At 32.1% G+C, this 137,200-nt stretch overlaps 4 protein-coding genes and 2 long non-coding RNA genes across 9 annotated transcripts; 3 read left to right on the top strand and 3 right to left on the bottom strand.

Annotated features, from left to right (window-relative positions):
• Positions 1–15,530: 15,530 nt before the first annotated feature.
• Positions 15,531–24,626, top strand: LOC139497180 (uncharacterized). Its single transcript, XM_071285271.1, has 3 exons — positions 15,531–15,874; positions 22,016–22,174; positions 24,070–24,626. Exons 1-3 carry the CDS (start codon positions 15,574–15,576, stop codon positions 24,291–24,293), a joined length of 684 nt encoding a protein of 227 aa, XP_071141372.1. The 5' UTR covers positions 15,531–15,573; the 3' UTR covers positions 24,294–24,626.
• Positions 24,627–27,806: 3,180 nt separating this feature from the next.
• On the bottom strand, positions 27,807–34,289 carry LOC139498714 (uncharacterized). Its single transcript, XR_011657996.1, has 2 exons — positions 31,319–34,289; positions 27,807–29,569 (listed from the first exon to the last, which is right to left on the bottom strand). It is a non-coding gene; the product is annotated as an uncharacterized lncRNA (long non-coding RNA).
• Positions 34,290–47,133: 12,844 nt separating this feature from the next.
• Positions 47,134–78,513, bottom strand: LOC139498713 (cadherin EGF LAG seven-pass G-type receptor 2-like). 4 transcript variants are annotated; one of them, XR_011657995.1, is made up of 20 exons: positions 78,116–78,336; positions 75,989–76,063; positions 74,193–74,369; positions 72,374–72,458; positions 70,794–70,948; positions 62,565–62,738; positions 62,036–62,151; positions 60,143–60,335; positions 58,868–59,026; positions 57,807–57,944; positions 56,358–56,480; positions 55,712–55,900; positions 54,294–54,487; positions 53,329–53,695; positions 52,136–52,511; positions 51,017–51,099; positions 50,258–50,285; positions 48,605–48,689; positions 48,162–48,254; positions 47,134–47,889 (listed from the first exon to the last, which is right to left on the bottom strand). XR_011657995.1 is itself a non-coding variant. In XM_071287241.1 (19 exons), exons 1-18 carry the CDS (start codon positions 78,177–78,179, stop codon positions 48,641–48,643), a joined length of 2,745 nt encoding a protein of 914 aa, XP_071143342.1. In that variant the 5' UTR covers positions 78,180–78,336; the 3' UTR covers positions 47,134–48,254; positions 48,605–48,640. The 4 variants fall into 4 exon arrangements, 2 of the variants coding, with proteins under 2 accessions (XP_071143342.1, XP_071143341.1); XR_011657994.1 differs by lacking the exon at positions 50,258–50,285; XM_071287241.1 differs by having other exon boundaries at positions 47,134–48,254.
• Positions 78,514–80,346: 1,833 nt separating this feature from the next.
• On the top strand, positions 80,347–83,432 carry LOC139497179 (uncharacterized). The gene is made up of 3 exons (XR_011657707.1): positions 80,347–80,459; positions 81,774–81,902; positions 83,311–83,432. It is a non-coding gene; the product is annotated as an uncharacterized lncRNA (long non-coding RNA).
• A 3,431-nt stretch (positions 83,433–86,863) lies between these two features.
• LOC139497178 (melanopsin-like) lies at positions 86,864–105,929 on the bottom strand. The gene is made up of 5 exons (XM_071285270.1): positions 105,811–105,929; positions 90,624–91,123; positions 89,846–90,021; positions 87,968–88,055; positions 86,864–87,280 (listed from the first exon to the last, which is right to left on the bottom strand). Exons 2-5 carry the CDS (start codon positions 90,949–90,951, stop codon positions 86,928–86,930), a joined length of 945 nt encoding a protein of 314 aa, XP_071141371.1. The 5' UTR covers positions 90,952–91,123; positions 105,811–105,929; the 3' UTR covers positions 86,864–86,927.
• A 19,468-nt stretch (positions 105,930–125,397) lies between these two features.
• Positions 125,398–132,889, top strand: LOC139497665 (M-phase inducer phosphatase 1-A-like). Its single transcript, XM_071285897.1, has 7 exons — positions 125,398–125,478; positions 125,945–126,073; positions 126,697–126,825; positions 129,174–129,272; positions 130,802–130,929; positions 131,537–131,654; positions 132,585–132,889. The coding sequence occupies exons 1-7, from the start codon at positions 125,398–125,400 to the stop codon at positions 132,747–132,749; spliced, it is 849 nt and encodes a 282-aa protein (XP_071141998.1). The 3' UTR covers positions 132,750–132,889.
• Positions 132,890–137,200: the final 4,311 nt, after the last annotated feature.

Here is a 137,200-nt window from a genome sequence, read left to right as displayed (position 1 = left end):
GCTGACGGAATAGATATTGATTATTTAGAAAGAGGTTTCGTGGAGTAATTGGAAGACCTATCAGTATACCGTTATTTGTAAGGACACTTGCGTGACTGTATTTATGCATCCCGTCATACTTTGAACGACAAAATTATTTCATGTCTACCTGTGCTAATTTCAAACGCACAATTTCACACTAGTACTCAAAACCCTCCTTCCTTGATGGGTGCATTTTACATAGACAAATAAAATCGTATAATATAATCAAAATGAGGAAAGTAATTTGATGTATGCCTTTTTGTGCTTCTTCGTTACATTTGTTGTTTTTATAATGATTAATATGATAACACAATGTTGACTGCTGTACCCCTATTTTTGACATTTTTGACTATTGTGTCTGTTTGTTTTGTTCAAGCATCGGTGACAATATAATGGAATGTGATACGACACTCATACAAGTGAGAAGTTTAGCTAGCTATAAAACCAGGTTCAATCCACCGTTTTCTACATTTGAAAATACCTGTACCAAGTGCGGAATATGACAGTTCTTGTCCATTCGTTTTTGATGCGTTTTGTTATTTGATTTTGCCATGTGATTATTATGGACTTTCCGAATTGATTTTCCTCTGAGTTCAGTATTTTTGTGATTTTACTTTTTATGGGGTACCGAATACAGTTATGAAAGATCCAGTTCTAAATCTTTGGTTGAACTTAAAAATGAGCAAAGAAGAGACCTATTATCAAGGATTTGCTCTTTGGTAAGTGTCATGAGGGTATATGTTGAGTTTCAAAGTCACTTTTAAATCATTGTTAAAAAATGGCGGGTTAAACCTGTTTTTTTAACTAGTTGATAATCACACTTCTCTGAGAGTTTTGTTTGATAGTTTCGTTAAACAAATTAATTTGTTAAGTACCCCGGTCCGATCCAACCAGGACTTATTTTAGCTCACTCCGTGCCTTTACGAATGCTCTAATGACTGACAGTATCAATAATAATTAATTCTAGATTTATTTTTTTTAAGATAAGTGCATCCTTCATTTTATGTTTTTACTTATTTTGTTTTTATTTTGACTTGTTTAATCGTAAAATAGATTAACTCCCCGTGCTTCAGGTTTATGCTCTTATAATATACTAGATTATGGAGTGTGTGTCCGAGCGAGAACTGCTCTAATTCATGTCTCAATCTTCAAAATCGGTTATCTAAAAATACTACCATCGCTAACATTTTTAACAATAAAAAACGTGGTTACCCTTCTATCGATAAGTGTCATGCCAAAAAATGACTTTCATGTCCCCGTCTTTCCACCAACAATACGGTAAGGTCCACGTTTAATGGTCGCACATTTTCTTTAAATTTTGAAACTGATATAACTTGAAAAACAAACAGTATTATTTATTTACTCACATGAAACAAACCGGGGTGTGGTATTCAGTACGTAGGAGAAACTGGACGATATTTATCTAAACGCACTCAAGAACATCTGTATCGTTTTAAAAGACCCAATAAATTCAAAAGTATCATTTACCAACACCTTAAGAAGCACAACCATCCTTTTAAATATTTAGCAGTTCAACCTTTAGAAGTAGTAAATATTGGGCGGGTTGTTGTCTCTTTGGCACATTCCCCATTTCCATTCTCAATTTTAACTAACTCTGAATAAAGGCAGCTAACTGTAAACTCAAGTTTTCAGTTTAGTTTGATCGCTCTAGATAATAACTACCGACCGTGCAAGACACTTATGCGTAGTCAGTATAGTGAAAAACCACCCTAATAATCTACATATCAGATCTTAGCAAATTACTGTTTGTTTTGTGTGCACCGCATTCATGATGTCATTTCTAATAGACAGACAAAATATTACAGTCATTCCTTATAATTTAATTTAAAATTATATTTTAAGCCAGAGTAAATTATAAAAAAAACGTTGATGACGTCACGGTCACATGACGAAATTACGTCCATGAGCTGATAGACAAAAACAATCATCTAATCATCAGACGCGTTACATTCAAAATTAAATTATTAACTTGTAAACTACCTATCGGATCATCACTATTACAATCTACTGTAGAAAATCCAATTTCCTTTGCCGTTGTTTGGTGAAATGACTGTAAAATACTCCCAGTAAACTCTTTTATTACTATAGGTCCATGAAGTCCTCGTAAAGCTAAAAAACATTCAAACCCTCATAACTCTGTAACCTTTGTACTTGCATGGTTTTATGAGAATAAACTATCTATCTATCATATATGACTGAAACGAAGTTGTCTGCAATTGATTATAAACCAATCCTTCTGTTCATGATTTTTGGTAATTTGATGTACTTTGTGATTGATATAAAAAATGTAAGCAGTATATAGAAAGGGTATATATGGATAATTATCATATGGATAATTGGATTATAACACACAACTTGAATTAGGTAAGTACTAAACAGTTTCTTTTATCAAAAAATACTAAGCTATACATTAAACAAAACAAACAACACTAAAGCCGCAAAATAAAATGACGAACATCAAACCATTACTTCACAAATTAATATATAGAGATGGATAATTACTAACTAAATGAGCCTAATACGTTTGGTCCGGAAATACGTTACACCTGCTCTGTTATTGCCTTCGTTATGTTCATGGCGAGATGATATCTGGTTAGTAGTTACAAACGGTCGTTTATATACAAGGAAGCTATTAAACCAAGAGTTCCAAATGGTGAAGTTGAAATCATCCCTTCGTAAATTTTACGGACGCCATCACGAGTTGGTTGACCGTTATGGAATAACCGTTTCACAAATGATATCGGATATGTTCCTTACGTCGTAACTACAATTCCCTTCCCTTTCATGAATGTGACCTACCGAATTAGACTATTTACCGGATTAAAACTTTGTAATCACATAAGCAACACGACGGGTGCCACATGTGGAGCAGGATCTGCTTACCCTTCCGGAGCACCTAAGATCACCCCTAGTTTTTGGTGGGGTTCGTTTTATTTATATTTTAGTTTTCTATGTTGTGTCATGTTTACTATTGTTTTTCTGTTTGTTTTTTTCATTTTTAGCCATGGCGTTGTCAGTTTGTTTTAGATTTATGAGTTTGACTGTCCCTTTGGTATCTTTCGTCCCTCTTTTATAACATATACGGATATGCATTCCAACAGTTAGTGTTTCTTCAATGATGGTCGAGGCCATATCTTTTGAAAATCCAAATCCTAATAAAATTGAGAATGGAAATGGGGAATTTGCCAAAGAGACAACAACTCGACCATAGAGCAGACAACAGCAGAAGGTCACCAACAGGTCTTTAATGCAACGAGAAATTATCGAACCCGGAGGCGTCTTTCAGCTGGCCACTAAACAAATATATACTAGTATCTTTTTGTTTTGCTTCATTTGAAGCACTTTTCTTTTTGAAATTTTCATGAAGAATTCACCGTTAGATTTTTTTCAGTACTGGAAACGTTTAACATTCTTACGTTTTATTTCTTACGGGAATGAAATAAATCATATTTTGTAAGATAAAAACAACAAGAATATTAAACTATTGAATCTTTAATTTATAGTTACTAATCCACTGTTTAACATGAAACAAGAATTATGTTTGTATGTTTGACCTAATGGTGATTTTTTTACAATTTAGATAAAAAGCAAATATGTCAATATTCGAGAAAACACAAAACTGAGGTTGCTATAGTGACAAAAAGAAGTCCGTGACTCCTGATTTTTTTTGTTCCCAAAATCATGAAAAACTTTCACACAAAGTTTTAGGGAAAAATCACTGGTAGAACTGAATAGACTGTTTGGTCCTCATTTTTTTCCAATTAAACCTAAAACAACACACGAGTCCTATATTTAGCAACATAATAAACTTAGTTTTGACTTTCTCTTTAAGATTTCAAGAATGCACACTTTAACAAAAATGTATTAACATACGAGAGAGATGAAAGATATCGTGTGGAAAAAAAACGAATATCGAAGAAACAGTACACAAAACTCAACATACAAAACGAAAGACTGATCAAAACGAACCCCCACAAAAAACTGAGAGTTCTCTCATGAGGGTAAGCAGATCCTGCTCTGCATGGAGCAACCGTCGTGTTGCTACAAATGTATCTTGGCAGTATACGATATAATTCTAGCTAATAAAATACTGCAAATTCATTCAATTGTGTATTTCTTTCTGGTTAATAGCTAAATTGAAGGATCAATGGTATATTCATTCAATTTATCTTAAAAATAATATTCTGCCTATGGATTAAAACCGTACACTCAGGGTCGTTATGAAGAATGTTTTGTGTTGGCATTAACCATACTTACTGAATAGAAATTAAAAAGAAATCTCTTCATTCAAATACTACTGTGAAAAGATTTCATTGAAAATATTTTATTTCATTGGTTGCTTTCATTCTAATTCAACTAATAGTAGATAAGCCTTAATTTGAAAGGTGTGTAAGTTCTTTCAGTACATCTGATGCCCATCTTGAGAATTTTTAAAGATAAAAAAACATAAAAAAAATATTTAAGAAACAACTTATGACAAAAATGCTGTTTAAAACATTTTTTGTTCAGCTGCTTCTATTTTCTAAACTAGTTAACGGAATATCAGTCATTTCAGCTCGGAGATTGCAAGAACTGGATGATACCTTTGAAACTGGAAATGCTGAGGAATCACTTTTCACTAAATCAGTGACTAAATGTGGGACTAAATGTTCCATGAATCGTCGCTGTGTATCATTTTTCTTCAACACTTTGACACACATGTGTATTTTACATTCGGACCCTTTTACTTATACAGTAAGAACTAAATCGGCACCTGGATGGAGGTTTTATATAACACAAGAACGTAAGTTCAATATCATATTTAATTTGTTAATTTGATTGATTGGTTGCTATTTAACGCCACTTTAAGAACTATTGTGATATTTTGTGGCGGTAAAAGAGGGACGAAAGATACAAAAGGGACACTCAAACTCATAAATCTAAAACAAACTGACAACGCCATGGCTAAACTTTATTGATGATGGAAGCCGAGTGCCTGGTAAAAACCACCGACCTTTAATAGGAACATAGTCAATTTAGGTTTTAAGTCTGCCTTGTACGGGATTCGAACTCACAACCTCAATGTTGACAGGTTTTTGATATATGATTTGGTAGAATACTCTTGTGATATTGACAACTTTGCCTCGATATCTCCCTCTTTCTAGTGATAAAAACAACTAGACCACTGGATCAAATAGGCATTTTTTTCTAAATATAGCTTTCGTTAGTCAAATGATCCTTTTACAAATAAGCTTAAACTAGAGTTGTTACACAGTACAAGGTTGTTGCATTGTAGATGGAAAACAGCTATTTTTTTCGGATTTTCAGGTTGACTAATACTTTCCATGCAGTCACGTCATTATGTTTTTATTTTATATTTCTAGAGTAATGACATTTTTTACATCTCTTCTTTTTTCATCGGATAACAAATTGATATACATGACTAACACATTTATTAATATCTAAATGCTGTAATACAACTCTGACAAATGAAGGGGAAAAAAATTAGAGCACAGTTTAGTACACTCATTGAGATGAACATGATGAATTTAGTAATGTGCATCGAACATTTGGATAATTCATTTTGATTTAATCATTATCGTTTTATGTTATGTGTTAGAAAAGAAAGGTTATCGGGTATCCAGCAAAACACTAAAAGCAAAGGAAAAGCGCTTTAATTCCTGTTCTTCATCTCAATGTCACAGTGAGGCCTTCGACACGGATCAAAAGCTCTTACACCATCTCATTACAAGTTTACGATGGTCTCTAGCATCAGTTTGAGCCGAACTTTTTACAAACTGACGATCACGCAACAACTGTGAATTAAAGAACAGACTTGGGTAGAGATTTATTACATTGGCACTCATAATACACCTTCTTATTTATAAAACCTTTGTGTAATATAATTGAAATAAATCTAGCAAAGAAATCAAACATTTCGTGTCATAGTGTAGCTGACTTATGAGCATCTGATGCAGTAGCATTGGTATTGTAAATGAAAATGTCAATAAATATTTGCTGTACGCATTCCGTTTTTGCTACTTCGTATTATTGCACCATACTGAATGCATTATTTTTGCCTTCACAACATTATAACTTTTTTTCAGGCACTGGTCGTTGTCCTGTAGGGTTCATCTTTTATAAACAACTAGATTTGTGTTACAAATTTAGACCAACTGTCCAAGTGTTGGACATTTCTTGTCCATTTGGAGAACTACTTAGAATTGATTCTGAGGTGAAACAGAACTATATAATGAAAATCACTGGTAGGTAGAATATATTAATGATGTTGTGATACCTAACGGGAGATAGAGTGCTTGATTTTCATATGATGTAGACATAATCTTTCAATCAGTTTAATTCATGATGTCTGGAGCTCACCTGTCATTAAATGGTAGAAGTCCTTTGTTAATTTATGTATCATTGTCAATTTGCTTAGTTTCTTCTGTTACCTATTCTGACATCGGACTCGGATTAAAGTGAGTTTAACTGTGCCATAGCTGAGTGTTTATTTATTCTACATTGGCTAGAGGTATAGGGAGAAGGGTGAGCTATCACTAAACATGTTTAACCCCGCCGCATTTTTGTGCCTGTCCAAAGTTAAGAGCATCTGGCCTTTGTTAGTTTTGAATTATTTTTCGGGGTTTAGTGCACGTATGACGTCCATTTTCACTGAACTAGTACATATTTGTGTTCAAGGGCCAACTGAATCCCGCCTCTGGTTGCGGGATTTTCTCGCTGTGTTGAAGCTCCATTAGTGGCCTTGTGTTTGTTTTTTGTTCTTTGATCAGGTTGTTGTCTCTTTGACATTCCCCATTTCCATTCTCAACTTTATCATTCTTTCAAACAAATAGATATAAAATACGTATGTACTTCTACGTTGCACAAAGTATAAACAGATACACTTTCACTCAATTAATTCCGAATTTCAAACGTTCGAGGCTTTCACAATTACAAATGTACTTAAGTTACCAGTTCTGGCTAAAAGTGTTTATAATGAAAATTCTGCTTAAACTGCAAATATCTAGTATTCAAAGCAAATTTTAGTATTTTAGAGATTTGCCTTGATGCATATATCAAACATGTGAGAGTTTGTTTCCTAGATCTCACATAGTCAACTGAATTGGTGAATAATACACACATTAACATCTTTTTTGATAAAAATGTTGCTCATATCTAAATGTTAATGACAAGATCGCAAAATTGGACTAATTTGGTAGTTTGTAAGAAGATTACAGCGCTAATTACAAAATTCAAAAATAAGAATTATGTTGCCCAATAGACTTTATTTTATGTCTTATAAACATCTAAAGGAAGTTATTTGGTATATCACAATTCTTTTATATTTCGAATTCAAGGGGTCCTTGTCATAACGTTTTCTTTGGGCTTTGACATGTACAATATCGTGTCTTCCTGTCGATGTATGAAGTAAATTAGTAACTATTTATTTTTTTAATCTCTATTACGGCCATATATATTGGAGTAAAGGAAATGTATACATTATATCACTATGTAAAGTACATTGATCTCACTGTCGGTCTTTAGATTCCCTGTTTATTATTTGAAACTTTCGTTTAATCTTATAAAGACTGTAATGAATAGTTGACATACAATACTTAATAAATTAGATTGTATTTTTCAATACAACAAGACAATTTCAAAAAACGAGGATAAAAGTTTTTAGATATTTGCATAAATCAGATTTGCTCATTGAATATCTAATCCCATCACATTGTAAGTAGTTTTAATATCCTTGGAGTTTAGAAATATCTACAGAAAAAAATGAATCTCTTTATCAGAATTTATATGTACAGGATTTATATATACTAATGGATTTTTTTCAGTGAAATTGAAATTTTGAAATAAACTTCGTAGTCAATTAATATAGTTTATCATAAATGAAATCCGAAGTCACTTCTTAATAATATAATGGTCTGTTCATTTATTGATTTATACTGGTGAAGATAAAACAATGCAGTATATCAATTTGACGGAATAGGGTTTAGCATCTTATATTTTAGGTCATAAAGCGAATGAAATAAAAAAAAAGATGACAATAAAAAATCTAAGTTGGTGAAAAGGCATAACTATGACACAAGAAACAGGACGACAAGAAGATTCATTAAAACACTACTCAGAAAAAAAATGCAAACACCAACGATGTCATGCTCAAATGCATACATCAAACTCAAAACTTGAAATATACATGTCAAAAAACACGGAAAACTACTAAAATACAAACAACAGTATACAAAACATAACACTTGAAACTGAGAAATGAGAAGCACTAACATCATCAAAAACTGATGGTGATCTCAGGTTCTCCAGGAAGGGTAGACAGATACTGCTCCTAGGGGCACCTAATGAAATCGTCGTTTTACTCATGACGAATAACCATCCGGTATTAAGTTGTATTTGTTGATATCATAAGCGGAAATGTTTGTGCTATTCTGATAAGAAATACGAATGGTCATGTATGAATTAAGACGACAGTATTATACCGGTGTTCAAAGCTCGTACATTGGAAACCAATTAGAAAAGACAATGTGTAACTAGCAAACACTGAAGGAAATGCATGAATCATAGAAGGTGCGACATCATGTGCGTCTACAGAGAACGTGTCTCCTGATATGCATTGTCACCCGTCATACGAATCATAAAAGGTGCGACATCATGTGCGTCTACAGAGTACGTGACTCCTGATGTGCATTGTCATCCGTCATACGAATCATAGAATGTGCGACATCAGGTGCTTCTACAGAGTACGTGTCTCCTGATATGCATTGTCACCCGTCATACGAATCATAGAAGGTGCAACATCAGGTACGTCTACAGAGTACGTGACTCCTGATGTGCATTGTTACCCGTCATACGAATCATAGAAGGTGCGACTTCAGGTGCGTCAACAAAGTACGTGACTCCTGATGTGCATTGTCACCCGTCATACGAATCGTTGAAGGTTCGACATCAGCTGCGTCTACAGAGTACGTGACTCCTGGTGTGCATTGTCACCCGTCATACGAATCATAGAAGGTGCGACATCAGGTGTGTCTACAGAGTACGTGACTCCTGATCTGCATTGTCACCCGTCATACGAATCATAGAATGTGCGACTCCATGTGCGTCTTCAATGTACGTGACTCCTGATGGGCATTGTCACCCGTCATACGAATCATAGAAGGTGCGACATCAGGTGCGTCTACAGAGTACGTGACTCCTGATATGCATTGTCACCCGTCGTATGAATCATAGAAGATGCGACATCAGGTACGTCTACAGAGTACGTGACTCCTGATGTGCATTGTCACCCGTCATACGAATCATAGAAGGTGCGACATCAGGTGCGTCTACAGAGTAAGTGACTCCTGATGTACATTGTCATCCGTCATACGAATGATTGAAGGTGCGACATCAGGTACGTCTACAGAGTACGTGACTCCTGATGTGCATTGTCACACGTCAGACGAATCATTGAAGGTGCGACATCAGGTACGTATACAGAGTACGTGACTCCTGATGTGCATTGTCACCCGTCATACGAATCATAGAAGGTGCAACATCAGGTGCGTCTACAGAGTACGTGACTCCTGATCTGCATTGTCATCCGTCATACGAATGATTGAAGTTGCGACATCAGGTACGTCTACAGAGTACGTGACTACTGATGTGCATTATCACCCGTCATACGAATCATAGAAGGTGCGACATCAGGTGCGTCTACAGAGTACGTGACTCCTGTTATGCATTGTCACCCATCATACAAATCAACATTTAGTCAACATTTTGAAAACGCATAAAATAACTATTCCATAATGATATCAGGGAAACTATATATGATATGACACGAGTGTCTTTGAAAATCGCAAATGTTGTTAGAATGTTGCAACATGAAAATTTAACATTATTGTTTTTTTAATTATTTAAAGTGATCCGATTATATTCAATTCTGTATTGAAATGAGGGAAATTAAGGTCTAGTAGGCAGAAATTCATGATTCTTTCTATACTTGTTATACAATGTTACAATTCAGAATTCGGTATAGTGCAAGAAGAATTCTTATGATCTACGCGAGTAGAGGTTTCCGTCTAGAAATACTATATCTTTTATATGCATGTAAAAATAAACCAAATATAGTTCTAATTAATATATAGATATAGAAAGATGTGGTGTGAGTGCCAATGAGACAACTCTCCATCCAAATAAAAATTTATAAAAGTAAACCATTATAGGTCAATGTATATGACAGTTATACATTTTTTTTTCTTTTTTATCAAATCGGATCATATATTGTGGATAGTTTTTAAACTTTGTCTCAATATATATTTCAACTGTGTTTCAATTAGGTTTGAAAAATACCTTGGTTCACATCACTAGGGTATGTTCGAGTAATACAAATTTGAATATTGAACCAATTTCGACGGTAAAGTTTTTAAAAGAGACCTAATTAAGTATTTGTACCAGATTTTTTTTTAATCAACAATTTTATTTCAGATGACATAGGACTTGTTTACGATAATTCAATTTGTATACAAGGCATTAATACAGGAGATGGTTGGACATATAGTGATGGTACTCCGATGACTTATTTCAGATGGGGCACAGGTCAGCCTAAAAAGTCTTCAGCAAAACGCCTGCGTATGATCAGAAATAGTAATTACAATTGGTCTATTACCTCTGATACAAAGACGTGCAGTTACCTATGTGAATATCGATGATTGCCTTAAGGTTGCACCACAAACACGATTATAAACACTTTATAACACTTTTCATGCTCAAAGAAATGGAAAATGGTGTCCTAATAGTAAAATGCTAAGTTTTCCCCTTCTAATAAATATAGGAAGATGTGGTGTGAGTGCCAATGAGACATCTCTCCATCCAAATAACAATATATAAAAGTAAACCATTATAGGTCAATGTATGGCCTTCAACACGGAGCCTTGGCTCACACCGAACAAAAAGCTATAAAGGGTCCCAAAATTACTAGTGTAAAACCATTCAAACGGTAAAACCAACGGTCTAATCTATATAAAAAACGAGAAATGAAAAACACGTATAAATTACATAAACAAACGACAACTACAGTACATCAGATTCCTGACTTAGGATAGGTGCAATCATTTGCAGCGGGATTAAACGTTTTAATGGTACCAAACCTTCTCCCTTTTTCTGAAACAATAGCATAACATCACAACATAGAAAACCACACGATAAAATATCAATTGGAAGGCTTAACTCAATCAAAAAACGTAAATTAACACACTATGAACGAATAAATTTGAGCAGATGAAAGATATAAAGAAGTGGAAGAAGCGTTACTAAATATACATACCGTCCCGTCAGAATCAAGCTTCTGTATGAATTAAAATGTGTTTTTATTTTAATAAGACTATCAAACACTCATTAAATTTAAAGAACTTAGAGAAAACCTATTTTTTTAAAACAAGAGAGTGTTTCTTTAATAAAAATTGCCAACAAAATGTGTAATTCAAATTACTTTGTATTTGATTTTTTTAATTTGGCAACATTGTTATGTATGTATTTTATAATTTGTCATTCAAGGACAAAAGTTTGTTTTGCCTGTACCCATCACAAACATTACAAATAAATCGTCGAAAAAAATTGGATATTTTTTTGGCCACGAATATTATCTTAATTTTACCCTTTTAGTACAAGCATCTTTTTTCTTTTTTTTTATCTATCAATTTGATGTTCGGGAATCATTTATTTTTCACTTGGTCATACAAAATTTGATATGAAATTGTTCATGTTGTTCCTAGCATTGTTTATTCAAAAATAAATGTAGATGTAAGAATACTTCATCCTCCTTCTCCTCCTCCTCGACCTTCCCTTCATCCTCGTTCTCTTCCTCATCTTTCTTAAAAATTGATATGCATTAACAATCACATTTTCTATTTGAAAAAAGAGAGTCAGAAGATAAAAATTATACATTCAATTACATATTAAGCTGATGACAAACTGACTATTTCATGGCAAAAAAGAACAATTCGATCAAAAGACCAACAACAGTATACAATACACAACAAAATAAATCAAAACTATCAAATTCCCTTTTCGATTTGTAGGAATAATGTTATTTGCAATGATTAACATCTTTTGTTAGTTTTATTGTTTGCAATAAATCATTATTAAGTTAGCTTTCTCATCTAAACCACCATGTTTGATTCCTAGGTTTTCAAAGTATCGAAATATCAAACTTTATTAAGTGTAATACACGAAATATCTTTATTCATTATATTACTATAATTGTCATGAAGAAAAATGTATGTGTTATTGTTTCAATTGTTTTGGGTATTAAAAATTAAGATACAAGTACTTATGTTTGTTTCTAATTTAGCCATACAAATATTCTAACAACCAACTCCAGTTTAAACCATCAATGGCTACGAACTAAAGTTACCACTGACTGTGTCGATGAATAAATAATAATGCCTTCTACTTAGATATATTTGATTTCTCTTAGTTTTCGTGAAACAAATCCAGCTCCTGTGTTTTAGTGATATTTATTGCAACTGTAATATTATATCAACAACACGAAAATGAAATTTGATGAGTGATTTATACAATCTTAAAATATTGATTTCCTTGCAAGGTAAAACTATGAACGATTCATTTAACTTATATATGGATAATTAATTACATCTTTATAAAAAAAAAGTGTAATAAAAACTGTATGTTTTATGTTCCCAGAAGCCAATTTAAGCGTAAAACCGTGATCTTCAATTCAGCTTTACAATTCGATTTGACACTCGGCATTCTTCTCGCATCTAATTTCTATTCATAAATACTTCTAAAAATGCTATTCTTTATTGTTGATTGCAGTAGAATTAAATGTTCATCACAACTAACCAAATGTTAATTTTAATATATAATTTTGAAAGTTTCAACGATGTGACCAGGTGATGTTCCAGCGTAATATGTAGCAACAAACTGAATTTCTTGAGTATTGTTTCAAATTATTCAAATAAGCACGGTCATCTACAGGATATTTTGCTGTAATTCTTTTCAAATTAACAACTGACACTTTGTGCACGTGTTGGTATGACACTATACGAAGCATTAAATAGTTTTCTGTAATGTATACATATATATTTACCTTTTAATTTACCTAAATGTGATAATGCTACTCGGATAGACTCACATAGATACCAGGATTAAACTTTTATAAGCCGAAACGTCGGCAAACGACTTATCGAATCAAACAGGTTAAAAAACCAAATAAAATACGGAGTTGAAGACGTTAAAGACCTTACAAAATTCCCAGAGATGTTGTCAATTACCGCTAAGGTCATCTATTCCTGGGGCAGAAAATCCATAGTATTTCGAAATTTTTTATAAACATTTCATTTATGATGATAACCATATAAATGATAACTCATGTCAACACAGAAATGATGACAACTAGGCTGGTGATACCATCGGGGAGAAACATCAACCAGGAGTGGCATTGGCTGTGAAGAAACTCATCATAGAAACCAGAATTCACAATTAAATACGCAAGACGCGTTTCGTCTAAAAAGGACTCTTTAAAGACGCTCGAATCAAAAAAGTTTTAAAAAGCCAAATAAAGTAATGATTTAACCTTTCCCTGATGCATATCCATATCAGTTGTAATGTAAAATTTATCGCTAATACAACAATTGGAATATGTAGGAATAGCTCACATTTTGAGCCCGTAAGATTTAAAACTTCTTTATTTGCTTATTGTTTAAAAATAGCATCTCGCAAAACAACATGAAACGAAATCATTAAACTGTATCAACTCCCCTTAAATGGTGATACAAGTTTATTTATCATTATGATGGTGTCACGTAAAACTTTATTGAGATAAAACGTAATATATTTTAAAATTTACTGAAACATGTGACAATGTGTGATATCCTAACTAAGACAAGTTAACGGTTTTTAATTGAGCTTGAAAGCGAGAATTTTGTGTTTATTCACTACATACCAGTAATATGTTTTTAAATGAGCAGTATTTGTACTCGACTGTAGTGATTTCTTTTTGATCATTTTGAATTGGTCTCAATTTTACTAGTTTGAACGATACTAAACAGTCTGAACTAATCGAATTGGTGTTTCGCGCACAACTGTTGAACTCCGAGGAATGAGTTTATGACCGAGGGCCAGGTTCCTAACCATTTAACTGTCATACTCGGCCAAAGTCTGAATCTTACTCGACCCAATATTGAGTCTAACTCCATCAACCTTTGAGCCGTAACTAAGAAGTCTTAACCATACTCGAACAAGTCGGAACCATACTCGAGATTTGAGCAAGAAGTAAGTACATGTAACTATATTAGAAAGTGATTTGTCAGATAAAAAAAATCAATGTAAAAGTAAGTGATTTACTGTTAATTATACTTATACATTTAAGGCTGATCAAGTAGAGATTAATTGATCCAGTAATGTTCATACTTTGGTCGTGTATGGTTCAGACTTTGGTGGAGTATGGTTCAGATTTTAGTCGAGTATGATTTAGTCCTTAAATTCCTGTGGTCAAGTATTGTTAAGACGAATATGATAACTTATTAGTAATCTACTCATAGTTTTATTGTATCAATTATACCAAACCAGTAGAGGACAATATGTTATTATAACACATGCAGACACATATTCAGAAAAATGCCTCAAGTGATTATAAGATTATAAATGCACATGTCCTTAATAACAGAAGAACGACAATCACTTCACTGGTTTAACCGTCATCAGCAATATTTGTTTGATCGATACAATATGTGTCCATGATTAACAAAATAGATCTATAAGTTTTTGGTTTTAAGTTTATACTATAGAGTAGTATTCTGATAAATAAATCGGTTGGTGTCCTTTTTTTTCTATTTTGACTAAGTCTAGATTTGGATGATGGTTGTTCAATGTGGAGTAACATACTCTGACCTTGGTCTAGTCTCAATTTGATTTTGTTTTCTAACAAATCTTTTACTTTTTTTATGTTGTTGGTTTATTTAGAAAACATTTACTAATTTTGGCATCGATAAACAACTATGGCATCATTTAACAATAATCTACTAATTGATATGAGGTCTTCAACTTTGCAATATGGAAACACGACAAATCAATACCATATTGTTTATTTTAGTTATTTTATGAGCTTTTGTTGTTTACTTGTTTACATTACTCAAATATGACATGTAAAGTTCAATATATATATCTATTTATAATCACGTTATTAAAGTACACGATTTATTTGCTGTTTCCCTCATTTGTTTGGTATCAACCAGAAACACTTGATGCATTATGTTCATGTACATATATCATGTTCGCTGAGGGGATCACATGGCCAACTGAAGCACTTGTTTTGTAGGTAAGTTCTGAATAAAATTATCCCTTAGAGAAGAATGTAATCATCATAAAGGAGATGCGTTGCTTTTTACATTAAGCGTTACATTGATATGTAAACAGTTTTGTAATTAAAACTAGTACACCTTTAACAGTGTTTAAATCATTGGTAAAAATATTTAAAACAAGATCAGATTTGTATATAACTAAAGTTTACAGACGAACTGTGAAAATATGCTGTTTTATTTGGTAATTGTTATTTCCATAACGTCACTGACACTGGTCATCGGAATAAATGAAATAACAGCCCATATCAGACATGATTTTAATGAAATGTATGAAGATGTTAACGCTGCTGAAACACTATTTTCAACTTCAGTTGGCGAATGTGCAATGATGTGTTTATTCAATGCTAGCTGTGTTTCTTTTTTCTTCAATGCTGTTACATGGGACTGCATATTACACCCTGATCCATTCTTGTTTACCTCTCCTTCCAAGACAGCACCAGGATGGAAGATTTACATCACGCGAGATCGTAAGTGTTTTATGTATTATCTTGAGTATATATAAAAAAATATATATAAATGTTAGTACTCGTAGTCAGCGCTTAGTTAAGAAATTCCACCATAATCAAATCTGGTGAATTAAATTGTATAACTCTGAATGATATTTATGTAATTTGTAACCTTTTCCAATTCCTAATGGAAGGATTTGCATTTAAAGCAGATATACTTCTTAACATGTATTTGACGAGAAAGTGATGTCATAGAGGAATAATCATTATGAGGCGATCTGTACACGGGCGTTTACGGTTCTGAGGATCAAATCATGCAAACCAATATATTGGGTGATAACTCCTATATGGAAAAATCTAAGATTAAAAAGATGAGTTTTAAAAGCAATGCGTAAAGTAATAGACGTAAAAGGTTTACATGCTTTATTGATCTGGACACCAATACAGAACCTTAGTACTTAGGTGAGGTTTTTGAAATCATGTCAAATATTCGGACTCCTTGGTGTTTTTCCATTCAATACAAGGTAAAATATTTTGCCCAATAACACCCATTTATTTTTTCATATAATAAAATTGAGAATGGAAATGGGGAATGTGCCAAAGAGACAACAACCCGACCATAGAGCAGACAACAGCAGAAGGTCACCAACAGGTCTTCAATGCAACGAGAAAGTCTCGCACCCGGAGGCGTCTTTCAGCTGGCCCCTAAACAAATATATACTAGTTCAGTGATAATGAACACCATACTAAACTCCAAATTGTACACAAGAAACTAAAAGTTAAAATAATACAAGACTAACAAAGGCCAGAGGCTCCTGACTTGGGACAGGCACAAAAATGCGGCGGGGTTAAACATGTTTGTGATATCTCAACCGTCCCCCTATACCTCTAGTCAATGCAGAAAAGTAAACGCATAACAATACGCACATTAAAATTCGGTTCAAGAGAAGTCCGAGTCTGATGTCAGAAGATGTAACCAAAGAAAATAAACAAAATGACAATAATACATAAATAACATCAGACTACTAGCAGTTAACTGACATGCCAGCTCCGGACTTCAATTAAACTGATTGAAAAATTATGTCTTCATCATATGAATATCAGGCACAATCCTCCCCGTGAGGGGTTTAGTATCATGTGTACCATCATAACATATATGAAAAGAACATAACCCGTGTCATGCCAACAACTGGTTTATTGCTAATAAATGTGTTTAGTTCTGGTGCAAAGACCCTATAAGTGAATCAATATTAACGCCAAAATATGCAATCTTTAATGATCTGACAACAGTATCGTAACTATATCCCTTCTTAATAAGTCTATATAAAGGTTTTGTTATCTTTATAGCTCATGAAAGGTCATTTACCAAAATTTTAGAAGATTCTTGATTTTCTTTCTTTTGTTAATACCAATGAAAATATAAGGTAAAAGTCCGTGTCCGCCTTTTCCCACCGTTTTTAAATCTCAAATATCTCGAAAAGGAGGTCCATGACCTATCAATAATTGTAGCTTAATTTTTATCCTTAACGAATGCTCTACCGGCTGATAGTATGAATTTTAAATTCTTGATTTATTAATGTTCACCTAACCTCACCTAAGTACATCATGAAACTAAAACATTTGTGGGTATTGCAGGAAAGGATATGCCCAAATGGCTCACAAAGTTTCATAAAATATGCAACAAATTTCATAAAGACACGTAGATATTTACATTTCGTTTCATGATAATACCACACTACATGTACTACTTTGTATCATAGTATTTTTTTTGACACAGTCAAATTATGTCAATTTATTCATGCAATGATTGCATAAAAGCATGTAAAGGAATGTGACCTACCAAATTAGACTATTTACCGGATTTGTAATCACATAAGCAACACGACGGGTGCCACATGTGGAGCAGGATCTGCTTACCCTTCCGGAGCACCTGAGATCATCCCTAGTTTTTGGTGGGGTTCGTGTTGTTTATTCTTTAGTTTTCTACGTTGTGTCATGTGTACTATTGTTTTTCTGTGTGTCTTCTTCATTTTTAGCCATGGCGTTGTCAGTTTGTTTTAGATTTATGAGTTTGACTGTCCCTTTGTTATCTTTCGTCCCTCTTTTATAGATCATGTAGATTATGAACAAAAAAGCCTCATTCTGATTAAAATCTGTAAAATAGGTACTGATTTTTTTTTATTTCATTTGATAAAGACACAATTTATTAAACTATGCATACACATGTGAACGGGAGGAATAATTGGCGTATTTGTACACATATGTTCTTTTAAAGATTCATTGATGATTGTTTAAGAATCTATTATACTAATATCGATTATGAAATTTAAAACAATTTGCCACGTATCCAATTGAAATTTACCGTTATACAACAGTTTAACTCAGCTAGAGCCAGGAAAAGTAGTTTTCAGATGCAATATATTGTCATCCAAGTAGTGTGAAAAAAAAACAATCCCAAATGCATTAGATATAATGTTTAAAAAAGAAATGGCAGTGAGAAAATGATTTTTAAAAAATTGAATGGATCTAAACACCAGAGAAAGAGGATATAGTTAACAATTATATAAACACAGAAATCTGGGCGAAGAATTCAGCGGGACAAAGTTTAATAAAGATAAAAAAATATGAGGAAATAATTGATAGAGTGCAAAAACAAATCAGAAATTACACATAGTAACAAGAATAAAAAGACAGCTTTGCTTAGAAAGAGAATGAATTAAAGTCGAATCTCTTATTCTATAAAATATATTAAAACATCTTAACAAATATTAATACATCTTTGTCAAGAACAATATTTTTAAACAAATCATTTACTTTCCACTAAATTACATGACATTTTGGTTGCTTACAAAGTATTTGATAAGTATCCACATTTTATTACCCTTGTCCATCACATTTTGATACTGGCTTTAACAAATTCCATGTTTTGTAGCCCGATCTTGTTTTCATGAAAGATTGTCAGTATATTTGGTGGGGGTCTCCCTATCCTCGATCAACAAACAAAAATGGTTTAAAAACATAACAACAAATTTTTCAAAGTTTTGTTATATCTGTAAAATTGCATTTGTCTGGTGTTTTCTGTACATTTACTTGTGTTAGTTCTTCAAGCTTGGATTCCTCGTTCATTGTAAAATAGAAAACATCAAATCATACGTTTAATAACCTTCATCGCCATTTGCTTTACTGCAAATAACGTGAACTATTCAATTAACGTTCAGAATATGATGTACATTTCACTCCGGTTGTTTACAAAACAATACATTTACAGTTATCACTATCAATGGGAAAATTGGTATTATTTATCGCAATTTATCATATACTTAGCATTGATATGATAGCTTTTGCATATGTGTAATGGGCGGAAGTGCACAAGCCATATCTTCCCACCCGGGCTGATAACCCATATCAAGTGCCTCTCGTGCAAAAAACCCATATCAGTGCCTCTCGTGCAAGTTACTTCCGGTGTTTCCGGTATCGGTTGTTTACTTTTCCATTGTGACGTCAGATGTTTTTTATGACGACGTCAAAATTTACGGGAACTTTTGTGGGGATAGTTTAATACTTGCTAACAAATTCCATTGACAATTATGAATCATTTTATAGTACAACAAACATGGAGTAGTAATGATCGTAAAACTCTTCCAAATTTTCAATGTTTCAAAATGCCTCTATAGGAAATGTTACCATAAATATATAAGGAGTATAATGCTGTTGTTGGACAACTATAGTATATTTGATTCATAATTTTAATTTTCTTTATAAAATGTTTGACTGTTTTAGTTATTACATTAGTTTATTTGCCTTACATAAAACTATTGTCGGAAGTATATGATAAAGCGATTAATACATGGCCTTTTCCATATCAGCATGGGTATCATCCCTCGACCCATATCAGCACCTCGACTCCGTCTCGGGCTGATATGGGGGTCTCGGGATGATACCCAGGCTGATATGGAAAAGGCCATGTATTAATCTCTATATATTCATTGTCATCTTGAAACCTTGTGTTAGTAATATTTTGAAGGTGATCTCTGTTTAGAACTAAGTTTGACTTATCAGGAAATTAGAATATTATTACTCTAACTTTGCTTCTACTCTAGAAATTGCCGTATGATGCAACCGTTTGATGATAGACTTTCCGTGGAAGCTTGAATTTATTTTTTGAATTTAAACAACTTAATTTTCCAATCTTTAAAACCATTTCTCTATATTATTTCAACCCCTTAACAATTTAGGTTTCTATATAATTCCGGATTAAATGAATTCCCTTTTACACATACACACATGAATATCGTGTAGTGTTGCAAATCTGATGGAATAGAACTTATTTTCAGGAGTCACTTAACTTATCTTTGCTAAAAGAGGAGACACCGTCTTGTACATGGAAAACTCAACTGACTAATGGATACATGAAAGATATAAATTGTCTTTCAAAAGCTGTCGTCAACACACTACAATAAAGGATCAAAGACTTGGAGCACTGAGACTAATGGATTTTAACTTGTCTGTTATTCTTCATTATTTTCTAAGTGAATCTTTGTTTAATCTCTTTCGTAATGTCTTCTGTTTCTGTTGTGATGTTTGTTGATGGTTGTCTATCGCCAACTCCCGATTTTTGATAACACCTTTTTAGATACGTGTAAAATTTATAGTTACGAATTAACTGGTTTATTTTACAATACATTTTCATATCTTTGTTGGTCAAATGAATAGTAAATCTATGTTTTAACATAAAAGGTCGGGAAGAATCTTTCAATCTTTTCAATACCAAGTAGAACTTTGTTTATATATATAATACTTTAATACTCTTTGTATGATTTTCCGACAATAATAACGTTAAGTGTATGGAAAAATATTACATCTAAAGTAATTCAAAGTGAAGCAAATACAGATTTATTTCATTATGTTCTGTAATCCTTTCAGTTAATACGAGAATTTGATAAACAACCTTGAAAAGACATATTCTTTAATTTGCTTTTATATGAAAAGATAATGAAAGATAAAATTGCTAATATTTTTCAAAAACAGGATATACTTTCTTGTGTCTCATTTTCTAATAACTGCTATACCAAGTTTATAACGGTAAAACTAACCATCAGTGGCGGATCCAGAACCTTTCCTAAGGGGAGCCCGCTGACTGACCTAAGGGGGGGGGCGCTCCAGTCATGCTTCAATGATTCCCTATATAATCAACCAAATTTTTACCACGAAAGGGGGGCCCGGGACCAGAACCCCCCCCCCCCCCCCCCCCGATCCGCCTATTAACATAACATATATAACTAGGAATATGATAAGCACTTATCACTCAAGGAGTGACACTGATTGATTTTGATTTGTATATCAAATAATTTAATCGTCTCCACATATAATCGAGCATAGTGACTGCATATCAGTACTGCATACACTCCATATATACAGGATGAAATGGACACATAAAAGAGACCATCTTATATTTAAAGTACTTGTTTTTATCACTACTATTTTCTGGTCAGTTTAATGGAAAATTATGACTTTATGTTTGAAATATTTTACTTTCTTAATAGATAATTTAATTACTGACTGCTTAGTATAGCCCAAACTATTTTCCTCCGATTGTTAGTTGTTCAAACAAATATAGTTGCACTATTGTTGATGATTGGAGGTAACTTGGTCCACATTTCCATGTGTCCATGAACGTGTATGTGTCCAGATTTTTTCAATTATGGGAGGGCATAACTTAATTTTTTAACTAGTCTTTTTTTTTATATATATGATTATATATAATGTTACACATGTTACAACGCAGCATTTTTATTATAGATAGACGAAATCAATGTATATCCCATATCCTTTGTTTTTTTTATTATATTTACATCATCATCATGATCATTAAACTGTGTATACACACCTTTTACATATAAAGTAAAACAAAAAATCCAGATCTATTTAAACTTATTAACGAGTCCAACTGCTGTAGCTTAAGAGACACACATCTAAAAGGGTTAGGGACAGCCGATTCAGCTATGCAAGTTGTCGAATAAGAAAATTAAACTGAGTCTACAACAACAGCGAGATAAATATCCAAAGAAAAGTATGAATTAGTATTGTTTTCAACAGCTATTGTTTAACTTTGAACAAGCCTATGCTGTGATAATTTTATTTGGATGTTGTTTTTATCACTAGGCAGTGGTCGTTGTCCATGCGATTTCTACTACTACAGACAACTTGATATATGTTACAAATTTGGATCGGAGGTCAAGGCTAGAGAGATTACATGCTCATCGGGAGATCTCATCAGGATTGATTCCGACGAAAAGCAAAACTATATCAATCTGGTAACAGGTATTATTTATCAAAAGGTGTGAAAAAAAATATTACAACTAAACAAATCCATTAAAAAATATAGTCAGCCTAACTATGAGTAAAAAGTTTCTATTAAAAAACAGACAAGAAATATAAATAAAAGTTATGTGGAATCTGTATATATACAACTTTCAAGGGGGAAACTTGATATGAATAAAACAACATATTACGTTACAACTAGTAGTGATTCAATGTGTGGGATATTTTCCAGAGATAATTTTAAATACCTTGAAACAGGTACAGGTTATAAATCAACACATTATGCTTTTTAAGCTGCCTGGTGAATTTTAGCAATTTGACCGTTTAGCATGTTGAGGTCTTTGTTCAACGATACAAATTGAAGCTGTTCTAAAGGTTTATTCTCATTAACATGAAAGTTTTCTTAGTTTTCGTTACTAATTACGTAATATTGTTTCTGGTAAAACATGATGAATTTATCAGCCGGGGATTTCTACAACTGAACATAATAATAAGCAAAAAGAGATGAGATATAATGTCAACGAAACAGTTAACAACAGACATGAATAATCTACGAATCTACAGTAATTTTTTTTTAAATGATCGAATTTGAAAGCAATTATATTATCAATCACCAACTAAAAGGCAAATACTTGTAATAAATAGAAATCACATGCTAGATTTAACGTTAAAAGCATTTTAACTTCGTAAGACTATTCATGAAATATATGAAAAGAGGTGATTAATAAATCCATAAATCAGGTTCTGTATACGTACTTGGTCAAATTTCACAAATTTCTGAAGAAGAAAATACAGGACAGTTTAGACACATTGTGTTTGCTGTCAATTTGTGATCTCTTAAAATATAAACTGTAAACGTATATTAACATACATACCTAAATAAGGCCCCGACAATTATACTCTGTTAAAATCATTTTTGAAAACCAATATTAATGCTCTAAAATATGCCATTTGAATTGTAAAATTTGAATTGTTTTACAGTGTCATTTCGGGGTCTTTTATCGCTGACCTTGTGGTATGGGATTTGCTCATTGTTGAAGACCGCACGGTGACCTATAGTTGTTAATTTCTTGTTTGTTTAAGACATTGTTGATACTTACAACAATATGATATTTCACCGGTTTGAGCCGTGTTTCCTTGCTTAGTGCATTTCAATAATATCTTTCATCCTGCAAGTTATAGTCCACACCCTTCGAGCAAAATATATATGTAATTCAAGATGTATATAGTTGAGATACACATGCTAACAAAAATCATGGTCTTCAATGCATTTAGTCAAGACCGTCTGACGCATTGATCTTCCTACTAAGAGTACTTTATACCCATAACAGCAATATCTCTGTTGTGTGTCAGAACTTGTTGAATTTTTAATTGTCAAATACTTGAACAAAATTTTTCTTTTTCATCACATGTTCACTATAATTATTACTAATTAAATACTTGCTCATTGTGAATCTACTCTTTTGTTTTCCTTTTCTTGCGATTGAACGTAGCACTGCACAAAATGATGATCATGATAAAAAATGTTCAGTATGATGATCAAATGGGGAGAGCCCAATAAATGTGTGTGTATTGGTGTTTTAAAGCAAAATAGTGGATACGAAGATCTCACAGAAAAATTAAAGTCTGATTCACCAAGCTCAGTTTTATCACCTGCTAGCAAAGTGTTTTGAACAGAATCGGCCTCGTAAATATGATTTCTTGAAAGATAACAGTTTGCTATAATTCTTAAAAATACTTTTTAATGTTTATCCACTTCATGCAGTTTTATAATCACAAATCTCCTTTTTAGACTAAAATATATTCACATGTATCATTCCCAAACGTTGCAGCAAATGTTTGAAATTCTAATCGTGATGTTAGATATTCATATACGAGTATTTTGTATTTTACAGCTGCCAAGAAGAACTTAAACAGTGTTGCAACATGCATTCAGGGTAAAAACACAGGCAACGGATGGGTTTACAATGATGGAACGCATATGACATACTTTAACTGGGCCCCGAATGCACCAAAATCTAATTCAACAAACCAGCTTAGAATGATACATCATTTGGATAATAAGTGGAATTCGAATGGTGATGACAGAAATTGCAGCTACATATGTGAACATCGGTGATTTTGTTAATTGGCGTTGTGAAGAATGAAGAAATTATATGATGATAATGCATCCTTTTAATATTGATCATAAATTCACTTAAAATATTGAATATTTTTAATTGCATCATTCACTGTTGTTGAAACTAAAACATGATAAAGACATCATGTAAAATAAGATTTTAGTATATCGACTTCTACCACAACATATATATTATTAATAATATCAGAGGGTTGTATAATTACACCTACTATGTTTCTTGTATAAATTGAAACTGGCATCATGGAGTTAAGAACGACATTTATAAATCAAATAACACTATCTGATAGTTGTTATACACATATTAGAAAACATGTAAACTTTGTAATCATATTACATAAACGGCTTGATAAATGAATTAGGTATTGACAATTCACTGGAAACTCAACAAATATCCCTAGGACACTTACTAAAGAGGAAATCCTGGATAATCATAGGTGTTTTCTATGTTCTTTTAGAATTTCTACCAAAGGTGAAGAACTGGATCTACCATCACTGCAGAGTATACCCAAACTACACAAGTGTCCTTACAAAAAAACGGTATATTGCTGGGTCTTCCAAGTGCTCCATGAAACCTCTTTTTAAACTATTTACATCAATGTAATCAGTAATCAAAGCCGGGCTACACAGTTATTGTGAAACTACCTATCTTAGAGGAAGCATGAATAAGATGTGGATACTAAACGATTCCGAAGATCTTTTAGAATACTACAATCTCTTTCATCTTGTAACAGTATTAAACCATTTGACTTTTCTATACTTTACACAAGTATAACCCATTCCAAACTAAATGACTAAAAGACATATTGAAAGGGTTGGTCCTGCTTTGTTTCCTACAAAGAATGGCAAACGTAGATACAATATGTTGTCTTAGGAATAAACCTAATTTTGTAAAAAATAACTCTGCTTCAAACAAAACTTTCTCTTTAACTGACGTTTGGAGGACGTGTTTTTTCAACAAACAATCGACATTCCCATGGACACCAACTGTGCACCTCATCTTGCTGACTTGTTTCTTTAATCATATGAGGCTGACTTCATACAGGAACTTCTTGAGACGAAAAAAAAACAATAAGTTAATAGCAGTATTCTCTAACTTTATCTTTCGCTATATAGATGATGTTCTTTCACTAATCAATTCAATATGGTGACTACGTTGAACACAGATATTCCATCATACTTGAGATAAAGCATACAACAGATACAGTTAAGTCTGCCTCATATTTTGACCTACATCTAGAAAATGACAATGAGGGTCGGTTGAAAACAAAACTTTACGACAAAAGAGACGATTTCAGCTTTCTAATTGTGAACTTCCCATTTATATGTAGCAACATTCAAGCAGCGCCTGCATATGGAGTATATATCTCTCAGTTGATACGATATTTCAGGGCTTATATTTCCTATTATGATTTTCTTGACGGTTGATTCTCACAAGGAAACTATTTAATCAAGAGTTCCAAGTGGTGAAGTTGAAATCATCCTTTCGTAAATTTTACGGACACCATCGCGAGTTGGTTGACCGTTATGGAATATCCGTTGCATAGATGATAGCGGATATGTTATCCCTTTTAAGAAAAGCAAACGTTTGACTTTTTTATTTTCAATTGAAGGATATAAAACTGGAATATTTTTTGGGGGATATCAGACTGCAATCAAACGCGACAAAAAAAGTAATATTATAAAAGTTGACACATGTTGTGCCATTTAAGTTTTATTGTGAAATAGAATACATATTTAGTCCTAAAATGCACCACAGGGATATAAATTAGAAGCCTTTTCTATTTATGTACTAGTTACTATGTAACTGTGGTTTTGATGAAAGTTGCATTTAACTGTTTTAGGATAATGTAAATGTTTTATTGTTTTTATCGGGAGCATTTCCATAAAGCAGTAATTTTGACGAAAATGAATTGTTTTTGGCTATGAACTTGCAGTTGACCAATTTGATAAAATACTTTATATATTTTGAAATTTTGAATTTCGGGGATAAGTAAATAAGTTAAATTGTTAGTAGCTCTATTAAAAAAGGGGACTAATAAGAATAGCACAGTTCATATAATGTCAACTTTGCCAGATTAAGTTGGAAACTTATTTTCTTGATAATTTGTTATTATTTCTGGAAATTTATCAACAGCTAACAGTATTCTATAAACGTTGTCAATACCGACGCACTGAATAATATAGATAGGTAGGTAGGTAGATTAATTAGAAACTTATTTTCTTGATAATTTGTTATTATTTCTGGAAATTTATCAACAGCTAACAGTATTCTATAAACGTTGTCAATACCGACGCACTGAATAATATAGATAGGTAGGTAGGTAGATTAATTAGATAGATAGATAGATAGATAGATAGATAGATAGATAGATAGATAGATAGATAGATAGATAGATAGATAGATAGATAGATAGATAGATAGATAGATAGATAGATAGATAGATAGATAGATAGATAGATAGATAGATAGATAGATAGATAGATAGATAGATAGATAGATAGATAGATAGATAGATAGATAGATAGATAGATAGATAGATAGATAGATAGATAGATAGATAGATAGATAGATAGATAGATAGATAGATAGATAGAGAGATAGAGAGAGAGAGAGAGAGAGAGAGAGAGAGAGAGAGAGAGAGAGAGAGAGAGAGAGAGAGAGAGAGAGAGAGAGAGAGAGAGAGAGAGAGAGAGAGAGAGAGAGAGAGAGATAGATAGATAGATAGATAGATAGATAGATAGATAGATAGAGAGATAGAGAGATAGATAGATAGATAGATAGATAGATAGATAGATAGATAGATAGATAGATAGATAGATAGATAGATAGATAGATAGATAGATAGATAGATAGATAGATAGATAGGTTGATAGGTAGGTAGGTAGGTAGGTAGGTAGGTAGGTAGGTCGGTCACAATCGAAGAAAAGAGGACGGAACTGTGGTTATAACTATTGAAAAATATATTGTATCCGTTTTCTTCTTTAAAACAGATATTCCATCACGTCACACGATTACGAAAATCAAAAACTTGATACGCATTAAATTTATTGCATATTCAATGTGCGCAATGAATATACAACTACAGATTTGTTTTGTTTCATTCCTTCACAAAAATAATATAAACAACAAACAATTGAAACTTGAAATTTGGCTGATTATTTGTCATGGCATTTATTCAACAATATTCAACAATATAGACCAAATAACAACCACCATCAACAAACTGGCCAACAAGTTAAAACTTGATGACAATTGGTCACTGAAAGTAAAACCAAAAGTAAATGCAAAACAATTTCTAGCTACTGGGCAGATCCATAACAGCCCAATAAACATTATTGTATATATATATATATATATATATATATATACACATAGATTGAAAGGGGGGCCTATATAAAATGTAAGTGTACTTGTATTGTTTAAATCTGTATTCTCATTGTTTGACCTCATGATGTAATTAATGAATCCAACGAATAAACTATAAATCAAAATCACTAAAGAAATTATGTTTTATTTGGCTGTAAATTTGTCATGGCATTTATTGCAAGAAAGAAACACAATCAACTTGTCAATCAAAACTTGATGACGATTGAATTACTGAAGGGCGATCCAGCAGTAACAAAGTTATATCAGGAGCCACTGGGTAGTCCATAGCAGCTTAAAATAAATTCCGCCTGTCCATTCACAATACAAAAAAGCTCCAAACTCAGTCTGTTATATATGCCATGACGCTGGTTCTATAATCATTCTTCCAAAACTGAAACGATAAATGAAAAGCAGCAGAAAATATTCATAATGGGGAAAAGGGAGGGCGGGTAAATTCTATAGCTTTGGTCAAGCTCCGTGTAAGGTTTGAATTCAAATGACCAAACCACACGAGGTAAATTGCACGGACTAACATTTCGCGGGCTAAACTAATTAGCATATTAAAGTGACCAGTATAAAATGAATCGAACACACCGTCAATTTAAATCAATAATAGGCATACCAAGTTATATAATTACAATAACTGAATTTAATTATTATTGAATTAAATTCTATTATTGTATATATATATATATATATATATATATATATACACATAGATTGAAAGGGGGGCCTATATAAAATGTAAGTGTACTTGTATTGTTTAAATCTGTATTCTCATTGTTTGACCTCATGATGTAATTAATGAATCCAACGAATAAACTATAAATCAAAATCACTAAAGAAATTATGTTTTATTTGGCTGTAAATTTGTCATGGCATTTATTGCAAGAAAGAAACACAATCAACTTGTCAATCAAAACTTGATGACGATTGAATTACTGAAGGGCGATCCAGCAGTAACAAAGTTATATCAGGAGCCACTGGGTAGTCCATAGCAGCTTAAAGTAAATTCCGCCAAAATTACAAGTTGAGAAACTAGTTGCACAACTTGTAATCCGCCATAAAATTTACCGCATGACAAATTTAACAGCAAGAATCAACATCAATCAACTTCAACATCATTATCCACTTCGATGTCATTATCAACTTCAACATCATAATCAATTTCAACATTAACAATATTAACAACATTATCAACTCAACATCATTATCAACTTCAACATTATTATCAACTTCAATATTACCAACTTCAACATTATTATCAACTTCAATATTATCAACTTCAATATTATCAACTTCAATATTATTATCAACTACAACATTATTATCAACTACAACATTATTATCAACTTCAATATTATCAACTTCAACATTATTATCAACTTCAACACAAACATCAAAAACTTCAACATCAACTTAAATTCAATACTTTGAACTTCATTAAATTGATATTCATGTGGCAAAATCAACATAAACTTCAGCTAAAGCAATACTGTCAACATCTAAGCTATGTTATTCATTGTAAGGGAAAACCAAACAATGTGGAAATATAAAGAAAATATATACATAACATTTTCAGAGCTCCTTGAATCTGATTTAGGAATACACCCAACTATCTCTAATCCGAACGATGCACCTATAAGCTTAATATGACAGCTCCTATGACAATAAAGAGCCAATTACCCAAATATCTTTCAGGTACCCTGAAATTAAGTGTTTCAACTATACAAGGTTTGTTCTTACATAACCTTTTTTAAAGTGTTTGAAAATGTCCATCGTCTTTGTGTCTCAGCAATGTAGTCCGACATCAACCGGACAGGACAAATTGAAGTAGTTTATTCTTTTCCAGAATTGTCGTTACTGAATTACCCAGCTGATCTGTTTTCTAAGAAGGAACTTTTATAATAAGTGACCCTGAATAAGCATCAAATTATATCGTGGATCGTTTTACAATAAGATTTTCATTAAAACTTGAATTTGCAATTTCTCCAAAACTAAGAAACCCAAAATTCTAGCTGAAAATGAAGCTTTGGATAAACATGTTTCATATACTGAATAACAAACTAAATTAAGCGCATCTAAAAGTCTAGTTAATATACCAATAGTAATAGGCTTACGACAGACGTGTCGCTTATGTCACTGAGCATCTTTTGAACAATAAAAGAATGAGTGTTGTCCAATAAACCATTGATCTTATGATTAAACCTAATGCCTGAAAGGTACGCATTCCCAGTGGAATAAGAATATTCATCCTTAAACATGTCAGCTACTATTAACTAAATGTGAAACGGGGCATGGCCATACGTCATACAGGTTTAGTTTATGTTTAAAGTTTTGAAATTAATTTAGTCCATTTGATACGTAAGCCAAGTATTTGAATAACTCTTGCACTACCGATAAAGAGATTTAAAACAGAACTCGACAACCACTTGTCACCCAAAATATAAGAAATGCCATTATAATTTCTAAAATTATTTTCCAAACACGTAGATTAGAAATAGGTCGATAATAAAAAGGCCCCGCAATTCTACCATTTTTCAATTCACTCATGATTTTTCCAAGCTAAATTTGGATCATGTAAAACAGACTTTAATGTTTTGCTTGTATGATGTGCTCGAAAACCATATTTAAAACCATTATATAATAAATTTGCCAACATTTTAACGGGGTAGTCAGTCAACATATTCCCTTAAACCGTAGTATTAACAGGGTACAACCAAAAATACCAAAAATCATACTGTGATTGCAAGCTGTAAACAAAATTATAAAATTTGAAATGATTAAATTGCATCCGTGGAACATTAGCCTGCTGACAGGGAAATCTTTTAAAATTATTTATCGAAAAACGAGTATTTGGGTTAAAATTTCCATGTGTATCCAAAAACCTGTTTGACTGCTCTAGCACTGGACTGATACCTTGGTGCAAAATTGTTTGCATCAGGTGCCCTAGGGTAGTTTTGATACCTAAGAGCAGAATAGTCTGAAGTTACAGAACTTCGAGGATTATTCTTGTTATATGAATAATTTGTACAGTACATCGAAGGATGGAACTGGCTACATCTTATACATGAATTCATGGCTATATACACAATTCATACGAGTACAAACGGCCTTAAAATTATAATCGTAGCAAGGACTAATAACTGTGTGAGAAGTATAAGAAGATGTCTGTGGAACATGATTTATGCCTACTGCAATAAACTGAAGCCATAGCTGCCCATCAATGACGTCCCATGCACGCATATGATCACGAGCTTTTCTAAATCGAAATTGCATGTCATTTATAAACGTTCTCAAAAGGTACACCCCCTTATAATCGTCATGTATAGCTAATCAATTCATTTGCCAATTCCGGGAATCTTTGCAATAAAATTTTCATATAATTTAAAAACCCTTCAGTGCACTCACCTAAGTTAGATAATGATTTACTTTTGAATATTTGTTTCTGTCAATTAAAATGTCTCCATCTTCATCAAAACCGAGCACTTTTTTCGGTTGATCAATATTTGAAACAAAATGTTTTTGTAAAGTAATTGTGCCAAATCAACATATTCTAAATTCCATATTTGGTTTATAATTTGTTGTGGTACAAACACATCAACATCATTACTAGTAGGTATAACTAAAATCTCACCGTTTTGTACAGAATTACGAGCTGTGGGCTGCCCTGGGTGTACACATCCCTGATCAGGAACTTGTTGTTCAGCGGGCTGCTGAGGAAGTTTGAAGTTCAAATGAGTTGTGGTTGTAGAATTGGCTGTAGTGGTACAAACGGCTGTTGTGGTAATAACTGCTGTTGTGGTTATAACTGATGTGGTGGTTATAACTGATGTGGTGGCAATAACTGATGTGGTGGCAATAACTGATGTGGTGGCATTAATGGCTGTTGTGGTGGCATTCATGGCTGTTGTGGTGGCATTAATGGCTGTTGTGGTGGCATTAATGGCTGTTGTTGTGGTATTAACGGCGGTTGTGGAATGGCTATATTTTGTCTTACAATTTCAGCTCTCTTTGGGCGAAGCCTTCTGTTTCCCGGTAGCTGTATTTGATTTTGCCTACGTACAGCACGGTTTGGCAGCACCCTCTCCCCTTTTCCTCTCGGCATACTGGCTTAAACAAATAATTACAATGTTAGTCAATGCATTAGTAAAATAGTATATCATTTGTCAATGTTACATCCCTTAATCAAACAATTGAATCAATATTGAAATACAAATATTTCAATTTTTACCATTGACTAATTAGTATTAAGATACAATGACAATAACCAAAGTAGAAAAAACCGCAAATGCTTGATTGTGGCTGTCTATGTCCAGTGGCAGATATTTCAAGTATATTCATAATGATAATATCATATTGATAACGAAAGTCATTAAAGAAAATAATTATTGTGTCTACCGAATATCAATTGAAGTGGCCTTCGTTAATGAGAAATATTCCTATCCTATAATCGACTATAATACATGAAAACTATGAAACAATTAAATCGAAAAGTATATATATTTAAATAGTCAACTAACATCCTTGATGGCTCGCAAAAGTTTACAAAAAGAAATGATTCATTAGGTACGGAAAGTGATTTTTTTTTTTAAATCAACTGCTCTAAGAAAACTTGACCTCATTTTAAAGGCATTGTGAAGACATTTTCAAAACAGTTTCACTTTTATCAATACACATAATAACAACGAAGAAATAGCAAATTTTCAAAATGGTAATTTTTCACTACTCTGGAAAAACTATTGCCTCTCTTTAAAAATTAATAAAATATATATATATTTTTTATATATTTTTTTTTTTTAATCATTTGGGTTATACACTGTAGCTTTTGTTTATTTTGCTTCTTTTACATCTTGTTAGTCAATTTCAATCCTCCATATTAAGTTTTTTGGTCAAAATAGAAGCTTAAAGCATGAAAATGTCAACCACTCTCATGAAATTCTATCGTCCAAAGTCACATAACATGACGATTTTTGTTTATTCCTTTTTTCAGAGCATCAGTTGGTATATTGAAAATGTAAAGTAAAACTTTATTAACATTTGAATGTAAAGAAACAAAATATGAAATATTACTCTTTATATACAAATGTATATGTTTGTGTGTGTGTATAAAAAAGATGTGGTATGATTGCCAATGAGACAACTCTCCACAAAAGACCAAATGATACAGAAATTAACAACTATAGGTCACCGTATAGCCTTCAACAATGGGCAAAACCCATACCGCATAGTCAGCTATAAAAGGCCCCGAAATGACAAATGTAAAACAATTCAAACGAGAAAACTAACTGCCTAATTTATGTACAAAAAATGAACGAAAACAAATATTTAACACATCTACAAACGAAAACCACTGAATTACAGGCTCCTGACTTTGGACAGGCACATACATACAGAATGTGGTGGGGTTAAACATGTTAGCAGGCGCCCAATCCCCCCTGACCTGTGACAGTACAACATAACAAACTATAAAAATCAGTTGTACCATGAGAGACAAGAAAAGTTTTGAAATATGTCATCTGTCTTTGTATTGTCATGATAGTTTAGAATGTTCCCTTTTCATTAACATTTAATGAAATATTCTTATTCTTATATAGCATGTATAGTGAATGCTTATAAATAAAGATAAACAACCTTTTAACAATTATTCTACTGGACTAAAATACCTGTTGCACTGAAAAACAATGAAAATAATATAACATTATTCTTATTCCAGAAATTTCAAACAAATAATTATATCAGATCACAATTAAAATACTTGTATGTATAAAAGTAAAGTAAATTCATATCTGTATATCAGTTACAATATTTATACAGTGAAATCTGTAAACCAATCTCATTCAGGACTGAAGTTCAAAATGAATTGAATGTGAATAGCATTCGTTGCCATACCTGGATTCATAGATTGTTTTCTTTAAGTCCAGTGGCACCTATTTCATGCATATTTAGGACTATAAAGAATTTATATATACATTTATGTTGAAATTAATATGTGGCTTACTCACCGGTTACTTCGCGCTGCAAGATTTGGATTTGGATTAAGAATAAATAACATGGTAAATGTTCATTAGCGTATTAAGACAGTTAAACAATTAGATACAACAACTCGCACAATAAGTATAACCATCTACTCAATTTACAAATATAAATATAAAATAATATCCAAGAAAAGATTGACAATTTACGCAATGATAGAATTTAAATTCAGTTATAACACCAAAGAAAAAGTTCACGACTATTTAAAGCATTTAACAAAGTTAAAATTATTTAAGAAAGAAAAACCAGATTAACAGTTTAAATTGTTGAGCTATTATTTTTTCATAAAATGTTGCTTAATTCTAAAACTAAAAAAAGAATACTCATCTTTTCTTCTGTGTTTTAAATTCTATAGCTTTGGTCAAGCTCCGTGTAAGGTTTGAATTCAAATGACCAAACCACACGAGGTAAATTGCACGGACTAACATTTCGCGGGCTAAACTAATTAGCATATTAAAGTGACCAGTATAAAATGAATCGAACACACCGTCAATTTAAATCAATAATAGGCATACCAAGTTATATAATTACAATAACTGAATTTAATTATTATTGAATTAAATTCTAATATTTGAAAATATCACTACCAATTAGATCAATTTGATGATGACATCCAACGCACTTTCCATATTGAAAGGAATGCCATGACGATAGACATTTTTTTTTAAATATTACTTCAAATTCCTTGAATTTTCAGATTTCATGAAATCTGCCGATTAATGTTAAAACGTCTGCCATTTTTGATGATACATGACAATCTAATTGGAATATTCAATACATTTGGATCTGTTCACCAAGTAATCTGAAAAATAAATTTAAAACAGCAGCAACTGTGTTTATTAAAAGGATGGAGGTTGGGTTGTGCAATCTTGTTGAAAAATAATCGTGGAATGAAATTGAGCGCGAACACGTGTTTATATATGACCAAAGTCCACGAGGCGCTTCAAAGCATATTCGTTCGTATGTTTAAATATATGGTAGTAAAGATTTAAATGGCAAACCGTAAATAATGGACTGACTGTACGTTCGAGACACAATAAACAAATAAATGTATTTTGAATGCAATAAATCAATTTAATTAGTATATCATTAATTTTTATTAATTCTAATTTTCTATAGCAGTATATCTTCTAATTTGATGGCTTATCGATAACCGATGGTGCTAATCTTGTGATTTGATAAAACATGAATGTATTCGCTGTTTACGTAATTACAAACGATTCAATCATTAAGATTTTGGATGAAAAGTAAAACAAGGCACATACTTAAAAAAAAGTGATTTCATTGTCCTCAATGCATGATATTGCTGTGAAACACAGAACATTTCGGTAACATTTCAAAAAATGTGTCCTGAAACATGCCTTGTTGGCACTTTGCAACTTACATTTTTTTTTCTTAATTTATCAGTTTTTTAAACGACATACACAGATATGAAGTCAGACTATAAGTAGGTCAAGAAACTGCAAACGTATTTTAAAAATAGTTGCAGATGAGAGCGGTCAAATACATGCTTCTGATAATTATTAACTAATGTAAATTAGTGTAAACTAAAGTTGAAACATAACGTGAATGTATAGCTTAGAAGAGCAACAATTATGGAAGCTTGTGATTGGGTTTTTTTTTCTGAATTAATGTAACAATAAGTAATATTATTAAAGACAGGCCGACGTCAACAAAGGGATATTGAAACCAGTAAATTGAAAACAATTTGCCAAGTTATGGTAAAACATAAAGAAACAACCAAAAGACATACAACACGATTCCTGCCAAACACTGAAGTTATCAGAAAGGTTAGCACATGTTACCCCTGTCGTATTGCTCATGTTATTACACATGTTATGATATGTCTTATTTCATAATGTCACATTCGGGAAAATAAAACATAATTGTGGCATCGACAATTCAAACATATGAATTGTTATCTGTGGAAATATATTCAATAACAGTTGAGTGAGTGTACGTGCAATTTATGAAGGAATTACCTTATTTCACTAATTGGAATCCTTGGTTTAGTAGCATCATTTTGTGCAGCAACCCTCTATCAAGGCAGTCAACATAGGGAATTGAATTTCTTGAAATTCGTATCACCTAGGAGTTATATACCCTATATGAAAGCGCTGCTTGCATGTTACTACGTAGAAATGAAATGCTCACAATTTGAAAGCTGAAATCTTATCTTTTATCGGAACGTTTTGTCAATGTCTTAGCGTAAGTTAAGATATTGTACATACTTAAATATATCTGTTGTATCCGCATATACATTGTGACCAATGGGAATTTGTTCTCACAGATTTCTTCTGGTTATTTTGTCATCTGTTGTGACTGAACAACTTAATTGTGTAATATATAATGCAGAATTTCTAAATGTTAAGAAAAGTGTTTAAAAATGAACACATGTTACGATGTCTATGATTTCTTCATTTCCTCTAATACAGGGCTATTTATTTATTTAATCAGAGAAAATTGAAATTTTTTCATTTGTCTAAAAACAGCTTACAATGTATTCCTCAAATATTTGCTTTTATGCAAATTAAAATCTCGTCTGATTTGTTATTTCTTAATGCGTATTCTTTGTTACATTGAAATCACAATTATAATGTTGGTCTCCAGTTTGAATTAATGGGATGATTCGTGTTTAATATTCATATTCAATTATTTCGGAAGTTTTTTAAATGAATTGCATTGCAATTCACCGACAATGAAATAAATCTTGCAAATGGGACTACAATGCATTTGTAATTACAATATTACACTTTTTTGGTTAAAATCGTATTTGAAATGCAACATTTCAACTTATAATGTAGTTTACTTATGTAATGCCTGGTGGATTTCCAAGAAAATAATATAAAAGTATTAAAAATGCCTGTATATATGCACTTGCAGGTATTGGAAAATTTCATTTTAAAATAAAATGCACAATCTGTACATTGCTGTATCTCTTCTAATTAGTTATCAAAGGTACCAGGATTATAATTTAGTACGCCAGACGCGCGTTTCGTCTACATAAGACTCATCAGTGACGCTCATATCAAAATATTTACTAAAATAACAATAAAGACATGATTATGTTGCTTCAAACTATCGTTTTAATTTTATTGATGGTGCAGCGAATGATAATTGGAAATAACGAAATCGTCGCAAAGCCAAAAGACCTCAGTGACAGTGAGACACAAAAAAAAACTTCTTGTGCAATGGAATCCCTGATATAATAGAAACCGCCATTCTGATCCGAAAAGACCTACGATGTATATAATAAATCAAGTCCAAATTTCACACATATACGTAGAAGTAATGTCAAAACAGTTCAGACACTCTATTTGAAGTCAACCTGCAATCTCTTAAGTTTATTTACCTATAACATGTTCAACTAAGGCCCCATCAGTTTTTTTTTTTTTTTTTTTTTTTTTTTTTTTTTTTTTTTTTAATTCATTTTTGAAAATAGATAGTTATGCTCTAAAATGTGCAAATTGTAGAGAAATTGAAATGTAGAGATGTTGTCTATTGTTTGTTTAAGACATATGATATTTCACCAGTTTGAGTGCATTTTAATGGTTTATTATTGGCCACACCATCCGAACAAAATATTTATTTTATACAAGATGGATATGGTTTAAATACACATTCTTACACAAATAATGTTGGTATATGATTGTGTTCAATGCCGTCTTACACATTCGTCTTCTTAATACGAATACCTTATACCCATAGCATCAATACTTTTTTAGTGTGTCAAAATTTGTAAATTTTAAATTTGTCAGATATTTTCACATATTTTGTTCATCAAAACTAATGTTTACTATAATTACTGAATAAGTACTGACTCATCGTGGGCCTACTAATTTTTTAGCGTTCATATTGAAGGTAAATAAGAAAAAGCGCTGAGTCTTTTGTAGTCGAAACGCGCTGCTGGTGCAAATACAAAATTTCAATCCAAGTATCTATGATGTGTTTATTTTGGATGCATGAAATCGATAACGTGTTTTCATTTTTTTTAACATCACTGATTCAATACCTCTGCTGATGGACTATCAGTCCCCGAGGGTATCATCAACTTAGTAGTCTGTAGTTCGGTACTGACATAATTTATAACACAGTATCTAAAATTGCCAGTTTATAAATTTTGAAATTATACAGACACTTAGGTTTCAAATCCCTCAGGCAAATTTGGTCTTAGATGGATTTTGCTTTTTTGTAGGTCCGTTTTGGTTTATAGCTCTTCTACGTTTACATCTTAGGCTTTCAAATATTTAGCTTTGAGCGTTCCTAAAAGGAGCGTTTCCTGAAGGTAAATCCAGAAAAGCTCTTCGAACGCACGAAATTGATAATGTGTTTCAGTTTTTGACAGCACTGAGTCGATACCTCTGCTATTAGTCCCCGAGGGAATCATAAGTTCAGTAGTCACAATTTAGAAGAATTACAATAATGTTGCTTGTGCTATGTTGTTTTCTGTACAGGTATTTTTGTAACATTAAGCAATATCGTTAAAAACAGCAAAATTCACCTTTAAGATATCCAAACTAATAAATCAGAGACAAACTGACAACGCTATGGCAAAAAAATAAAAAGTAAACGACCAGAAGATATACAACAGTCAACTTAAACAGCATCGTAAAGGACTAAAGACTAAACAGCCACACAAACCCCGACATAAACGGGGTGATATGCAGATCCTGCTCCTTTGTCATGTTGTTAAAGTAAGAATTAAGTTGGTGATACGTCTAAGTCACATTCGAAAACAAAGATTGACAGAATTTCAGTAACGACAATAGGAACATATCCACCTTCATCTTTATAAAGGAATATTCAATAATGACGAAGTGGTGGCTTCTGTGACACCTATCAAGGGATTCATGATAGAAATTGCAAGCTCTGGAAAATCGCAACCATTGGATGTTGTGTACTCCATATGGTAGCGCTGCTTGAATGTTGCTGTATGAAGGTGTAATACAACCAAATCATGGTACGTCACATCCCGTTGTATGCGAAAGTAGGTCTACAAAAATATTCCCTTGAATTTGACAGTTGTAGAAAATTAACCCTGCATTTCAACGCACTTAAATTTTTCTGAGTCATAAACATTTATGTTGGGTGTCTGAAAACATCATTCTTTTTATATTTGATGGCCTTATGAAATATTTTGGAAAGTTAAGGTTATATAGTAGGTAACCAGTAAATAACAGTGTAAAAATTGGGTTGTTTACTTCCGGTGATGGTTAGTTCCTTATATGGAATGAAACGTAGTGTGAAATTTTCACTGTAGCACTGGAAAGGATTAAATTTCATTCATGCAAAGTATTTCTTTGGTTGAAATAAAGGTTAATACTGTTCATTTTTTTTTAAATGCCAATTTAACAAAGACTAATAGAGGAAAATCAATGGTGGAAAACGGATAGTTCTCAAATGGCAAGCTAAAATCAAATCTTTGCTCGTAGAGTTATGTGCTCAACTAATCCCCATTATCGATTTCTTGATACTAGTCAAGACATTGAACAAACTTCACTGTTACTGTTTTTAGATTATCCACTGTATCAGAATAGTAATTTGTTAACATTACGTTCACATAGAGTCCTTGAGTTTATTTTGTCAATTTTTGATACTTGAATACTTTAAATTATGAAATGCAATTGAGAATTTCTCATTCTTTAGAAAAGTGTTAAAAAAGTCATGATAGATCTATGAATTCTTCAGATTCATACTTCTTCTTAAAAACTGATCTTTATTGTTTCGTCAGGAAATTTTTAATTTTAATTTGTCTTGAAAACAAATTATTCCTCAAATAATTGCTTTTCTTCAAATCAAAATGTTTATGCCTTAATGCCAATTATTTCTAAGAAAAATATAGCTTGTAAATTGAAATCTAAATTATAAGGCTATTTTCAATTTGAAATATTAACAGAATTCGTTTAATTTTCATATTGAATTATAGGAGTTTTGAAATTAATAGTTACGATTCAGATTAATTTAATTCACAAGGGATACTTTTACTCTAGATAATGGATCTGCAATGCATATCTAATTAGAATGTTTCTTTCTTTTTTGGAGAGAAAAAAATCTAGTTAGCAACATATAACAGCATAACATGTTGCTCAATTGGTTATGCCTGAAGCATTTCTATGAAAGTGTTATAAAGTATAAAAATGCATGTATATATGCACTTATAGTATACTGGAAATTTTCATTTCAAACTAAGACAAATTGCCTGTAACTATTCCAACTTAACAAACAAGACTCGGGTATGTTATTTCATGCTATGGTACAACAAATGGTAATGGTAAACAATAAAATTTCAAGACAGGACCTCAGTAGCATGTATGAAGATGAGAATGCTGCTGAGATTATATTTGTAATATCAGTTATAGAATGTACTTTGGTGTGTGCATCCACTACACAATGTTTGTCGCTTTTCTACAATGCAATTACAAAGTCATGTATCATACATCCCGATCAATTCTTGTATACCATTCTTACAAAGACAGCACCAGGATGGAAGATTTACGCAACTCAAGATCGTACGTGTTTTATTACGCAAACATATAACTGGCACTTCCTCAAAATGTTTTATTATTAAACGTCTGTAACACTTATACATGTACAACAGTTAAAAAAACAGCAAATTTATTTTTTACAATGTATTGTTACAAGACGAAAAACAAGGCGTGTAGACTACAAATAAAAGCTTCATTTTCCAACATTACACGTTTTTATTTGACAAACCCTTTTCATATTACTGCAAAATTTTCATTAAATGCAAATAATATTGTCGCCTTTCTGTCTCATCATTCGAAGATTGATAGACGAGTTCATAAAAATTTAATTTGACTATGAACAAATGATGGAGTTCAACTGGTATATTTTGTTGAAGAAAACACAATACACTTTTAGTTGGAGATTTTGATAAGCCTCTTTGTTTAAAAAAAGTTACAACAAAACAATGTACTCCAACGCAAATTTGAAAAGGGGAAGTCTATAAATATTGACATAACCCTACGCTACCAACAAAACAAGAGAACCTTTAAGTTTTTGTGTGTTGTTTCATATATATCTCGTCTCTTGACGTTTGACTAAGGAATAATGTCGAATTCATATAGGTACAGATATTTATGTTTAATTTATTTTGGTATGTTTATGTTTAGTCTCAACTTTTTATACTTAAACTACATGTTCAATCTTATTTATAAATTAGCCAGTGATTTGCTTTCTTTTGTCTATTTTATTTTTTCGGCAGTTTGTCCAATACTTACTCCAGGTCTTGATGGGTAAATGTTCAAATTCAACTCACATATATTACAAATATTTGACTTTTTAAAGCGTTACAAATTCTAATCAATTTGATGTTGTTGACATTGTAATGACACACTTAAATCTCAAATAGGATCAAACTGTCATTGCTTTAGGGTCATGAACATTTTTATCAATTGATTTAAATTTGACAGTGAGTTTTATTGAAGAATTGCTGAGTCCATCCCCTTAAGTTCGTGTTGCTTTATCCTTTGTTGATTGTCTAGTCTGTATATAGTATAGTCTGTTTCTCTTGAAATACTTCATCCATTTGGCTTTTTCAATACGACGCTCCTTGTGGTTCTGTTCAATACGTTTCGTTTCAAATTAAATTTGAGGTCCTTAAAATCTGTTATCATTTACATGTTAATCAGCAAATTAACATTTTCCCACATCAAAGGTATAAAACTAATGATATGAATTGAAACTTTGTTTCAATATTTATATTTGAAAATACATTTGAAAATGCATTTGGTTTTGATGGTTGTTGAATGCCGTACGTTGACCTATAGTTCTTAACTTCTATTTCATTTGGTCTCTGGTGGCGAGTTGTCTCAATGGCAATTATATCACATCTTCTTATTTCTATATCAACTCTAAACTGGGATAATATATAAAAATTATATGCATTTTATAATTTCCTTTTTTAACCAGGAACTGGTCGTTGTTTACTTGATTTGTACTTCTACATTGAACTTGATCTTTGTTTCATATTCGGACCATCGACCAGAGCCGGTGATATTTCTTGTCCAGCGCATGGGCAACTCATGCAGGATTGATTCTCAAGCAAAGCAAAACTATATTAACCTAGTAACAGGTATCTAACATACATAAATAGCAATAAAAATACCAACACTTAACATATGGCACAATCCAAGTACCTTATTCCTATGATTTTACCACGTCACTTTGGCACTTTTGTTTAAATTACTTCTCTTAGTCTTTTTCTCGTCTTGGATCTAAACCTAACAGCGGATATTTACAAATATTTTGACAGAAAAAATGCTTAAAATTTTACTATTTACGAAATAGGAAGAACGAAATTATCATGTTTTGAAAAAAATTTGGGCGAAAACTTGAAAAAAGTTGGTAAGATAAAGTTAGTTAATCTGAAAATTGAACATGCAAGGTGTTTCCCTATAGGCGGACAAAATCATGAACAATCCCCTATTGCATCCTTATTTCTATTTTGAATCTTGCTTTTTCTGCAATCTTCCGATATTTCATATAGCTATTATACGCTTACGATATTGACATTGAAAAGGCCGAAAGTTTTCAAAGTAGACAATGTTTAATTGTACACGAATAGAAGTCAGAAAACATTATAATTCATCTATATGCGGACAAATTGCTGTTCGACTTAGGAATTTGAATATTTGCATATTTATTTTAAGGCATTTATTATCCTATTGTAGAGGTTGTCATCATGAAAAAGCAATATGACCTCTATGAAAATTAGGACCCCAAAGTTTGCAATATGGGGTATCTACATTTGTAACATTATGTTACAGGTAATTTTAAATTCGACTCAGGTCAAGGTTTGCTTTTAACAACAACAAAAAACAAAGGACATTTACGGACCACAACGAAATGTGGTTTAATTTTCAATGTTTTTACTTTCAATCCGTGTTTAAATAACTTCATTAGGCAATATTATGTTATCATGCAGCCTGCAATAATTAGCAAATCCTCTACAGTTTAGTCAACTACAAAAGACCGCAACTTGAAAAATGAAAAAAAGATATATTTGACAATTACAAATTTTTTTTCAATTGTTATCTGGTCCTTTACATGCATTATATATTTACATCTGTACGTAAATGAAACCAAAACCAATCAGTTCATGATCCATTACTTGTAAAGGAAAATGCCACTTTGGTATGACAAACTATATGCCTGCCGATACAAAGCTAACAGAGCGACAAAGATGTATTGTAAGTGAATTATTTAAATGATAATTTCACTTCGTAAGTATATTTGACATTTTTTTGTGATTTTACTTTTTATGTGAACGGGATTTCGGAATAGGTAATGATGCAATTCATAAAATTTTACATACATTAAAACCTTCATAACATGCAATTTCTATCAGATTTGTTTAAACATGGTAAGATATGTAGCAAAAATTTGCAAAAAATACTAAAAAAAAGTCATCAACTTGAAATTTTAAAATGGACAAAAATGACTTTGTCATGACGACTTAGCTAAAACAAAAAGCATCATATGAACAAATGATGAATTAACACAACAATTTATATTGCTCATGATTTTAGGTCGTTTTACTTTCTCTTTTGATATTCATTCTCTCAACTGTTGTCAGGAGTTTACAAATTATGGCAACCTAATCTGTTTTCATCCGCATATATATATAGATAAAAGTTATATCGACCTGCTTGATTACAAATTCCAGCACTGTTTGGTCAGAATGTGTCGTTCATTCTTTTGAATGCGTCTAAGAAAGAGTGAAGCCGTGTGCATGCTTACATGTTAGCATGTAGTTACTGACGTGTTTAAGTATTTATCACCTCTTGTTTTATAATTTCAAGTTTGGGCGTACCTGATGGCGTATTTTCAAGAAAATATCGATTTGTGTCATTTCCAGCAATCCTAACTTATGAATTAAATGTGTTATTAATTCGATCTCTAAATAAACATGACATTATTGGCCAATAGACTATGATCGATTAAATAGTCTGTTGATTTTTTACTGTGCTGTTGTTTTTAAACTCTGATCGTATTTTCCAGCTGACACAAAAAAGGACATCGATGCTGCAACCTGCATTCAAGGTGAATACAATGGAGAAGAATGGATATATAATGATGAAACTCTACTCACATATTTCAACTGGGCCGCAGACGCACAAACTACACACTTAGCAAACCGACTGCTCATGATTCACGATAAACATTTAAATAACGCATGGAAATCTTCCGATGATGATACAAATTGCAGTTACATTTGCGGAGTCTTGTCTAATTGTTCGAGGGGATTTTTACAATATCCATTATATCAAACTGTGGTTATGTTTTGTTTGTAATGATAAAACTGTTTAGCTTAACATCACTGAGACGAGACGACAATCAAACAACATATTAACCAGGAAAAAACATGCACGGTTTTCAATATATTAAGAGTTATTTAATATATATGCATTCTATTATATGCACTTTTTTTTGGTTTTAACTGTCAACAACTGCTTTTTATATTTGCTACCAAAATTGAGAAAATGTTACAGTTCAACGAAAAACGTTTTCATAATACAAGCACATATGATCAAAAGAACTCGGATGTTGTATATTATAACCAGATATTTAGTACAATACATGCACCATAAACTCATTCGAATTCTTGTCTGTCTTGTAAATTCGAACGTACTAATTATTGAAGAGCTACCAAAAAGGATAACTTCAAAAGCAGGTAGTGAAGACAAAAAAGAAATATCCAAACAAAAGTTTGTACCACCTGTATATCGATAGTATACTAATAGCAGTTTTACTACAAAATTGTACATCTTTTTGTATGTCGAACATCGTTTCTAAAGTATAAATATGTCAGTACTGTGCTACAAACCACGAATACATACTAGAAATAATTCATTCATTGTTGCTTGCTAAACTAATTGTGTCAAATATTTCGTGTTTAGTTTAGTTAGGACAACATGTCCGATATATTGGTTGATTAATTGGGTCAATTAATGTATGTCCAAAAATAGCAAACGAATGACCAGCTATGATACACTGAGGGACGAATAAGTCCACCTGCGGTAAAATTAATCCAGTGGTACAATAAGTACAAAGCGACCTTATATCGTAGTATCTCTAATACACCATATCAAAATTTCAAACGTTTATTTCGCAGAAGTGTTAAAATTGTATTGTGTGATTTATTATAGGCATAGACTAAAACTGAGAAAAAGAACAAAAACTTTGAAGCTTAAAACATGCAAAAACATTAAAGTTATATTTCATATTTTCTTTTGTTTTGTAATCACGGAACAGTAAATGTTTAATATACTTTGACGCACCATTTGTCAAAACATAAAGTGTATTCTTCATCTTTTGTACGTTTTGTAACTTTATATTTCCTTTAGATTAGTGTTTCAGTTTTTGTACACAACCCATAATATTTGATGAATCTTGATTTTTTTTTTTAAATACGAAATAAAAGGTTTCAACTTTGTAAGCCTAATTTAACCTTAGAAGGATTTGGCTACTATTATCTTATGTCTTTTTTGTCATGAAGCACTTTAACAGTTTAGGTTATTGTGCATTATTGGCTTATACATATTCGGCTTTGATCGATCCCGATGAATGTAAATCCAGACAACACATTTATTTGTAAAATGTTGTTTTCATTCTAATTCTTTTATTTTTACAAATTCTCGTTTATTAAAAAAATGTCAATAACGACAAAATTAAAAAGGACATTATATCACCAGTCATTCGTATTATAGAAACATCGGTCGATTAATTGAAAATTTGGTTCATAATGAATCCGGGATGACATGTTTTAAAAACAACATTAATTTTAACAAGTGCTTCGGTAGCATACTATTGCTAAAGTAATTACGAATTATTAAAAATCTAATGTTTAAACTCCCTCAGCATGCTCAGGCAGAGTTGGCCATATATCAATTTTGCATACAGACTTTTTATATTATATAACGCCTCACGTATTCAAACATTTATGCATCATTGACTTTCAAATGTACCGGTTGGAGAGTTTCTGACGAACGTTCATCTAGAAAAGTGACGTCTACAGGAATAGGTACGTTTAATTCCTTAATACTATCAATTTTCATTGACTGACATTACTACGTAATATCATTCATTTTTTTCACTGATAGTACATTTCTATCTATCACCTGTTAGTACTAAATATATTGAAGAAAATTGCAACATTTTGCTGGCAATATTTGAAATTGTATTTTATACGCATAAACTACAAAACACAATGTTTCCGTATAGACATTTGAATCCTTCAAATGTCATTTTCTAATTTTGAGGTATATATCTAATAATAAATAATATGATATTTATTTGAAATACTGCAGTTGAAATTTTGAGATTTTTTTTTTCAGGCAGGTAGTTATAGATAGATCATTTAAAACATTTCTGAACATCCACATATTTTTGTTTTGCACATCTTTTCAAATGGATATGCATTTTAATAACAATGTACAATTTAAGACTTTTTTTATGAAGTCAATACGCTAATGTTACACAATTTTTTAACCATACGGTATGGGGTTTTCTCATTGTTAAAGACCGTACTGTTGCCTCTAACTGCTTTCATCCATGTGAGCTTTGGTGGATAGTGGTATAATTGGCAATCATACCATACCTCCTAATTTTCATAACAATACTTGATAGTTGATAGATTGGTATGAAAACGCAGTTCAAACATAATATTATTTCATTGGTCGAAAGAAACATGTATTAACCGATATTTCTCAAATTCTCATAATGATCATTCGATATTGAAATATACTTTGGTATAATTCTATTCTTTTATACTGTTATGTTGAATTTGGGTTACATACATACCAGCTCTGTTGTACAACATTTTCAATTCATTTCAAATAGAACACAAATAAACTCATCAAAGATACCAGGATAGAAATTTTCTACTTACGCCAGACGCGCGTTTCGTCTACACAAGACTCATCAGTGACGCTCGAAGCAAAAAAATGTTAAAAGGGCCAAACAAAGTACGAAGTTGAAAAAGGGACAAGAAATGTGAATAAATACAATGAAATTTGATTTTTTGCTAACTTAGGTTCAGGTTATACTGTCGTGTTATCATCCAAATTCTCTGTGTATATTTTTCTTCACCTAATTATGCATAAAAATAATATATTTGCAAGTCTTTCATTAACTCAGAATATTTCGGATACTCAAAATGAAACCGATTGTCATCATTTTGTTTGACTACATCCAGTTAAGGTCACATGAATACTTGATTTCATAGTCTGGATTTCATTATCCATTTCAATCAAATACTATTGATTTTGAACATTAGATTTAAAGTCCTTTTTTGTAATATTAATCTAATCCATGGATTCATTTATCCGTATATATTACAGTACGATTCATTTTTTTGAACAAATAACATGTGACATTAATCGACAAACAGCATAATGATAATATTCATTTATTTAGCTATTAATAAAAAATACATGGCTTCAATTTGGGAGGCTGGTTGGTAACTTAGATCATATTCTAAATGCCGTGGAAACATGGAAAAATCGATACTTATTCGAAAATATAAACTGCTCTGGCTTATTAGTTCAAAATCTTTCTTATATATTGAAATTATAATATCATAAAATTTATATTTTGTTATATTAAGAAGGATCTATGTAGCACATTTGTAATACGGGGCAAAAATGAAAATAAAGATCACAAAAACAACATTCAACACAAACTTTTGAAATACAATAACACAAAACAAACGTGAAATAATTGTGATAGCGAAAAATCGATCTTGCATACATTTTGTATATCACATTTTGTCTGTCTTTAACGTTCACATAAGAAATGTCTCAAAAGGCATTTTCCCAACGAAACAGTGTGTTTAATTTTACAACATTCTAGTGGATCGTCGTGTCAGAAACCATAAGGACATTTTCTATGCAATTCAACCTTTTGGAAATGATTCTATTCAGAAGTGAATTATTTGTACCCTTACATTTTCATTAAAGGTTGAAATAAATATATATAGATCCAAGCAATAATTTCTTTTTACATGAATTAACAATTTGTATTATCATTTACGAAAACTACTTAATTGTGTAATAATGTCAATATACATGGTAATGAAAAAACGGCTCATTAGTCAGTTTGTATCAGTATTACATAAAATTTGTTGTATGAATGAAATTAAGGTGGTACCTAACACTACAGGGAGATAACTCTGTAAAGTCAGCTTAACGTTTTAATTACGTTGTGTTGTAAAGGGAATATTAAGCTTCTCAATGATCAAAATTGGTGCTTGTCAAACTGCTATATAACCAGTGTAATTTTTCTGACAAAACAGTTAGTTCAAAATTTTTGAAATTTTTATATTTATGTTAAAGGGTCAAAGTAAATACTTTGACAAAATTTTATGAAAATTAAACGAGCCAAATTAATTTTAGTGAAAGTGTTGGGTACCACTTTAAAACAAGAGCTTCTATCAAATATAAAGTTGAATTGCATGATAACATCTCCCCACTAAAATCGTGTTCCTCCATACTGCATATTATTATCCAAGATTTCTAAAATTGAAAATAGTTACTACATTATATATGATTGTATAAGAGAAGGTTATATCAAATAATACACCAATTAATCTTTCATCAAATTGTAAAACTACAAACAACTACAAACAAACAATGAAATGATGTCGTCTGTTAGGTGATTTTAAAATGTGTTTCTTGGGATACACCATATTATAGAGTCAACATTGCCTTTTTTAACAATATTTTCACAAAGTTTCATTTGGTTATTATATTTAATAATTATATTGTTTAATTAAAACAATAAGTATGTAGTTTATTCAGATTTCCACTTTATATAACAATTTTGTTTTTCTTATATCGTTATTATAAGAAATAACCATACTAACCCTGTTGAAAAATCTTGGTCTGTCCAATATTCCCACTTAATACCTGACGGCTTTATTTGGGGAGGTGTTGGTGGTGGTATGTATTCTAAAAGTATCAATGATAAAATTGACAAAATATTGAACCTAAATTAAACGTCATTCAGTAATAAAAAGAATACAAATGAAAGTACACTATTTGGTTATCATCTAGGAGAGTATATATATATAACTATCATCGAAGAATTAAAAAATATCCAATAACTTAATAGTTATAAGAATACAATTTTCCTACTTAAGCATTGGTTCGTAGGTGCTTGATAAATGCCTATATTCGCATCAATTCCTCTGTATTTTAACAAAATAGAATTCATACACCTTTAAATATCTAGAAAGCGAGATATGACGTTTGTGACAATGAGGCAACAGCTAAAAGATAACAATAACTTAAACGACATTGTTGATTAATTCAGTTTAACAATTTTACATTCCTTTACTTCTGTCAAGATTGTGTTAATTAGTCCGAAAATTGGAAAATAGGTAATTAAACATCGTAATGTAAAAGGATGTTTTTGTCATTTAAACGGACTTTTGCATTGTTTGATGATTTACCAAGACTATGACAGAGTTGTATAAAAAAAAAGTAAAATCACAAAAATATTGAACTCCGAGAAAAATCAAAACGGAAAGTTCCTAATCAAAAGCTCAAACACATCAAAGGAAAAGATAACAACAGTCATATTCCTAACTTGGTAAAGGCATTTTCTTGTGTAAAAAATGAAGGATTGAACCTGGTTTTGTAGCTAGCTCTCACTTGTTTGACAGTCGCATTACATTATATTGACATTGATGCTTCAACACAACACACAAACATAATAGATACACACTATGATATCAATTATAGGGGTACAGCAGTCAACATTATGCTATAAACTTAATTATAAAAACCACACACACAAACAAATAAATATGTAACAAAGAAGCACAAAATGGCATATAGACTGAGCTTATTAGTAAACATTAAAGACAAGAACACAAATTTATCATTGCACAATAACACAATGAAGGGATGTATAAGTACAGAGCAACGTCATATATTTATCAAAGAAAATTTAAAAAAAAAAAAGGCTTATAGACAAAGTACATAGCCAAAATGAAAGACAAGCATACATTTTTTTAAGCAACCGCACAATAACGGGATGTGTAAGTACAGAGCCATGATATATGCATCGAGTAACATCAGAAGGCATATAAACAAAGCACAGTAGAAAAATGAAAGACAAGAATACGAGAATATCATAAACAATAGCATAATGAAAGGATGTACAAGTACCAAAGGTATTTTTAATAATCACTATAAAAACAAATATTTAACAAAGAAGTATAAAATTGCATTTATCAAATTTAACAACCGCATTTATTGCTTTCTTATTTTTGAATTTTATTTATTTATATTAAATAGAAAGCGAGATATGACGTGTGACAATGAGGCAACAACTAAACGATAACAGTAACCAAAATGACATTGTTGAATAACTCATTTTAACGATCAATCATGGTTTGACATCTGTCAATATTGTGTTGAAATAGTCAGAAAAATTTTAAAAAAGATAATTAAGCTAAACATAGTTATGGTAAAGGGTTTGTTATGTAATTTGAGTCATATAATAATTTTACCTCTTTGAGTAAAACTGCATTAGTTCATCTAAAGTGCAATAAAATGATCTGACATTTATATGATTATTAAAAACACTTGATTATTTATTTTTTTATTTAGTAGAAAAATTTTATACCTGTTATATCAGTCTATTAAAAGTATATTATTGTTTATTACAACTTATTTTAAAGAAGAGGAATATAACTAAGTACGCATGTTTGTCTGTTCATTACAAAACACAACATATGACAACTGAGCTACATAGACTCTACCTTAAACCGATGTAATCTCAGTTGCTCGGAAAGATACTGAAATCCTGTTCCCCATACGGCATAAGTAAGTACAGACTTAATAATAAAAATAATGTGGTAGGTCAAAATCGATGTAAAGATATCGGGAGTATGGTTACAAAAATTGGAAAATATCGGTCGTCATCAGTGAAACATATACTCCTTAACGGTCAACTTACTGGTGATGGCGTCCTTATTATCTATAAAGGGATGATTTCTTACAAATTTGTGAATAACGTCAACACATGAGACAAAATATTGCATGCAACTGCAACATTCTATAACTGTAAAGTAAATGTAGGAAAAAGGGAAAAGGGTAAAAAATAAATGATTCGAAAACCGAATTACTTGTTCGACTAATTACAAAATCAGGGTTTTTCCACACGTCACTATGTAATATTGAGAGGGATATCATAAATTTCATTCTTATACCAAAGACGTTGATAAATTTTGATTCTGAAAAAGAATTGCAGAAAAGTATTTACTTACGTGGTTTCGGAGGTGGAGGTGGCGGAGGTAACCGACGACCAGGATCTCTCTCAACCATTGGGTTCCATTTCCATTTCCTTTTACTGAGAATAAGAATATATATATATTCATTTTAATACCTTTTGCTTGTCGGTTTTTAAACAGTAATGATAGACAAAAAAGCTGACATGTCTTTTTTTCCTTCTAACCTTTTAAGGTGCCTCGTGGGTACAAAAATTTCAGTACAAATTAAACTTTATTGTTTCATTACAAATTTTATTTATTACACTATAAGTTATTACTTTATGATATGGTACAAAAATCAAACCAAAAAACCGATTCGGTTTGGCCCCAGATGACTTTTAAAATGTTTATATCATTGAAAAAGCTCCAAATTATCTCCCTTTGGTGCAAAAATGCCATTTTTTGGCATTAAATTTGAAATATCTTTTTTAACTCATCGGTGACCCATATTTTTTATTATTGTTTTCAAATAAGCTGTACATAAACTAAATAATTGTAAAATTTAAGCGACTTCTGTAATTAGGTTATTTTCCTATTTTGATATTACCTCTATTTCTCCTATTAGCTCAACAGAAAAAAGGACATTAACAAAAATATATGCTTCTTCCGGAGGCAGATTGTGATTTAAATGAACGGTGACCCCATTTTTTTCTTTTATTTTTCTTTTAAGTATATGATAAAGTTCATTTATAAAAAAATATAGCTAAATCCTATATTAGAAAAAAAAATTGATTTATACCCAGGAGCCCCCTTAACTTAATTTTTTTAACAATGTCTGATCAAAAAACGAAATAGCCAAAATTAAAATGAATGTTTAACAACCTTTATTTTCATTATTTTGTATTTCTATGTGTCTATTAAAAGACCATATTGCTTTCTGTTTATTTCAGTTGTTTGGTTGCTGTTATATTGGCCCCTTCCAACAGATGTTTTTTATTCATATTGTTGATGGTGTATTTGTAAATGCCATTTAAGTGCTTTCTCCAAAAACACGATATGCCTTAACGTGCTAAAATTGACTGAATCAATTCAAAGTAGTAGGTTATTATCAAAACTGACGCTCAAAATTTTCATTATAATTTTCATGATTCATTACAATTTTCTTTCTATACTTACGGTCTTCGTTTGCAGGCTCCTAATAACTTTGTCCAGTTAACGCCTGTCAATATCCAGAATAACAGAAGACAAAGTAGTGCAAGAAGGATTAACATTAAAAAGGTGAACCATGCAACATTTTTAGAATCTTCCCAAAACGTAATGAATCTATCTGTGGTTGTGCTTGGCGTAGTAGTAGTATATTCTGATACTATCACAGCGATACCAGCAGTGTCGGTCAATCCTTCGCTATCTGTTACCGTTGCAGTAAAAGACAAGGCAGTTCCCGCATAGAAATCCGGATTTAATGACTGGATAAGATAAATGTCTCCGCTGTCACTGACTTCGAAATAATTTTTACCCAAACCAGTCTGATCTAACGAAAACGTCGTTGTTCCTGGAGGAAAACGTAAAAATAATTCAAACATGATACTAAACTAAAAGAAAACTTCTTACCCTAACATTAAGCTTAGGAAATGGCTAATTCAACCAATATACACATGAAATTTATGTAGAGAAGAAAATGCGTGTACTGCAAAACAGTAATATATGTAACTGATATTTAATTTAACATCCGTGCGTATATTTCCAATCAAGATTGCCAGAAAAGAGGGTTACTGCTTAAAAGGAAGCCATTAAACCAAGAGTGTCAATACTGAAGTTGAAATAATGCGTTCATAAACTTTATGGAGAACATCAAGAGTTGGTTAACCGTTAAGGATTATCCGTTGCACAGATGATAGCGGATACTTCCAAATGTCGTTAGTACAATCCCGCAATCCCGATCACTTTTACCCCGAATGTGACCTAACTTATTAATTTATAACCGGGTTTGTACTAACATGTAGAGCAGGATATGTTTACCCTTACGGAGCATTTAAAGATCAACCCATTTTTTGTAGGGTTTATGTTGCCGTGTATAGTTTTCTATGTTGTGTACTATCTTTTATTCTTCGCCTTTTTTCTTATTTCTTTACGACTTTGGAGCTTGAATGTGAAAACATTGTTTATATAAAGAACATATAATTGTTTCAAAAGAAACATAATCATAGGTATCGGCTTAAACTTCAATACAACCTATTTGATATAGTGTTTTCGAAGAAGAAATCATGTCACAAAACCTAAAAAAAGATATTTTGAGTAAAGCTAGCAATATAGGTAATACGTTTTTCTCAAAAGCTTTGTTTACACAAAACACAAAATAATAGTTTTACCGTAAACACCAGCATCACCATCAGTTGCAGCAAGTACATCTCCAGTGAGAATTTTTCCAATGTTATCATTGGCATTAGCATAGAAAGCGTAGTTATCTTTACTAAAGATGGGTGTGTTGTCATTGATATTGCTCAACGTGACTTGTAATGTTGCTGTATCTTGCAATACGCCGTCACTGACGTTGACGTTACATTGGATCGTGGTTGACGTGGTAATACTGGCAGCGTCGGTATCATAATCAGCAGCCAATGAAATCTGACCAGTAGAAGCACCGATTGAAAATTCAGTACAATCGATTGAATACAATAGAGCATCTGCATCCGGGTCGTTTACTTCAAAACTAGGTATTCCAATGACTGAACCAGCCTAAAATATTGTCAGTAGTATTAGATTAAGGAAGGGTAGTTAAAAAAAATATAGATTAGACTTATGGTTATTTAGGAAATTAAACTTGTCAGTTGTATCTTATCAGATCAATAAAGTTTAGTTACAGAAGAAGTATAGTTTGAAATGATTGTTAGGTAGGAAAAAAGTAAAATCACAAAAATACTGAACTTAGAGGAAGATCAATTGGGAAAGTCCATAATCACATGGCAAAATCAAATAACAAAACGCATCAAAAACGAATTGACAAAAACTGTCATATTCCTGACTTGGTACAGGCATTTTCAAAAAGCAACTTGTCAGATGATGAACAGTATACTCAAGGACGGCGGTGCGTTCTCCTTGATATATTGCATCATATTTAATATCAATTTGAATGGTTTTTGTTTTGTTTTAACATTCATATAAATAAAGATGAGTAATGTTTTGAATACTGAATATTAAACTAAAATAGCCAACAAATATGATGTCAAACCAAACCTTTTTGCAAAAGGAATTATAGTTCTTGTATAGTGAATTCTTATGCCATCATTTGTTCCTTATACTTATTGTCTAAAAACTGTTTACAATTGCTACTTACTAATCCCTCATTTCCGCTGATGGAATATGAATTTTGTATAAACACTGGGGCCTCATTAACGTTTGTTACAGTAATCTGAATAAGTTCAGAATCACTTTCTTGTCCATCTGACACAGTGACTGTTATATCTGCTGTTTTGTCCGTGAATGACTCGTAGTCGATGGTGTTTGTTGTTGACGTTGTTATAAGGCCGGCTATACAAACAGAATAAGCAAAACGTGTAAAAGATTGACATATGGTCGGTCATAATTAATTAAATGGGTCTTAAATATAATGATAAATTAACGATGATGATGATGATGATGATGATAATGATAAAAATGATGCTATAATATCCAGCGACAAATTAATATGACTATTCTTGACGATAACCTATTAATGTTATATGAACATGTACCCTGCTTTGTACGAGACCGACACGCTGAGCTGGATTTTATAATGTGCTAGTTCACAAGGTAACAGCCCGTTGGGAAACATGTCAACTTACCAACCTACCGGAACTCATTATTCTAACTCCTTTATGTCGCGTGTGCAAGGAGAAGTAGCAAATAACAATGTCAAGTATTTTTGTAGATCCGGGCCGAGCTTTAAACCCACGTCCGCCCGTACTCGAGTCGAACCACGGTACCACGGTCACATATAATGAATGATGCATGTTATTTGAACTGAGTAAGTGTATCTCCCTCATGCAAAGCTCTGATTCCTTTCACGGATTTGTCTATACTTTTTGGACCTTTTGGATTATAGCTCTTCATCTTTTATATAAGCTTTGGATTTTAAATATTTTGGCCACGAGCATCACCTAAGAGACATGTATTGTCGAAATGCGCATCAGGTGCAACAAAATTGGTACCGTTCATTTTATAACCAATGAATTATTTTCACTACCACTGTGTTGTTACTATACCTGGACTGATGAGATATAAACTAAACATTAATGTTGTGCTTCCTCTATTTTTAAATATATACATTCGGCTGACATCTTTTATTTTTAATATGGTACAGAAATTATGTATCATTTGGAATCAATGTAGGTTTAGCAGTATAATAATTTGCTCACCACTGTCTGGCATTTGACCATGGTATGTTTTTCGCCTTAGACATTCGATACCTTTAACATTAAAACAATTTGAAATCGGTTTCTCCATATATTTGAGTATGTAAGTATTCACATGAAAACGTTATGTTTTCTAAATAATTCTTCTTGTATATGTTGTAGTGTCACATTGTTCTTGGTAAATTGGTGCTGTTTTTTTTTTTGTATCTCCAACCGTGTATAAAAATAATTAAAAGGTATAAATATTGTACCGTAGCCTAATTACATTTAAAAAAAGTCAAATCTTTAAACGCAAGAAACTGTATCTCTCCATTTTTGCTCCAAATATGAACTGATATAGTTTCATAGTATATTTACTTACTGTTTGAGTTAATTACAAAATAATTTGCAAAAAGTCCCGGCACAAATGCACCTGTGTAGGTGTGAGTATCTAAGGAATTCTGATCTGAAACTGACACTTGGTAAACTGATGCCCCTAAAGCCTCGTTCTCTGCTACTGAAACCGGTGTTCCTATTGGAAGGTTGTCTATCACAGGGGCGTGGTTTATATCTATAAAACACATTTTTATATTATAATGAAATAAAGAGTGAGTGATCAATGCCTAACGTCATTTTTTAACTATAAACTGTATTCAATTTGAGTGATTCCCAATTGCATATTATAGCTTTTGGGTGGTTTTTTTCATTTTTCAAACACATTTTTTTTTCTAGAAACGGCACTATCTCATTTTGTTTTGCATCGATGATAAATTTATTATACAATTGCCCAAAGCATTATAAAGTGTGCTGCATACTTTTCAAACTATTCATTTCCTGGTTTAGACACATGTTTCTGGAATAACCGTCATCATAAACATGTTCACTCAGTAAAATAAGTTTTAGAATTAAAACAAATTAAATGTATACACATATTTTCAGAACTACCAGTAAATGAGTGAAAAAAAATGCCAGTTGTCAATATTTAAACATCTTAAAGGTGCAGTGTTCTGAGGATATAGTGTTCGTACCAGCTATAGTTATTGTTAGTATACGAGGTCCTACTTGGGTGTAGCTGTCGTTGACATAAACATTACAGTCATAGCCTGTCACTGTTGACCCTGTCAGATCGGCATTTGATACAACAGCCCCAGCTAAAATTATACAGAACATATTGTGATCATTTGCATTAATAAACACTGATTATTCTGCTCATTTTAAATAAGAATCTACAGTGAAACAATATATGAATTATGACAATCGATGGATATGGAGGTACCTTTACATGGAACAATATCCAATATACTTTAAAAACAAATATTTAAGATAACAAAATGTTCGCTTCAGATATTAGATTTTAACGCGACTACAGTTACATTAGTAACGTCCGATGTTATTTGTTATGAATGATACTTAAATAAGTATCATGTTATTTGTGATGAATAATACTTCACTAAGTATCATGTTATTTGTTATGAATAATTCTTCACTTAGTATCATGTTATTTGTTATGAATAATGCTTCACTAGGTATCATGTTATTTGTTATGAATAATACTTCACTATATAGCTAAGTATCATGTTATGTGTTATGAATAATACTTCACTAAGTATCATTCATAACAAATAACATCAAACGTAACTAATGTAACTGCATCCGTTAAAATTTCATAAATGATGCTTCTTTCGATATGGTAAAGGCCGAAATGTTTGAACATTCTAAACCTCATTCCAATTTTCTAAAACGAAATTTGCAGTTTGCTTTTTCAATAGAAAAAGTATATCCCTTACATAAAAAAAATTATGGGCAATTTGTCTTGGTGTGTTAAAACTAGAAACTAGAAGTAAACAAAACCTTCAAATATATGCTATACCATTAAAAATGGAATATATTGGAGGTCAAACTACTTTGTATTCCTTTCAATGTTAAAGGTGAAAAAACTAACATTTTTCTTTAGTAACTATAATTGATCAATTATTAGCTTTCAATGTCCATTTAACACTTCTTTCGTGATAAACTATTTGTCTTCATATACTATTTTTATTTCGAATTTGTTGTTCTAGCGACAATATGTGTTATCCCTTTGTACTATATTCATGATATTGCTAGTTATGAACAATGTAATAATGTAGCGTTTATCAAAAGACATATTGCTAGTTATGAACAATGTAATAATGTAGCGTTTATCAAAAGACGTAAACATCATAGTTTTGATAATAAAAAAAAATTGAACCTGACGACCGTTTTATCTTCAGCAATGTTCCTGGCTGCCTTATAACAGTTAAGTTATATAGTATACATATGCATGAATTAAATGGGGAATGCAATGTTGTGATATACTAGGGAAAGATGATTTTTGGTATTGTGTGGCTGGTCTGTATGTACATGTACTTAGAACTTCTTAAATAATTGGGTGATTAAGCGACAAGTTTTGCATCAAGACCAATTCGGCTGTATCATCTTTTCCATCTCATACTTACAGTTGTGAATAATAAATGAACCGCCAGTTGGTATACAGTCCATACTATAAAACAACTGATCATTTTCCTGGTCGCTAACACTGACATTGAAGACAATAGTTCCAATGGATACAGCTGTTGTTGATACTGTTATCTGGTCTATAAAGTGTGTTATTGATAAAGCTTATTAATGCGACAGTAACTTGCCGATGTTCAAATCTCGTTAATCGATACCGTTGAGACAAATCAAGGTTCAAAAAAATAAAACTGAGAGAATTGCATGTACTCTAAAAGTAACGAGACTAAGTGCATAGATAATGTCATCGTTTCTTGCTATGCGATCACCACACGCAAAGCAAATCACGCGTGATAACTTTACACGGATTCGTAACGGTTATGCACGCATTAAACACCTACAAATCCTTGTAGAGGTTGGTGGGGGCTCATGATACCTTGTTATATGTCAAATTTTTGTAGCCTTTTAATACGTATCAAACTATTTTTTCTATTTTTGAAACCAATGATAGTGACAGATTTAGTTTAATTGGCTGAAAAGTATGCTTGCAAAAATTACCAAGCTACTCAAGTCCAAGATATTTTTTTATTATTAATATAAATTACGGACGCAATCATATATTGTTAAACTCTTACGGAATACATGTTTCATATAAAATTGTGTTATTATATCATGTATATGTTCTTTTTGTTATCAGCATAATCCCGTCATTTTTCCTCGTTCCTGTGTTACTCTAGAATTACGAAATACGACACATTCACTTGCTTTACTTGTGATTTGCAATACTACAATTACTCACATTGACAAAGATAACCCTCTTTATAAATGCAACTCCTTTTTGGTGAAATTTAGTTTTCTAAATAAAGTATTGTTTGTTTTTCTTTGTCTGTTCGTCTGGGTTTTAAAAAGTTTTTTTTTTTGTCATGGTAGGCGGCTTTTTGATCATTTAAATTATTTAACCAAAGTAAGGTCTCAAAATTCGATTTATGCTGTAGTTAAATGAATCTTATAACTGTGCCAGATCAATAAACTCCCCTGAAAAAGTAATACTTTCATTAATATTTACTTTGTAAATTATCAAAAGACGGCTGTTGGTTTCTGGTGATGTATACAGTAAAACCCTCCTTGTCGAAGTCTTTAGTATCTGTACATTCGATAACTAGATTATACAGGTTAGCAGTGTCGTAATCTAACCCAGGTTGGTCTTTTACAAAAATTCCATACTCTGCAAACATGATGAAATCTATATTCAATCTAACAATGAATATAAAAAAGAAGATGTGGTGTGATTGCCATGAAACAACTCTTCATAAGACAACACGCGACACAGAAATTAACAACTATAGGTCACAGTACAGCCTTCAACAATGAACAAAGCCCTTGCCGCATAGTCAAACTGTTAACCACTTCATTGTTTATTCTTTTCAATAGAAAGATTTGTTAAGCAGATTTTTATGGTTGACACTATGCATAAAGTTAAACCAAATAGAAAGCTAAATGAAATGAAAATATAAACGAAAAACAAAACGATTTGAATTGTTTTACATTTGTCATTACGGACCTTTTATAACTGACTTTGCGATATGGTCTTTGCTCATTGTTGAAGGCCGAACGGTGACCTATATTTATTGGTTTCTGTGTCATTTTGGTCTTTTGCGGAAAGTTGTCTCATTGGCAATCATACCACATCTTCGTTTTTATATGTAGATAGTGCATGATATTTTGATAACATCAGTTTGAAACAAAACAAAAAGGATTTAGTTTGTGAACACAAAAACCAAAAACTTCAAGAAAACAGCAATATCCCTTTTAACTCATCTTTGCCTGGGGAATTGTGAACATATCAACATAGCATTCTTTTATTTTAATTCGCTTAGGTAAAAGTGGGAATTTGAAGAAAAAAAACTACTTAACATTGGTTTATATTATCAACTAATTTAGTACTTACAAAAAATTTAAACCTAAATGTAAATGTGCTTAAAGTATACATATAAGAAAAATCAAGCAAAACATTAATGTGAAAACAATTTACATGACTGTATAATATAAAGCATCATTTACAGTCTGAAGTATAATAGAAAATTAAAGTTTTAGACAAAGCTTCCAATTTCTGATCATAAGATATTTTTTCGGAAGAAACAAATCGTGCAAGGTCTGCAACCACCTGTTTATTGCAACGAGTATTAATTATTTTCAAATGATTGATGCGCTTTTTATGATTTATTACACAATCTTTTCTTTGATCAATGAGGCGTTCTTATGTAGTTAGAATAACCTATATTGTATTACAAATGTGATTCATTTTCTAAAAAGCTGTAAACATTAACACAACAATTCTTACGAGCAGTTCCAGATATGAATTTAATGAAAAACTTTGTAATTGCATCTGCTGGCGTTGAGGCTCCAGTAACTTCACAAGTGACAAAGTCTCCGGCGGAGGCATCTGTCACATTTATGGCAAATAACTCTGTTTCTATTACTAAAGCTTCGTTGATTGTTGCCGTTGCAGAAGCCATGTTATGAATCACGGGTGGCTGTAAAAAAACAAAAATCAGTTGTTAAATACCGAACACAAAAGGAAATTCAAAAATTTAAGGGGGAAGTCCATTTAACAATGTTGAACCTGACAAAACCAAACGATTGCCTTTGTCAAACAACGGACAACTGGAAGACAACTGTTTAACTCCTGAAAATTTAATTTAAGAAATAATTCATGGAAGCCATACATTGTTGGAAATTTACACATGGCCTGGGCCGTACTATTCGAATTTTATCCTAAGCGTTAGCGAGGGATAAAATTAACGAATACCACGGACCAGGCCATGTGTAAATTTCCAGCAATCTATGGCTTCCATGAATTATTTCGATTCTAATAGGACAAATACGGTCATTAAAAAACTAAAGCGAGAATGGGTATGCTGTGTGTGTGGCTGTTCTTTTTTACTCCCCGGTAGATAAAGCTCCAGCATTCTAATAAATCTATAGTTTGCATGGATTATTTCGTGAATAGCCGCTAAAAAAAATCTGTTTAATTCTCCAACCCAACATTTGCCATTTTTAATTTACATGTTTTTCTCGTAAGCAACCGTCAAATCCAAAGTTGACATTTCGTAACCAAGGAGCCGCCATGTTGACTTGCTGAAATCAGTAAATATGCGAATAATGCAATACAATAGAAAATTAAACAAAACCTACCTCAAAAATCAATTTAAATACAATATTATACGAATTTGGATAGCTCACGTAACAGAAAACTTACAACTCTAGCGTTTTCATTTGTATGACTTCATGTTTTGAAATGAATTAAATGCGCCAAAATCAGTAATAGACTTTCGCGGAATTTTAATTTATATTTATTTTGTTGCTTTCTTCGAGCTCTTGTGCGTTACTCCTTTTTATTATCCATCCGAATAAGAATACAAGTTATTTTTTTTTAATAGCAATTTTTAAAACAATAAAATCGGCAAAGGGTTTGCAAATAGGTTCCAATACATGTGGATTTACGTTGGAAATATATTGTAACAGCCATTATTATGTATATTTCTGAGTCTGCGCTAAGTATAGATATATCGACTATTTTATCACGGTGTTGTTTACAAAGCGAAAAAAGCACTTCATATTAGAATGTGGGTTAAATAGCTAGCTAAACCCCTCTTTTGTTTAATAGTGTTTATATTTCCACCATATTGACAAATTTTCAAAATACTTTAAATTATAAACTTAGTACTTGAAAAGTTACTTTAAACCCGTCAGTTTCAGTTGTATATGACTGTTAAAAACGTCATCAATGATTATTAAGTAGTATCTGAGTTTTTGCCGGTGTTGCTCGCATATATGATAATTTCTCTTATATTGATTCACTACTGGTTGTGTACAAGGGCGAATAAGAGCTAATACATGTCATAGTCGGATATAAACTCTACTCAATGTGTCCCGTCTCTCATAATTGTTTTGAGAATGACATTAAATGTTTTATATTATGTTATGTACTGTGTATTGTTATATGTTTCGTTATATTAATGGTGAGACATGAATAAACTATTTGTTTTATATTGTACTTCTGATATATGATATATTTACTGGTTTTACACATATTCTTGACTTGCTGATAGATACGTTTTTTCTGATATTGTGCTCCGGAAATGTACGTACTTATACAATGTAATCCACTAGCGGAATCAATCAGTAGTAATTACATACGACAACTCACCAACATAGACTTAGGTATACTTACATTGTTGGTGACTATGATTTTCACAGTTCCGGTGTCTGTATGGCCACATGTATCGGTTACCCGGAAGTTCATGGTATGAGTTGTGATGGACAAAGTCTGAGCAGTTCTTAATTCCACTGTAAGATAGTAGTATATGAAAAAATATTCTTACGAAATTTATAAGGTAAAATTTCTAATGATATATTTGTGTTTGTATATAACAGAAGATAGGTTAGATTTATGCACATAATGCAACTTTGAAAGAGCAATATTTCTGCAAATATCATTTTCATCTATTTGTCCGATTACATAATCAATAAACTAATCATAGAACCGAGGATTGAAATTTTGTATATGCGCCAGACGCGCGTTTCGTCTACAAAAGACCCATCAGTGACGCTCGAATAATAACAATGTTTAAAAGGCCAAATGAAGAGCTTTCTTTTGTATCTCTAAAGTGAGAAGGTGAATCAAATTTGCATTAAAACTTAGACAATGGTACATTCTCTAATAAAATCCATCTTCAAGATTGACAATTGGTTATACTTACATGTTGTCGAACTAAAAGTAAAATATGCAGTTGATGTTGTCATGGTTGTGGTAAGTGTATCTGAAATGTCGGCATCCGAAACCGTCAATGTTATAACTAAAGTATTTGTTGCAACGTCATCATTGTAGTTGAGGGTTAATGTCGTAGCTAAATTGGTTATTGATGGCGAATTTCCTGAAAAGAAAAAAAAAGTATCAAACTACTAATGCATACACTTATAGGAGAGAACACACTCTTGGGTAACTACATATGTAGGTACTGTTTTAATATATTTAAGTATAAAAAAGTCTTGTTAACCCATATAAACATTATGGACAAGAGCATGATACATATTATGACTAATTTACAATTGTTACAGTTGTTTAACAGCACTGTGTATTGTTATATGTTTTACCATTACCCGGATGTGCAATGGCGTAGCTGCTTGAAAACTGCTCCGCAAAAAAAGTGTGTATTTAACCTATTATGATCGGAATTCTTCCGGAAAAAAAGGTACAATATATTCATTTGAATTTGAAGAAGCTTTTGGCGAGAAATATTTATCTTAAACTGTGCTAATTTAATAATTTTATTTTGAAACGATATTGCTGTTCAAAATGATTTGAAGCGTTTCCAACGAGTAACGTCATAATAACAACCCTGATTATTCCGTAACGTTTTCCTATTGTGTGTGTTACGTTCTACAATTGTTTAAGAAAATGGCGTCTAGCAACAAAAACAATAACAGTCAAACATGAAAAAAATTCAAAGCACAGATAATAACAAAACTGTTCAACATCAAAATATATCAAGAGACTACACTTTAAATAAATCAAAGGCCTTGACCAAGAAACTAGATGCAACAATATCAGAACATTTAAGTTTTAAATTGACCGGTGGTGGCCTTAGGCTGGTTTTTAGCACGTCTAGTTTTGAAATGTTTAAACGTGCATGCACATACTATTATGAACATCTGAATACAAATGGAGGAGATAACAGAGAAATCGCATTTATTCCAATCAGCGATAAGAATAATAAAAATGCCGTTGAAGAACAAATTAAAGTTTCCGAAAAAGGTCTTGATTCGTTGGGAAGATCTATCAAGCGTAAATCTTATTGTATTAATATATATTTCACAACATCTTCTGTACTTATTAATGGAAAAGGACTGAACATATTTTGTGAAACAGATCTTCCGGTCATTGTAGTTAAAATGAAGGAATGCCAAATAAACGGGAAAGATGTAAATCTAAATGAGCTAAACAAAATTTTCGAAGAGGTGATTTTAATGGAGAAACAAGGAAAAGAAGATTGCAACAACAACTCTGTTATAGATGTAGATAAAACAGAACATTTAAACCCCGGTACCATTCAAATATCAAATCCTAATAACAACACAATAAAATCAATAAAAGAGGATGTATCGTAAAATACAAATCAGGAACCGTCAACTTCGTCAGTAGCTATACCTATAATAAATATTCCAGATGATATACAAGCACAAGTGAAAGATATAAATCCGACTAATTCAGAGGATAAAAGTACATATTTAGATGGAACTGGTAACAATTTACCACAGTTGAATATTCAAGACTTCGTTACAACACTAGACAAACTAACTACTGTTGTTACAAATTTGAAAGACAAAGTTGACGAATTGGAATATCTATACAAGCAAATAATTTATAAAATGCGAGTAGCATTCAAATTTTAAATGACCGCATGACAGCTTTAGCAAAGGTGCGCAAGCAACATGACCAACAATCAATGAATAAGATGCAAGACATTGAAGCAGAAATTCAAAATGTTAATAAAAATTTGGAAAAAAAAGTTAACATGTTACAAGGAAAAACACAAAGCATCAGTGATAAAATAAAACTGTATGAAGTGGAAACCATTAAATTACAAAAGAGCTTTATGCCGGAGGAAAATCTCGGTAACCAATGTACCCCAATGTTAGATGAAGATCAAACAATTCCAAAAACAACATGTGAAACAATATTACAAGAACATCCACATGAACTAGAACAGTCAATAAATGCTGATATAAATGAAGAACCACAAAATCCTGTGTATGATACCCAACCAAAACTGCCATTAGGGTTTTAATTGCAGGAAGTTCAGTCCTAAAAGGAATTGACCCGTCTAAATTAAAAGATTATATAGATGTCCATGTTCACAGAGGAGCAAATGTACTAGATTTATACGAAGACATAAGAAGTATGGATCTGAGTTCATACAACACAATTATAATTCATGTAGGTGGCAATGATGCAAGTAGCAAAATGAATGTACAACAATTTGTGGACATTTTCCAAGAAATCATTAACTTTGTAAGATGTCAAAACTGTCGAGCAATTGTATCTGGCATATTGCCAAGGATACAATGTGATGTCACTGAATATAACACAATCCTAAAACAAATCTGCCATTATAATGATGTCAAATTCATATCAAATTATGAATCTTTTGTTTACAAAGATGATCATATAGCTAAATCATTTTACACCACAGATGGCATTCATCTAAATAGATATGGAACAATAAAGTTGTTGGCAAATGTTAATAAAGTAATTAAAGTATTCAAGGGAAAACAAATACAGCATCATTTGAACCAACAAAACAGAAATATATATCAAAGTTCCAGTCACCAATATTACGCAAACAACTTCAGAAGGAGCCCTGCAAAACCAAGATATCAATCTCGGAGCAACATGAATACAACAGACGGAAGAAATTTCAACCATTCACGAATCAACCCCAGAAACGTAAAGGACAGAAATGATCTCAATATGAACTCTCGTGACTCGTGGGAAAACAATAATGAGCTAAAAAGACAAAATGTAGACAGAGCACCATTTTTTAACAATCATTCACCAAACTCTGTACGTAAGTCAGATTGTGTTCATAGGTAGCATTTAGCTTGTTCTAGTTTTTCAAACAGATATAATATTTTAAATCTGTTATGTGATAAATGTAGTAGTATACAATGTTCATGTAATATAAAAGACATTGATAATATAAACAACAGTAATAATAATAATTGGAGAAAATCTCAAAAGAGACATAGAAAGAGTCAAAATAAAACACCTAGTTCGGTAAATAAAAGTAGAAATAATGAAGCAAGTTGGTTGTTTAAAAAAGGGTTTAAACTAGGTTGTTTAAATATTCAACATTTACAACCAAAAATTGAAGAAATAAAATTTCTATTAAAATATGAACAATTATTTGATATATTTGGTATGGTAGAAACATTTTTAAATAATGAAATTAGTACCGAAACATTACAAATTGAAGGTTACAAAATAGAAAGAAAAGATAGAAACGCTATTAATTATGGCGGAGGTGTCATTGCGTACATACGAAATAGTGTATGTCATCAGAGAAGAATCGATTTAGAAATAAGTAGTATTGAATCTTTATGGATTGAAACTAAATTTCCAAACACAAACTCTATTTTAATAGGCATTTTTTTATCGTCCACCGAGTTCATTTCAATCTTGGATCGATTCAGCTGAAAAAGAAATAGATAAAGCGTCTGCGGAAAATAAAGAAATTATACTCTTAGGAGATTTTAATATAAACTTTTCACATATAAATCATACAGTTGTCGGAAACCAAAAATGGAAGGACTGTATTAATTTGTATGGTTTACAACAAATTGTAAATAAACCGACACGAGTAACAGATAAATGTGCAACTACCATAGACCATATATATACGACCGATGTAGACCATATTATAGAAGTAAAGGTGCCTAGTTATGCTGTCAGTGATCATTATCCTGTTTGCGTAACAAGAAAACTTAACCCAAAAATATCAAAAATGGAGCATTTGTCCATAGAATATAGATCATTCAAACAATTTGATAAAATAAATTTATTGAAAATTTAACAAATACTCCTTTTTATCTCATTGAATCGATTGGAGATGTTGATGAAGCAGCTAATTATTGGTATAATGTATTTCTCAGCACCCTAGACAAACATGCTCCTAAGAAAATTAAAAGGGTAAAAAAACACCCAACAACCAGAGTGGTGGACTTCTGATATAAATAGCGCTAGACACCAAAGAGATTATTTTCAAAGAATTGGTGATATATATAATTATAAAATTTGGCGTAATAAGGTTACATTTTTAGTAGAACAGGCAAAGAAAAAATATTTCCAAAATGTTATTTCAAATTGTAAAGATAGTAAAACTATTTGGAAGTATGTCAAAAGTCTAAATCCTAAAAAAGCACATAATAATATCACGCATTTAGAATATAAAAATAGTGTAATTCAAAATGACGTTGATATAGCAAATACATTTAATGTGCATTTCACAAATATTGCTGAAGGTATAGTTGATAACAAATTATGTAATAATGATGATGGTGCCAGTTTTGATGCACTCAATAAATTTGTAAAATCAAAGTTACAAACGGGTAGTGAAAAATTCATTATACCAGAAATGAGTATTTAAGATGTAAACATGTATTTAAAAAAACTTGACAAGTCTAAAGCAACTGGTTTAGATGATGTTGGACCAAATATTTTGAGTATGTGCAGCGATGTCATTGCACCAGCCTTGACATATATATTTAATTTAAGCATCAAAAGTGGTAAATTTCCAAGTATTTTTAAAACTGCAAGAGTTTGCCCAATTTTTAAAAGTGGCGATGCCTGTAATCCTGATAATTATAGACCAATAGCAGTTTTGCCTTGTCTCTCAAAAATTATAGAACGACATATAGCTAATAGTTTGTATATATTTTTAGATAGTAATGACCTTCTTAATACTACACAGTCAGGTTTCAGACCTAAACATTCGTGTACTACTGCTTTTACTAAATTAGTAGATGAATGGTTAGCAAATATAGATAATGGAGAGATAAACGGAGTTATATTTTTAGATTTAAAGAAAGCTTTTGATCTGGTTAATCACATAATTTTATTGAAAAAACTTGAATACTATAATGTTTCAAATTGTACACTAGACTGGTTTAAGTCATACTTGTTTGAACGAAGCCAACAAGTTAAGGTCAATAACGTCATGTCTAATACTAAATGCATAAAAACTGGGGTACCACAAGGTTCTATCCTGAGCCCTCTGTTATTTATTTTATATATCAATGATTTACCACTTAATATAGAACATTCATTAATAGATTTATATGCAGATGATTCTACATTACATTGTAAAGGTAATAATTTACTTCAGTTAACTTCTAACCTTCAAAATGATATTCATGTAATTGAAAACTGGTGTTCGCAAAATTGTATGAAATTAAATGCCAAAAAGTGTAAATCAATGATTATTGGTTCAAAACAAAGGCTTTGTTCAAATGGAAACAGTTTAGATATAAATATTTCAAATGAACAAATAGAAAATGTAGATTGTGAAAAACTTCTTGGTTTATATATTGACAAAAACCTAAATTGGAATCAGCAGATAGATAAAATGTCATGTACTATATCAAACAGAATCAATTTATTACAAAAGATAAGAAAATATTTACCTATGCATATACGTATTATCTATTTTAATGCTTATATTCTGCCATTATTTGATTATTGTTGCAATATATGGGGAAGCTGTTGTGAAAGTGGAATAAATAAACTTAATAAGTTATTAAAGAAATCTGCTAGGGTTATAGTAGAAGCTGACATAATGACATCATCCAGTTTATTGTTTAATAGTTTACACTGGTTAAATATGGAAAAACGCATTCAATACCAAAAGGCAATACTTGTATTTAAATCATTAAATGGTATGGTTCCTAACTATTTACAAGAAAATTTTCATTTTACTGATAATCAAAATTATAACTTACGTTCAGCTGATGAAAAACTATTAAATCTTCCAAAACCAAAAACAATTTTTTTAAAGAAAACATTTACATATTCAGGTTCTCAAATATGGAACAGTTTACCAAATGAAATAAAAATGAGTAATACACTTGTATCTTTTAAAACAAAATGTTACAAATTTTTCATCAATTGTGCAAATTAATATGCTTTTTCGTTATTATTTTAATACAATTGTATATTGTGTATAATATAACTTTATAATACTCTATGTACTTATAAATATGTTATTATTATTTTGAGGACTCTCAGGAAGATTTGTTTTAACTAATGGGATCATCCTCTTGAAATAAAGATTATTTATTTATTTATTTATTTATTTATAACTATGTCATTAGATGATTGAATATGTCTACACCTGTTCCATGAACAAACAAAAACGACCATATATACCTATTTCAACATATTTCCCCCCATGAATTGGGATTACTTTGTCGAAATAAAGGTAAAAACAAATCATCAAGGATGCCAGGCTATAATGTAGTACGCCAGACGCACCTTTCGTTTACATATGAATGATTGTTGGCTCTTGTTTCAATAGAGTTTGTTCTAAACCTAAGTCAATTATATTGTAAAGATCATGGAAACCTAAAAATCCGAGAAAATGATCAAATAAACATTCTTTAAAGATACAAAGATGTGTTATGATTGCCAATGAGACAACTCTTAACAAGAGACCAATCGCCACATACATTAACAACTATGGGTTCCCGTACGGTCTTCAACAGTGAGTAAAATCCATATCGCATAAAGCCATTTATGAATTGAGGTAGAAAAATCTTAGTGTTTCGTATAACTTTTAGCCTGTTTTCAATAAACAATTTCGAAAATATGTGTTATTACCTCTAACTAAAATCTGATAGATTGAGTATTTTGTCATTGTTCGAAATTTGGGAATATAAGGTCCAGTCCTGATAGTGAAAAAAAGTACAAAACAATTGTATCCTAAAAATCATTAAGTTGATTTATTTGTCTAGCTTATAATTTTGTTCAGAAAGGAGATGAATTATCAGGAAAATATTATTTACATATACCTTATAAGTACTATAATAATTCAAAATACACTTGACATCATTGTAAGATAGATTTAGCATGATATATATTTTTGTTTTTTTTATTTATTTTTCAGATTACCAATGAGATTGTTCATAAGCAGTATTAGATTGTAGATAATGTTACAGTTTAGGATAAGGAAACGTGTTAATAAATTTATTTGACTCTTTATCATACATGTACCTTAGTTCAACCTCGGTCATCGTTGTAGTGCTACGTCAAAGTTCCATGCAAGCATCATTACTATATAGTGCTTATATGTATAACAAGTATAAGATAAGGATTAACTTTCAGATTTACTATCGACTTTTTTGTTGTCTTTTTTAGTTGCAACCCCGATTTGAATGCTCCCAATCGATTTAAAATTTTTGAACACCGGTTGTGCTGTTGCCTTTATTTAAAGCTATATGTATTTTTGGTCAATTATGTTGTCTGTCTTCGGTGTATGTTAACACAGTTTTGCCTATTTCGTACAAATTATTTTTATAAAAACGTATAATGTCTGTTTGGGTTCATCGTTCGATTTTATCAACATAACGGAACTTTAAACAACTGACATAAAAGTGGGAGGTTTATTTACATTTAGTTAAAACCGTGTTAAACCAACCATATTTTTTTCGGACAATGCCTTTTAAGTAAAATTTGTTTTCGATTCGTGTCTTTGGTTGACAAAGTATATATCTTTTGGTTTGGAAAGTTTCTGTGGACCTTCAACTTTTTGAATGTACGTTGTAGTTTTCTTTTAATCTCTAACTTACAGGTACATTTTTTTAGGAAAACCTTAAACAGTATGTTTTGGTGCACCTTTCAATCAGCGGTAATCATGGAACTATTTATTGAATCTTTATTTTGTTAATATTGTCGACATTCTGATGTAGTACAATTTGCTTTTAAATGTAGTAGAATTTAAAGTTTATAAGAGCATTCACTCATAGTGTTATAACTGATTTATAATTTATTTCCTGATAACCTTTTTGTTTGAACTATATTATACGTGACGTTTTTGTGTTTCCGGAATTTTGTGTCCGTTTTTAGTTTGTAGTTTAATTACGCTATATATAAAGGGGGAACGGTAGTATGTCCTGGCCCACAAGAGATAATGATTGCCTTTATAGAATTTTCACCACTTATTAGTCTGCCAAATATTCTACATAAACAGTTAACTGAAGTACTTTCATACTATTCAGAAATGAATTTGACCGTTTACTTTAAGTTTTTGATATCGTCAAAAACCTGTTCAGATACATTTACTTAAGTAGGTTACACAAAAGAGCAACCTAAATTCTGGAATGCAAATACTACCGTGCTACCTAAACTAACGAGTAGCTCTTTCGATCATACATACCCGGAGAAAGAACTGCATGTATTCCGTAATCTCTTCCCGTTGTTTGTGTTACTGATCCCCAATCATATGGTGTGCTTGATGCGACAACACTTCCCGTAACTCTCCTCACCTGTCCTCCGTTATCATATGTAACCATGGGTGCACCTTGAGTATACCTAAAATACAAATCTTTACATTCAAATAAATATTTATTTTGATTCTATCACTCTATAAGTAATGTTGGTTTCGTAAATTGTATTTATCTTAACTATGCTCGCCTACGATAGTATGGTACATTATATTTACTTGTATATACGTTCGTCAGTTAAATATTCCACCCGTAATTCCCTCCACTGTTTGTCCTCTTGTCCCTCTATCATTGGTCTAAAGATTTTGGGTATGGTAGGTAACCATGATGTTGTGTACACATCCATATAAACTTTGCATACATGTTCAAGGTTTACTTACTTGGTAAGGGAACGAACATTAATTTATGGGATGTTTTGGGGTTTTTTTTTATTAAATAATAAATTAATTGATACGCGCTTTGAACGCCAAAAAAAAGGGTTAAGAACTTCAAGGTACATTTCCACAGGTGGCACCCGTTGTCTGTACAAACCAGGTGACAAGTCTAATTTGGAAGGTCACATTCGATGAAGAGGAACGGATTATGGTTAAGGCAATGGGAACATATCCGTCGTCATCTCTGAAACAGATATTCCATAAAAATCAACTAACTCCTGATGGTTGTCTGTAAATTTTTCGATGGGATGATTTCAATCTCACCACTTGTGACATCTTTAAACTGAGCAGCAAACCTTCTATCAATGCAATTATAACAGGAGACATACATTCCAAATACAGGCGCTGCTGGAATATTGCTCTAACTTTGTAAACATACATTAATCTAAAGGTACCTTAGCATGTGGATTTCTAAAACGTCTACAAAGGAACGGGAATCACCAAAAATACTGAACAATAGACAACTTGAACCAACCACTACCGACGCTTCTGAAGAAGACAAAAAATAGAAATACCAACAAGGACCAAGAACAAAGAACAACTGTTGTATACATGATCCAAATGAACTGAATTTGTATCTTCTTAACATGCATTGAGAGTTAAACCAGATAAACATGCGCACATTTCTAAATTCGTCTATCTATATCTATGTTAAAATTAAAACACGCCAGAAATTAAACATGCATAATACATAAACAAACAGGATAACAACATAAACATATCATATTAAGCATTTTTTTAAATTTGCATATCAATCAATTATGAATTTTATGTTACTTGCTCAAATAGGTCGCATTTAAGATAACATTTCACAAGCAATACATTACAAAATGCCATGGTTTTTTTTCTATGGTGTTTTCACATTTTTTTATATTTATATATCAATTACTGAGCATACCAATATCTACGTCCGACCAATAAGTGCACTATTTGTATACTAGGGAGTTTTTCCGCGGACTTTCAGTCGTAGTTGCATCAGTACTTTACATAATATGAGTTTAAACTACTTAAAAAAACGCTAAAGGTTAACACTAACTTGGAGATAATAGCATCTTTCTCCTTACTTCATTACAACTCACCAGCCTAAAATATCTCCATTTTTAACAGGAATCCAATCTGCGCTATTTGCAATAGGTCTTGTCACTGTAGAGTCTAATTCTGCATCTGATTTATTTAAAATAATTTCCTTCTTGACATGTTTGAATAATGTACATAGTATTACATAAGCTTTTTATTTCAAAATATAGAAAATAATTGGAAATGTGTCAAAAGACAACAACTCGACCAAAAAGTGGGGGAAAAACAGCTGAAGGTCACTAATGGGTTCTTCCACACAGCGAGAAAAACCCGCACACGGAGACGAACTTCAGCTGACATTTAAACATACCTCTCGTTTTATATTTATATAAAGATCTATGTATTTACATGTATGTATGTATGTATGTATGTATGTATGTATGTATGTATGTATGTATGTATGTATGTATGTATGTATGTATGTATGTATGTATGTATGTATAAAATTGAGAATGGAAATGGGGAATGTGCCAAAGAGAAAACAACCCGACCATAGAAAAAAAACAACAACAGCAGAATGTCACCAACAGGTCTTCAATGTAGCGAGAAATTCCCGCAACCGGAGGCGTCCTTCAGCTGGCCCCTAAACAAATATATACTAGTTCAGTGATAATGAACGCCATACTAATTTCCAAATTGTACACAAGAAACTAAAATTAAAATAATACAAGACTAACAAAGGCCAGAGGCTCCTATATGTATGTATAAGCATGTACAAAATAAGGAATGTACTTCAACAAATGTTTATGCATGTATGTATAATAAAAAGGTTAACTTTCAGATTTACCATCAACATCAATAACTTTATTTGTAGTCTTTTTTAGTTGCAACCCCGATTTGTTTTCTCTCAATCGATCTAAAGCTTTTGAACACCGGTATACTGTTGTTGCTTTTATTAAGAACTATTTGTATGTTTGTTTGAATTTTCAATTCAATTGTGTTATCGTCTTTGGTGTATGTTAACACATTTTTGCCTATTTTGTCCAAATTATTTTCAAACAAACGTATTATGTCTGATCTAATTTTGTCAATATAACAGAACTTTAAACTACTGAAAATGTTGTCTCCGCCTTAAGATTATGGTTTGTGTTTACATAGAACTTAAATGTCCAATGATATACATGTTCTACATGTATATAGACTCGAATCAAGCGTTGGATGAACAAAAGTGTGCTTCCAAAAACACAATTCACCGAATTACAATCTAATGCATTCTGGGTAAAATTTCCAATAGCGTACACCAAAATGGTGTGATTGGTTTAAAACGTGATAAACAATAGAAATTCCACCAATGACATAACGTTATTTTCATTTTGGTGCACGAACAATGAGATTACCAATAGTCCTCTAGATTCTTAAAAGGCGAATTAAAAAATGATAACAACGAAAATTAGTAGGTATCGTGTGTTTTTGTAGATACACATTATTTTTATTAATAAACATGATATTTAGTTTTCTAAAAACGGAAATCCTTCTTAATGAAGTTCCTAAACAGTTACAAAGTTCGTAGAGAAAATTCAGCACCACTTGTGTGATGTTTTTATTTCCATTTTATTTTTTCTCTGAATGACGTTATCATTCTGTTTTTAAAAATGTCTATCAATTATTAGTTTTGTCATTCAAATAGTTTAAAAAAAAAGAGTGGCGAAAAATGCCAGAGGAACAGTCAAACTCATAAATCGGAAATAATACAACGCCATGGCTTAGAATAAAAATGAAAACACAATTAATAGTAAACAAGAAACAACATAGAAAACTAAAGACTGAGCAAAACAACCCCTCCACCCAAAAAAAAATATTTTGGGGTGATATATATCTTACTTGCAACATTAACAATATTTTCGCCAACTAACGAATACGATGGGCTTGTTTCTGGTCTCCATACTTGAAGTCGAAGTTGTCCTGAGTTCGATTTCACATAAAAGTTCCATTCCTTCACAAATCCACAACAGTTTATTCTGAACTCATTATCATTCGATATTGCAAGAATACTCAAACCTGAAAATAAGGTACATATAATTACCAAACTCCGGATATTGATCGTTTCTGTTCCGAAACCATAGACATGTGTCTATACTTTTGTGTGTTAGCTTTGGGAAAACGGAAGTATTTATCCTTCCATAGGCGACAATACTAACATTTTCTAATAGTACTACTCTTTATAATAACAACATGGACAAAACTGCTATGTGTGGTATTATAACTTTATTATTCTGTTTAATAAATTGAAGTCGAATAGTATTATGACCAACTTCCAACGAGCTTTTGTATGCCCACCGTCATTTTACATCAAATTTAAGAAAAAGTTTCTTCAAATGATTCTAAAAAAAATATTTCCATGGATTTCAAAATTTATATTGTAAATATACACACTGCAGCTATACATGAATAAATATTAAAAAAGAATATATTCCATACATCCAATCACAGCGCTCCTAAGTTGACTTCATTTACCTACACAAAAGGCCAACCTGAAGTTTAAAAAATGTAAAACTACTGTGTTCCCCGTAGTGCAAACAATGTGATATTATTAATAACATGTCACTGACTTTTCGTTGGTTGTGTTCTTCGAAAGTAAGGAATATTGTTGTGTGAATAATCAAATCGTTTCATTCATATTACACTATTCGATTTTGATTTAATAAAATTAATGTTTAATGTGCATTACCAAAATTTATTTCTTTTTATATTTTCTCATCGTTAACGAATGGTCATTTAGCGTACTTTTTTATAACTCATTGGTATGTGTATGTTGTTTCAATCGTTAAAGAGTAGGAAAAGATACCATAGGGGCTTTTATAAAACAATTGTCAAGCAAAACGTAAAACAACATGATCAAAAGAAAAACTACATAAAGACAAGCAGAAGTCGACTTAAGGTAGTATCGTGGTAAACCGCCATCTTGGATTGTACAATCACAGTAAAAAATCGGTTTAGTTATTTTCTCAAATCTGCAAAGTTGGGGACAGATTTGCAATGTATTGGTCAAAGTTTGTGTCTTTAGAATCTTTTTTTCAAATAAGCAATTTAAAGGAAGATATTGCCTTGATTAAAAGGTATACACTGGACTGATACCGATTTTTTTTAAATTTTTACTTGTAGCAAGAAAGCAAGTTTTTCTTTTTATTTTCTTGAAACATAATATAAAACCTTCTCACAATTTATTTAAAAATTCTATCTCATAGATTATCAATTATGCACACAAATGTGTTTTTTCATGAACAATCTAACCACATTTGGGTAATTTTCAACGACTTATAGCGTGGAAAAAAGCACGGTGACCCATACGTTTTATTTCATTTTTGAAAAAGCATAATAAAATCGTTTTATATCTTATATAAGAAAATTCTATCTCAAGAAATATATATTACATTATTATCACAAAATGAAAACTTAAGCATGATCAACAATAACCGTAACTAAATGACAGGAGCTCCACTAGTACAATGTTGATCTTACACATAGCAAATCATCATTCGGTCACCGGTGGCATTTTTCGGCGAAAAAATCGAGGGGGTGGGGTGGGGGGGAATGGCGAATTATTTAAACTGCGACAGGTGGAAATTGACTAGTTTGTCAGTTTTCTTGTCTACCAAAGAAAATAATATATCCTTTACCTATGTCTGTGTCAACTCTCCTATCTTGGTCTCTTGGTCTGTTTTCACCAATCACTTTGTTGTTTACACATTGTCCTAAAATAGTTATTATAATAATAAGAAAAATAATTTAACTTAGCAATAATGATGATAATTAGAAATATATAACAACATAAATATAATGATAATATAATAATACAATGTAGTAAAATAATAAAAATAATAATAATAATAATAATAATAATAATAATAATAATAATAATAATAATAATAATAATAATAATAATAAAAATAAAGGCAATTTTTCATAACAGTACCACAACCACGGTAGGTAAAGTGTCCGCCTAAGTTTGTGCATCTTAGTGAGACCTGGCCTTCCCGAGTAAATATGAACCAAATTGTAAACAGACCTTTTTTTCTGGTTAGACACAACATAGATTTTTGAACTTAATATACAATCATGGTAAGTTATTATTTGCGATAAAAAGATATGTTATTATCATCACTACATTATTTTGTGTGGAAAAAGTGTAATTTAGCCTTACAATGTTTTTATTCACACATACAGAATAAAAACATTTTCATACATTTTGTAAGTATACAATGCAAACGTAAAAAAGATGCATACATGGACTCTTGATATCTTTATATAAACAGACACTTTACAAAAACTCGTGTTTTTGCATTGAGATGGATATTTGAGAATAAGTTCATTTTTGTATGTCCGGTTTTTTTTTCGAGAATAATCCGGGTTGTTTAGAGTGTGGTCCAAGTTTTATCGAGTAAATAAACAATATTTATTTGTCCAAAACAATGATAATTGTCAGTGCTTTTACGTTCAAAAAGTATGAAAACGTGCAAAAAGAGTACATATCTAAGTACGAAACCAACGCTGTTCCATAACGATGCATTAACTAACACGTACATTCCATAAAAAACATCGTTCGTATGTACATATTGATGCGTAAATGTATGTTTGGATAGATCAAACATGTCTTCGCCCAAGTAAAGGCTTTCACAATGCACGTCCACTGTATTCAACCCATAAAGATTAACGTATGTTTGGATCAATCCAACATGTCAAAACCGATGTAAACAAGTTGAAACGATACAACATTCATGTTGCATCCAAGCATATGTTCCCTGGGGTATCATAAGCTTTGTATTTAATGCATTCATACTAATATCATTAAGAAAATAACATAATAGTTTATGATATTTTCTGAATATGCCATTGATTTATGAATTATTTCAAAACTATGGGTTGGGGTATATAAAGTTCGTTGTCGTGTTATGTTGTTGATTCACGTCACAGGTTAGGGGAGGGGTTGACGCCCCCTCCCCCTAAATGTCTAACCACGCTACATTCTGTATGTGCCTTTCCCCACTCATGAGCCTGTAATTCAGTGGCTGTTGTATGTAGCTGTGTACCATAATTGTTTCTCGTTTATTGTTTTGTACATAAATCAGGTCGTTGGTTTTTTCATTTGAATTGTTTTGCATAAGTCATGTCGGGGCTTTTAATAGTTTTCTACCCTGTATGGCTTCTTTTAAATCAAGAGTGTACTTTAATAAATATTTGAAGAGCTAAATGACAAAAAAAGGACCTTGAAGAATAGTTAAGAAATGAAATGTCGAGATTGCATGGGGAGTTTAAATAAAATCTTTGTTTCTTAAAAAATTGTAATGTTATCTGGAAGGCAATCGACAACATCATTTCAAGTTCAAATTTATTGTTAATTTAGTTATTATAACGCCTTGACTATACTATTTACTATTCTGTTCGATTCACAGGCGTTTTGATCATGGAACCTCACCCTTTTTTTCATTTGTTTTGTTTCATTTCTTTTTTTACTTCTTGTAAATTGTTTTTAATGTGTAATTAGTTATTAAAGGTACCAGGCTTATAATTCTATACATCAGACGCGCGTTTCATCTACATAAGACTCATCAGTGTCGCTCAGATCAAAAAAGTTATAAAGCCAAACAAGTACAAAAAGAACATTGAGGACCAAAAATTCAACTTTTTCTCCCTTTTTTTAACGTGTTCTTGCCCTTATCCACATGATTTTACAATATCGGTAGACTACATATGACGCACCTCTAGATCTACTCTTATTTCGAAGCGACCTCTAGATATTGACTTACCTGACGTGGTACTAATTAAACAGAACAACAGAATCAAAAACAAAACTTTAGAATATATATCCATCAAATTTGAAAATTCCACACACTATCGTCTTCAATAATACTCAACGAAATTAAAATGAAAACAAAATATTAAGTCGGAAATTTCACCATGATTATTTCCGTTAATGTAGAATGTGTGCTTAAGTTCGGTTATTCATAACAAATATTGTATAGGTTATGAAAGTTTAAAAAGAAAAAAAAATCATATAAATAAAATTTTAAATAGGAATATATATTAAACGTAGTACAAAGATTTGATTATATACTAGTTAATAAAGACGAAATAATATTTGAAAGACTTCTTCGATGCGATATATTGTTCGACTGGGTAAGTCTTTGTGCTGATGTTTAAAAAGACCGTTTCACTTTGTGATTTTATAAACGGAGGGGAGACATGATCGATTTCTACGTATGTCGTAATGCGGACAAGCGCGATAGATTTTCAGTAGTTCAAACAAAAAGAAATTATAGATGTACATTGTATATGATTGTAAATTTCCTTTTAAACAAAATATACCCTTTACATTATGAAATCAATGTACACAATTTGAGAAAGCAGTTTTTATTTTAATTTTGATGAATAGAGTTAAGAATTTGTGGATGAAAATAGCTTATAAAATTAATTCATGCACTGCCAGTTAGAAATTTATAAAAAAAACTATAATTGGTTGAGATATTTAAAAATTGTTTATTTTTCTTTTAAATCACCGAACTAAAATGTGTTTGATCTATTGAAAATAAAAAATAAATGACGTCATGTTCTCAAGTAAAACATTGATGGTCCTTTGAGGGATAATCTAAAAAAAATTCATCTGCAGTAATACCACGATATGCTGACTAATTTTGTAAAGCTATACATGATTGATGTACACCCCTTGTAAATATACCAAGTTCGATAGAGTTCAGGCATGTACATGTAGGAATCTCAATGTCGGTCCGTTAGTCCGTCCGTCACTTTTTTTTTTCAAATAATAAAGAGATAACATCTGTTTTTTATATTATTTGAATTCACTAGAAAATTTCGAGTTTTTTTATCGTTTTCACTTTACCATTCCAGAATTATGTGGTACTTCATTGTTTGAAAGATACACTATTTTGTAGTTAATGTACTGTTTTGAACCATTGAACACATTTGCCAGTTGAAATTTGATTATCGCCTTTTTCATTTCATTCCAGAGTAATGGTACATGATTGCAAGAAAAAAATCTAATTTTGGCGTTTGTGGGGTAAAATCGAGAACCCTTTTTTTTAAATTTATGAACATTCTTATGGAGTATTTTCAACCACTAAACAAAATGATGATCTGTATTGTTGCGGTTGGGGTATACATTTGTAGGTGATCACTATATCTCTTCTATAGTTTGCATACAGACTTTGGAAATTAGCGTTTATTGACGTTTAAGCACATTTATCCGGGGTTTTCCTTATTTGGTTGGTTTAACATAACAGGGACACATAAAATAGTTCATACTATCTATTAACGAATCACAATATCTTATAATTTACTGTAAGTCTTTTGATGGGTTTTTTTAATACATATTCTTTTATATGAAAATAAGAAGATGTGCTTTGATTACCACTAGAGACAAAATGACATACAAATGTAGAAATTAACAACTATAGGTCACTGTACGACATTCAACGATGACCAAAAAAAAAACATACCGCATGCAGTAAGTTATAAGAGGCCCCGAAATGACACATGTAAAACAATTTAAACGAAAAAAATATGGCCTTATTTATGAACGAAATAATAAAAACACGTATATGCTATATATATATATTCAGCAACGAACTACAACCACTAAATGTCAGCCAGGCTACCGACTTGTGACAAGTGGTGAAGTTAAACTAGTTTGCTTGTGACAAACCCTTTCCCTAAACTTGAACAGTGGCGTAACAGTGCAATATAAGAATATGAACTTATGAAGCTTGCAAGATCCCTTTCTTATCTTGTTATAATTAAAAGCAGAAAACAGAATATATGGAAAACTTTATGGTATATACGAAGTTAAACAATTTTAAGAAATCTATGTTGATCAGGTGTAGTTTTACTAGCTAGCCTCGTTTAGTAGTAAACAACCGTTGCGTATTGTTATGAAAGTTGGGTCACAGATGAATTAGAAATTCATGTCCAAATTTCACACCGACCATGCCTTATCATTCTATATTTCTATTTATAGAAATAAGAAATATGTATCATGTATAAATATACAGCATATTTTCTAGTGGTCACTCTTTACTGGTGATAAACAAGAATTCCCCAAAATGAAATTGCTGATAGTTTTTGCAGTAGTAGTAGGCAAGTATTAAATTAGTTTTCAATTGCTTTCCATAGAAAACAAACACGTATGGTATTAAATCTCTTCAACTTTGTACTTTATTTGGCCTTTTTAACTTTTTTGGATTCGAGCGTCACTGATGAGTCTTTTGTAGACGAAACGCGCGTCTGGCGTATATACAAAATTTAGTCCTGGTATCTATGATGAGTTTATTCGTACAGAAGCATTTTCTTAAAATAGATAGTACCAGGGAAGCTCAGACAGGATAAACACATGGAAAGAAAAAATATATGCGAATGAGAGAATAAAAATCAAACGTGTTCCGGTCCTTAACGGAACAAGCCCATTTACGTCCAAGGATTGTTGTGTGCATGCGATAAATTTAATTAAAATGGAAATATATAATATTAAATTGTCCGCATAGTGGTGTGTCAATATTGTTTTCTCCTTGTTGCTTTGTTATTACATCCAAAAAAATCAATATTGTTATATTGCTAATCGATATTATCTGGAACTAATAGATAGAATATTTTCGTCCCAGATATCTTCCTTCTTGCTTTTTGTCAGTATAGATGTATTAAACTTCAAGAAACGGAACCACAAGCAAATTGCATCTTTATTTATGCTTCCTTTCAACTGTCATTTCATTATAGGATTTGAAAAATATTTTACTAGTGTTTTTTGATGGACAAATTGACCGATTACTTCACAACTTAAAAAAAAACTATGACTGGCTAAGTTTATATTTAAATAACAACTAGAAAAAACTATTTAATCTGTATAATTTTATTTCTTACTTTCATAAACATTTCAACTTTCTTAAAACCAAAGGAATTTATTCCTATATATCGCCCATAAAATTGACAATGTTTAAATATAAAATTATGTACAGTGGAGATCACTTCTAACCTCTCATTAGAACTGTCAGGAGAAATGTCATAGAACTGTTCTAACCTGTCATAGAACAGTTCTACCTAGAACAGTTCTACCCTAGAACTGTTCTAAGTAGAACTGTCAGAATCAGTTCTAGGTAGTAATGAAAGTAGTTTCGGCAACATGTTCTATAGAAGTGCAAACAATAAAATTCTGCCTCACTTATCACATTCGAGTATAAGAACAATGGGGGATCCAGAAATTTTATAAAGTGGGGTGTGCACTGACTGCCCTAAGAGGGGGCCACTCCAGGCATGCTTCAGTGATTCCCTTTATAATCAACCAAATGATTCCTACTAAAAGGGGGTGTTACACACCCACTTCCTCACCTGGATTCGACTATGAAGTAGATATACAAATATAATAAGAATTATTACTCATTGTTACATAATATTTTGTAGCTGTTGCTGTTGCTGAGCCATGTAAACAATCATCTGACTGCATGTTTGAGAACTGTGATACAAACGTTTCCCACATCGCTTGTCATAACCACGTGTGTACATGTGACGCAAACGGCCAGTCTGGAAACAGTAAGTTTTGAATTCGTTTTTTTAGACAGGAATTCATTTTTTTTTTAAATTAGGCCGTTAGTTTATCGTTTGAATTGTTTTACATTGCCATTTTGGGGCCTTTTACAGCTGACTATGCCGTATGAACTTTGCTCATGGTCTATAGTTGTTAATTTCTGTGTCATTTGGTCTCTTGTGTCTCATCGACATTCATACCACATCTTCTTTTTTTTTTAATTAAAACGTATCGAAATGTCTTGATATTATTAGTACATCTCTTTAATTAAAAAAAAATCTATCAGATAAGATTCTAATTCGATGTAAACAGTATCTAATAGTATTTGAAAAATTATATGGTTTTTAACAAATCAAAAGAAAATAAACCATTTCCGTGTTTGTCAAATAAGCTTCATTGTATCTGCTTAAATGATGGTCAATCATGTTAAGCTTGAATTTTGTGTATCACCCAAACTTAAATTATATTCAACTTGATAGAACTTTTCTCAAAAAGTACAGCTTGGTCTAAGGAAGTTTAGAAATGTAATGGTTAAGGTCAATGAAATACAAAATCTATATTAAATTAACTAGGCGTCTCTACTTTTCATGATTGTTCCTCATGATTATTGGTTGCCTAACGTCCAGTAGCAAATATTTCATGCATGTTCAGGACTATGTTCGTCATGTGTAGATATAAAGTATACTTATGAAAAGAAATTTCCAAGGGTTGACTGTTGAATGAAAATGTTGTCATCCGTTACCGTCCACCGTCCGACAGTGAAAAAGTTCATGGCTTTTGTGGATGTATAAATACATAGACACGTCCGGTAGGAATGGGGACGTTACATTCGCTACACCATAAAGGGTACATTTTATGTAAGTGCCACCCTCTAATTGCGTTTCTAAAAACGTTACTATAACTCTTTGATAGATCAGTAGATTACATATTGGTTGAGTTTTGAAGGAATTTGTTCTGTCCTTAATCGATATATTTTTACCCGCGGTTTCTTATTGTACAACACAGTGCCAATTTCCTACCAATTATCATGACGGACCGGTCTTGCACTTAATTTCTATTGTCACTAACGTAAAATAGCCACAAATAAATCAATCAGTCATACAAGCATGGAATTAGGTCCTTCACAACTCAGTTACAGATATTTTGTAGAATAATTATATTGTTATTCGGCCGTCCAATTACTATCAACTTGTATATTGCATATTGTATATAATTCAAATATATAAAAAAAAACTTAAATTTCCTAGTTGATAAGTAGTTACAGGTTTAATGAAAGGCCCTTTAATTTTATCGTTAAACAAGTGACTTAACCTAAATGCATCGTTTAGTATTATTGTTTTAACATGTATCAGTGCCTCTATCTTTAAACAAATAACTTAACCTAACCACATCGTTTTGTTTTTCTCTTTTAAGCATGTTCCAGTGCCTCAGATTGTTCCACAAGAGTTAAATGTAGGGACCGTCACCAGGCTCACTGTGTAGATGGAAATTGCAAATGTTTATTTGGTCTTGGCAAATAAATATCTAATATTCTACGTATCGTTTTGCTACATCCCCCCATGTTACCATACTTCGTTTGGTGTCAATAACATACATATAAATATATACCAATTAATATTTACTAGAAGCAACAGACTGGAATAGAACTGAAGGGTCACCGAACTTTGTGACCGGATGGTCGTTTATTATCACAGAACTGAGGTATCTCTTTATGACTGATTGGTAAAGAAAGATAACTATATTTAAAAAAAAATAATGTTATTTTCATCATACGTTCATGGTACATGTCTTGTTGGCAAATAAAAAGTCAAATAAAAAAAAAAATACCAAACTTCGAGAAAATTAATTCTCTAACAGTCTTAATCAAATGTCAAAATCTAAAGCTCAAACACATCAAACGAATGGACAGCAACTGTCATATTTCTGACTTGGTTCAGACATTTTCTATGGAGAAAATAATGGATTAAACCTGGTTTTATAGGTAGATTAAATTCTCACTTGTGTGGCAAACAAATACAATTCCATTATATTGTCTGACAACGATATGTGAACAAACCAATATAATAAGACAAGAATACAAAAATTTAACCATCGCACAATAACATAATGACGGGACGTATAAGTACAGAGCCACGTCAAATGGACACATAGTAGTCCTATTTCTATTATAATTCTCATATTATTAAAGTCAGAGTTTATGACCCATGTAATGAATTAGATAGTTATTGCACGTGACGAAAATTATGTTTCACCAAAAGAGATAAGGCACTGACGAAAAGACGTGATTATAATTTAATCTGTTATGTTAAGGCTGATAAATAATGTTATACTTATTAGTAGTTTAAAGTCGAGTCAGCCTTTTCCTGCAATTTTTTATAATATAATATATATCTCGAAAAAGAGTGTCATAACCTTTCAATACTTTTATCGTATTGTGTTCCTTAACTAAATGCTCTTCTATAAATGTATAGTATCAATTCTAGATTTCAGATCTTCTTTAATTTTACCTAACAGAAAAGGAAGATGAAAGCATTGCTTTTTTATTACAAAATGTACCTGGGTTTTTTAAACTGAAATGTTCCCTTTGCTTTGTTAAATCTTCTTTAAAACAAGGACACATAACCAGTTCAGATATAAATGCAACCATAGCCATGACAGCACTACTTATAAACAGTGCTGCTAAAAAAATGATTTAAAGAATAAAGACAGACAGACATAAGGACATAATTTCTACATTTTTGCAAAACACATTCTTATATGCGTTTACTTTTCTACATTGGTTAGAGGTATAAGGGGAGGGTTGAGATCTCACAAACATGTTTAACCCCGCCGCATTTTGCGCCTGTCCCAAGTCAGGAGCCTCTGGCCTTTGTTAGTCTTGTATTATTTTAATTTTAGTTTCTTGTGTACAATTTGGAAATTAGTATGGCGTTCATTATCACTGAACTAGTATTATTATATATATTTGTTTAGGGGCCAGTTGAAGGACGCCTCCGGGTGCGGGAATTTCTCGCTACATTGAAGACCTGTTGGTGACCTTCTGCTGTTGTTTTTTATTTGGTCGGGTTGTTGTCTCTTTGACACATTCCCCATTTCCATTCTCAATTTTATTATAATCTGATTAATTTGATTTGCGGACTACTTTTCTTGATTAAAATCGTTATCTTTAAAGATGTCGTTTGAAATTATGAACTTTTATCTTTCAAAACAATTCATAATCAATACAGAAGGACTCAGATATTTGACATTGTCCCCTTGGTATCTCTTTATTTAACTAAAGAAACTATTTTGTGCGTCGAAGTCACTTTTTTATAGTTGTTATTTCTGGCACTTTGTATGTGCTGCTGTTTCACTAACCACGCCTCTTTTATGGAGATATCAAATATGTATAGGTAGTTTCTTTTGTTTAACCACTGGTTTCCAGATAAGTACGCTTGGGAATTTTACCAGTATAACTACACTTAGATAGCGGTCAAATTTAATTTGAGGGAGATTCAGAGGGAAGGGAAGAGTAGTAAATAATTACTCGTGGATTATCTGATTTATCCAATCTCGATCATAGTTAAATTCAACAAATTAATCAATTCGATCAGATAAATCAGATTAAATGTTAAAAAAACAAAAATACCGAATTCAAATGAAAAAACAACACTTAAAGTTCGTTAACATGTTTAACAAGTGGTGACATCAAGAGCTCAAAAAGATCAAACGAATTGAAAACATTAAGTACATTCATTTCATTAAGTGAGATAAACAAAAAGCTAGCTCATTTGTATAACAGTCTGATACAACTACATTATATTGACGACAATATGTGAGCAAAACAAAACATAAATAATAGTTAAGAATGTCAAACATGTGGGAACATCTATAAATAGTGTGTTATAATGATCTTAATATAAATCAAGCCACTTTGTCAAAAGAGAAAAAAAACCAAATGTCACTTTGTCAAAAGAGAAAAAAAAAACAAATGTCACGATCACACTCTATAGACAAGGCTGCAGATACGCGATAATGTGAACAAGATAACAAACAATTATCATAGCACTATAACACAATCGCGGGATGTATAAATACCGACCGACACCAAATGATATTACCAAACATGGACTAAATAGTTGAGATTTAAAAAATACAAAGACAAAAACAGACCAATAAAGATTATCAACAACTTCATTCGACAAAATCTAGATAAATAAATTCGTATAATAAAAAAGCAATGAATGAGGTTCATTAATCAGTTAATTTTATATATTAATTTTTGTGCATCTTTGGTACATATCTGTTTGTTTTATAGTGATTAGGATTATAACACAATCTCGACTGCTATACCACTGTTTTGGTCTTTTTTACCTATTATGTCTGTATGTTTTGTTCGCGCTTCGTTGTTAATATAATGGAATTTAATGCGACTGCCATACAAGTGAGTGGTTTAACTAGCTTTAAAATCAGGTTCAATCCACCATTTTCTGCAGAAAAGAATGCCTGTACCAAGCTGAGAATATGACAGCTGTTATCCATTCGTTTAATGTGTTTCAGCTTTTTATTTTGCCATTTGATTAAGGACTTTCCGTTTTGAATTTTCCTCAGAGTTCAGTATTTTTGTGATTTTAATTTTCTATACTTCAAGGCCATCATGTATTATTTGTGAAATTGATACGGAATATTTATAACAAGGTATTTGTATCCTTTATTTGGGACATGGATTTGGCAAAACTTTTAGGAATTGTGGTCCTAAATGCTCTTCAACTTCGTACTTTTTTTTGCCTTTTTAACTTTTTTGAATTCGAGCGTCACTGATGAGTCTTTTGTAGACGAAACGACGATTTTTCCTTGTCAGGTCAAAACAAATAATGTAAATTGTCTCAAACATTTGGGTCTGAAGTACACGTCACTATTATAAACAACATGCGGTCAATTTCTTTTATGAATTTGAACAACATATAAAACAAGAAAGTAAACAGTGAAGGATAGAATAGTTTTACGACAGCGCTATGGTATCTGAACAATATTGACACATTTATTATCATTTACAAAGCATCATCTGATGTCCTGTACGATATAAGCACTGGTTTGGAAGGTATCAAATCCATTTCTACTGCAATTTCCACATCAACAGCTCTATCTGTACTATCTAAATTGTACTCCGCTGATGACATGGTTAGCTGTCCAACTTTTTCAATTACATTATGGGTAAGAGAATCTAATTCCTTCTTATAATGGCTGTGACGAATAACAAATATGACAGGAATCCAAGTGAGAGACACTTTTGCTACCATTGTACATACAAGATAAATAAAATGGGAATACGAATGGTAATCAATTCCACTTAAATCCAAAGCAATGCATACCACAAAGGGAGACCAAGTCAGTATGTAGGCAACTGAAATAAATAAAATACATTTTGTTTTCATTTAATCGTCTTGCTATTAAATACAACCTACTTAGTTCAAGATATTATTATCTTGCATATCTTAAGTCAATATTATATTTGCAGTACATAAAGAAAACACATATGTTCATACTTAAACGGCTAATTTCAGTCGTTTTCAGAACTACAAATGAAAATCTATCAAATATATAGTTAAGGACAGGGTGTTCAAACTGTTTAGAAGATTTATTAACCTATCCAGCACAGCAACATACTGAATTTTCTGAAAAGCTACTAAACAGTACTCGATTGACTGCAAGCAAAATGTATGAACAGTACAGAAATTTACAACAATAAGATATCTGATAATTATACCGTAAATTTTTAACTAAAGATAGGCACACTTTCAAAATTTTAAGTTTAAAACTTTCGTAAAAATGTTAACCAGACATTTTTCATTTCAACCTTTTAATATCATGTTTTTATCAAAGTGACCATTAAAGACAAAAAAAATATTTACTAATGGATCTACAATGGTAATTTCTCGAAACACGTGCTAAATACTTGGATTTTATGTGGATTCATAATTAACCTGACATTAGATTGATCTGAACTGCAAGTAGAACATTACGTGTGCACTTTATACTTTTACGAGCGAGTTTTGAATAAAAAAGTATACAAAAATATAATAACCAGTACCTGTGATGACAAGGAATGTCTTTAGCATGATTATATGCCGATGTTTACCTCTTGTTGAAGAAAGAGAATTCAGGGAAGATTTTTTAGTCTGAAAAATGAATTAATAAATAAAACTGAAAGATATATTACTGCAACAAATGATACGAAAGATTTCTTACCGGTGTTACCTGTTAACATTGAAAAAGCTCGTACTAGGGCTGTAAGTAATAATATTGGTCATTCTGTCGAAGCTTGAATTAACAAGAATTTTGTTACGGGTGCCTTCAGTACAACAGGAACTTGTTATCCTTCCAGATATCCATAATCAACCCTTTTTGTGGTGAAGTTTGTGTTGCTCGATGTTTAGGATGCCGCTTTGTGAAATGTCATGCCTGCACGTCATCTTCCTGTAAACTCTGTGTGGTCTGTCTTTTGTCGACAAATGTTTTTATTGTATCTTGATATTTTCTCTCCTTTTCATTCCTATATGTCGAGGTCCAGTTACAGTTACCTGGCAATTGATGTAGAAACGTATCCTTTCGTAAACATGGTACACTATTGTTAACCCCAGATAAATGGGAATTATTTTTATGTGCAATATTCATATTTGGTTTTGAAAGGGAAATATCGATATTTTTAACTAGTAAATGTAGTTGTAAGACAAGTGTGCGGGGATATGACGCCACTGCTTTATTACATCATCGATTTTCGAAAGCCTATGATGTTTTCATAAAAGGCAATATTTGATATGAAAATAAGTTGATGTGGTATGATGGATGGCCAATGAGACAACTATCTACCAGAGTTCAAATAAGTAATACTAGGCCACCGTATGGCCGGCCTAATTTATAGATAACAAAATAATTTACCAAATATAACACACATGAACCAACAACCATCACGAAACTACATGCTCCTGACTTGGGACAGGCACATAAAGAATATGGGGGTGTTAAACATGTTAAACCTCCCCTAACATGGGACAGTGGTATGATCAAACAACATGGAACCAAATTATACAAATCAGTTGCAATTGGCTTAACTCAATGAATCGGTATTTTCACCTTGTTTTAACGTACAGATTTCTTTCGAATGAATCATAACGGGTAAATAAATTTCAGAATGAAATCTGATGCTCTTCTACAGTACCGTATAACTATTTTTAGATTTCAATTGTCAGAACTTTAGTTAAGATAACTTTTATATACTACGACAGAAAAGATTTCGAAATTAGAATGAGATGACAAGACCATAAATATACGAATTTGAATTAAAGTCCGAGTCGATGGTACTTAACCTATGTTTTGGTGCTTTACTTATTCAAATTTTAAAACATTTTATTACTACAATGTATGACAGTAACATTTATCCGAAAAGTATTTTACAAACAACGACAATGACACACGAGATCTCCCTGAAAAATTAATAAATGGTTAATAAGAACACTTTAAATGTCCCCATATACTAATGTACCCAATGTCTTGATGTCTTTTACACTAAAAACAAAATAGTGTTCGGAAATATTTCTACGCTTGTTAAACACGTGGTTCACGTCTTTAGTTTGTTTATGTTGTGTTTTTTATACTGTTGTTTGTCTTTTGACTTTTGTTTTCTATGTTGTGTTTTTTATATTGTTGTTTGTCTTTTGACTTTTGTTTTCTATGTTGTGTTTTGTATACTGTTGTTCGTCTTTTTTTTTCTTTTTTTTTTTGCCATGGTGTAGTCTTTTTTCGACTTATGCGTTATGTCCCTTTGGTATCTTTCGCCTCTCATTTTGAAGTCAAAATAATATAAAGAATTATATTGATACGATCTACCATTAAAAAAGACGCTGTTACAGTTTTGAAAAGTTAATTTTAGAAGTGTTAATAAACAAACAATAACAACTGAAATTCTTACCTTGAAATATATAAAAGCGTATAATGTTGAAATCAAGATTGTTGGGAGTACAAAGAATACTATTGCTAGACTTGTAAAATATGCTATATTAGCATACTCAAATGGTATCCATCTTATATGGCATAATATAGGCCGTCTGTATGGTGCATAGTCAGCCATTCCAACAAATGGTAAAGCTACAAATACCAAGTAAGGATTTATGTTATATAATAATTTTATATGCTGTATATTGGTCTAAGATTTACTTGAGGTTTGGTACAATGAAAAGTATCAAGAATTCAAATTTAGTTCATTAGGAGTTAGTAGTATTTTTTCGACTTTGCTCCATGTATTTTGTATTTCTATTTTACGGAAGCCCTGGAGTGCCACGCAAAAAAAAAAATTACAACAATTTGTAACTTGGGCACTCCAGGGCTTCCGTACTATTTAGCAGTTTTTCGTTTATGATATTACAGAAAGAGTGTTATCGTAGGAGTTTAACTTGACAAAGTCATAAGCAACACAACGATTTCATTTCAAAATATACTTATCACCTTCAGAACAAATTCAAGACACTCCCTTTTTAGGAGGCATAGGGGGCAAAATGCTCAGGTATGTATATTAGTGATGGTATTTTTTTTTACAGTTGTTTGCCTTTTTCTTTTTCTTTTCGTATTGTTACGTTATTGTATGTCTGTTGACTTATAGTTTTTGAACCGCCCCCTCAATTATTTTATCAGAGTTTGTTTCAAAAACTTATATGAAACATCAATTTGTTTTGTCTAAAAATTAAACTAACCTGCAACAATTACACAAACTAGGATGCAACCTGCCAACACTAGAACAACGCGCTCTTTGTCAAATCCTGCTTTCGCGGAATGAACGGAAACGATCAGTCTGTATGTCTGAACTACCATTACGGTTAACAGAGTACTGAACAATAATCCTGTTAAGTTAAAGACGAACTTATAAAACATGCATTCACTTTGGTCAAAGGTAAGATTCTTCTTGAAAGCTGCAGCCGCATGTAAAGGAAGAAAGAATGCAGATACGATAAATCCAATAACGGCCAATGCGGGAATAAAAACAGTAGAGGAATTGAGTTGGTGTCTGTTTGTTAAGACCATTTTAAGAACTGTGATGTTAGCAGCTACACCGAGGACGGAAAGGACACATATAACAATCCCAACAACTTGCTGTGTTGACTCAGATAAATCCTCGTCTGTAGATCTTTCATTACTAGTATTGAACCTAGTAGTGTTTACTGTTGTCAAAAGTGTGTTGACAATCCCTGACGAGCTGAAATTGAACAAAAACTATCAGGAACCCTGTTTGACGTTTTAATACAATATTGCAGTACTTTTAATTTAACTACTTAAAAAATGTCAAAACGGCAATCAATCGGATCAAATCGGATACTTGACCACTGGTATTTGCTACATTTCAGCTAAACACGCGATATTTTATGGTAAAAGTAAAGACTTCTCGGCTGGAACTCAGAACAATACAAGTGTCCGGATAGATAAATATTGCCACATCTAAAAAAAACAATTGACAGTATTTCTGTGGGCATCACATGTGTTTTGGAATAATGATTTTCAGAAACGCTTTACTTCATAAAAAATAACTGTTCAATTTATTTTTGTGATACATATGTGCTTTAAATTTCAAAACCACAATTTTAAAGCAATCTAACAATTAAAGGGAAACTTCGCAAAAAAATAAAAAAATGATATTAATATGATTATTATGTATAAAAAACACAAATTCATATATGTACATTATTGTTTTGTTCTCTTAGATAAGAGATCACCATCGATTTTAAATTGAGAATATCAATTCTTTACATGTAGCCATCTTGATGACTTCCCGGTTGAAAAAAACAACGTGAAATCTATAAAACCTAAAGTACCAAAACAAGCAGGGACTAACGTAGCTGTAATTCAGTGTCAAAAACTATCTTGTCAATCATACGGTTATTTAGTCCGATATGGTAATGACAAAAGTATACACAGTTTCTCGTATCCTAAAACCTGGAAGAATTATACCAGACATGGTTGTGCTACATTTTGATACCTATCTGCAAACTATTTTTAACTAACTTAAAACGGAAATATGTTTAAACAAAGGTTTAAAACGCTCGTCTGGCGTAATAAATTATAATCCTGGTACCTTTGATAACTATTTTACCTCAATGCTCTTCAACTTTGTACTTGTTTGGCTTTGTAAATGTTTTGATATGAGCGTCACTGATGAGTCTTATGTAGACAAAACGCGCGTCTGGCGTATTAAGCTATAATCCTGGTACTTCGTCTACACAAGACTCATCAGTGACGCTCATATCAAAATAGTTATAAAGCCAAACAATACAAAGTTGAAGAGCATAAAGGATCCGAAATTCCAAAAAGTTGTGCCAAATACGGCTAAGGTAATCTATTCCTGGGACAAGAAAATCCTTAGTTTTTCGAAAAATTCAAAGTTTTGTATCAGGAAATTTATAAAAATGATCACATAATTGATATTCATGTCAACACCGAAGTGCTGACTACTGTGCTGGTGATACCCTCGGGGACGAAACGCCCACCAGCAGTGGCATCGACCCAGTGATGTAAATATTTATCAAAAGTACCAGGATTATAATTTAGTACGCCAGACGCGCGTTTCGTCTACACAAGACTCATCAGTGACGCTCATATCAAAATAGTTATAAAGCCAAACAGTACAAAGTTGAAGAGCATAGAGGATCCAAAATTCCAAAATGTTGTGCCAAATACGGCTAAGGTAATCTATTCCTGGGACAAGAAAATTCTTAGTTTTTCGAAAAATTCAAAGTTTTGTATCAGGAAATTTATGAAAATGATCACATAATTGATATTCATGTCAACACCGAAGTGCTGACTACTGGGCTGGTGATACCCTCGGGGACGAAACGCCCACGAGCAGTGGCATCGACCCAGTGGTGTAAATAGTTATCAAAAGTACCTAGATTATAATTTAGCACGTCAGACGCGCGTTTCGTCTACACAAGACTTGTCAGTGACACTCATATTAAAATAGTTATAAAGCCAAACAATACAAAGTTGAAGAGCATAGAGGATCCAAAATTCCAAAACGTTGTGCCAAATACGGCTAAGGTAATTAAATTACAGTTTACGAAATTTGTCATCACAATTGTTAGTCATATTATGTAATAATGTGAACCTGGTGAAATAACACGTGAATTCCGACTTAGCGTCACTATCTTTTATAAGGTGGGGTTCTAATAATACCGTTTGTAAATTTCCTGTCTCTTTGATTAGATATTGCTTGCCGATAGCCCTGTGTCAATTATTTGATAATTTGACATAAAAGATATAATGAGGGAGCATTTATAACACCTCATATAAAAAAACACGCTCTATTCATGGCATGATGCGTTATAGAAAAATGTTACGTTTTAAGTTTTAAGTGGGACATAATATATTGACTATATACTAGTTAATGCCAAGTTTTATACACTGCTGGAATTAAAAAATCTACTTTTATTTTCAGTGAATTAATTCGACTATTTTTATTTATTTTTATTTTTTTTTTTTTGTCATCGGATATTTTTTAAGTGACCTTATGTCTTATAATTTCCTGCGTAATGAAGTTTTTAACTATCAAAAATCAGAAAAAAATGCAAATAAATTACACAAGATTTGATATTATTTGACGTCATAACTACGTTTAAATATGTCCCTTTTCGTTCAAATAAAGAGAGTTGCGAACTGTATGCAGTTTTCTACCCATTTGCCCTTTGTGGAAACCAAGAGACAACCAAATAAATTTACAGAAACTTTTTACATAATCTCACCAATTTTCAAATTGTTTCTTAGTAGTGCAAATACTTTGGAAATGCAAAATATTTTTTAAAGTTTATCTAAAACGAAACAACATCTAGTATTTTACAAAATATATAAAAATTTCGTTATGGATAATTTCCATGATGATTCATCAAATGCGAATTTTTTTTTTTTTTTTTTTTTATTTTCTTAACACTTTTTAACTTTGTATTGTAAGGGCAAATTGAAAAACATCCACAGTATAGTTACTTTTTAATTTGCACTAATATTTTGACCAGAAAAATAGCCTTAATTGCCCGTTTCCTCTTTTCCTTTATGATGCAATAGACATTTAGTAAAGTAATTATTTTCAACAAAGGATGAAGAAGGTATGGTAATCCCACTTTTGGAACAGTTGAAGTTAAAAATTTTAAAGATTTTACAAAATTTCATCACATAATCTCCTTTTGATGTTCACAGGACATTATGAAAATAAGGTGATGTTGTATCATTGGCATTTAAAATGAGACAACAATTCACTAGAGTTCAATTGACGTGGATGCAAGCAACTTTACCATACGGCCTTCAACAATGAGCAAAGACAATATCATTTAGCTAGCAATAAGTAACATCCAAATACAACTCAGTAACCAGTTCTTCCGATTTGACTGGATATATAACATACCTTTCTAAAAATTTTCGTTGAAAAAGATAGAAATTTCTAAGACACTTTAGTTCTCCTCTCTCAGACGAAGATAATCGTATGTGAAGTAAACTATTAAATTTAGTTTTTTTTTGTCAAATAGTGCTTCATTTTTTAGGTATTTATACAGTCTTAATTGACACACTGATTACAAAGACGCAGCGATATCGGTTATTTGTATTTTATTAGTTTCCCATACCGCCTTCACAAAGGAGATATGCCGGATAATTCTTCGTTGACAACTTTATGATATTGGAAGAAACTTACAACTCCCTCAAACTAGTTTCTCTAATGTATCTAGAGAATAGCTCAGGACGCATCAAATTTTAATAGTGTTATTTTCATAGTATAAATCTGTAGAATAATATTTTTTGTGAAGTTTCGTAAACAAAATGACTAAAATCTGAAATGTTAAAAATCATTTCTTTAAGGCTTTTCTGCAAGTCTTATATTAAATTACAAAAAATGTTTACGAAAGAACGATTGCTACAACAATATCCATATTTTAAGAAATAAATCAGTCGACGTCCAATTGATAAGGTGACCACGAGATCCTACTTTGTGACAAAAGAAAATGTTAAGATTTTTGTAACGACGGCGTAAATGTTAAAACAAATCGTTTGTTTAACTTTCCTTGAGGTAACCAAACAATAAGATAGCTTTTTATTTGACCTGTACAGGTCTTTTTGCTTATTAGATGCACATGACAGTCACATGTAACATTACACAAGGTCCTGCAACAATTAAAACGTCATTTGTTAAATTGTACATGTCTTTCGACTAGCAGAAGAATAAACATGACCGACGCATATAATATTGCACAAACAAAACAATAACCGAAACATGTAAAATTGCATAAGGTAAACAAATAATTAAAAAGTTATTTTTTAACTTGTACATGTCTTTCGACTAGATGAATAGTAGACATTTCTGGCAAATTTACAATTGCTCAAGGTAACCAAATACTTAGATGGTCATTTTAAACTTGTAAAGGTCTTTCATCTAGACGCAAAATTAATACGTGCGATAAATTACCTAGACTAATCTGCAACAGGGACTTTCGTGCCAAAACGTTTGGATAGTTTAAAAAAAAAACGAAGTATACACTAAAACAAAATTTAAAAAAAAGATTAATAAATAAACCGATTACTTGACTAACAAAACACATGAAATTAAACGTTTAAGCTCATACACGTAAAAAAAGGCCTTCATACAGAGCATCGAAAACCGTATATGTTTACGTTTGTCTATAAAAAAGATGTTGATATTGAATTTAAAAACAAAAAGGATAACCAGTTTCATAAATAAGTTAAATTACCTTATGTTTATTTGCATCTTGTTTGATCTGATATTGAAGAATCAGATGCCACAGAATTTATACCTGTTGTAATCGTCTTTTATTAGCACATGTTTATTTTAGGTGAAAATGTTTCATAACCGATTTTTAAACATTTACTTATAAGGTTAAAACGTATACGATAATTCTTTTAAAACAACATCGGCTGGATGTCACTTGCGTCCGATTGTTGTTTTTTTTTCTCAGAAGTCTCTTGTTTACACACATTGTTTCATAATCGATAATGTTGTGTGAACCTTTTATCTGAGTACAGATGAACTTAACATGGGCTCATACTGTGACTTGTCGTCAATGTCGATATTTTTTTTTCTTAATTGGAAAAATGGTACCAGTACAGTTTTTATTGCATAAACTAGAGGGCAATAATTCGGAAGAGTGTTCGTTAAACATTTTGAGACCCAGTAATACAACGTTGTTTTAAAGGACATTTACAAAGTCTCAAGTCATTTATCTGGTTTCAAATTCCATAAAGGGCATACACAGACAACTCAACGACACTTACTAAAGAGGAAACCTGAAAAACATGGGTAATCCATGTTCTCTTTGAATTTATACTATATATACATTTTTGTATATGCATATCTTCCTTCATACTACTTTAGACTCATATTATAGAAATGCCACGATTGTGTGGTCTGCAAAATATCTTTTGAAACTAGTAACTTCTATTCCTGAAGCAATACATTGAGTCGTTGAAGGACAAACACCGTTGTCAAACCTTTTAACTCTACTGAAAACTTTTAACTTTTAAACATTTTAGTAATAATACATTTTGAGTTCTGCAATAATACGTTTGTCTTTCGTTAAGATGCCAAGGGATGTCATAATATTATAATTAGGCTTATGAAAGGTAAGAAAAATATACCGCATCCCACCAAAAATCTAAACTTATCAATAGACGTTTAAGATTTAGATTTAACCAAGTACTCGAGTACTCGCGAGTATCATGACCGAGTATCCGAGTATTCATTTTCAGATCTTTTGACGTCTCTAGTAAAATCATCAAAGTGTTTTTCAATATGCAATAGTACAAAAACGGCTTAAATGCCAATTTACCAAAGACTAAAAGGGAACATTAATGATGGTATTAACCTATTTAGGGAAGCTGCAAATGCACCTTGTATGTACTCTTTCACTGAATAATGGCAAACATGTAATATTCTTAAGGGATTTAGCCTCAAAAATAAATTTAAGGGGAAATTGCCTGGACAAAGGGCCCTATCATGAATATTAGTAGGTAGAGCATGCCATACTCAGAGTTTTTAGGAGCTTTTTCTGACTTTTTCTCCTTATTTTCAATATTGGGCTTTAAAAGAAAAATTTTCCTAAGAAGTCTTTAAGAAATATACAGTAATAAGTAAATGAAATGTATTTCGAATCAGTAACAACAAATTATATACCAAAAGGGAACCATTATATGTCCCTCTCTATAACGCGGCGTAAACTAAATTTTTTCTTATGGACTTATTGAAACCTTCATGGAGTCAGTAAACTTTTATATAGATAGTGCATTCAGCCTGAACATATCAATTACTCATTTATGGTTAAATTTCTTATCTAAAAGTGTGATAGTTACCCCACAAATTTGATTAATTAGCCTACAAATTTTAAATTTTGAGAAAAATTAGAGGTTTAAAAGGGCCATAAGAGACCTTATGATGTAGACAAAAGGGTACATTATTGGTGTTTATCATCTTAAAGTCATCTTTTGTATACAATATAACATTTTTATGCAGATGAGATTTTTCGAAGAAATTTTGGTCAAAACTGTTTGCAAAAAATGTCGTCTTGAATTGTATTGAATTTCTTTCAAAATTTGTTTACTGTCGGGGTTGGTTATCTTATATGCAATGAAATGTTATATGAATTTTTTTACTGTAGTACTGGACAGGATAAATCTTTCACTTCCCAAGTATTTCTTTATTTGAAACAAAGATAAATTCTACAAATTTAAAAAAAATGCCAATTTAACAAGGACTGATAGGAAAAAATTAATAATGGTTTTACTCATATTTAAATAACTGCACATGCACCTTTGACCTTGTATATACTCTCATTTTTAAAAATGTCATGCTATTTCACTGAAATATTGCAAACATATAATATTCTGATTTAAAAGAGGGACGAAAGATACCAAAGGGACAGTCAAACTCGTAAATCTAAAACAAACTGACAACGCCATGGCTAAAAATGAAAAAGACAAACAGAAAAACAATAGTACACATGACACAACATAGAAAACTAAAAAAATAAACAACACGAACCCAACCAAAAACTAGGGGTGATCGCAGGTGCTCCGGAAGGGATTTCAACTTCACCATTTGGAACTCTTGGTTTAATAGCTTCCTTGTTAGCAGTAACCCTCTATCAAGAAAATCATGATAGGAAATGCAAGCACGGGAATATCGTATCAATTAGGAGATATATACCCCGTATGCAGGTGCTGCTGGAATGTTGCTACTTAGAAATGGAAAGTTCACAATTGGAAAGCTGAAATCATCTCTTTTGTCGTAAAGTTTTGTTTTCAACCGACCCTCATTGTCAATTTCTAGATGTAAGTCAAGATATGAAGCCGACTTAACTGTATCTGTAGTATCCTTTATCTCCAATTCGATGGGATAGATGCGTTCCACATAGTCACCAAAGTTTGAATTGTTTAGTGAAAGAACGTCATCTATATAGCGGAAAGTAGAGTTAAAGGATATTGCTAACTTCTTATCTTTCTTCCTAAGAAGTTCCTGCATGAAGTCAGCCTCATAATAATAAAGAAACAAGTCGGCAAGTAGAGGGGCACAGTTTGTTCCCATTGGGATGCCGACAGTCTGTTGAAAAACACGTCCTCCGAACGTTACAAATATGTTGTCAATCAAGAAATCCAGCATCTTGATAATATCGGTTTCAGAGAATTTTTTGTTTGAATCAGAGTGATTCTTTACAAAGTATGATTTATCCCTCCCTAAGACAAGATACTTGTATCTACGTTGGCCATTCTTTTTTATGAAGCAAAGTAATACCAACTCTTTCAGTCTTTTTTTTGTCTTTTAGTTTGGAATGTGGAATACTTGTATAAAGAGTAGAAAAGTCAAATGTTTTAATACTGTTACAAGATGAAAGAGAGTTAGATTGTATGTACTCTAAAAGATTGAGTCTCAATAACACATTTGATGGAAAATTGCCTGGAAAAAGGACGCTACCATGAATATTAGTAGGAATAGCTAACCATACTTGGTGTTTTGAGGAGCTTTTTCTTACTTGTTTTCCTTATTTTCAATATTTGGCTATAAAAGAAAACGTTTTCCTAAGTTCTACAGTAATAAGTAAATGTAATTCATTTTGAAGCAGTAACAACAAATTATATACCAGAAAGGGAACCATTATACATTTTCTGTAATGCGGTGTAAACTTAAGGTTTTACGTAAGGACTTATTGAAGCCTCCATGGAGTCAGTAAACTTTTATATGGAAAGTTCATTCAGCTTGAATACCTCGATTACTCATTAACTATCACATGTATGTGTGATAGTTACCCAACAATTTAGATTTATTAGCCTAAAAAATTAAACTTCTGAGGGAATGAGAGGTATAAATGGACCAAAAGTGACCCCTTATTATGAAGACAAAGAGGTATATTAGTGGTGTTTATCATGTTAGAGTCATCTTTGGTCCTTAATGCTCTTCAATTTCGTACTTTTTTTGGCCTTTTTAACTTTTTGGATTCGATCGTCACTGATGAGTCTTTTGTAGACGAAACGCGCGTCGGAGTTAATACAAAATTTAATCCTGGTATCTATGAAGAGTTTATTTGTATACTATTTAACTGTTTTTAAGCAGATGAGATGATCTTGTTTTTGTGATTTTTTAGATTCACGCTATATTTTATCATGATGCTACGTGATTTGAATTTTTCTAATGAATTTTGCTCAAATCGCTCTAGATGCCGACTTGCATTGTACTATATTCCTCTCAAACTATTGAACTGATAATGACAAATCTTTACAGTTATGCTTGAAACAACCAGTAGTTCAAATTAAAAAAAATATATTTAGTTTGTTTAACAAAAATGTCTACGTCAGGTGTAATACCACAAAACCATAGAACGTCACATCTGGTTTCATACGAAAAAGGGTCGAAAAAAATATTCCCTTAAATTTAACAGTTGTAAGAAATTAACCCTGCATTTCATTGTAGAACAAAATTTCTGAGTCATACAAATATATCTTGTGTGTTTCAAAGCACCTGTCTCTTTTCATTTGGTGTTTTTATAAAATATTTTGGAACCTTCAGAAGACATGGCTTCTCAAGCTTGTTAACAGGAGAAAATTTGATTGGGTTACTTCCGTTGTTGGTTATTTTCTTATATGCAATGAAATGTATGTGAAAGGAGAACGTCCGGTAATGGCATATGTCGACCAAAAATTCGAAGTACATCTGATGAAATATTTGTGACCTTTTTAAAACATTTAAGTGTCTATTTCAGTCGATTTATTTAGTTTATGTTAAAGATTTGAATTGATATGGTCAAATTCAAGCTTTAACATGAAAAATCTATCAAATATGCCATAAAACGTCACTTTTCAGATGTTTTTTGTCTAATATGGAAGTAGCCGCATTCGTGTTCATTCTCAACATTTATATATGTAATGGTTTATCATCAATACTAAATATATTTAAATATTAAGACTGATAACAAGTGTGGCCACTTCTATTTAAGACAAAATCCGTCTTTAAATTAGCACGTGACAGTATAAATCTTTTGTCTTGCAAGTATTTCTTTATTTAAAACAAAGATAAATTTTGCACAATTTTAAAAAAAATGTCAATTTAACTTAGATTAATAGAGAAAAACAATGAAGTAACATGTTTTACTCCCATTTAGGGAAGCTGCACATGCATCACCTCTAGTTTTTTGGTGGGGTTCGTGTTGTTTATTCTTTAGTTTTCTATATTGTGTCGTGTGTGCTGTTGTTTGTTTGTCTTTTTCAGTTTTGGCCATGGCGTTGTCAGTTTGTTTTAGATATATGAGTTTGATTGTCCCTTTGGTATCTTTCGTCCCTCTTTTTTGACCTTGTATGTACTCTCATTTTTAAACATGTCGTGCTATTTCACAGAAATATGTAAACAAGAAATATCCTGAGCGGATTGAGTCTCAAAAACCTATTTGAGGGAAAATTGTGTAGACACACATGAATATTAGTATGCAGAGCATGCCATACTCAGAAGTTTTAGGAGCTTTTTCTGACGAACACTTTTTCGTAAGTAATTCTCAAAGAAATATACGGTAATAAGTAAATGAAATGTATTTTGAAGCAGTAACAACAAATCATTGTATGCCCCTCTCTGATACACGATGTAAACTTAAGTTAAGGATTTATTGGAACTTCCATGGAGACAGTAGACTTTTATTTTGATTTTTTTATTCAGCTTGAACACTTTGATTACACATTTATAATCACATTTCTTACATAAATTCGTGATAGTTACCCGAAAATTTTGATTTATTACAGTTTAAAAAATTGAGGGAATGAGAGGTTTAAATGGATCAATAGGTAACTTATAATGTAGACAAAGAGGTACATTAGTGGTGTTAATAGTCTTACGGTCATCTTCTGTATACTATTGAACTGTTTTTATGCAGATGAGATGAATATTTAATCATTTATTGGTGAATTTATCGGTTCACACTATATTCTATCATGATGCAGCGTGAATTCGATTTTTCTCAGATCGCTGATGATGTTGTCTTAAATTGTACTGAATTTTTCTCAAACTATTGAACTGATTATGACAAAACTTGACAGTTATGCTGGAAATAACAAGTATTTAAAAAAAAATCACATTGAGTTGAATCAACAAAAATGTCTTTTTTACAATGTAGGTGTAATACCATTAAATCATAGTACTTTACATCCGGTTTCTTACGAAAAAGAGTCGAAAAAATTTATTCACTTGAATTTGACAATTATAGGAAATGAACCCTGCATGAGTATATTTTGAGTGTTGCAAAACATTTTTCTTTTGTATTTGGGGTTTCTATAGAATATTTTGGAAACTTGAGGTGACATGATTACATAAGCTTGTCAATAGGGAAAAGGGAGTGTAAATTGGATTGGTTTACTTCCGGTATTGGTTATTACCTTTTATGCAATGATATTGTATTTGAAAGTTTCACTGTATTACCTGACAGAATAAAACATTGCTCTTGCCAAGTATTTCTTTATTTCAATAAAAACGAATTCCACATTTATTTGTAAAATGCCTATATAACAAAGACTAATAGGGAAAAACAATGCTGTTATTACTCCTTAATAGCGAATTAAACTAAAGGAACAAAAAGCTTGCTTTAAAACAAATAAAAAGATACCGAAATAAATACAATCAAAAACCAATAGTAAAAAGACAACATCTTGGCAAAAAATAGATGGAAAGCGCCGCTGCTGCTTCCAAAGATCTTTTAAATCACGTGTTTATAGTGGTAAAATTGAAGTTATCTCTTCGAAGGTTTTACGGAAGTATCGTTACTAAGTTGACCATTACAGAATATCATTATAACAAATTACCACTGGCTAATTCCAATTATTGAAGCAATAATCCCGTTTTCCTTTCCTCGTTGACATCACTGAATGCTACCTATCACTGGATGTATTAAGCAACATGATTGGTGTAATTCTAGTGCAGAAACTTCCTATTCTTCAATATAGCATCTGATGTCAACCGAATTTTTCGGGAGTATTGAGGGGGTTGAGAGTCATTCTTCTGAATGTTTAGTTTTCTGTGTATTTTTCGGGGACTTGTTTTACTTTTTTCTATTGGCTAAATTCATTTGTGACTAACCCCTTCAGATTTGTATTCTGACAGTTTTCCATTTGTTTCCAGAAAATAAAACTTTTGTTTATATATCAAATAAATTGACATGGCTGTATCTATACCAATATTGCCTGTTTTGGAGCACTCAGAGCTTAGTCCACATAAAACAAATGTAAAATTGTGTAAGACCTTAAAGGTCGAAATGTCAGTTTTATATATATTTTTACAGCCTTCAATTACACTTTATTCCATGCATGACCTTGATAAAGAGCAAGTGTTGTTGTGTTTGTAGCATCATATTTGGTCATGTGAATAATTATTTTTGTTTTTATTACTGCATGACCTTTATTTACAGCAATTCTGGTTTATAACACCATATTTGGTCATGTAATACACTGGTTACAACTATTATTTATAAATAAGGCTAATATGTAGTAGGATTCAATGGCAGACTGCAATATATTTCTTTTGGTTTAATGCCCGACCTTGATATACATATTCCTATTTATAAATTGATTTATCAAAGTTTAGAAGACACGTGTTTCTGTTTATGTAAAAAAACACATACGGTTGAGCGTCTCAATAACGTTGGTCTATTGGTCTTTATGAATTTTTCTAAAGCGATTGATTTTGCGGATTTGTCAGTATTTCTCGCAATGCTTTAATCATTTGCATATGTTATTTCATAGATTGAAGAACATTGATTCAATAGACACTTTAGGCCTTTTGAATGGCTATTTGGGAGGCAAATCTTCCCTTTGAAGTATTACATTAAGTATAGAAATACAGTTTTCAGGAAAATGCAGAAATTACAGATGCCGTACGTTGACCTATTATTGTTAACTTTTTATACATTTTGACTTACATGGAGAGTTGTCTCATTCGCAATCATACCACATCTTCTTATTTATATTAGGCCAATATCAAATTTAGGTGTAAGGGTAATCGTATCCAGTTAAGTTTAGAGAGAACATTATGCAGGATCTCCAGCAAATCAACAAGTACCTATTACCTGTTTGTAATCATAAAACGATTTGATTTGCAATGATATGAAGGATCTGATTTATTAGTTGTTCTACACTAAACATACATCAACAAGGGACGTCATTGCTTTGGTGGTATTACACATAAAGAGACACTCACGTTTAAGATGACTTTTTTTTATTTTATAATAACATCTTGATCACGGCATAATAAAGAAAGTACTATATAATTAGTTATCAAAGGTACCAGGATTATAATACAGTACGCCAGACGCGCGTTTCGTCTACATAAGACTCATCAGTGACGCTCATATCAAAATATTTATAAAGCCAAACTAGTACAAAGTTGAAGAGCATTGAGGATCCAAAATTCCAAAAAGTTGTGCCAATTACGGCTAAGGTAATCTATGTCTGGGATAAGAAAATCCTTAGTTTTTCGAAAAATTCAAACTTTTGTAAACGGGAAATTTATTAAAATGACCACATTATTGATATTCATGTCAAGTATTGCAATTACTATGTGCCAAAAATACAGCTCAATTTCAAACGACTGTAATACATGCAAACACATATAAATAAAATATAAATTCAGACAAGTAACTTTTCAAGTTTGTTTTTAGTTTGTTTCTCTCAACAGCCATATTGCTTTCAATCGAATTGAAACCTTTATTACGATCAATGTAAAAATGTCAATGGTAATGATATGCCACATGTATATTGCATCTCCCGTTTTTCTTCAGTGATAAGTAATAGGCCAACAATTTAACGACGACACACATTTTGTGATGTCAAACATCATGGTAGAAAATTTGATTTAAGACAATTTTTTGGATTGGAATAGATGTATGAGTTTTTATGGTCGGCAATGAAGCATGCCAATGGTATGAAATTTTTATGTTCGGCAATGATGCATGCCAATGGCATGAATTTTTTATGTTCGGCAATGAAGCATGCCAATGGTATGAGATTTTTATGTTCGGCAATGATGCATGCCAATAGTATGAGGTTTTTATGTTCGGCAATGATACATGCCAATGGTATGAAGTTTTAATGTTCCGCAATGATGCATGCCAATGGTATGAAATTTTTTTGTTCGGCAATGAAGCATGCCAATGGTATGAAATTTTTATGTTCGGCAATGAAGCATGCCAATGGTATGAAGTTTTTATGTTCGGCAATGAAGCATGTCAATGGTAAGAAGTTTTTATGTTCAACAATGACGCATGCCAATGGTATGAAATTTTGCAAATCTATAACAAGCAAAACTGAAATACATTTCCGGATGTCTAAAATTAAAGAAAAACAAGAATTTATAAAACACATGGTTCACTTCGGTAATATTACGGATGCCATCACGAATTGGTTGAACGTTATAGAATATTCGTTATACAGCTGATATCGGATATGTTCCTTATGTCGTAACTACAGGATCTGCTTCCCCTTCCGTAGCAACTGAAATCATCCCTAGTTTTTGGTGGGATCCGTGTTGTTTTTGTACCCCTATTTGTGACATTTTGTTCATGCATCATTGTCAATATAATTGATGCGACTCTCGTATAAGTGAGTGGTAAAGCGCTATAAAATCAGGTTCAATCCACCATTTTCTACATTTGAAAATGCCTGTACCAAGTTAGGAATATGACAGTTGTTGTCCATTCGTTTGATGTGTTTTATCATTTGATTTTGCCATTTTATTAGGGACTTTCCGTTTTGAATTTTCCCTCGGAATTCAGTATTTTTGTGATTTTACTTTTCACTATGATACCTATTAAAAAGATACAAATCAAGGTTAGAAAAAAAAAACTTAAGAAATCACTTCCATGCGGATCCACATTCAGTAAAAATGTCAAATAAAGGCAACAGTAGTATACCGCTATCCATGGACAAACAAACAAAATCGGGGTAACAAACTAAAACTGACGGAAACGCAAAAATATAAGAGGAGAACAACGACACAACACTACAATGTAACTAACACACACAGAAACTGACCAAGCATCAGACAAAATCCCACGAAAATAACAAATATAACATCAAAACCAAATACATGAAATTTGGGATAGACAAGTACCGTGACACGTCTTATCGCAATGTCAATTTACACTCAAAAATAAAAGAAAATCGGGAATAGACACAAGATCAATTTGCAGAGCAGACTATTCCGGTATCAAAAAATTGTGACCCCGAAAACATGTCGGTAGTGAATGGTGACGCAGACACATAGTATCGTTCAACAAATTTTTGATGTTGACCGTCAAACTCATGAAGTTTAAAGGAAAGTAGTTCACTTAAATATCATTTTGAATTATGTATTAGTCTTTTAATTATCGTACTTACATAAATATTGAACTTGACAGTCCTTATCCATCGTCTTACGATTAAAAATGTAAACAAGTTTCATAACAGATTTTATATAACATGTATAAGTAGTGCAATGGATGTTAAAATCAATAGGATTTATTGTAATACCATATATGACCAAAACAACCTAAAATGATAATAGAACAACATTATATACGAAGCTCATAGTGCAATGCATACGTTTTTACGATATTAATAAAGGTCAGATTGTATGTGTTATCAATATGATTTAATAATACTATATATGGCCAGAAAAACCTTAAATGAAAAGATAAAACATCACATCCAAAATTCATAGTGGTATGAAGACACTTTTATAAGTTGGTGCGTTTGAAGCGCTTATCTGGACATACTTAAAGCTTCTGCATCAAATCAATATGATCAACCAAGTTTAGGCGATGAGAAATTAACAATTCTAAAGCATAATTATTATAATTCTTGTAACATACATAATGAAATGTCAGTTCTATCTTTAACTTTTATTATAAAGTATTTTCTAAAATGTAGAATTATAAAATCTATAAGGAAATGAGTTAATGGGTTTTTTGGGTTTTTTTTGGCACAAATCATTTCACTTAAAAATAGTTGTTCATAAATGATTGCCGTCGCATTCATACAGTTAATTTGATATCCACAGGCAAACTAATATTTTTAGTATCGTATATTTTTCCAAGAACCACCCTTTTTTTACATAGAATTTGCAAGGTTGAGCACCTGAGATCACCCCTAGTTTTTGGTGGGGTTCGTGTTGTTTATTCTTTAGTTTTCTATGTTGTGTCATGTGTACTATTGTTTTTCTGTTTGTCTTTTTTCATTTTTAGCCATGGCGTTGTCAGTTTGTTTTAGATTTATGAGTTTGACTGTCCTTTTGGTATCTTTCGTCCCTCTTTGATTACATGTAAATGGTTTACTACGTGAATATTTGCATTGTGATTCTTGTTATGAGAAAATGAATATATTATCTCGATTTTGTTATCTTAATTTCTCATTTGTCGACGGAGAAAAAAAAGGAATGGTAAATAAAGTATCTGTTAAATTATATTTTTTCATTTAGTATCTTGCTAAATTTGAGAACAACTATATATTCAAAAAAATTTATAAACATGTCTTTGTTGAATTTTCATATTGTAGCTTTTCCTTTCAAAAGTCTACAGTTAATCAACTCATTAAATTTGCAAAATTTCGTTTTCAAATTATTGATGTCATTGTGTTTTTAAATTGTGATAAAATATGTACGAAGACTGGATTGGGATTACAAGGCCACATAACGTTTACTGAAAATGATGTAAGATCATAGGTTAAATACGCTCGCGTAGTGGTATTAACTATTTTTGGATTCTTATAAATTCTATATATAACTTTTGGACTAGTTTAAATCTCGGTCTATTTCTTAAATTTATTCTTACATACTTTTGATTTTTTAACCCTGTATGCTAACATTCCCATGAAAATTTTAAAATTGTTTGTACGCACATTGAACGACAAATTTATGTGACGTATAAAATTTTCTGACGTCAGACACTCAATAAATGTGTTCGTAGATAGTAGATGTTTTTGTGTTCTGTTAAATTGTTCCTTTTAAAATTGTTAAACGATGATGACTGATGTACCCATATTTTGACTATTATATTTATTGTGTCTGTTTATTTAACGCATCAATGTAAAAATATCGGAAATTGATGAGACTGTCATTACAAAAGTGAGAGGGTTAGCGCTATAGAACCAGGTTTAATCCACCATTTTCTACATTTGAAAATGCCTGTACCAAGTCAGGAATATGACAGTTCTTGTCCATTCGTTTTTGATGCGTTTTGTTATTTGACTTTGCCATGTGATTATGGACTTTCCCAATTGATCTTCCTCTAAGTTCAGTATTTTTGTGATTTTACTTTTTACGCTACTGCATCTAGTTAACTTGATTAAATAATTGTTATTAAATATTAAAACATGTATCCCTACATGTTCAACCAAAGACATATATAGCGGTTATCTATTAACATCAAACGGTACGCAAGAACGTATTTTCCTTTCTCTAAGCTATGTTAAATGTTTAGGTTGTAATTGTTGACGGTCCACCAATATGATAAAATCAGTAACTGCAATAAAGAAGCTGTTTTAATGAGATATCTTCTTTCAAAAATTCTTTTATGTACCCTTTTCCAATTACTCTGGATTTTTTTGATTTTTCGTCTGATACCAATGTTCGTGGAATTCATAGGTATGGGTAGTCCACGACTTTGAAATTTCAAAGATATCTATCAAAGTACATTTTTTAACTCAGTCCTTGGAAATTTGTACCCACAAAAATTAATAAATAAACTCATCATAGATACCAGGACTTAATTTTGTATATACGCCAGACGCGCGTTTCATCTGCAAAAGACTCATCAGTGAGGCTCGAATCCAAAAAAGATCAAAAGGCCAAATAATTTACGAAGTTGAAGAGCATTGAATCTACAGTAAAAGAGTGGCGAAAACTCGTAAAACGAAAACAAAATAACAATGCAATGGCAACAAAAAACCGGGAAAACGACGAAAAGACAAAAAAACAGTTCATAAAACACAACACAAAACACAACACAACACAAAACTCATCATAAACAGTTCATAAAACACAACACAAAACACATCAAAAACTTAAAACAAAAAGAAAAATGATATACTAGTTATTAGGAAAGTACCGTATATATTGAACTCATAAATAGCCATTTCTCTTGATCCAGTGACCATGTACACATATTTTGTATACCCAATAATGGTGTAAAATGCGAAGGGAAACAGTGAAATGAATATTATTTTTCAACTGACCATACAAAAAATGAAAACTGTACAAAGTAATGCACAGTACTGGAGAAGTCGAATATTAAAAACATAAAATAAAGTAAATAACAGCTGACAACAGACTTTCTCTATAGTTAAATAAAAAAAAAATATTCGAAAAATTTCCTGGACAGTAATACTATCCTTTCCATTATATCAAATACGGAGCTAAAATTACCGATGACATTATCGGGAGCATTAAATAATCATTTTATGTGATCTTTTAGTGTGAAAAAAATTGGCAAGTTTTTAAATATCATTCTCATATAAATATTCAACTTAACAGTGCTTATCTGTCTTCATAAGATTTAAGATATAAACAAGTTTCATAACATAGTTAGTACACGTTGTGCAATAGAAGTTGAAATCTATATGATTTATCTTGATACCATATATGACCAAAACACAATCTAAAGTGAGAAAAGAAATATAATGTCACTGATGAGTCTTGTGTAGACGAAACGTGCGTTCGTACTAAATTTTAATCCTGGTACATTATTCATACTAAGTTCATAGTGTGATTCACAGGCTTTTTTTTGTATTTGAATAAATGTCAACAGTCTGTATTTAGACCTCATGTAAACATCTAGTCGATGAAATATTTTCAGGCTTGAAGATGTCCATAACAGCCAGGAGTACCAAAACGAAAGTTCAAATAGACAATGGCAATATCGAATGTCTGTATAACAGTTAAATGACCATGGTTACTAATTGAAAATATATCGTTGAGAATATTTGTTAATCACAATATATTAGACTAAGGGCGACTTAGAGCTTAATATTTTTGTTCAGACATTTGTATATGTTTGACGACTGTATGCAGACCTCTATTTGTCTTTTAATCAATTGTTTCTTTTGGTTTGAAATCTCATTGACGTATATGTCACACATAGTTTTATTCATTGGATATAATTGCCTTGCGCACAACATCTGATTCATTCGGACCACTCTTAATTAAATATTTGGACAGCCAAACTAATAAAACGTTAGGCTGGTCCTCTCTCTTGCAATATACGGGTATCGCAGATACCTTTGTTGTCAAGCTGTCAGAGCCAAACAAATAAAGGACAGAGAACCAGTCTAATAAAACGTTTGAGAGCATTGAAACCAAAAGCTCTGAACTAGAAAACCAAAACATGCTAAGGTCAACAAAAGATCAACACAAAATTGATCTAAAACCGAGCCCTCATGTGCACAATAAAAAACTATGAATGCAAAAGCTTTGACGATGAGAACTCCTTCAAATAACGATGCGTCACAAAAATGGTACTCACATTTTGATTTGCATGCACCAATCGTTATATTAACTTTCAGCCAGGGCAATTTACTTTTACTCTTCATTATTGTGCAAATTTTGGCATTGAAACGAGAAAAATTATTCTGGTAATACTCCCTTTCTAATAGTTTTCCCTCAATTCGTTTTGTCTTCCATTAAATGACTCTGCAGATGATACAAACCTATTTCAATTGTAACAGTGGTCGTTTAGTTTAAGAGAACAATTCTTTAAAAATAAGAAGATACTGTAAATTTATAAATTATTGCGAGGTTTTAATTATTGCGAATAATAAGACTGGGTGAGGATCACCTTTAATCAGGAACTCATATTCTGAAATCTGATACTTGTATCTTTATGCAGATTTTCCTAAAATGGCAATAATTAATGTCGCATTTTTGTCCATTTTTCAAAAATCGTAATAATAAATGCACGCAATAATTTCTGAATTTCATTTACAGTATTGTAAAAAAAACAGTGAGATAACTACCCACCCGTGTCCAAATTATGTGGATTTACATTCTAGTAGTCAATATCATCAGCAGATTCAAACCCACAGTTGGAATGCCCATGGTTGTATAAATATCCATACCGTTTTTGGTTGGCGTATATTTTCACTAAGCTGACGCTTTTCTGATATCTTTGTTTATAACTTCCCTGTCCTGTTTCTCTGTACGCCCATCGTATTGCACTCTAGATTACGATATATTTTTTTTATTTGCTTACAGTTACACACAGTAGGTCTAGTATTCAACCTTTTCAATAGTTCGTTTAGTTCCATTACCTTCATTGCCAATGTATTGTTCCCTAAAGATCAAAGGAAGTCACTAGCCCATACAAGCTACATTTATAGTCAACAATAAGGCATTGTTCATTGATCTTATGTGAAGATAATTCATTTTGTGTTTAAACTTTTGGAAAATATACATGATAAAAGGACGAAAACGCAAAATATTTTTTTCTATTGAAAATTAGTAGAAGACAACATTAATATTAACAACATTAATTTTTTCTGTATATTATTGGACAAACACTTGGTTTCTGTTTATTTTAACCAACAACCTTTCCAACGAAAACATCCCACAGCTAACATACGCAGAAGATGAATGATCAATGCTTTAGCTGTATGTAAGCTGAATTCAATTTTTGGTTCCTAAACCTCAATTACAAAAACTTCGTCCATATTCAGGAAAATTACAACAATAATACATTAACTCTTTTGAACTTGTATGTATGTGCCTGGCCATTCTATCATATGAAACGAAAGACGCCATTTCATGTCCATTAAATACAACAATACGTATCGATATGATTCAAATATTCATCATAATTGAGGTCTAACCATAAGAGTAAATGGTTCGGTTACCTGTATGTGACTTACGCTATTTGAAATGACATGAAAGTTGACAGTGAAATAGTTTTAAAAAAACTAGGATACAAACACAACTAAAAGTCATGGAAAACACAAAACTAAAACAATTGAAATAAAACAAAAACAAATCAAAAAAATTTCAAGACGAATAAAAAGGTATTCCTCTAAGATATAAAAGGGAGGTGCGATTTAACGTTTCTTAAATAGAAGTTATTTTTTAGAAATACCTTTATTGTCGCCAATTTTATTGAAATTACATAAAATCATGGATTTTGGGATTTTTTTACAATCGTTATCATAGGACGACTGAATTAAATAAACTTATCATAGATACCAGGATTGAAATTTTATATTTACGCCAGACGCGCGTTTCGTCTACAAAAGACTCATCAGTGACGCTCGAATCAAAAAATATTAAAAAGGCCAAATAAAGTACAAAGTTGAAGAGCATTGAGGACCAAAAATTCCAAAACGTTTTGCCAAGTACAGCTAAGGTAATCTATTCCTGAGGTAGACAAGCCTTAGTATTTTAAAAATTCAACGTTTTGTTAACAGTTAATTTATAATTATGAACCTATCAATGATAAATCAAGTCAAAACAGAAGTGCTGACTTTTGGGCTGGTGATACCCTCGGGGAAATAAATCTCCACCAGCAGTGGCATCGACTGATGTTATCAAATCTTATCAATACACTAAGAAGATAAAACAAAAACGCATAGCTCCTAAAGGAGAGACACAGGGTGCGTCGACAGGGTAGGCGTCTTTTCCTGTCCAATCATCGCCCGCTCTCCGAATCCACAGCCAAAATATGAATACTTGATTGCAAATTCGAAAACAGTCAGTCAATCAAGTACAGACACGTGAAACTCGTGACTTTTAGACAAGTTAGTTATCAAAGAGACAATCAAAACCATTAATCGAAGCTTCAATGGGCAAAACTTTACCTTATAGTAAACTATAAAAGACCCTACTAACACAAATCTTTAAACAATTAAAAACAAAAAATGATTTAACAAAAGATGGAAAAACAAATATAGCACACAACATCCAAGGACAACATGTTTCATACTTGGGACAGGAACATATAGTATGTGGCCTGGATAAGGCATGTTTCATACTTGGGACAGGGACATATAGTATGTGGCTGGATAAGGCAAGTTTCATACTTGGGACATGGACATATAGTATGTGGCTGGATAAGGCATGTTTTCGAATGATTGACTCTACCATTTACCTTTTTTCATTGATTACATTTCAGAAGCGAATTGCAGTTTCTGAATAGTTGGCTCCTCTTGTCCCAGTAAAAATTAGTTCCTACTGAATCTATTAAGAACCGGTATATTCAATACGATGATAGCTTGCAAGTTATTAAATATATAATAAAGGCGCAAAAAGTCATTTTGCAAAACATACGCTTTACCCGATCTTTACTAAAAACTTTAAGCGAGATGACTGAATAAAACATCATTATGGACATGCGCATGTAGAAAACAATAGAAGAATGCAATTCGCTATGAACAACTAAAATATTTTGTTTCATTTCATATATTAAACTTGCCAAAAAAATAAACGATACCCGACTTTTTTGGCATAAAACGTTTTACAACCCAAAATTTATTTATTTATTGCCTCTAGCTGTGTGTTCAAAAGTAGTCATAAGTCTGTTTATGACTGTCTTTTTTAGTTGTTCTACCTGGACTAAACATCACTTAAATTTAGAGCGAAACCGCATTTATGTGGTCCGAATACGGGTTTTCATTTAATAAGGGTACTTAAATATCCAGTTAACACAGTTAAACAAAAGGTAATTGAAGGTGACCACCCAAAAAGCCGGTCTTATATGCCTCGTCTACGCCAAATTCAACTCGACATAACAGAGGGTTTGGTGCAAGCAGATAACATCATACTGGGGTAACCAAATTGACAAAACCACGACTAATGAAACGTTTAGGAGAGACTGGTTCCTCAAATGAGAGACCACGTAGTGGACGTTCAAGAAAAACGACATTGCTTCAAGATTGTCGATTAAGATTCACCCATCGCAAGGTCTCAAGGGTCGGGTTTTGCCTACAACAATTACGTCAAGACAAACACCAGCCTGGGGGTGGGGTGGGGTGGGTTATCCAAAAATATACCCCCGAACTGTTCGTTACAGGATAAGAGAGGATGGTTTACGTTCACGACGACATGAAGAAGAAGCCAACCTTAAACAACGCCATCGGACTGCACGCCTACGTTTGGGCATACGCACGTGTATACATGAACTGAGTTAGGTGGCAAACTGTCAGCTTTAGTGACAAGTCACGATTTCGTTTGAGTAGAAGTGATAGCAGAATGAGTTTACCGACACTGATTTGAACATTATGATATACAGTCGCACTTGTGAATCAATGTGATTGCTTTGATTGACGTGGTGTGATGATTTAGGCAGGAATAACGCATTATGGATGCACTGACTCGAAGTTTATTAACAAAAGTCTAACTGGAGTGCATTTTCATGCCGAAATTCTCTCTTTAATTGTCCAATCATTCATTACAAGGCATGGAAATCGGATTATTTTTCAACAGGACAGTACCAGTTGTCACGTGACACGTGTATGCACAAAATATCTTGATCAGAATATATCATTGACATTCGTCCATGACCCGTTCTATCGCCAGATCTATCACCCGTTGAACATTTATGGGATGAACTTGAAAAGGGTATTAGTAGACGTCATCAACCGCCACAGTCAGTCAACCAGTTACAAGTCGTATTGTTTGAAGAGTTGAATAACATTCCACCACCCTTTATCCAATTATTTAATTGGATTATTGCTTCGGAGATTAAGTACTGTTATCAACGAAGGAGATGGTCAAACACTTTATTAACTTTCCATCTGTTGGTTTCGACAATGACATCTTCAAACAGACTGTTGCATAAAGGCAAATCAATTGTCATCTGTTTTCTTTGTTAAGTGTGTATGCTTTAATGTTATTATTATAAAATATTACATAACTAAAACTACATTGTTAAAAACTTAAATAAATATGTTTGATTAAATCTGGGTATCGTTTCTTTTTTCGTCTACAATGTAATATATAATATTGTTTGGTGTTCAGGGCTCTTGAATTTCAGTTATGCTTTTATTAGGTCTCCTTAGATGGATTCGACTATTATTGTTATGTCCTTCTTGTTCATATAACTCTTCAACTGTTTCGAGTCATGTACATCCTTGACTTTCAAACATTTGGCATTGAACGTTCGTGATGACGGTAAATCCAGAAAAGCGGTTTGAACGGATGAAATTTATAAAGTGGATTTTTTATTTTTTGTTTTCTAATTATTACAATAGCAAAACAACGTAATTAAGTTTAACTGTAGCACCCGTCCACAAGGTAAGAAAGTAGAAGATACTAATGTCCGTAATTGATCAAAAGACCCTGCTCCAGAGAACAAATGCAATTGTGGTAAATAAAAACTTACCGTAAAAAGAACGACATAAACTTATTGTTATTATCACATCGTTCAACTTTCAAATCTATTTTTGATTAATTCGCGAAGATATGAAAGTTAGTCAAATGTCAGTAATGGTGCCATAGACCAAATAAGGAAACGCAACAAAAGAAAAAAAACATCACTTAATTAACATGTTTGCTATATAAAACTGCTGTTATTTCAAGTTTAAACTATATTCATCAGCCGTTAGACTGTTATACATTTACTGAACGTCGTCTAGCTTAGCGAGAATGTCTATAGTACTTCCGTCTGTTCTTGCCTTCGGAATTGATTTAGAAAAAGAATGTCCATCGGGTATACAAATCGAATGCGAAAGATTTTCAGGATCCAAAGAAAGGTTTTTGGTTCCAGGAAAAGAATATACAAGTACCATTGGCTGTGACATCTTTAAATTCAGCACTGAAATAGAATAAAACAGCTACAATTGCTTTCGCGGAATGTCGAACATTCTCTGGTGAAATTGAAGTAATTTGGATTTATGAAAGTGATCAATGGAAAAGAGTTCCCGGACTCGTAAATAATTATGTACAGAAGAGAATACGGATATAACAACTGATATCTTCATCATAGGGTGTATGATCAATCAATAGCATTTAGTATGTTACTGAAGACAATAACAACTAAATATATATTAACCTCTTGACCTTAGTATATTGTTTAAGGTTTTCAATTTCCTTTTTGTAAATTAATATCACTAGTGTATTGTAACCATGAACAGAAAAAGAAATATTAAAAGATTGTACATGTATGTTCCTTGTTTGAATTTATAGTCATGCTTTTTGTTTTTGTTTCACTCAATTGGCAGTACATTGTAGTAGTTGTAGTAGTAGTAGTAGTAGTAGTAGTAGTAGTAGTAGTAGTATTCGCAACTCTGGAAAGGGCATTTAAGATCAAAATACATCTCCTGATTATTTCAAAAGTATTGTAATTTCTCCGTACGTATGCCATAAATATAGAAGTATTCTATATTCACTAAACTAGCAGAACTGTTCGAGAAACTTGAGGTCCCATGCCAAAACATAGTAAAAGATACGTAAACCTAGGGGGATAAAAACAGATAATGAACTTGTAAAGGCTAGTTGGATTCATTTGATTATCTTTTGCATAAAACAATCAAAGAGAGGCGAAGGATACTAAAGGGACATCCAAACTAATCGGTCAAAAATAAACATATTTCACAGTGGTATCTTGCTTTAACTTTGTTTAAACCTGTTTATTTACTTTTGACCTTAATTATTTATCCCTTATGAATTTTTTTAACTATGAATTTGCATTCAGATATTGAAGATCAAATTTATTCGTTCATTGTTTGTTAATTTGCGTTTTTTGATTGAGTTAAGCCTTCCAATTGATATTTCATCGTATGTTTTTCTATGTTGTGATGTTATACTATTGTTTCAGAAAAGGGAGAAGGTTTGGTACCATTAAAACGTTTAATCCCGCTGCAAATGTTTGCACCTGTCCTAAGTCAGGAATCTGATGTACAGTAGTTGTCGTTTGTTTATGTAGTTCATACGTGTTTCTCGTTTCTCGTTTTTATATAGATTAGACCGTTGGTTTTCCCGTTTGAATGGTTTTACATTACTAATTTTTGGGGCCCTTTATAGCTTGCTGTTCGGTGTGAGCCAAGGCTCCGTGTTGAAGACCGTACCTTGACCTATAATGGTTTACTTTTATAAATTGTTATTTGGATGGAGAGTTGTCTCATTGGCACTTATACCACATCTTCCTATATCTATTAACAACACCATGGTTTAAAAGGAAAAACAGACAAAAACAGTACAAAAAACAACATAGAAAACCAAAGAATAAGCAACACGAATCCAATCAAAAATTGGGGATTATCACAGGTGCTCCAGACGGGTAAACAGATCCTGCTCTACATGTGCCACATGTATAAAACATGTGATTAAAGATGATAAGGCTGTGACAAGATTTTTATTATTTCAAATTTAAGCCTTAATTCTAAATTTGAAAAATACAATAGGCAGATTGCAAAATACGACGCTGGTATATTATTCGTAGGAAGACGGAAGGGAAATGCAATGATATAAACTACTTTCACACAGCAGAAGAAAAAAAGTAAGGAAAGGCTCATCCTTCCAGAGAACACAGATCAACTTCCGTTTAGAATTGCTCGTGTTTCTCTATTTTTTGTTCATTATAAAATGTTTTGTGTTGTTAATTGATGCTGATTTTCAGTCATTTTTTTCTGACAATGGTTTCCTCTGTCTTTCGTTTTATTTGACGTCTCTCATTGTCAATTTGGTATCCTTCACATTTCCCCCAAACTTTTTAATTTGTGGTTCCCATGTACCCTCGAAATCCACGAAAATTGGTATCCAACGAATAATAATATATCTGCAGTATGTAATCAGTGGAAATGATCTACAACTACTTTTTATAACTGACCATCGTGTAAACTGACATCAGGAATATTGAGGTAATCTTAGATACTTAGGTCATGCTTAAGTGGGATATGTGATTACAGATAAGATTTAGATATAAATAATCAAGAGTGTCCGATATTATAGTATTCATATTCAGTTAAATAAGTAAAATGAAGCTGTTAGTTTCTGTTTCCGTCGCCTTGGTTGCTATAGGTATTGTAAATTATTTTCTTTATATGAATTGGTCAACATAACTAGAGTCGAATCATAACTTGTGAAGAAAGTCTTTCAAGTTTTAGATTTATTCACAATAAAAGATTGATGTTTCTGCTTAAAATTGGTATAATATATCTTTAAACATATGACAAATAAAATCAGCCTAAAGATCGCTTAACAGTACATATATCTTTTTACGCAAATATCGAGATAGTATCTCAACTTTCATAAAACTTTATCGCGTAACGGTAAGTTAGTTTTAATAAACTTCATCTGATATCAACATAGTTTATCAATTCAGATAAATTACATGTATGTTGCTTTCTTTAAGAAATGTTGGTCATGACTTATCGGCGTAACATCTGTAATAACTAATATGTTCTAAAAAGATAGACGTGTTCAATTGTTAAACATTATTTATGGCGAAATACAAATTTCTCATTTAAGTCTTTGTATGGGCGGAAAATTGTCAACATCCAAGTGACTGTAATCTTGAACTATGTGCTGCCAATGTTTCCCATGTTGCTTGTCATCATGGTCTTTGCACATGTGATCCTGAGCGTATGACAAGTAAGTAGTGATACATTTAATTTTAACAAATCACGTGACATGTGTATCGAACGACTGGCAAATCATATTACATATTTATCGAAAGACTGAAAAATCACATAGCAACTTTACCTGACCATATCGGAAAATAGGTATTTAGTCGGATCTTAACACGTACTTGTGATTTGGTTAAACCGGTTTTGATCAAAATATACGAAGAAAAGTCGAAATGTTAACGACTTAATTAAATCCGTATATCGGTAGGATGGTGCAAGCATACGATTTTTATTGCGTCTTACACTTTGAGAAGCGAATAATCTTCAACTACTTTATTCAAATATTGTGTAAAAACGTTAATTTTGAGCTATGAAAGTCAAGTGGCTCGAGCATTTTTCTGAGGAAGTTTTAAAAAATTGCAAAGAAATATTTTCACATTGGGTTAGCTTTCATTAGTGTTAAAAATCTATAGATTAACAACTTTTGGTTATATTTATAATTTAGAATCATAATTGAAGGTGGGGGACGATTACACAGTTAATTAATTATATTGATGTGCCATTTGTATGCAAGAGTGACATTCCTTTGTATTATGTGCCAATTCGAAAAAGTTACGCGAGTATTCTCTCCCCTTAACAGGTTCATTATTTTATAATTAAGTTTAGGTTTCTGATATAATTTTGAATAATTACAAAATGTATCAATTCAATATATTTCAGTTTTTGTTATTGGTGTACCAAAAACATTGATATACGAATATAATTTCATAAATTTGAAACTTTTAAAATGATTACATACCAATATAAAGAACCGTTCATCATTTTTGAAAATGACTATAAACGAAAATTGTACTATTTATCTTCCCTTGGTGATAGATTGATTGGGAAATGAACCAACGTAAACTAATGGTAATCACAGAGAGAGACCAGCAAGCAATTTTTAATTGTAGCTTATTCAACGTTAAACCAAATTCCCACTATAAACGAATGTTACTTTATACAAATATAAGGACTTTGTTAGCTAAATCTACAAATTTTATTAGATATGATTTTTTTTTGCGATAGATTAATATGCTAATATCACACGACGTGATTCGAAAACGACTGATAAATCACATAACATGTTTTCGAAAGACTTATATATCACATGACACGTTTTTCGAACGACTGTCAAATCACATGACCTGTTTATCGAACGACTAATAAATCACATGATATGTGTATTGAATGGTTTTACACGAGTAATTATTGGTGCTCTTTATAGCTTGCTGCTCGGTTTGAGCCAAGGCTCCGCGTTAAAGGCCGTACCTTGACTTATAATGGTTTACGTGTCACGGTACTTTTCTATCCCAAATTCATGTATTTAGTTTTGATGTTGTATTTGTTATTCAGATCGGATTTTGTCTAATGCTTAGTTCGTTTCTGTGTGTGTTACATTTTAATGTTGTGTCGTCATTCTCCTCTTTCATTTAATGCGTTTCCCTCGGTTTTGGTTTGTGACCCGGATTTGTTTTGTTTTCTATCGATTTATGAGTTTTGAACATCAGTATACTACTGTTGTCTTTATTTACTATTATAAATTGTTACTTGGATGGAGAGTTGTCTCATTGGCACTCATACCAAATCTTCCTATATCTATGAACGACAAAAAAATCACATGACATGTTTATCGAACGACTGATAAATCACATGACACATTTATCGAACGACTGATAAATCACTTGATATGTTTATCGAACGGCTGAGAGTTAATATAAAGAGGACAGTCACATAGTTAGTGCAAATTGCAATTTGAATCCCTGTTGATAGAAAAACATTCAAATTATTCGGTCTACTGCTTCCTCACTTTATCTGTTGTAACTATAAAAAAAAAAGGACAGGCATGTATTTCTAAAATGATCGGAGATATGCGCATCAATGAGGTGCGAACGATACCAGAGGAACATTCAAACTCACAGATCGAAAAACTACACCATGACTAAAAAAGAAAAAGACAAACAGACAAATAATAGTACCTAGACACAACATAAAATTATAAAGACTACGCAAAAACTTGGGGTGATTGCATGTGCTCCAAAAGGGTAACGTTTGTCTTTATTGTTAGTTGACCAAATTACGGAATCATGACATAAATTATAACTGTGTATTTAGAAAACAGATTTAAACATAAATAAAGGGAAATATAGACTCATCAATGACTTAATGAGACAGCAACCAAACAACTGAAATATCTTAAACGCATTTAATTTTATTTAGATGTAAATTACGTAAATTTTGACGAAGAACTATTCTACATACTTCTGATACTACATGCACCAGTTTTAAATTTGCAGTTTTCAATCAGGTGACGCTTACCAAAGATTACAGCCGGTAAAAATGTAATTCCACAAACTCAAAAGTAGCCTACATGTAGCTCATGACCTTTTAACTCAATATAACTGTAATGCCAAGTAAACCAGATTTGAATATAAGAATATTTAACTAAAAAGAAAATATGTACAAGCTAATATTATTTATAAATATTTGTATTATATTTTACTTCAATATCTATAGTGATAAATGTAAGAGGGTTTTGTTTTTCATTTCAGCATGTACTTCAATGCAAGACTGCCACAACACTATCCATTGCAGAGACAACCGTCACCATATCCATTGTATTGATGGTCATTGCGATTGCCTTCCCGACCGTCCACAACAAGGATGAGAAGACTGACAACAATAAATATTCATTGTATAGATTAGTCTTTGGATTGTTTCTCGGACTGGACATCAAGGTGTAGACAAAACTTACCAAAATACATTTTTTTTAATAAATTCTTACTTCGTTTCCCTATTACATTTAAATTAAGATGTCCGTACTGATAAAGCTATTTCGAAGGTTTAAATATCAAAGGTAATTTCATTGTTTGTTTTACGTTTTGTGTCAATTTTTCGATGTAGAAAAGGCACCTCTCATCCTTATAAAGCAGAATATGTGTCACGTGTTTGGCAATAGTCAATAGAAATATTTTTGCATTAAATTTAACGAATTATCATTGATGTGGTAATAATGATAAATAAACTGTCTACAAAACTTAGTATTTTCGAAAGACATTTGTACAAAGGATTTTATGCCTTGGCTGTATTTTTGGGTCAGCAATGATCTTAAAAGATAGGAGAAAGATATCAAAGGGTTATTCAATATCATAAGCCACTAGTGAACTGCCAACGCCAAGACTAAAAGACAAAAAGACAAACAGACAAATAACTGTATACAAAACACAACATAGAAACCTAAAGACTGGGGTACACGTCCCAAACAAAAACTGGGGGTGATCTCAGGTGCTCTGGAATGGTAAGCAGATAGTCTCCCCATATGGCACCCGTCGTGTTGCTCATGATAGTACACATGTTTTAATAAGTCTAAGTCGGTAGGTCACATTCGGGAAAAGGGGACGGCATTGTATTCATGACATTTGGAAAGTATCCGCGATCATCGATGAAACCGATATTCAATAACGGTCAACCAACTCATGATGGTGTCCGTAGAATATACAAATGGCAGGATGATATAAACTTCACAACTTGGAACTATAGGCTTATTTTTCATGTAGGCAGTAACTCTCTATCAAGGAAATCATGGTAGGAAAAAGTCCTGGAATATCGTCTCAACTTGGAGATAAATACTCCGTATGCAAGCTCTGCTGGAATGTTGCTTTATAGAACTGGAAAGTTCCCAATTGGGAACTGAAATTATCTATTCTGTCTGAAAGTTTTGTTTATAATCGACCCTTCGTGTCAATTGCTATGTGAGACAGAAATAACTCTATCTATGTTAACCGTTCTCTGAAGTTCGATGACATAGATACGTTCAACAAAAGTGTCCAAATTTTGAATTATTTAGTGAGAGAGCATCATGTCATTCTTCGTGCTTTATTTTGCCTTTATAACTTATTTGACTCGAGCGTCACTGGTGAGTCTTTTGTAGATGACACGCGTGTCTGGCGTACACAATTTTAATCTTGGTAATCTATGATGAGGTTATACTCTATAGGGTTCATTTAAAATTTATGAGAATGTGTTTTATTTCTTCTTTTTTTTCAACACCCACTCACTATATATCATGTTTGTGATTGGATATGCAAATTGTCATGTCTTGAAATACCACAATTTGTAAAAAAAACAGTCATGTTTGATAATTGGTAGATTAATTCATTTAGGGACCGACCATTTGACTTATGTTTTTTTTCTTAAAAAATATTCTAGAGGACAAAAAAAAACCATTTTGAATCCAAAATTTCCCCATACCTTTCAGTGTTAAATTTTAAAAGAAATTAATTAGTTTGATAGCATTTCTAACTCCAACAAAAAAAATGCCCCCCCCCCTTTTCCCTTTTCACCTTTGAAGTTATATGGTTGCTCCTTTATAGTTTTGATCCACTGTATTCACTACGAATAAGGTAATCGATCTATACTATATGAATGATGAAGCATTTCTAAGAGTTGGAGTTGCCGAATCAAATAAAAGCAGGGTTCCAAATGTTTGTTTAAAGATTTATATTGGCATGACTTTTTTCAAACTTCTTATGGAGTTAATCGATATATATATATATATACCAATATATTATTACAGCCGATAGCATCGAGTGTGTAGGTAAAAGTAATATCTTTGGTTAGCTTGCTTGTTAGCTGAAACGTGAAGTCATTATTATGTAAGGTGTACTTCCTTCCTTTCGAAGTAGCTTAGTCCAACAGACAGATAGTAAGACTGGTTATCTGTCGGACTACTCTACTCTTAAAGGAGGGCAGTATAAATGTAGCTATCTTAATAAGGACTTCACGGTTCAGTTAGCAAGCATATTGGTATAAATAATTCAATGATTTTGTCGGTCCCTCATCTTCAATTTTGTATTTATGAGTTTTGCGGTTTTTATTTGGCATTGACCACCTCTCTTTTGTACGACACAATAGGTTTTTGTATCAAATAACTTCAGATTGTTTCCATGATTACATACCAAAAAGAGATTGAACTCCAAATCTATGGGAGATGCTGTTTCCATATATCTGCACATGCATAACTAAAACATTAAGCCTTATTTGTCACAAAGCAAGGGGAAGAGGGTGGTTAAAACTATGAGTGTCAAATTTAAGTTTTTTTCTGTGTATTGCTACCTACACCTATAAAACACGGAAATTACAAGTAACAAGAAGATCTTAGTTTATTTCTACTCAAATATGTGTATGTGTTGTGTTATCGTTGTTTTAATTTAAACATATTTTTTTATAGTGGATTGGGAAACAAGTTTTGCAACTTATATTAATCCCTTTCGACTTTGCGGGTGCGAGTGTCGCCTTGTAGCGGCATTAGCCTGCTCGTTTTCAAAATCTACAAGGGTGTCTTTTACGTGCAAGAGATATGACTCTCTCTTAACACGGGTCAGCCATTTATCGTCCCCTTTCGACGGACTATCATCGTTTCATCGAGACCATACTCGCAAATTGTGTATCGTTGTTTTGGAGAGCATGTGCAGTCATCAATGTATAAAACAAATTATTAAAGCTATACGGGCTTGGCGGGGCCTTCTGAAAACATAATACTAGTATATGAAATGGAACTATTCAAAACTATGCTTAACGCGGGGCAATGTATTAAAATGTTATACGATCGATATGGGCGATTGTCTATGTGTAGATAAGAAAAAAACATATTCTTATTATCTTTTACAGTATTCTTCTTCTGTTTATGTACAAAAATTATTACGTGGATGGATAAACCTTGTACATTGTATCTCAGTTCCACGTTAAACTTTTTATTCTGCATACAAAGCGCGATAACTGAATGTCTCTACAGTGACAAACCCTTGTACATTATTTAAAATTCTACCATAGGAGCAAGTAGTTGTGCTGACTTGAAACATGAATAATGTTTGCAATATCATTATATACAGGGGATATATTTATTTGTGTATGATTGTTGAACTCATCTGCACATTCAGTCCGTATTACATGTACATAATTCTTAAATGCTCTGTCCCGAAGTCAGAAGCCTGTAATCCAGTGGTTGTCGTGTGTTGCTGTATAACATATTTGTTTCCTGGTATTATTTTTTTTTGTTGTATATAAACAAGGGATGTCGAATAGACAGCTGTGAAGTTTTCAGCTTGGGTTTATGAAAACAAAAAGTAACAGGTTCATATCACCCAAGCCCAGAAAACTGCAAAGATAAACATGGTTAATGCGGTTTTCAAAGGCTTGTTGTTTTAAGTACAACTGTTTAGCTTGGGTATATATTAACAAATCAATCGTTTTGCCATCTGGCAGAAATATAATCTTTCAACACCTTTTAAAGTAAAAAATGTATAAAAATTAAAACTTAGAAATAATTCTGTCATTTATGTTCATTGACATGTTTTGAAGAACAGTTACATATATTAAGGTATTTAAATTATCAACATTTTTTTATTATTATAATTTACACTTTACGCCCGTGTGGGCCAATGGCTTTCATATGGTCGCCATATATTAATTTAGAATAATTTTATACAACTTTTTTACAATTTTCATATCATAATTTAGCCATTTTTTTTTTTGTTAATATTTAATCTTTATTTTTATTATTTTTCATTTATATTTTAGTGAGAAATTGTTTAATAGTTTTTATTTTTTCATTGATTTAATTTTATATTTATATTTATAATGTATCTAATACGAATAGTTAATAACTTCTAAACATTACATTGTAATATAACAAAACATAATGTTATACACGAATACACACACAAAAAAATATGAAATGTTAATGTTAAACTTTGCATAAGTTTTGTTATATTTCCTTAGCTTTTTAATTGTAAAATAATGCATGAAATTATTTCCCTTAATTTTGAATAATTTGAGTAACCATTTGCAGAGTTGTTAAAATCAAGAACGTGAATTAAAAGAGTCCATGCAATTAAATGTACCTGAAATTGAAATTAATTGAAAGTGAGAATATTGAAATCAAATTACTTGTCATATATGTGTTTTGACATCAAATATTAAATTTCACACTTAATTTTAATCTGATAAAGTTTTAAATTTGACACTATCAGAGAACCTCATCAAAAGAAAATGACATTGTTCAGATGGTTAATGTTTGATTGGTCACCAGATAAATTAATTAACATGTCAATATTGTAAAATATATGTTTTATTTTAGCCAAAAGATAGGCACTGAATTGTGTTAAGATTTGTGTCAATAATCAGAATTAACATAAATGTGTATAAAGTTTCATAAAAAATAAGTTTTAGCATCATTCAACAATAATCTAAGCTGTGAGTACATTGAATTTAGTTTTTTTTAATTAATTTTCCAAGAATAATTATACTATCCTACTATAAACGTTCGGAATCATTCAATTACATTAACTTTTTTTTAAACCTAATTTTCTACCATTTCTTCCTTATTCAGATTTTTCAGTTCAGAAAAAAATGTGGTCGGCCGATTTTAGTACTCTTACGATAAGCGGAGGATCTAGTTGTCTAGATCAAGAAAGTGCCAGCATTTTAAAGGTAAGTGCTTTGTTCTTTCCTTTATCGTGTTCATTTGGTCTGTTCTTCAAGTCTTTCTATTCGATTTTTACTGTACTTTTAACTGAATTTTTTCCGATTTTTTTTACTGTAATTATTTGTTCATATTTAATTAGTTTGTAAAACATGACTATGCCTTTGAGTTTAAAAACATTTTCCTTTAGTACTACTGTTTTAATTTATTTGTATATAAGTATATGCTGGGTATTGATCCTTTCTTATGATGTTGTTTTGTACTTTTATTATAGATATAATGAATTGGCTTTATAAAACCATTATTTATCTTACATGACGTATCTATCTGTGTTGGAGTTATATACAATTTTTCTTTCTTTTAATTTTAAAAACAATAAAATCAGAAATTTGAATAAAAGTTTAAAATCCTAAGACCTATAAATTAAATGCTATAGATATGCTTCTAATTACATTAAAATGAATCTATTTGCAGGCAAAATATAACAATGCTGAAAATACGGGATTAAAACGCAAGTCGACGTCAAGTCCATTAAAAGAATGCAAGAAGAGACGAAAGGATTCGAAACATAGCAGATCATTAAAAAGATACTTGTCTTTTGGAGTAAGTCGTGATTTCCATTTATTGTTTTACGATTGGCATTCCTATGGCCTGTCATTCCAAACTCCGAAACAGTGGTGATATTGCTTCGCTAAACTATCAACGTAGCGTAGTAAAGAGGACATAACCGCTGTTTCAAAGTTTGCTGTCATCCTTGCCCAGCCTCCTCTTTGCGGCAGTGCCAGGTGAGCAAGGATTCCCGCGGGGTTTGGTTAGCACTTGACATTCTTCTTATAGCAAAGTAACGCAGTGTGCAACAGTTTAATCTTTAACGATAATTTCAAAATCAAAAATAGATTTACAAAGTTAACATTATTTCACAAGAAGATGACCATTAAATCTGTAAAATTTGAATTTAGTACAACTGGTTTAAAAATACCTATCAATGTTCCAATTAAATCTGATTGACACAACTAGACTATAATTGGATACTCGTTTTTACGGTGACCATACGAGATAATAATGGCTCATAACTGAAAGAGTAATGTTCGGTATTATCATGGGGAACCATGCAGACAATAGCAACTCTATCAATTATATCGTTGAATCGGGTAGTAAAATCGTTCAATGGTGTTTTAAAACGTGCGACTTGTGCAAACTGTAACTATCGTTTCTCTATTTATTAGGATACACCATTAGAGTCAGATGACAACTTACTGTCTGAAGAAACGTATATAGCGGATGGAAGTCGTCCTTATTGTCTTCCGACTGTTGCTGGTCAACACAGAGATTTGAAATCTATTACAGCTGATACAGTAAGTTTCGTTGAATTTGATTTGATTGTTGGTGTTTTAACGCTACTTTGTGCACCCGAATGAGCGGGGTTCGTACTCACAACCTCAGTGTTGACTGGCTAGTGATTACAATAGTTACTAAATTTCTTTCGTTGAAAGTTGCTTCATGAAAAAATGTTTTCTTCTGTCTGTTACTAGTTTGGTGGGCTAATGGCTCAACATCAAAACTATTTTTTTTTCTTAGTTTAAATCAGGAGTCGGGCTGTCCGCTTTCAGGCAGACAATCTCATGTTTTTACTTATTTATCGAACTGATTAGTAATACTATTGAAATTGATGCAGCCTGGCCTCAACCTTTTTGAAATAGATATACGAAGAAAGAATGAGAATGAATCATATGTACGTTAACATGTATATAAAAATTGGTTGCCAGTAAAAATATATGGTATTCAATACAATTCAGCCGTTGACAGAGACAGCAGGCCCGCAGGGCTTTCCATTGAAATTGAAGTAGAAGGCTGAATTAAAATTATAGGCGGCTGTAACATGCGTTCGGCGAAGCCGGACGTCCACCAAGCTGTAAGCTTGGTGCCTTACGGCAGGGGGTCTGGGGGCCGCTCAAGGCCCCCAGAAGCTCTGCCATAAATAGAACAAAATCCTGCATTCTCGCAATCTCCTGGCACCTAATTTCATCTTTCAAATGACCATTTTTTATGTATGAAATTAAAGAAAGAAAAAAAAAAAATCTCAAAGAATTTTTTTTTTTTTTTATGTTATAGTTTTTTATTTTCATTTTTTTATGCTTAAAATCATTTACTTTTAAAAAAGATTTATTTATATAATAATCCGGTTTGTTAAAAATCTTGATCGATTTATTTTGCAGAACTACGTGCATTTGTAAACAAATGACCCCCCTTTTCTCTCTAAAGACTGGTACGCGTAACTAAAATTATACAATTATTTTTCAAGCATTGACAGAAAATTAATATATCCTCTGATTTTCTCTTTTTTTTTTTGTAAACTGTTCAATAAGTCGGATACATAAATCATTTGGAAATGTTATTTATTTGAGGTCGAGTCGACAATATTCTACTTTCGTTTTTGACCTTGATTCTCTGAACACCACGTGGGCTTTGAAAAATGAACTTCAAAAGATACTGTTTTCCAGATTCTGAACAATATGATCTACTACACTTTCTTTAATTTGACTGATATTATTCCATAACATAAGATTGTCATCCTATCTGATTGTCTTCACGTTTTAAAAGTAAAAATAGCCAACGAGTTAATGACCCTCGGAACGTCTCTATTGTTATCATTCAATGACCACCGGAACGTCTCTCTTGTTATCTTTGAAAAGAAACGATGCATTCTGACTTTAAATAGACAACCAATCAGTGACCTGAATTCATGTTAACTATATTTAGCCCAAGGTAAACACTGACTTTTCACCCTTGTTTATCGTGACCGCGACTTTGCGAAAATACGTCTCTCGGCTGCCTGTAAACATTTGAAAAAGATATTATTTTCTTTTTGAATTTATATTTTTGTCAGTGAAGTAGCCGGCACTTGAAGCCACCGCAAACGGCGGATTTCCGCCGGCTACCGGCTTCAATGGAAAGCCCTGGGCCCGAGAACACAGTTATTTCGTAGTGCATTTCTTTTAGACAATAAATTCAAATTAAAAAAAATCGCACCTGCTTTATCTCAAAAAGATTTTTACAGTGTAGTGTACTACTAGTTGAACAAATAATATCATTATTATAGAAACTTCTACCAGCTCTAACTCAAAATATTGACAATTCTGTGCTAAGGGGGTCTAAAATTCAGTTTGAAAACTGCAGGCGTAATAAAATTTGACCTTTTTGAACTGGACCTAATCACTGCTTAACATAAAGATTCAGCACCCAATTTTTTTAACATCTAATTTCATCCCCCTACTAAATATTCCATCCATTAAATATTAAAAAATAAATTTGGAAAGTGTTTCAAATTAAAAATCCATGTTCTCACTAGGGACTAGACAACGAGAGAGACAACGAAAACCAAAGGACGATAACTGTGTCCTTGGATCAGCATCGTATATTTGGAATATCGACAAATGACGTATTTTACCCCTTGTTTCACAATCGGCAATCCTCGGGTGACTTCGCTTCTCTCCTTACGGAATCGGCCGAGTTGTGACGATTGCCTTGTTTCATTATCTACAACCACACTACACATCGAAGCGTTGTATCATACTGTATACACACGTGACACAGGGATAGATATATCATTTTTTTCTGCGAAACATACTTTCAAATTGTTTTCTTCGGAACTTTCAATTGACACAAGCTCTAAACTGACATCATAAACGTTTGCATTTTTTAGATGAAAGACTTATTGAATGGTAAATACAATGGTGGCATCAATTCTTATAGAGTCATTGATTGTAGATACCCATACGAGTTTAATGGTGGACACATTAAGGTATGTAAAACAACAATATATTTTTGGTTTCTACGGTAAAAAGAATAGCACACATTGAAAAATCACCTTTATTGTGAATCACCCTTTCAGTAACTGCGAGTACTCTCAGATCTGTACTTTAATTTCTTAGCGTCTTTTTGTTGTTGGGATGAACACTTTCCCGACCACGTTAACTCTGTTTTTGTTTTGTTTCAGGTTTTATATAATTCAACTATACCGTGTGATGAGTTTTTTAACCGGATTTTTGTGACAAAAATGTCGGTTATTGATTTGGGGATGTACGGCGGGCGGGCGGGCGGCAATCAAATGTTGTCCGTGCATTAACTCATGAACCGTTCAACCAAAGCTTTTAAAATTTTAATATGTTATTACTGACAACTATACGAAGGTCAAGTTCAATAATGGCGATTTTGACTTTTACCGTTCATGAGTTATGGTTCTTGAAAGATTGAAAAATGGAGTTGTCCGTGCATTTACGCATGAACTGTTCTACCAAAGCTTCCCAAATTTTAATATGTTGTTACTAATGACAGAATGGAGGTCAAGTTCAATAATGACGATTTTGACTTTTACCGTTCAGGAGTTATGGTTCTTGAAAGATTGAAAAATGGAGTTTCCAGTCGTGTCCGTGCATTTATGCATGAACTGTTCTACCAAAGCTTCCGAAATTTTAATATGCTGTTACTGATGACAAAATGGAGGTCAAGTTCAATAATGACGATTTTGACTTTTACCGTTCAGGAGTTATGGTTCTTGAAAGATTGAAAAATGGTGTTTCCCGTCGTGTCTGTGCATTTTCTCATGAACCATTCAACCAAAGCTTTTGAAATTTTAATATGTTGTTACTGATGACAAAATAGAGGTCAAGTTCAATAATGACGATTTTGACTTTTACCGTTCAGGAGTTATGGTTCTTGAAAGATCGTAAAATGGTGTTTCCATTCACGTTGTTGCATTTACTCATGAACCATTCAATCTAAGCTTTTCAAATTTTAATATGTTGATACTGATGACAAAATGGAGGTCAAATTTGATATTGACGATTTTCACTTTCACCATTCATCAGTAATGGTTCTTGTGATATTGCCAGGACACAAATAAATGTTAATAAATCCGGTTTGCTGTCGTTGTGACAGCCTCTTGTTAATTCATTACTCAAAAATTTCCTATTTACCGAAATGGGCAGTAGCTCGCACTTTTACTTGATGATTTTTTATATAGTTTTTGTTTTAAATACAACTAAACGACCAACAAACCAGTTCTAATATGCAAACAATATATAGGTGTTTATTGGTGTATGCAAACCGACGTACATGTCGATTTTTTACCTTTGAATAATTTAATAAAATACAACGGTTGATTCGTGTTGCCTCTGCAGCAAAAATCAACTATTAAAATGAAAACCATTATAGGAATCTGTTTATTGGTTTATACTAATATTGCATTGTCGTTTATACCATTTTTTTGTATGACATGGATGAAATAATTGAAATCAATAATATTTTAGACTATTTACTTTCATTAAACAGAATGCAGAAAATTGTTACCTCGAGGAGCATATAGATGAGCTGCTCTTACAAACACTGCAAAGAGGAAATACAACTGATGAAATAATTATTTTTCACTGCGAGTTCTCCTCCAAAAGAGGACCAAAATTGTAAGTTTTACTGAGAATTTGATAATTTTAAACAAGATGTAATCGAAATTGTTATTTATTTCACTGTCAAATGAAACAAAGGAAAACTAATCAAACGTTATTAATAAAATCATACGTCATTTTATGAAGCTTTGTTTTATAGCCGACTATTAGATATGGGTTTGTCTTATTGTAAACGGCCATACGACTTACAGTCAGTACATTTTTACTCTGGTGTCTCATTGGCTGCATATTTATTTTTTTTAAATTTCGTGTTATAATTTGATTTTTAAGAAACTAAAATTGTACTTATTCAACAAAAATGCAGCAAAGCAAATACAAGAAGCAATAAAATACACAGAAGCAATGAAATACACAGAAGCAATAAAAATGCACAGAAGCAATAAAATACACAGAAGCAATAAAAATACACAGAAGCAATGAAATACACAGAAGCAATAAAAATGCACAGAAGCAATAAAATACACAGAAGCAATAAAAATACACAGAATCAATGAAATACACAGAAGCAAAACAGAGTTGACCATATATATATATATGCAAATAATTATTCTTTCAGCATTTTCTTCTGTATTAACTATAACAGTAGACACATTTTTACCAATAGGTGCAGATATTTGAGAAGCAAAGATCGACAAATGCATGGTAGAGATTATCCCCAGCTGCATTTCCCTGAGATATACCTTCTTGAAGGAGGATACAAATGTTTCTATCAGACTCACAAGGTATGTCTTGTTATTATGAGGCTCCCGCAGGGTCAAAAACGACCTGCGACCTCTGGGCTTTTTAGAGGCGACTTCCGACCTGAGGGCCTTCTAAAACGACCTGCGACCTGTAAAATTTGGAAAAAACCGACCTCAGACCGACTTCCGTCCTCTGTGTTTGAAAAAACGACCTGCGACCTGTACATTTCCCTTAAAAACGACCTCTCGGCAAATTTAAAAGCGATGTTGCGACCTGAGGGGGTACCCTGTGGGAGCCTCTTGGCTTTTGGAAATTTTAACATGTATTTAAAGTGTGCTGTCTTCGACAGTAATGTTAATTGCTTGCATTCGATTTGAATTGGTTATCGGAATTTAGACCAGGGCCAAGTTGTAGTTTCTGGATTAAATGCCGAACATTACTTTAAATATTTAAAAGTTTTAAATTCTTACATGCAGAAAAAACTCAGAGTTGCACAACTGGGTTCAGATATATTTACAGCCAATTTCATTGAATGTGAGGCCAAAGGTAATACCTTTGGTTAGCTTGCTTGTTAACTGAACCGTGAAGTCATTGTTGGATCAGGTAAACTACTCTCCTTTAAGAGTAGACTAGTCCAGCAGATAACCAATATATCTGTCTGTTGGACTAGGCTACTTCGAAAGGAGGGTAGTATACCTGAACTTATAATGACTTCACGGTTCAGCTAATAAGCAAGCTAACCAAAGATATAACCGTTGGCTACATACTTAATGAAATTGGCTGTAAACCTCTTTGCGTCATACATGTATCAGCTTACGTTAGAGATAACTGAAATGAAACTAGAATAAGCATATAAACTCTGCCCCTTCACTCATAATGTAGAATATTTATAATAGCATATCGTTAACTTATAAAATATCCAACACAAGAATTTGACTATGTTATAAGTAACTGATTAATCTTTATTTCAGCATTTCTGTGAACCCATCGACTATGTTCCGATGTTGCACGACGAGTATAAAGAAGACGTACGCCATTTTCGATCCAAGACATCAACCCTTAAAAGGAACTGCTCACATGTAAAGAAGATGGAACATTGCATTGTTTCGCAAAAACTCGTATTTTCTATGTGCTGACATAATACTGTGTCATTTTCTAACTGTTGATCAGTAATATTTTAGTGCTATATTTGTTATATTTATTTTGTTATTTGTTGAAATCTTATAATATACTATTGTTTATTTATTAAAATTGTAATACTTCACGTGATTTTATAGATAAATACATGATTTAGTCATGTATAGAAAGCATTAAACAGTAATCTTTCTGGTACCGATTAAAATCTTAAATTTACTTATTTATGTTGCTCTTGCTTGAACGAGTACCACGATATCCTACCACAGAGAAGGTAACCTGTCAAAAAATCATTGGTTCTTAAGACATCGTCATCCGCAGCCCCAAACTCCATACAGCGTTATTGTTCGGGTCATACTTCCCGCCAGATGTCACCACTGTTTCGGAGTTTGTCGCAGCCCAGGCAACAGGCACTAGATGTTCTGTCAGTAGCAAAAGATATTGGAAGTGTCAATGTATATAAGCCGTATTTTTGCGCCTGTCTCAAGTTAGGAGCCTCTGGCCTTAAGCTTTGTCAGTCAGATTATTAATTTTAGTTTCTTGTGTATAATTCGGAGTTGAGTATGACATCCATTATCACTGAAATAGTATACATATTTGTAATTAGGGGTCAGCTGAAGGACGCCTCCGGGTGTTGGAGTTTCTGGCTGCATTGAAGACTCATTGGTGGCCTTCGGCTGTTGTCTACTCTATGGTCGGCTTGTTGTCTCTTTGGCATTTGACATTCCCCATTTCCATTCTCAATTTTATATAAAAAAAGAAGATTTAATACACATCTTGTTCAGCAATTAACCATTGGGTACATGAATTTCGTATTGCTTTATACTGTTTTGGAGGCCTTGTGGTGACCTATAATTGTTAATTTCTGTGTCATTTGGTCTCTTGTGTGGAGTTGTCTCATTGGCAATCATACCATATCTTCATCCCAGAAACAAAAGGGACAATAAGATTTTATATTAGTACACATAGGCATATCAAAAATGGCGTAGATATATTTGTGTATGATGGAATAAGTTCACGTTGATCCACAAAATGCCAGCAAAGTGAAGCAACCATAATGGCTCAAAAATAGGCATTAAAAAACTGTATGTAAATAAATACTAAGTAACCACTTTTATTTTTTTTAACTGATTTTCATTTTCAAATATGTTGACCCTGAGTACCAATGAAGGGAAATGTGTTGTTGAAATGCGCATCTAGTGCAGAAAAATTTGTACAGTTAATTTTGTCATGTATAGACAATTTTCTAATGATATGGTTTGTGCTAGTCTCAACAAGTTAACAAGAGACTCATTTCTCAGTTTGTTTGATATACGCGTGTTTGAAGTGACATCTAGATTTCACAAACTGTTCAACTTTTGGAAGCACACCGATTCGGACATTGAAAAAACATATGCATACGCAGGTGATACATGTATGATTTTTTTGTTGTGGGATGTACAAGTACACGGTCACGACCATTCTTTCCTTTTGTTGTATGAATTTTTTTTTTAATCCATCTGATACATTTTTTAACTGATTTTTACAGCAGACGACCGTAAGGGCATTCTTGTGAATTAGTGTATCGCCTAGATTCCCATTACGTAATATATATTCGTTTTGGGTTTTTAACCGACCTATAAACATGATGAATACGTAGACATCATCAAGTGCAAACTACCATTCCTTATCGCTTGTTATAAATTCACTTCAGTCTTCAATGACTACTCATCAAACACTTTTTAAAGAAGATAAATTAATAATATTACAATGTTTTGTTATATGTAGAGACAATTATCTATGCACACGCATGCGGATGAATATTTCAAGAACGTTAAACTTTGCAATCTCAAGGAACGATAACTCCGCATGCATTTTGCGTGAAAATACGAATAAAATTGAGAATGGAAATAGGGAATGTGCCAAAGAGACAACAACCCGACCATAGAAAAAAACAACAGCAGAAGGTCACCAACAGGTCTTCAATGTAGCGAGAAATTCCCGCACCCGGAGGCGTCCTTCAACTGGCCCCTGAACAAATATATACTAGTTCAGTGATAATGAACGCCATACTAATTTCCAAATTGTACACAAGAAACTAAAATTAAAATTATACAAGACTAACAAAGGCCAGAGGCTCCTGACTTGGGACATGCGCAAAAATGCGGCGGGGTTAAACATGTTTGTGAGATCTCAACCCTCCCCCTATACCTCTAGCCAATGTAGAAAAGTAAACGCATAACAATACGCACATTAAAATTCAGTTCAAGAGAAGTCCGAGTCTGATGTCAGAAGATGTAACCAAAGAAAATAAACAAAATGACAATAATACACAAATAACAACAGACTACTAGCAGTTAACTGACATGCCAGCTCCAGACTTCAATCAAACTGACTGAAAGATTATGATTTCATCATATGAACATCAGGCACAATCCTTCCCGTTAGGGGTTTAGTATCATACCATCATAACATATATGAGAAGAACATAACCCGTGTCATGCAATGCCTACTCAAATCCATTCTTACTATTAGAAAAATCGAATTATTACAGAAGAGTGACCATGCACTTGCACTGCACTATTAATATAGTAGAATAGAATGATAAACAAATGCATGAAAATTATATATACATGTAACAATACAAGTATTAATATAATATTATATAACGATAAACCAGAGTTAACTTATTTGTATCACTACAATATAATAGTTATTACGGTGAGGATGAATTCCCTGTCATTATCCACACACGAACTGTCCCAGAAACAAAAAAAAATCTGTATATATTAACCTCACTTTCAGGCATAAGGATGTGATGTTTTTTTCTGAAACAACTGCTGGTTGGACCATCCACAAGAACTTGCAGTCGTCAGATGTTAAGTACTTCAGCACTTTGATTATAGTTCGTTTTTATGTTGTACTGTTACACCACTGTCCCATGTTAGGGGGAAGGTTTGGATCCCGCTAATATGTTTAACCCCGTCACATTGTCTATGTGTTTGTCTGTTTCAAGTCTGAAGCCTGTAATTCGGTAGTTGTCCTATGTCGCTGTGTTACACATTTGTTTTTCGTTCTTTTTTGTTCATTAAATATGCCGTAAGTTTTCTTTTTTGAATTGTTTTATATTTGAATACAGGGTTTTTATAGCTGACTATGCTGTATGGGCTGTGTGCATTGTTGAAGGCCACACAGTGACCTATAGCTGTTAATTTATATGTCATTTGGTCTTTTTTGGAGAGTTGTCTCATTGGCAAGCATACCACATCTTCGTTTTTAAATTGTGAAAACTTTTAATTTGTATTCATTGAATTGTTGCCTATCTGATTAAAATTTTCGTTTAAAGTAACGTATTTTTTCTAATCGAAATATACTTTTAACTGATTCAATTATTTCTAGAACAATTGCTTATATAAGCCCCGGTCTCAACAGTTCGTACGGCTTTTTGTCGTAGAAGATCTATAAAAAAAAAGTTGTCGTACAAAATGTCAAAAAAATGTTTCGAGTGTTCACATGAGCTACGACATGTCCACGATGGGTACACGGCATAAAAAAAGAAGAATTTTAATTGTACTGTCGTGGGTTTGTCGTAAGTCGGTCGTGCGACAGTCGTACGACAATCGTGTGTTGTTTGGGGCTTATTTTAGGTTTTCATGTCATGGGATGCGCGTGTTACTGTTGTGTCACTGTCGTGCCACTGTCGTGCCACTGTCGTGTCATAGTCGCACAACAGTCGTGGGTCACTTTCGTGTTTGACTCCGTACTACTTTTATCTAAAGAAGGCCCGATGATTTATTGAGTGACATTTGCTATTTGCTTTCAGTATTGTTCAGTGTCATTATAAGATCGTTCCAAGTAAACGACGTTTTTCGTATTAGTATACATTATAATTGTTCAGCGAATTTAAACCAGGTACGACGGACAGCCAATGTTGTGCGAGCATCGTACGAAATTTGATATAAGTGAAACAATCGTGCGACTGTATTACGAGTGTCTTGCAACAGTCGTTAGTTTGTCGTACGACAGTTGTGCGACAGTTGTACGATTGTTTTATTAAAATGGTTTATGTTGGTACCCACGACAATGTGTTTATCGCACGACAGTTGCACGACTGTGGTAAGACACTCTCACGACAGCCACAAGACAATGGCACGACAAAAAAATCGTGGAGCAAAAAATGTGCATGTCCAATTTTCGTCCCACGACACAAGACAGCGCCACGATGCTCAAAATATCGAGCGACTGTCGTGAGACTGTCGTACGACGATCACAGATGACCCGCGATTTAACTAAATTTCATGTCGTGGCGCTGCATACATGTAGATGTATCGTAGGTTCGTTGTGACCAGGGCTTAATAAATTATCTGAGAGTGAACATTTATTATGTTTGGTTTTTACAAATGTACACGTTGAATCCTCTCTTTCGGATGTTTCTTTTTTTTGTATGATTTTCATGGATTATTTTAAGACATAA

This window comes from Mytilus edulis, chromosome 12 (assembly GCF_963676685.1).
Source record: "Mytilus edulis chromosome 12, xbMytEdul2.2, whole genome shotgun sequence".
In the NCBI taxonomy this organism is placed as follows: domain Eukaryota; kingdom Metazoa; phylum Mollusca; class Bivalvia; order Mytilida; family Mytilidae; genus Mytilus; species Mytilus edulis.
This window is presented reverse-complemented; position numbering and strand designations above follow the sequence as displayed.

Coding starts and splice junctions, on each gene's coding strand:
- LOC139497178 (XM_071285270.1), bottom strand. CDS start 90,951: ATGGTCTTAACAAACAGACACCAACTCAATTCCTCTACTGTTTTTATT. Junction 90,022..90,623: donor AGTTTGTGTAATTGTTGCAG/GTTAGTTTAATT, acceptor TGGTATTTGTAG/CTTTACCATTTGTTGGAATG. Junction 87,281..87,967: donor GACATTCCTTGTCATCACAG/GTACTGGTTATT, acceptor TATTTATTTCAG/TTGCCTACATACTGACTTGG.
- LOC139497180 (XM_071285271.1), top strand. CDS start 15,574: ATGCTGTTTTATTTGGTAATTGTTATTTCCATAACGTCACTGACACTG. Junction 15,875..22,015: donor GATTTACATCACGCGAGATC/GTAAGTGTTTTA, acceptor TTTTATCACTAG/GCAGTGGTCGTTGTCCATGC. Junction 22,175..24,069: donor CTATATCAATCTGGTAACAG/GTATTATTTATC, acceptor TGTATTTTACAG/CTGCCAAGAAGAACTTAAAC.
- LOC139498713 (XM_071287240.1), bottom strand. CDS start 78,179: ATGGATATATATTCTAAAGTTTTGTTTTTGATTCTGTTGTTCTGTTTA. Junction 56,481..57,806: donor TTCATTTATTATTCACAACT/GTAAGTATGAGA, acceptor GTATAATTTTAG/CTGGGGCTGTTGTATCAAAT. Junction 52,512..53,328: donor TGGTGATGCTGGTGTTTACG/GTAAAACTATTA, acceptor GTTTTCCTCCAG/GAACAACGACGTTTTCGTTA.
- LOC139497665 (XM_071285897.1), top strand. CDS start 125,398: ATGTGGTCGGCCGATTTTAGTACTCTTACGATAAGCGGAGGATCTAGT. Junction 129,273..130,801: donor TTAATGGTGGACACATTAAG/GTATGTAAAACA, acceptor TTCATTAAACAG/AATGCAGAAAATTGTTACCT. Junction 131,655..132,584: donor GTTTCTATCAGACTCACAAG/GTATGTCTTGTT, acceptor TCTTTATTTCAG/CATTTCTGTGAACCCATCGA.